We start from the raw sequence: 144,179 nt of genomic DNA, 5'->3' as shown, positions 1-144,179 counted from the left end.
GATTGCACTGGAGAGAGTCCAGAGAAGATTTATGAGGATGTTGCCAGGAATGGAGAATCTAAACTATGAGAACAGGTTAGATAGACTGGATTTGTTTTCATTGGAACAGAGGAGGCTGAGGGGAGACCTCATTGAGGTGTATAAAATTATGAGGGACCAAGATATAGTGGATAGAAAGGGACTATTTCCCATAGCAGAGGGATCAACAACCAGGGGGCATAAATTTAAAGTAATTGGTAGAAGGTTAGGAGGGGATTTGAGGGGAAATTTCTTCACGCAGAGTGTTTTGGGGGTCTGGAACTCACTGCCTGAAAGGGTAGTAGAGGCAGAAACCCTCACCACATTTAAAAAGTACTTGGATGTGTACCTGAAGTGTTGTAACCTGCAGGGTTACGGACCAAGAGCTGGAAAGTGGGATTAGGCTGGATAGCCTTTTGTTGGCCAGCATGGACACGATGGGCCGAAACACTTCTCGGCTTCCATCTGGGGATTACGCAGCGGGGTCATCAGCCAGCTGGCAAGGCCATATCCTTTATACCCCAGCATCCAACCATGACCTTCTGGCTGACTGTCAAACATGTCAAAGACAGCGCTCTCACGCAGGATGTGCGCATCATGGATGTTGCCTGGAAAATTAGCATTTACTGCCATGATGATTTGGTTGTGGTCGACAATGAGCTGCACATTCAGGGAGTGGAATCCCTTTTGGTTACGAATCACCTTTGCGTTCTGTAAAGGGGCTTTCAGGGCAATGTGCGTACAGTCTATTGCCCCCTACACTTTGGGGAAGGTGCCCTCGGATCCAATAATCCTCCCCAGGAGTCCTGCCACTAAAACCGGGAAGGTGCTTTGGGGTCGTCTTGGCCAGATCATCGCCACGCAGTAGTGATGAGCGGTCTGTGCCTCGGGGGCTGCGCGGATCTGCTCTCCGGTGCCTGGTCCAACCGAAAGTGGGGGCTTGCTCTGCCTCTGAGCACGGGGGACGTCGATCGCTGGAGGGATCAAGTTTTCCCAGTTCCAATGAATTTTCCCCATCCATCTTCTTCCAAGTAGTGTTGGTCCATCACCTGAAACAATCCACAATGGTAAATTGTGCACCGCGCCATCATGGGATGCACTTACATCCGCACTACCAACAACTGATATCAGTTCCTTGGTGTCGGTGCGCAGCTTTGCCTGAACCGGGACCAGCTTGGGTCGTTCAGCTTGATCGTTCCATAGCCTCTCAAAGGCTTCCTGGCTCATTACTGACTGACTTGCCCCCGTGTCCACTTCCATGAAGACTGGAACGCCATTTATCTCGACTTCCATTATCACTGGAGGACAATCTGTGGTGCAGGTATATACTCCATACACTTCGTCCTGGGACTGAGCTGCCTCTCTAGCCATCTCCTCGTAATCCGCGCGAATTCACAGCCATCTGCTGACTCTTCCACGTGGTGAGTCACAGCTCTTTTGCACATTCGCTGGAGGTGGCCCTTTGTGCTGCAGCCTTTGCACACGCAGTCTCTGAACCAACACTGATGAGCCCTGTGATTACCTCTGCAACACCAGCATGGTGCTACTCGACTTACGTTTGCACCCCTTGGCGGACTCTGAGTTAAAGGTCTCGGGGGCCTGTACGCTCTGCCCTGGGCAGATTCATGTTCAACAGTTCTGCCTGTGAAAGGCGTCATTCTATTTACAGTACTTGCCGGGTTTGAGTTCTGAGAGTGAGTCATCATCTGCTTGGAGCTGCAGCTTGAGGTCATGAATGCCTGGCCGCTGCTGATGGCCTTCTGCTGAATGACGGTAGCCTGTGAAGAAGAGCCTCATGACCGATGCCAATTACAAAGACGTCCCACAAAGCATCGGCGAGTGATGTGCCGAATTCACACGGTCCTGCCAGCCTCCTGAGGTCGGCAGTGTACTTCGCGATTTCCTGGCCCTCGGGGCGGCGGTGTGTATAAAATTGATGCCTGGCCGTGAGGATGCTCTCCTTCGGTTTGAGTTGGTCCAGAATTAGCACTTTCAGCTCCTCGTATGACTTGGTCGTTGTTTTCTCTGGTGCAAGCAAGTCCCTGACGAGGCCGTAGACCGCGGGCCCACAACTGGTCAACAGGATAGCTCTGCGCTTATTTGCCAGCGTGGCCGGATCATCGCCTACCAGATCATTTGCTACGAAATATTGGTCGAGCCGCTCCGTAAAGGTTTCCCAATCTTCACCTTCTGAGAACTTTTCTAATGCACCAATGTTAGTCATTTTTGCGTGCAAGTTCATAATCTCGTCGCCAGTTGTTATGTCTTTATTACTCTTATGAATGACTCCACGAGGTCTAGTATTGTACTTGAGCTGTTGTGACCTTAGCCCCATTTATTGTAATTCCAGAGTGAGGTACAAGCATGGTGGGCAGCCTTTTACACTGGGCCCTGCACACCTATGCAGGTGACCCTCAGGTCTCCCACCGCAGTGCCCTCTGATGGCACACTTTATGTGACTATACAGTTAGTATACATGGTCTACATACATGAAAACAGCTGTGACATTTTCCAGAGTCAGCTAGCCAGTCAGCACTCACTATTAATGCTAATGCATGAATAGTAGCCACTTAGGGTGAGGTACTGGAAGGAAACCACCCTGTGGGACCATATTCCCAATGAGGGAATCAATGATTTCAAGAGGAGACAACACATGTGGAGAGAACCTTGCTTGAAATTGTAGGGGGAAACAAATTGCTAAGAATTTGGCTTGCAACATTCAATATATGTACGGGGTACAGTAGCATAGTGGTTATGTTACTGGAATAGTAATCCAGAGGCCTGGACTAATGATCTGGAAACATGAGTTCAAATCCCACCATGGCAGCTGAGGAAAATTCAATTAAATAAATCTGGATTAAAAAGCTAGTATCAGAAATGGTGACCATGAAACTGCTGGAATGTTGTTAAAACCCATTTGGTTCACTAATGTCCTTTAGTGAAGGATATCTGCCATCCTTACCTGGTCTGGCCTATTTATGACTCCAGACCCACAGCAATGTGGTTGACTCTTAACTGCCCTCTGAACTGGCCCAGCGAGCCACTCAGGTATATTAAAGAAGGTGGCTCACCAGCCCGGCACCTAGACAGCACCCGACCACCCACCTGGGCAAAAATAGGCTAGTGCCCCCCGAAGGCGCTAATGGGAGGCGCAGATCAGGGCCCCTAAGTGTCTAAATGGACAAACAGAGGAATCTGGCGATCACAGATCACTAAAAGTAGCGATGCAGGTTAATAAGGCCATAAAAAAGCAAACGAAGCACTAGGGTTCATTTCTAGAGGGATAGAGTTGAACAGCAGGGAAGTTATGTTAAACTTATATAGAACCTTGGTTACACCACACTTGGAGTACTGTACGCAGTTCTGATCTCCACATTGGGCCAGAAATTGCAGTCGGAGGATTCCCGCGGGCAGATGCCTCCGATCTGAAAAATGTCTACGAGTCTACCTGGTGGTCCCGGAGGAGAGTGGGATCCCGCTGGGGAGGCCTTCTCTTCCCGCGCTGCGAAACGCGCTCCCGTCCTCCAGGTTCCCACGGAGACGGTGCAGTCACGTGTGACTGCTCAGCCAATCAGGTACAGCATTCCACAGCTTTCTCATTAATAGCAATGAGAGCTCCGTATCTACGAGTTCTCATTGCTATTAATGAGAAAAAAACAAAGACATTAAACACATGTAATAAAAAATAAAAAAACACACCTCACATAATTAAAATTAATTGAAATTAAAGTTAATAAATATCTGAGAGGAAAACAAATGTTCCAAGTTTTTAAAAAGTTTAAAAAATTATGGTTAAAAATAAATGTAACGTGATGGGCAGGGTTTTTAAAAATATGTGTTTTTTAAATTTAATATACGCCTGCTTTTATCAGGCACAAGAATTTTGAGGACATTTGCTGGGCAAATGGGTAACTACCGCAATCTTGCTCTTGCAAATGTCCTCGCTCCCGAGTTGTGTTGGATTTGTCCAGCTCCAGCTTGACAGATCGGAAAAGCCAGTTTTCAGTACATGCGCATTGTGCGCTGAAAACCGGCTTTTGCGATGCCTTCCCAGGTCCGTACACACTCCATACGGACCCAGGGAGGCCGGGATTTCCAGGCCATTATAAAAAGGACATAGAGGCACTGACAAAGGTGCAAAAAAGATTTACTAGAATTATACCACAACTGAGAGATTATATCTGTCAGGAAATATTGAACAGGCCGGGGCTCTTTTCTCTAGAAATGAGAAGGCTGAGGGGTGACCTGATCGAGGTCTTTAAGATTATGAAAGGGTTTGAGAGGGTAGACATAAAGAAGATGTTTTCACTTGTGCCGGAGATCAGAATTAGGGGCCATAAATATAAGATAGTCATTAATAAATCCAAAATGGAATTCAGGAGAAATTTCTTTACCCAGAGAGTGGTGAGAATGTGGAACTCGCTACCACAGGGAGTAGTGGAGGTGAATCGGATAAATGCATGCAAAGGAAGCTAAATAAGCACATGAGAGAGAAAGGAATAAAAGGTTATGTTGATGGAGTGAGATGAAACGGGGTGGGAGGAGGCTCGTGAGGAGCATAAAGACCATCATGGAATTGTTGGGCCGAATGGCCTGTTTCTGTGCTGTAAATACTTGTAATACTTTGTTAAATGGCTGTGTATATACCTGTTTAATTATGTTGAAGACTCGTGTCATGCCTCCAGCGGAGTTGCTTGGCTAGCGTTACACAGGTACACTGGAGCGTGTTCACGCTAGTAAACACGAGATCGTCACTATGTAATCTCTACTTCAGGTTTGCTCTGATGGACTGTGTGTGAGAGTTACTGGGAGTGTCTGAAACTGGATTGGCGATCGTACTCGTGACATACGTGGCTGTTGTTCTGCGCGCCTCAGGGTTTCAGTACTTCTCATTAACGCAGCATTTTGGCAGCCAATTTCTCTTTTTCCTTTATAATATTAAATTAATTTTTGAATCCAATTTTGTGAGGCGAAAGTTTCAAACTCCTAAGGAAGAAAAAGAAAACAGAAAATGCTGGATTTTTCCAAAAACATGCAGATTATGCAATCTGAGATCAGTCCTGGTTCATACTACAAAGCTGTGGGTTTTTAGTATTTTTTTAAAATTACATAGTGATTGTTATTGTTTTTGTTAGGATATTGTTTTTGAATGGGCTGGTAGTATGACTGTTATGTTTGTAATGTACTTATGAATGACTCCACGAGGCAATGTGTTGTACTCAAACTGTAGTGACTTTGGTCCTTTACTCGTAACTCCAGAGTGAGGCACAAACATGGTGGGCAGCCTTTTATACTGGGCCCTGCACACCAATGCAGGTGATCCTCAGGTCTCACACCGCAGTGCCCTCTGGTGGACAGCCTCTGCCACAGGGGCAGGAAACCCCGATCTCCACCAGTTGCACCCTCTAGTGGTGCCAGCATAGTATATACACAATCTACCTTATTGATAGTACATCAGGTAACAAGTCTCCATTTTATGCAACTATACAGTGACTACACAGAGGGTATATCTATAGTCCGCGTATATAACAATGATCATTTTATTTTAGAACTCTCAAGACCACCTGCTGAGAACTGAGCCATGCTGTTTGTGAGAGAGCGAGTGAGCGAGCAGATTGGATGGTCTGGCAGTTGGTCAAATTTGGAAATACTGGGACAGATTTTCTTGAGTTGGACACTTCGGGAATAATCGGTTCTCAAACTCAAATGATCAGTGAGAAAGGATCCCTGCCCCTTTTACATTGCCCAGGGATATCCTGGGGTTCCCCTGAGTGAAGCATGCTCAAACAAGAGGCAGCTATGTGGATGGGGCAGTATGATCCTAACATCTCATTGTCCTCCATGTTTACCAAATGGGTGCCTAGATGATGTTGGGAGTAGCCCTAGCACTTGGCTCCGCTAAGGTCAGAGGATCCGAGAGGAATGGGCAACAAAAGCCAAGAGGTCTAAAACAACAAGTGGCACCTTTTTATTTTAAACCAGTTCCCAGTGGATTGACAAGGTTGGAAGCTTTCTGACTACAACTTATCTACGTGCTTCCCAGCAACAACATCATCCGAAAACAAAACGTCAGATTCCACATGTACACTGACAACTAGATCTACCGCACCACCACCATAAATGTTCCTGTTAATTTCTTTTTGGGGTGCGTGGTCCATTTAAGAGGCTGCGCGGCGCATTTGAAATATCCCACGTGCACAGTTTCTCACATTGAAAAGCCGGCTAGCCGGTTGCATTGTCCAGAGAGCTGCATAGCTGCACAACCGCATAGTTTAAAGGTAACGTTGACCACTGCCACTTCTCTCGACCCCTCCACGGTCTCTCAATTGTCAGACTGCTTGTCCGGCATCCAGTACTGGATGAGCAGAAATTTCCTCCAACTAAATATTGGGAAGCCATTGTCTTCGGTCCCGCCACAAACTCCGTTCCATAGCCACCGACTCCATCCCTCTCCCAGCAACTGTCTGAGGCTGAACCACACTGTTTGCAACCTTAGTGCCGTATCTGACCCTGAGATGAGCTTCCGACAACATATCTGTGCTATTAGAATGCCTGCCTACTGCCACCTCCTTAACGTTGCCCGACTCCGCCCCTGCCTCAGCTTATCTGCTGCTGAAACCCTCATCTATGTGTTTGTTACCTCTAGATTTGACTAATTTGACACTCTCCTGGCTGACCTCCCATCTTCCACCTTCCACAAACTTAAGCTCACCCAAAACTCTGCTGCCCGTGTCCTAACTCGCACCAGTCCCATTCACCCACCGCCCCTGTGTTCGCTAACCTACATTGGCTCCCAGTCCGGCAACGCCTCAGTTTTAAAATTTGCATCTTTGTTTTCAAATCGCACCATGACCTCGCCCCTCCCTATTTCTGTAACCTCCTCCATCAACACAACCCTCCAAAATCCATGGAGTCTTCCAATTGTGGCCTCTTGCGCAGCCCTGCCAATGCCCTAAGCTGTGGAACTCCCTCCCTAAACCTCTCTGCCTCTCTACCTCTCTCTCCTCCTTTAAGGTGCTCCTTAAAACCTAACTCTCTGTCCAAGCAGAACAGAGGAGGTTGAAAGGAGACCTCATTGAGGTGTACAAAATATTGAGGGGCCTGGACATAGTGGAGAGTAAGGGCCTATTTCAATTGGTGGAGAGGTCTATTACAAGGGGGCATAGTTTTAAGGTGGTTGGTGGAGGTTTAGAAGGGATTTGAGGGGGGGCTTCTTTATGCAGAGGGTAGTGGGGATCTGGAACTCGTTGCCTGGAAGAGTAGTGGATGCAAAAACCCTCACCACTTTTAAGAGATGGTTGGATGAGCAGTTAAAGTGCCGTAACCTGCAGGATTACGGACCTAGAGCTGATATTTGGGATTAGACTGGATGACCTTTTGTTGGACGCCGCAAATATAATGGTAAGTATTGTAGGGAATCGAAAAAGGCCAGGGTGATCTCCTGGACTAGTTTTGATCGCCTGAATGGGTGGGAGAGGAATTTTCCCAGATTTTTTTCTCCCTATATTAGCCTGGGTTTTTATCTGTTTTTTTGCCTCTCCCAGGAGATCACATGGTTCCGGTTGAGGTGGAGTGGAGAATGTTTCAGTATAAGGGGTGTCACAGCTGTGTGAGGCGGACTGGTTGGGCTGGGTGCTCTTTGCCGTTCCGTCATTGTTCATAGGTTTATATGTAGGGCTGCTGACCAAGAGCCGTGCAGCTCTTTGTCGGCCGGCATGGACACGGTGGGCCAAAATGGCCTCCTTCTGCGCTGTAAATTTCTATGTTTCTAAGCTTTCGGTCATCTGTCCTAATAACTCCTTTTTTGGCTTGGTGTCAAATTGTGTTTAACAATGCTCCTGTGAAGCACCTTCGGACTTTTTGCTAACACTGAAGGCGCTATTTGGGCTGGATTTTCGGTTGTCTAAAGCCTCAGTTAGTGGCCAGAGTTAGTGGGAGCATAAGAGGTTAGCGCCCGTGAGCACAGTGTTTAGCACCCTGACCGAAAATTCATTAGCGGCTCACCGGGGGAGCACACCAGTAGCGCCCGGCTACTGACGATCAGTGCGATCCTGACATCAGTTCTGGTGCAACGCATACGCTCGGTAAATTAGGTGTGGCCGCCAAGAACAATGTCTGGAAAAACAGTTGGTACAAGCTTGCAGAGTCGTTAACTGGTGGCTACTTAAAGGGATGAGGAAGCGTTTCCGTCAGAGGTCACAGTCAATGCAACATTTACACACAGCACGGTGCGTGAGCCTCCGAGTTTGCAGCAGCAGACAGAAATAAGAGTTCAGTTTGAGAAAAAGTGCTTTTGAAAACTTTAATGGGTGCATTACGACGCCGCGCCTTTAAGACTCGGCTTTTCCCGGGATCTGATTCGGAGTTTGACGGATGCGCAATGGGTCCACCAAATTTACCGACCAAACTTTCACTATGGCCCCCCGCCAGCTGTAGTTTGCAATGGCAGATTTAGTGCCCCTGTCAGCTCTTCGACCAATTCTGCCGAATTTCTGGGCGGAGGCCGCAAACTTTTTAAAGGCACTAAAAGCACCGCTCCGCCTGGGTTACCGCCTCTAATGAGGCGCGTCCGAATTTTTCCCCCCAAGTTGTTGTTGTTGTGTTTGACCAACAGCAGCTTTTGGTCATTACCAGTGCTGCGGTTCTCTCGGGCTGGATCTGTGTCCTCAATCCTGGGCGAAGGCGCATGGGAGTCATTGAGCTGATGCTAATGACTGAATCCAGGTGGGGTCAGGTCAGGTCAGGCACATCGTATTTAGGGTGTGTTCCAGCTGACCGGAATGCAGAGGCTTGAAGAGACAGACGTCATTACATCAGAAAAACTTGTGTACAAACTGGTCCAGGAGGGAAAGAAAGAAAAGTACTCAGCATTGTTTCTTTGGGACTTCAAGATATCAATTTTAACTCATTCTCATTTTTTTTTAAATTCCCAATTTGCTCCTCCCCTCTCCTGAAAAAGGGGAAACAAAGAAACTACATTTATATAGCACCTTTCACAACCTCAGATTGTCCCAAAGCACTCTACAGCCAATGTATTACACTTTTGAATGTAATTACTGTTGTAATGTAGGAAATGCCCCAGCCAATTTGTGCATAGCATGGTCTCACACACAGCAATCTATGTGGGACTTTGCTATGTGAGGGAATGGTAGCATAGTGGTTAAGTTACAGGACTAATAATCTTGAAGCCTAGACAAACAATCCAGAGACATAAATTCAAATGGCAGCTGGGGAATCTAAATTCAGTTAATTAATTAAATCTGGAATTTAAAAACTAGTATCAGTATTGGTAACCATGGGCTCAAGTTTCCCCAGTATTTGCGCCATTTGTTTTTGTTATGTATGAATAAAGAGTCTGACTGGATACTGTGAGCTCAAAGTAAAGTGTGACCTTAATCTTTTATTGCAGGTCTCCAGAGTGCCTCTCCAGCCTGTGGGATCTCCTTAAGTACCTGTGCTCCCAAGGGATTGTGGGATCCCTTGGGACTCCAGGGGATGAGCCCTCTGGTGGCTGTACAAGGTATATACAAGTTTACATATATAACAGTTTTGGAGGAGGCTGCTTTTTCTGGCCTAACTTAAAAATCCCCAGTTTCCCCAATCAATTTGCACCAGCGTAACTCAGTTAGTTACGTTTTTTTTAGGTAAGTTTTTTTTCTGCAAAAGGGGGTGTTACCAGCCACCTCCGCCAATTCTGGCCATTTAGGCAACTTTGGCCAGCTAATAGTTACTCCATTTCTACTTAGGCCAGTGTATGTGGCCTCTCGAGAAAACCCTTGCGGAGAGTTAAAGAAATCGGCACAGTAAATATAGCGGAGGCCATTCGGACCTGGGCTAGGGGCGGGAAGCGGAGCGGACCTGGACCGGCACGAAATCGGGGGCCACAGAGCGGCGGGAAGGCACCGCAGAGGCTCAGCGGGGGACGGTACTCACCGCAGCGGACCAGGAAGGCACCTCACTCGGAGCTCTACTGCGCATGTGCGGCCATTTCAGCGACGTCAAGAACGTCAGTTTATTCCCCTGCGCATGCGCAGAAGGCCCGGCTCTTTTTTCCAGCGCACACTGCAGGCTCCACCCCTCGCGGTGACTGGCCACGCTGCGCGGCTGCAGATTAGAGGCCAAACATCGGGGAAACTTTGGAGATTTTTTTCTGGAGCATCTATTTGCCTAATTAAGTGGCGGAACTCAGGCAATACGCCAGAAAACGGGCTCAGGGAAAATTGAGCCCCATGACACTACCGGATTGTCGTAAAAGCCCATCTGGTTCACTAATGTCCTTTAGGGAAGGAAATCTGCCGTCCTTACCTGGTATGTGACTCCAGACCCACAGCAATGTGGTTGACTCTTAACCGCCCTCTGAAATGGCCTAGCAAGCCACTCAGTTGTAACAAACCGCTACAAGAAACAATAATAAGAATAAAACCGGACGGACCACCCGGCATCGACCTCGGCACCAACTTCGGACACGACAAAGGCACACCCAGCCCAGTCGACCCTGCAAAGTCCTCCTCACTAACATCTGGGGACTTGTGCCAAAATTGGGAGAACTGTCCCACAGACGAGTCAAGCAACAGCCTGACATAGTCATACTCACAGAATCATACCTTTCAGCCAATGTTCCAGATTCCTCAATCACCATCCCTGGGTATGTCCTGTCCCACCGGCAGGACAGACCCTCCATGAATATCCCCATTCTCAATGATGGCAGAGCCCAGCACTTGAGTGCAAAAGACAAGGCTGAAGCGATTGCAACCATCTTCAGCCAGAAGAGTCGAGTGGATGTTCCATATCGGCCTCCTCCTGAGGTCCCCACCATCACAGTAGCCAGTCTTCAGCCAATTTGCTTCACTCCACGTGATATCAAGCAACGGCTAAGCGCACTGGATACAGCAAAAGCTATGGGCCCCGACAACATCCCGGCTGTCGTGCTGAAGATGTGCTCCAGAACTAGCCCTGCCTCTAGCCAAGCTGTTCCAGTACAGCTACAACACTGGCATCTACCCGACAATGTGGAAAACTGCCCAGGTATGTTCTGTCCACAAAAAGCAGGACAAATCCAATCCGGCCAATTACCGCCCCATCAATCTTCTCTCAACCATCGGCAAAGTGATGGAAGGTGTCATCGACTGTGCTATCAAACGGCACTTACTCACCAATAACCTGCTCACCGATGCTCAGTTTGGGTTCCGCCAGGACCACCCGGCTCCAGACCTCGTTACAGCCTTGCTCCAAACATGGACAAAGGAGCTGAATTCCAGAGGTGAGGTGAGAGTAACTGCCCTTGACATTAAGGCAGCATTTGACCGAGTGTGGCATCAAGGAACCCTAGTAAAATTGAAGTCAATGGGAATCAAGCTGGAGTCATACCGAGCAAAAAGGAAGATGGTTGTGGTTGTTGGAGGTCAATCATCCCAGCCCCAGGACATCGCTGCAGGAGTTCCTTAGGGCAGTGTCATAGGTCCAACCATCTTCAGCTGCTTCATCAATGACCTTCCTTCCACCATAAGGTTCGTTGATGATTGCACACTGTTCAGTTCCATTCGCAACTCCTCAGAAATGGAGCAGTCCATGCCCACATGCAGCAAGACCTGGACGACATTCAGGCTTGGGCTGATAAGTGGCAAGTAACATTCGCACCACACAAATGCCTGACAATGACTATCTCCAACAAGTGAGAGTCTAACCACCTCCCCTTGATCTTCAACGACATTACCATCGCCGAATCCCCCACCATCAACATTTTTTGTCTCATAATACTCCTGTGAAGCGTCTTGGGATGTTTCACGACGTTAAAGGTGCTATAGAAATACAAGTTGTTGTCGTTGTGGGTCACCATTGACCAGAAACTGAACTGAACCAGCCACATAAATACTGTGGCAACAAAAATGGGTCGGAGGCTGGGTATTCTGTGGCAAGTGTCTCACCTCTTGACTCACATTTCAACCATCTACAAGGCACAAGTCAGGAGTGTGATGGAATACTTTCCACTTGCCTGGATGCGTGCAGCTCCAACAACACTCAAGAAGCTCGATTCCTTACAGGACAAAGCAGCCCGCTTGATTGGCACCTCATCCACCAGTTTCAACATTCACTCCCTCCACCACCGGCGCACCGTGGCTGCAGTGTGCCATCTACAAGATGCACTGCAGCAACTCACCAAGGCTTCTTCGGCAGCACCTCCCAAACCCGCGATCTCTACCACCTAGAAGAACAAAGGCAGCAGGCGCGTGGGAGCACCATTACCTGCAAGTTCCCCTCCAAATTACTCACTATCCTGACTAGGAAATATATCGCTGTTCCTTCATCATCAAAATCCTGGAACACTCTCTCTAGCAGCACTGTGGGAATAGCTTCACCACACGGACTGCAACGGTTCAAGAAGGCGGCTCGTCACCACCTTCTCAAGGGTAATTAGGGATGGGCAATAAATGCTGGCTTTGCCAGCAACACCCACATCCCAGAAGGAATTTAAAAAACTGTAATAATGACCAGATAATCTGTGTTAGTGATGTTGATTGAGGGATCAATATTAGCCAGGACACCGGGGAGAACTCTCCTTCGAAATAGCATTGGAGATCATTTAAGTCCAGCTGAGAGGACAGACAGAGCCTCGGTTTAACATTGCATTGGAAAGACGACACCGCCGACAGTCCAGCACTCCATCAGTACTGTACTGGAGTGTCAGCCTGGATTATGTGCTGAAGTGTCTAGAGTGAGAATTGAACTTATGACTTGCACGAGGTTATGCTCGGATACCGTTCCATCCATGACAGCAGCTCTGACACATCTGGAAAAAGTGACCATTCTCTATGTATGAGAATAGACGATTCATAGCTTCAAAGTAGTTAAACCTTCCTTACTTGACAACCATGTCCAGAGGAGTCACTGGATGACAATCGGGGTAGGGACCTGGCTGATTATTATTTTTTCCATCCTAGTCACTGAGACCAACTTTAGTACCTCCTGGTTAAGACCATGAATCAAACAGATCTTCTGGATCTTGTAAGGTACCGTGGATAGCAGGTATTGCCTTTACCAACTAAGTTAATTGGTATTTGAGTTTGAAGACAACATCCTCCTTAAATATTTTCCCTTTTCTTGGATGCGTTTTGCCCTGCACCAAGCCTGGGCTGATGGCTATTATTATTCTCCTCTATGATCAGTATGTTTCCCCAGAAGGCTAGTTTTATTTAACTATGTATTTGTTAATGTAAATTTTGTTGCACAGTTTGACAGTTCTAGGAAATGTTTTTGGAAGTTTCTAAGATTTAAGTGCTGTGCTCAACTAGGCTAATCGTATACTGTAATACATCTCAAGGACGTCTTGACTGTAAGTTGAAACAAGTTATTCAAACCCTGAAGACCATGGGGCAGGATTTTTGGTTCTGTTCATTTCGGGGCGGTAATGGCGGCGGGGCGGTAAAGTTTGCGCCCGGAAACAGTTTGCGCCTCAGTCTGAAAATTGGGCAGCTGGGTCCCGAGTGTGGGGTGGAGTGCTAAGGCAGGCATTGCACACCTCTCTTAGGGCGCTAGACCGGCTGAGCAGGTGAAAATTCCGAGCTAAATAGCCGGAGGGGCAGCAATGGAGGCACCATGCTCTTTCGGGTGGGCGGACAGCTTCCAGCTGATCTGTAACGCTCCGTAGAGTGGCATGCTGGGACTGCCTGTGAAAGCGGGCAGTTCGAGCTGTAACGGCTGCAGTGAGATAATGTTGATTTCAGGTAAGGGTGATTGTTTGCATTTAGTTGGAAGTAAGTTTCCAGATTTACCCTTTCCATACCCTTAACTATCTCTACACCTCTCAGATAGCCTCTCAGATATAGCCCCAAGTTTATCCAGTCTTCTCTCATAGGTCAGATCAGGGATCAGCCTTCTGGCTCTTCTCTGCACTGCCTCCAACACTTGAACGTCTCTCTTTTATCTTGGCATCCAGCACTGGACAGGCTTGTATTCCCTTGAGTATGAAAGATGTTGAAGATGGTTAAAGGAGTTCATAAGATAGATAGAAAACATTTCCTCTGAAGGTGTGTCCAAAACAAGGGGGCATAGCCTAAAAAATTAGAGCAAGGCTTTTCAGGGGTGAAGTCAGGAAGCAATTCTTCACACCAAGGGTAGCGGAAATCTGGAAGGGGCGAGGCCATGGAGAGATTTGAAAATAAGGATTCGAATTTTGAAATCGAGGTGTTGCTCAACCGGAAGCCAATGTAGGTCAGTGAGCACAGGGGGTGATGGGTGAACAGGACTTGGTGCGAGTTAGGACATGGGCAGCCGAGTTTTTGATCACCTCTAGTTTATGTAGGGTAGAATGTGGGAGGCCAGCCAGGAGTGTGTTAGAAAGACAAAACCTAGAGGTAACAAAGGCATGGATGAGGGCTTCGGCAGTGGATGAGCTGAGGCAAGGCAGAGACGGGCGATGTTACAGAGGTGGAAATAAGCGGTCTTAGTTATGCTGCAGATATGTGGTCAAAAGCTCATTTCAAGTTCAAATATGACACCAAGGTTGCGAACAGTCTGGTTCAGCCTCAGACAGAAGTTGTGTAGAGGGATAGAGTCAATGGCTAGGGAAAGGAGTTTGTGGTGGGGACCGAAAACACTATTCAATTTCTGCTCACCCAGAACTAGATGTCGGACAAGCAGTCTGACAATTTAGAGACTGTGGAAGGGATCGAGAGAAGTGGTAGCGAGATAGAGCTGGATGTTATCCGAATACATGAGGAAACTGACGTGTGTTTTCAGATGATGTCGCCAAGGGGCAACATGTAGATGAGAAATAAGAAGGGGCTAAAGATCGATCCCTCGGGGACACTAGGGTAATGATGCGGGGGTGGGTAGAAAAGCCGTATACAATTTGATCATGCCTTCCACCGTTTGTATATTCTACTGTTTCAGCAGTGTAGTTCAGCATTCTATTTGCTTTGTTAATTGTTAATTGTTTCTCTGAATTTTTTGGTTGAATTATTATTTTTGTAAGATTCCCAGGCCTCTCTCAACTTTATTTTTAACCATTTCAACCATACTGGTGAGCGAATAAATATTTTAAAAATTCATGGAATATGTGTGCAGCCTACTTTTCCACACTTGCCTCTGAGTCATAGAAACATAGAAACATAGAAAATAGGTGCAGGAGCAGGCCATTCAGCCCTTCTAGCCTGCACCGCCATTCAATGAGTTCATGGCTGAACATGAAACTTCAGTACCCCCTTCCTGCTTTCACGCCATACCCCTTGATCCCCCGAGTAGTAAGGACTTCATCTAGCTCCCTTTTGAATATATTTAGTGAATTGGCCTCAACTACTTCCTGTGGTAGAGAATTCCACAGGTTCACCACTCTCTGGGTGAAGAAGTTTCTCCTTATCTCGGTCCTAAATGGCTTACCCCTTATCCTTAGACTGTGACCCCTGGTTCTGGACTTCCCCAACATTGGGAACATTCTTCCTGCATCCAACCTGTCCAAACCCGTCAGAATTTTAAACGTTTCTATGAGGTCCCCTCTCACTCTTCTGAACTCCAGTGAATACAAGCCCAGTTGATCCAGTCTTTCTTGATAGGTCAGTCTCACCATCCCGGGAATCAGTCTGGTGAATCTTCGCTGCACTCCCTCAATAGCAAGAATGTCCTTCCTCAAGTTAGGAGACCAAAACTGTACACAATACTCCAGGTGTGGCCTCACCAAGGCCCTGTACAACTGTAGCAACACCTCCCTGCCCCTGTACTCAAATCCCCTCGCTATGAAGGCCAACATGCCATTTGCTTTCTTAACCGCCTGCTGTACCTGCATGCCAACCTTCAATGACTGATGTACCATGATACCCAGGTCTCGTTGCACCTTCCCTTTTCCTAATCTGTCACCATTCAGATAATAGTCTGTCTCTCTGTTTTTACCACCAAAGTGGATAACCTCACATTTATCCACATTATACTTCATCTGCCACGCATTTGCCCACTCACCTAACCTATCCAAGTCACTCTGTAGCCTCATAGCATCCTCCTCGCAGCTCACACTGCCACCCAACTTAGTGTCATCCGCAAATTTGGAGATACTACATTTAATCCCCTCGTCTAAATCATTAATGTACAATGTAAACAGCTGGGGCCCCAGCACAGAACCCTGCGGTACCCCACTAGTCACTGCCTGCCATTCCGAAAAGTACCCATTTACTCCTACTCTTTGCTTCCTGTCTGACAACTAGTTCTCAATCCACGTCAGCACACTACCCCCAATCCCATGTGCTTTAACTTTGCACATTAATCTCCTGTGTGGGACCTTGTCGAAAGCCTTCTGAAAGTCCAAATATACCACATCAACTGGTACTCCTTTGTCCACTTTATTGGAAACATCCTCAAAAAATTCCAGAAGATTTGTCAAGCATGATCTCCCTTTCACAAATCCATGCTGACTTGGACCTATCATGTCACCATTTTCCAAATGCGCTGCTATGACATCCTTAATAATTGATTCCATCATTTTACCCACTACTGAGGTCAGGCTGACCGGTCTATAATTCCCTGCTTTCTCTCTCCCTCCTTTTTTAAAAAGTGGGGTTACATTGGCTACCCTCCACTCGATAGGAACTGATCCAGAGTCAATGGAATGTTGGAAAATGACTGTCAATGCATCCGCTATTTCCAAGGCCACCTCCTTAAGTACTCTGGGGTGCAGTCCATCAGGCCCTGGGGATTTATCGGCCTTCAATCCCATCAATTTCCCCAACACAATTTCCCGACTAATAAAGATTTCCCTCAGTTCCTCCTCCTTACTAGACCCTCTGACCACTTTTATATCAGGAAGGTTGTTTGTGTCCTCCTTAGTGAATACTGAACCAAAGTACTTGTTCAATTGGTCTGCCATTTCTTTGTTCCCCGTTATGACTTCCCCTGATTCTGACTGCAGGGCACCTACGTTTGTCTTTACTAACCTTTTCTCTTTACATACCTATAGAAACTTTTGCAATCCGCCTTAATGTTCCCTGCAAGCTTCTTCTCGTACTCCATTTTCCCTGCCCTAATCAAACCCTTTGTCCTTCTCTGCTGAGTTCTAAATTTCTCCCAGTCACCAGGTTCGCTGCTATTTCTGGCCAATGTGTATGCCATTTCCTTGGCTTTAATACTATCCCTGATTTCTCTAGATAGCCACGGTTGAGCCACCTTCCCTTTTTTATTTTTACGCCAGACAGGAATGTACAATTGTTGTAATTCATCCATGCGGTCTCTAAATGTCTGCCATTGCCCATCCACAGTCAACCCCTTAAGTATCATTAGCCAATCTATCTTAGCCAATTCATGCCTCATACCTTCAAAGTTACCCTTCTTTAAGTTCTGGACCATGGTCTCTGAATTAACTGTTTCATTCTCCATCCTAATGCAGAATTCCACCATATTATGGTCACTCTTCCCCAAGGGGCCTCGCACAATGAGATTGCTAATTAATCCTCTCTCATTACACAACACCCAGTCTAAGATGGCCTCCCCCCTAGTTGGTTCCTCGACATATTGGTCTAGAAAACCATCCCTTATGCACTCCAGGAAATCCTCCACCACCGTATTGCTTCCAGTTTGGCTAGCCCAATCTATGTGCATATTAAAGTCACCCATTATAACTGCTGCACCTTTATTGCATGCACTCCTAATTTCCTGTTTGGAGGTCTGTACACAACTCCCACTAACGATTTTTGCCCTTTAGTGTTCTGCAGCTCTACCCATATAGATTCCACATCATCCAAGCTAATGTCTTTCCTAACTATTGCATTAATCTCCTCTTTAACCAGCAATGCTACCCCACCTCCTTTTCCTTTTATTCTATCCTTCCTGAATGTTGAATACCCCTGGATGTTGAGTTCCCAGCCCTGATCATCCTGGAGCCACGTCTCTGTAATCCCAATCACATCATAAGGTTGTGGATTCAAGTCCCACTCCAGGGACTTGAGCACAAAAAAATCTAGGCTGACACTCCAGTGCAGTGCTGAGGGAGTGCTATACTGTCGGAGGTGCCGTCTTTTGGATGAGACATTAAACCGACGCCCCGTCTGCTCTCTCAGGTGGACGTAAAAGATCACATGGCATTATTTCGAAGAAGAGCAGGCGAGTTATCCCCGGTGTCCTGTTACCAATATTTATCCCTCAATCAACACAACAAAAACAGATTGTCTGGCCACTATCACAATGCTGTTTGTGGGAGTTTGCTGTGCGCAAGTTGGCTGCCGCATTTCCTATATTACAACAGTGGCTACACTCCAAAAGTACTTCATTGGCTGTAAAGCGCTTTGAGACGTCCGGTGGTCATGAAAGGCACTATATAAATGCAAGTCTTTCTTTTTTTTTCTTTACTTCACATTTAATAGCCATATTAAATTTCATCTGCCATCGTTCATCAGTCATTGAAAGTTGGCATGCAGGTACAGCAGGCGGTGAAGAAGGCAAATGGTATGTTGGCCTTCATAGCTAGTGGATTTGAGTATAGAAGCAGGGAGGTCTTACTGCAGTTCTACAGGGAGTGAGGCCTCATCTGGAATATTGTGTTCAGTTTTGGTCTCCTAATCTGAGGAAGGATGTACTTGCTATTGAGGGAGTGCAGCGAAGGTTCACCAGACTGATTCCAGGGATGGCTGGACTGTCATATGAGGAGAGACTGGATCAACTGGGCCTTTATTCACTGGAATTTAGAAGGATGAGGGGGGATCTCATAGAAACGTATAAGATTCTGACAGGACTGGACAGGTTAGATGCGGGAAGAATGTTCCCGATGTTGGGGAAGTCCAGAACCAGGGGACATAGACTTAGGATAAGGGGTAGACCATTTAGGACTGAGATGAGGTGAAACTTCTTCACTCAGAGAGTTGTTAACGTGTGGAATTCCCTGCCGCAGAGAGTTGTTGATGCCAGTTCATTGGATATATTCAAGAGGGAGTTAGATATGGCCCTTACGGCTAAGGGGATCAAGGGGTATGGAGAGAAAGCAGGAAATGGATACTGAGGGAGTGATCAGCCATGATCTTATTGAATGGTGGTGCAGGCTCAAAGGGCCAAATGACCTACTCCTGCACCTATTTTCTATGTTTCTATGTTCTGCCCACATCCATATTTTGTCCAACTCATTCCACAAATCCTGAGCTACCTCTTACAATTCCACTGTTCCCTCCTAGATTGGTATCTTCAAATATGACTTCTTTGCATGGAGTTTCTGATTCCAAGTCATTGATGTAAATTAGAAACAGTAGTGGTCCCAACACTGAGCCCTGGGGCATCTACTGACTCTTTCTACCATCTGGTGACAATCAGATTTTTTTCCCGCCTCTGTCTAGATAATTTGTAACCATGGAAATGTTGCATTAAAGAAACAACCCATCAAGGATGAATAAAGTAGATGTCTGGAATTCCTCCCCTAAACCTTTCCGTCTCTCCAACTCTCACTCAAGACCCTTCTTAAAATCCACTTCCTTTACCAAACTTTTGGTCACCTTTCCTAATATCTCCTTCTTTACCTTGGTGTCCATTTTTGCCTGATTGCACTTTTGTGAAATGCCTTGAAATGTATTTTGTAGTTAAAGACGCTATATGAATGCAAGTTGTTGTTCTAAGGTAAATAAGTATTCTGGAAATTTTGCTTTATTTATCAGAAATTTTCCAGAACCTCTCCTTGGGTGATTACATGGATGAGGTAGAATCCATGATAGAACAGATTCTACATGGTCTGTGGGAGGAATAAACTTCATGAGCCAAGTGGGTTATTCTCATTCCACACATGTTTTTCAGTACACGTTGATGCTACTGTGGCTAAGAAATGAAACCACATTATTGGATGACCAGCAATGAGAGTAGGTGTATGCTCAAAAAGTACATTAATTTTAAGGTTTAGTGCCTACCAGGCTTATGAATAAATTTAAGAGTCTATTAAAGCTATTTTTAAAAGAGTCTAGTACTAGTCGGCCGTCAGCCATCTCGGCCTTAAACTCTGCAATTCGCACCCTCTTTGCCTCTCCACCTCTCTCTCCTCCTTCAAGACGCTGCTTAAAACCTATCTCTTTGACCAAGCGTTTGGTCACCAGTCGTAATGTCTCCTTCTTCGGCTCGCTGTCAATATTTGTCTGATTACACTCCTTGGGATGTTTTACAACGTTAGAGGCACTATATAAATACAAGTTGTTGTTGTTGTAATTGGGTATGTATAGCCAGTGCTGATGAAAGTTGGGGTGGAGGGGAGGGCCAAATTTAAGAATGAAAATGGTCACTGATAAAACTTGCAGTAAAGAAAATAGAAAATGACAGGAAGTTTCTAAGTTTCCGTAAACTTAATTTTAAGAATTTCAATTTACAATGGTGCTTGTCTTGCCTTTATATAGAACATTTTATGACCTTAGGACATCCACGTCACACAAGTGCCAGGTAATGGCTATCTACAACAGAGAGTCTTACCACCTCCCCTTGACATTCAATAGCATTACCATCGTCAAATCCCCCATCAGCAACATCCTGGGGGTCACCAAAGACCAGAAACTTAACTGGGCCAGCCACATAAATACTGTGGCTACAAGAGTACGTAAGAAGATACGGCAAGTGTCTCACCTCCTGACTTCCCAAAGCTTTTCCACCATCTACAAGGCACAAGTCAGGAGTGTAGTGGATTACTCTCCACTTGCCTGGATGAGTGCAGCTCCAACAACATTCAGCAAGCTCAATACCATCCAGGACAAAGCAGCCCGCTTGATCGGTACCCCATGCACCACCTTCAACATTCACTCCCTCCACCACCGGCGCACTGTGGCTGCAGTGTGCACCATCTACAAGATGCACTGAAGCAACCTGCCAAGGCTTCTTTGACAGCACCTCCCAAACCCGCGACCTCTTCCACCTAGAAGGACAAGGGCAGCAGGCACATGGGAACGCCACCACTTGCAAGTTTCTCTCCAAGCCACACATCATCCTGAATTGGAAATATATCACCATTCCTTCATCGTCGCTGGGTCAAAATCATGGAACTCCCTCCCTAACAGCACTATGGGAGCACCTTCACCATACAGACTGCAGCGGTTCAAGAAGGCGGCTCACCACCACCTTCTCAAGGGCAATTTGGGATGGGCAATAAATGTTGGCCTTGCCAGTGATGCCCACGTCCAGTGAATGAATTTTTCAAAGTATCTTGGTACTGAAGATTTAGTCCATTAATGGGGGTTAGATCTTTTAGCCAAATTGATGCGAGCAAAACACGTTTAAATATGGACACGTATTTGGGTAGGCTGGCAATATTACTTCTGATGTGCAAGTCTGGTTCAATTCAAGCGAATCATTCAATGCAACTTTTTAGCCTTTTATGATTCTTGGCGAAAGAATGTACTCAATCAATACAAGCTGACTATCGTGTATCAAAAGGAATGAAACGGGGATATTATTACTTAAAATCTCCCACCTATGCAGACTTGCGCTGAAAATATTGTACAATGACCAAAGACAGGTAGAAAGGAGATAAGTAAAAGTGGAGGGCAGAGAAATCAAAGTCAAACATCAAAAAGGGCCACATTACAACATAATTCTAAAAGGACAAATATTTAAAAAGTAAAACAAGCCTGAACGCCCTGTATCTCAATGCGAGGAGTATTCGTAATAAGGTGGATGAATTAACTGCGCAGACAGCTGTTAACAGATATGATGTAATTGGGATTACGGAGACATGGCTCCAGGATGACCAAGGCTGGGAACTCAACATCCAGGGGTATTCAATATTCAGAAGGATAGGCAGAAAGGAAAAGGAGGTGGGATAGCGTTGCTGGTTAAAGAGGAGATTAACGCAATAGTAAGGAAGGACATTAGCTTGGATGATGTGGAATCTGTATGGGTAGAGCCGTGGAACACCAAAGAGCAGAAAACGCTAGTGGGAGTTGTGTACAGACCACTAAACAGTAGTAGTGAGGTTGGGGATGGCATCAAACAGGAAATTAGGGTACAGCAGTTATCATGGGTGACTTTAATCTACATATAGATTGGGCTAACCAAACTCGTAGCAATACGGTAGAGCAGTTCTTCCTGGAGTGTATAAGGGATATGTCGAGGAACCAACTAGAGAGCAGGCCATCCTAGACTGGGTGTTGTGTAATAAGAGAGGATTAATTAGCAATCTTGTTGTGCAAGGCCCCTTGGGGAAGAGTGACCATAATATGGTAGAATTCTTCATTAAGAGGGAGAGTGACACAGTTAATTCAGAGACTAGGGTCCTGAACTTAAAGAAAGGTAACTTCGATGGTATGAGACGTGAATTGGCTAGGATAGACTGGCGAATGATACTTAAAGAGTTGACGATGGATAGACAATGGCAGACATTTAAAGATCACATGGATGAACTACAACAATTGTACATCTCTGTCTCTCATAAAAATAAAATGGGAAAGGTGGCTCAACTGTGGCTAACAAGGGAAATTAAGGATAGTGTTAAATCCAAGGAAGAGGCATATAAATTGGCCAGAAAAAACAGCAAACCTGAGGACTGGGAGAAATTTAGAATTCAGCAGAGGAGGACAAAGGGTTTAATTAGGGGGGGGGGGGAAATAGAGTATGAGAGTAAGCTTGCACGGAACATAAAAACTGACTGCAAAAGCTTCTATAGATATGTGAAGAGAAAAAGATTCGTGAAGACAAATGTAGGTCCCTTGCAGTCAGAATCAGATGAATTTATAATGGGGAACAAAGAAATGGCAGACCAATTGAACAAATACTTTGGTTCTGTCTTCACTAAGGAAGACACAAATAACCTTCCGGAAATACTAGGGACCGAGGTACTAGTGAGAAGGAGAAACTGAAGGAAATCCATGTTAATCAGGAAATTGTGTTAGGGAAATTGATGGGATTGAAGGCCATTAAGTCCTCAGGGCCTAACAGTCTGCATCCCAGAGTACTTAAGGAAGTGGCCCTAGAAATAGTGGATGCATTGGTGGTCATTTTCCAACATTCTATAGATTCTGGATCAGTTCCTATGGATTGGAGGGTAGCTAATGTAACCCCACTTTTTAAAAAAGGAGGGAGAGAGAAAACAGGGAATTATAGATCGGTTAGCCTAACATCAGTAGTGGGGAAAATGTTGGAATCAATAATTAAAGATGTAATAGCAGTGCATTTGGAAAGCAGTGACAGGATCGGTCCAAGTCAGCATGGATTTATGAAAGGGAAATCATGCTTGACAAATCTTCTAGAATTTTTTTAGGGTGTAACTAGTAGAGTGGACAAGGGAGAACCAGTGGATGTGGGTATTTGGACTTTCAAAAGGCTTTTGACAAGGTCCCACACAAGAGACTAGTGTGCAAAATGAAAGCACATGGAATTGGTGGTAATGTATTGACGTGGATAGAGAACTGGTTGGCAGACAGGAAGCAAGGAGTAGGATTAAATATGGGTCCTTTTCAGAATGGCAGGCAGTGACTAGTGGGGTACCGTGAGGTTCAGTGCTGGGACCCCAGCTATTTACAATATACATTAATGATTTAGACAAAGGAATTGAATGCAATATCTCCAAGTTTGCAGATGACACTAAGCTGGGTGGCAGGAGGATGCTATGAGGCTGCAGGGTGACTTGGACAGGTTACGTGAGTGGGCAAATGCATGGCAGATGCAGTATAATGTAGATAAACGTGAGGTTATCCACTTTGGTGGCAAAAACAGGAAGGCAGAATATTATCTGAATGGTGACAGATTAGGAAAAGGGGAGATGCAACGAGACCTGGGTGTCATGGTACATCAGTCATTGAAAGTTGGCATACAGGTACAGCAGGCGGTGAAGAAGGCAAATGGCATGTTAGCCTTCATAGTGAGAGGATTTGAGTATAGGCGCAGGGAGGTCTTACTGCAGTTGTACAGGGCCTTGGTGAGGTCACACCTTGAATATTTTGTACAGTTTTGATCTCTTAATCTGAGGAAGGACATTCTTGCTATTGAGGGAGTGCAGCGAAGGTTCACCAGACTAATTCCCGGGATGACAGGACTGACATATGAAGAAAGACTGGATCGACTAGGCTTATATTCACTGGAATTTAGAAGAATGAGAGGCGATCTCATGGAAACATATAAAATTCTGATGGGATTGGACAGGTTAGATGCAGGAAGAATGTTCCCGATATTGGGGAAATCCAGAACGAGGGGTCACAGTCTAAGGATAAGGGTAATCCATTTAGGACCGAGATGAGACGAAACTTCTTCACTCAGAGAATTCTGTGGAATTCTCTACCACAGAAAGTTGTTGAGACCAGTTCGTTAGATATATTCAAAAGGGAGTTAGATGTGGTCCTTACGGCTAAAGGGATCAAAGTGTATGGAGAGAAAGCAGGAATGGGGTACTGAAGTTGCATGATCATATTTGTTACGTTTAGAATAACTCCACAAGACTGCACATCTTAAGCTCAAACTGTTGTGACCTTGTTCTCTTTATTGTAACTCCAGAATGAGGAGGCAGCATGTTAGTCTGACTTTTATACCTGCTTGCCCAGTGTGTACAGGTGACCCTTGGGTCTCCCACAGGTGCGCCCCCTGGTGGCAATTCTTACACTTTGGTAGTGTTTACATACATCACATTATTCCCCCCCAAAGACTTATGTACAAGTTATTTACAAGTTCAGGCGATCCGTGGCTCTGTGTTCCCGGGTTGATCACCTGAGTTGAAGTCCTGGCATGGGTGAGTCAGTCGGATCATTGCTGCACTGCAATGTGGCTGGTCTGATCGGACTGTCGGGCATGGTGGGTTCATCCTCGTGGTTGACCGCGAGGTCGATTGCTGGTTGGGTGTGTGGATGGATCAATGATGGTAATGTCCTCTTCAAACTGTTCTTGGTTGTCAGTGAACCGCAGTTTGGTCTGATCCAAGTGATTTCTGCACATTTGTCCATTCAAAAGTTTGACAACAAACACTCTATTCCCCGCCATGGCTAACACAGTGCCAGCATCCCATTTGGGACCATGACCACAATTAAGAACAAACACAGGGTCATTGACCTCAATGTCACATGATAAAGCCGCGCGGTCGTGGTACATGTTATTCCGGTGACGCCGGGTTTCTACATGATCACTGAGATCCGGGTGGACTAAGGAGAGCCTGGTTTTGAGTGCTCTCTTCATTAGCAATTCTGCAGGGGGAGCCCCAGTAAGCAAATGGGGTTGCGTACAGTAGCTGAGCAGAATCCGAGATAACTGGGTCGGCAGGAACCGTCCATCATGCATTTCAAGCTCTGCTTGATAGTTTGGACTGCCCATTCCGCTTGATCATTGGATGCGGACTTAAACGGCACAGACCTGACATGCTTGATGCCATTGCAGGTCATGAACTTGTTGAATTCTGAGCTGGTGAAACATGGTCCATTGTCACTAACAAGGACGTCGGGCAAACCATGGGTGGCGAACATGGCCCGGAGGCTTTCAATGGTGGCAGTGAACATACATGGCGACATTATTATACATTCAATCCATTTAGAGTAAGCATCCATTGCTACTAGGAACATCTTTCCTAGAAAGGGGCCAGCGAAATCTACGTGGACCCTGGACCACAGTTTGGAGGGCCATGACCACAGACTCAGTGCGGCCTCCCTTGGTGCGTTGCTCAACTGTGAGCAAGTGTTACATTGGTGTACGCATGACTCCAATTCCGAGTCAATGCCGGGCCACCAAACGTGCGACCTGGCGATAGCCTTCATCATGACTATGCCTGGATGGGTACTATGAAGGTCGCATATAAACCTTTTCCTGCCTTTTTTTGGCAAAATTACATGATTCCCCCATCGGAGGCAGTCCGAATGGATGGACATTTCGTCCTTGCGTCGATGGAACGGCTTAATTTCGTCTTGCAATTCCCCAGCTCCCATTGAGGACGCAGCTTTTTACTAGTGATAGCACCGGGTCCTGGCTAGACCAGGTCCTGATCTGGTGAGCCGTGATGGGTGACCCCTCGCTCTCAAAAACATCCATTACAAGGAGCAAGTCTGCGGGTTGCGCCATTTCCACCCCGGTGGTGGGCAATGGTAGCTGACTGAGGGCATCCGCACAGTTCTCAGTGTCTGGTCTGTGGCGGATTACATAATGATATGCAGATAACGTTAGTGCCCATCTTTGGATGCGGGATAAAGCATTGGTGTTAATACCTTTGCTTTCTGAGAACAACGAAATGAGCGGCTTGTGGTCGGTTTCGAGCTCGAACCGGAGCCCAAATAGGTATTGGTGCATTTTCTTAACCCCGTATATGCATGCTAATGCTTCTTTCTCAACCATACTGTAAGCTCTTTCAGCCTTAGATAAGCTTCTGGATGCATATGCAACCGGTTGCAATTTGCCTGATACATTGGCTTGCTGTAACACACAAACCGACCCGGTACGAAGATGCATCACAAGCTAGAACTAAACATTTACATGGGTCATACAATACAAGTAGCTTGTCAGAACATAGCAGGTTTCTGGCCTTATTAAAGGCTGTCTCTTGAGATTTACCCCAAACCCAGTCGTCACCCTTACGTAGCAATAAATGCAATGGTTCCAGCAAAGTGCTCAACCCCGGTAGAAAATTACCAAAATAGTTGTGGAGTCCCAGGAACGAACGCAGCTCCATTACATTCTGTGGTCTGGGTGCATTCTTAATGGCCTATGTCATGGAGTCCGTGGGTCTGATGCCGTCCGCCGCAATCTTTCTCCCCAGAAATTTGACCCCTGGCTCCAGGAAAACACACTTGGAGCGTTTCAGCCTGAGTCCCACTCTGTCCAGTCGCTTGAGAGCCTCTTCCAGGTTGTGCAAGTGTTCAGTGGGTGTTGCGGCCAGTGATCAAGATGTCGTCTTGGAACACCACGGTGCGCGGAACCGATTTCAACAGACTCTGCATGTTCCTCTGGAAGATGGCCGCCGCCGAGCGAATCCCAAAGGGGCATCTGTGGTATATGAACAGTCCTCTGTGCGTGTTGATGCACGTCAATTTTTTTGAAGGTTCAGCCAGCTCCTGTTTCATGTAAGCAGAGGTTAGATCCAGCTTGGTGAACGACTTCTCCCCTGCTAGTGTTGCAAACAGGTCATCTGCTTTGGGTAGTGGGTACTGGTCCTGTAACGAGACTCGTTTGATCGTTACCTTGTCGTCCCTGCAGATCCTGACCGTCCCGTCGCTCTTCAACACCGGCACAATTGGACTGTCCCACTCGTTGAACTCAACTGGCGATATGATCCCCTCTCATTGAAGTCTGTCCAGCTTGATCTTGACTTTCTCTCGCATCATGTATGGAACCACTCGGGCCTTGTAATGAACAGGTCATGCATCAGGGACTAGATGGATCTGCACTTTGGCGCCTGTGAAGTTGCTGATACCTGGCTCGAATAACGACAGGAATTTGTTTAGCACTTGGGCGTCATCCTCCGAAGACAGTGCTTTGAGGTCGTCCCAGTTCCATCGGATCTTTCCTAGCCAGCTTCTGCTGAACAGTATTGGGCTATCGCCTGGTACAATCCACAGTGGTAAATCATGCACAGCTCCATCGTATGATACCTTCACTGCCGCACTACCAATGACTGGTATGAGCTCTTTGGTGTAAGTGCGCAGCTTGGTGTGGATCGAGCTTGGTTTTGGCCTTTGTGCCTTGTTGCCCCACAGCTTCTCAAAAGCCTTCTGGCTCATAATTGACTGACTTGCCCCCGTGTCCAATTCCATGGCAACTAGAATGCCATTTAATTTGACTTTTAACATTATCGAAGAGCTTTTGGTGGTGAAGGTTTGTACACCATACACTTCCTCTTCAGCCTCGGGTTGAGTGTGATCCGTGCCGGATCGGTCATCTTCTGCCGAATCTGCCACGGGGTGAGTCGCAGCACGTAGCACATTCGCTGGAGGTGCCCCATTGTTCCACAGCCCTTGCACACATAGTGCTTGAATTGACATTGATGGGCTCAATGATTACCCCCGCAGCGCCAAAATAGTGCTAATGGATTCGCATTCATGCCCCACGGCGGGCTCTGAGTCATCCTAGGTCTGGCCTCTGCGGGCGTGTAGGCCTTGCCAAGTACAGTTCTGCCTGCTGAAGGCTTTGTTTTATGCACAGTACTTGCTGGTGAGTTCCGATGCTGCGATGATATCTGTTTGGTGTTATCTTTCGTGAACATAAAAGCCTGGGCTATCGTGATGGCCTTGCTCAGATTTAGGGATACAGCAGACAGCAGTTTGCGAAGAATGACCTCGAGGCCGATTTCAAGCACGAAAAAGTCCCGCAACACTTCCCCCAAAAATCCAGCAAATACGCATGGTCCTGCAAGGCGTCTTAGGTCACCGACATAGCTCACCATGTCCTGGCCCTCGGAGCGGTGGTATGTATAAAAGCAATACCTGGCCATCAAGATGCTCTCCATCGGCTTGAGGTGTTCCCAAACCAGCACGCACAGCTCTTCATATGTCTTCTCCGTTGGTTTCGTCGGTGCTAGCAGATTTTTGATGAGGCCATATATCGTGGACCCGCAAACGGTGAGGACAATCGCCCTGCGCTTGATCGCGGTTTCTTCCTTTTCCAGCTCGTTGGTCACGAAGTACTGGTCAAGACGCTCAACGAAGGTTTCCCAATCATCACCCTCAACAAATCTCTCAAGAATACCAACGGCAGCCATAACTGTGTGAAAGTTCGTGATCTGTTACTCGTCGCCAATTGTTACGTTTAGAATAACTCCACAAGACTGCACATCTTAAGCTCAAATTGTTGTGACCTTGTTCTCTTTATTATAACTCCAGAGTGAGGAGGCAGCATGGTAGTCTGCCTTTTATACCTGCTTGCCCAGTGTGTGCAGGTGACCCTTGGGTCTCCCACCGGTGCTCCCCTTGGTGGCAAGTCTTACACTTTGGTAGTGTTTACATACATAACAATATTGAATGGTGCTGCAAGCTCGAAGGGCCGAATGGCCTACTCCTGCCCCGATTTTCTATGTTTCTATGTTTCTATGACACCCAAGGAGTGTGATACAACCGATTGACAACTCTGCCTAATCAACACCAACTAGGTTCAGGGATACGTGCTGTACATGGAGAAAAAAGTCCCCGTGAATTCTCTCAGGTGACAAGTAATGTACTTGAAGTCTATTATCTTGCACCTGTGCCTTTTTAACATGATCAAACATGGTTTCACAAAATCTGAACATACTTGACTGACAATTCAATAAAACCAAAGAAATTGCCGTTGGGTTCATCATCCAACTTGGAGCTTGTGCCAACTAATCTCCCTTCTCCAAGAAACTAAATGACATCTAAAATACATTGAAAAATGTCTTTCCACTCTTCTTCATTGTAAAATTTTTGTCAAGTAATGAGTGGATGCTTTTATCGTCATTCCCACTCCAGGGACTTGAGCACATAAATCTAGGTTGACATTCCAGTGCAGTGCTGAGGGAGTGCTGCACTGTCTTTCGAATGAGACATTAATTCGAGGCCCCGTCTACTCGCTCAGTGGACCTAAAAACTCCTATGGCACTATTTCGAAGAAGAGCAGGGGAGTTATCCCCGGTGTCCTGGCCAATGTTTACCCCTCAATCAACATAACAAAAACAGATTATCTGGTCGTTATCACATTGCTGTTTGTGGGAGCTTGCTTGTGCATAAATTGGCTGCCACCTTTCCTACGTTACAACAGCGACTACACTCCAAAAGTACTTCACTAGTTGTAAAGCGCTTTGAGACATCCGGTGGTTGTGAAAGGCGCTATATAAGTGCAAGTCTTTCTTTCTTTCAATCCCCTTCTCACATCTATCCATTTCATATAACATTCCTTTTGTGTGTTACTTTTCCCTGGTCAGGAATGCTCTGTACAGCTGGTACCAGCTGCGATCTTCAGTCCACCCAATTGGCGCGGCTAACGTTGGAAGATAATCTTGAATTACTGCATCCTGCGGGAAACATCGACAAGCAATGTAATAAACAGCATGCTGTGTCACTGCTGTCCAGTCACATTCAAATGTTCTCCATTAGGAAGAGTGCAGGAGAGAAGTGGGGATGAAAAACAACTTTCCTTTGATATCCCTTTTTAGATGGAATTTTAATTTCCAGTTATGAAGCACATCTGTCTATGTCATCCTTAAGTAGAGGTCCTGCACATTAAAGAAGTTTCTCAACAGAAACATGCTAAATTATGAGGTGGCTTATCTTCATTTTTTTCCTCTTTGTGTTCTTCCTCCTCCTATGCATCATCTGGACCAGTAGTAAGAGGATTACCACCTTCCAATTTCCTTTGCTCTACCATTGGCTGCTGTGTCTTCAGCCATCGAGGTCCTAAGCTCTGGAATTTGACCAAGCTTTTGGTCACTTGTCCTAATGTCCTTATGTGCCTCGGTGTCAAATTAAGACCTGTCACTTTGACCCTATCTTTGTTCTCCTAAATCTCACTTCCTCTTCAATATCCATTGTTTCTTGTTAAACATAGATATCTTTTAACATGGAAATTGCTATACGAATGCAAGGCTGTTGTTATGTGAGGTGGTGCATTATTGTGCATGATAATGTGTGCATCATCATCATCATCATAGGCAGTTCCTCGGAATCGAGGAAGACTTGCTTCCACTCCTGAAGTGAGTTCTTTGGTGGCTGGACTGTCCAAGACTCGGTCACAGGTGGGACAGACATTCGCCAAGGGAAGGGGTGGGTGGGACTGGTTTGCCGCACGCTCCTTCCGCTGCTTCCGCTTGACCCCTTCACGTTCTCGGCGTTGAGATTCAAAGAGCTCAACGCCCTCCCGGATGCACTTTCTCCACCTAGGGAGGTCTTCGGCCAGGCACTCCCAGGCGTCAGTGGTGATGTCGCACTTTACCAGGGAGGTTTTAAGGGTGTTCTTGTAACCTTTCCGCTGCCCACCTTTGGCTCGCTTGCCATGAAGGAGCTCCACATAGAGCATTTGCTTGGGGAGTCTCGTATCTGGCATGCGAACTATGTGGCCTGCCCAGCGAAGCTGATCGAGTGTGGTCAGTGCTTCAATGCTGGGGATGTTAGCCTGGACGAGGACACTGATGTTGGTACGCCTGTCCTCCCAGGGGATTTGCAGGGGATTGCTGAACTCCAGGATATAGTCGATGTATTCATCGAGGCATATGAAAGCATGGGTCTTACGCTTAACATCCGTAAGATAAAGGTCCTCCACCAGCCTGTCCTCACCGCACAGCACTGCCCCCCAGTCATCAAGATTCACGGCCCTTGACAACGTGGACCATTTCCCGTACCTCGGGAGCCTCTTATCAACAAGAGGAGACATTGATGCGGAGATTCAACACTGCCTCCAGTGCGCCAGTGCAGCCTTCGGCTGCCTGAGGAAAAGAGTGTTCGAAGACCAGGCCCTCAAATCTACCACCAAGCTCATGGTCTACCCGCCCTCCTGTATGGCTCAGAGGCATGGACGATGTACAAAAGACACCTCAAGTCGCTGGAGAAATATCACCAATGATATCTCCGCAAGATCCTGCAACGTGTGCAAGTATTAACACACAGCTCATAGGGCTGGAAATTCGATCGCGCCTCTGTTTCAGCGTTAATCTGGGCGTAGCGGTAAATTTTGTGCCAGCAAATGGATTGCATCTGCCGCCGCAAAATTTATTAGCTGGGCCCAGAGTGTGAAACGGAGCGCTAAGGGAGGCGTGGCCCACCTCTTTTAGGGTGCTATGCCGGCTGAGCAAGTGAAAATCCTCGGGGGCGAGGGGGGGGAGGGGGGGAACCTGAAAAAAACCCATTCCCAATACTCACGCCACCACAACATAAATCGCAAAAAAAAAACAATCACACTTACCTCAGCTCGACATTACTTACCTCACTGTGACTACTGCAGCTTGGAATGCCAGCTCCCACAGGCATTCCCACCAGGGCACTCTATGGAGCGCTACGGATCAGGCAGCAGCCAAAAATCACCTCTTCCGGGCGGTAATGCTCCACGCCCTCTCAAAACAGACACCGAATGTCCCGGCGGGACACTGGAAGCTGGCCTCCCACCCGGAAGTGCGTTCCGCCGCCATTGCAGCCCCTCCGGGGCGCTAAAAGCGGCGGCAAAAGACTGAAAATACGACCCTTATTAATTTCTCCATCTTTGTCTCCGCTCCACCTCACCAAAAGAAAGGTGCTGAATCATGCTAGGCTACAGTTCCATAGGTGCCAGTAACTCACTGGTACCTTACCCAACTGGTCATTTTTCACACATTAGCTTAAACAGTAAATGTTGACAGACTATTTGACTATTGGGTACATCACAGCTAGGCTCTATTCTGTCAGCATCCAGTATCCACACAATTCCATTTCCAGCAAAGCTCAGGACATAGTAATTGGGAGATGTGTTGACAAACCTTTCTTCTTTCAGGGACTTGAGCATATAAATCTAGGCTGACACTCCAGTGCAGTGTTACATAAGAACATAAGAACATAAGAAATAGGAACAGGAGTAGGCCATACGGCCCCTCGAGCCTGCTCCGCCATTCAATAAGATCATGGCTGATCTGATCATGGACTCAGCTCCACTTCCCTGCCCGCTCCCCATAATCATTTATTCCCTCATTGCTCAAAAATCTGTCTACCACCGCCTTAAATATATTCAATGACCCAACCTCCACACCTCTCTAGGGCAGAGAATTCCACAGATTTACAATCCTCTGAAAGAAGAAATTTCTCATCTCAGTTTTAAATGGGCGGCCCTTTATTCTGAGACTATGTCCCCTAGTTTTAGTTTGCCCTATGAGTGGAAATATCCTCTCTGCATCCACCTTGTCGAGCCCCCTCATTATCTTATATGTTTCGATAAGATCACCTCTCATTCTTCTGAACTCCAATGAGTATAGGCTCAACCTACTCAACCTATCTTCATAAGTCAACCCCCTCATCTCCAGAATCAACCTAGTGAACCTTCTCTGAACAGCCTCCAATGCAAGTGTATCCTTCCTTAAATACGGAGACCAAAACTATACGCTAAGGGAGGCGTGGCCTACCTCTTTTAGGGTGCTATGCCGGCTGAGCAAGTGAAAATCCTCGGGGGCGAGGGGGGGGGGGGGGGGGGGAACCTGAAAAAAACCCATTCCCAATACTCACGCCACCACAACATAAATCGCAAAAAAAAAACAATCACACTTACCTCAGCTCGACATTACTTACCTCACTGTGACTACTGCAGCTTGGAATGCCAGCTCCCACAGGCATTCCCACCAGGGCACTCTATGGAGCGCTACGGATCAGGCAGCAGCCAAAAATCACCTCTTCCGGGCGGTAATGCTCCACGCCCTCTCAAAACAGACACCGAATGTCCCGGCGGGACACTGGAAGCTGGCCTCCCACCCGGAAGTGCGTTCCGCCGCCATTGCAGCCCCTCCGGGGCGCTAAAAGCGGCGGCAAAAGACTGAAAATCCGACCCTTATTAATTTCTCCATCTTTGTCTCCGCTCCACCTCACCAAAAGAAAGGTGCTGAATCATGCTAGGCTACAGTTCCATAGGTGCCAGTAACTCACTGGTACCTTACCCAACTGGTCATTTTTCACACATTAGCTTAAACAGTAAATGTTGACAGACTATTTGACTATTGGGTACATCACAGCTAGGCTCTATTCTGTCAGCATCCAGTATCCACACAATTCCATTTCCAGCAAAGCTCAGGACATAGTAATTGGGAGATGTGTTGACAAACCTTTCTTCTTTCAGGGACTTGAGCATATAAATCTAGGCTGACACTCCAGTGCAGTGTTACATAAGAACATAAGAACATAAGAAATAGGAACAGGAGTAGGCCATACGGCCCCTCGAGCCTGCTCCGCCATTCAATAAGATCATGGCTGATCTGATCATGGACTCAGCTCCACTTCCCTGCCCGCTCCCCATAATCATTTATTCCCTCATTGCTCAAAAATCTGTCTACCACCGCCTTAAATATATTCAATGACCCAACCTCCACACCTCTCTAGGGCAGAGAATTCCACAGATTTACAATCCTCTGAAAGAAGAAATTTCTCATCTCAGTTTTAAATGGGCGGCCCTTTATTCTGAGACTATGTCCCCTAGTTTTAGTTTGCCCTATGAGTGGAAATATCCTCTCTGCATCCACCTTGTCGAGCCCCCTCATTATCTTATATGTTTCGATAAGATCACCTCTCATTCTTCTGAACTCCAATGAGTATAGGCTCAACCTACTCAACCTATCTTCATAAGTCAACCCCCTCATCTCCAGAATCAACCTAGTGAACCTTCTCTGAACAGCCTCCAATGCAAGTGTATCCTTCCTTAAATACGGAGACCAAAACTATACGCAGTACTCTAGGTGTGCCCTCACCAATACCCTGTACAGTTATAGCAGGACTTCTCTGCTTTTATACTCCATCTCCCTTGCAATAAAGGCCAACATTCCATTTGCCTTCCTGATTACTTGCTGTACCTGCATACTAACTTTTTGTGTTCCATACACAAGGACCCCCAGGTCTCCCTGTACTGCAGCACTTTGTAATTTTTCTCTATTTAAATTATAATTTGATTTTCTATTTTTTTCTGCAAAAGTGGATAACCTCACATTTCCCACATTATACTCTATCATCCAAATTTTTGCCCACTCACTTAGCCTGTCTATATCCCTTTGCAGATTTTTTGTGTCCACCTCACAATTTGCTTTCCCCCCATCTTTGTATCATCAGCAAACTTGGCTACATTACACTCGGTCCCTTCATCCAAGTCATTAATATAGATTGTAAATAGTTGAGGCCCCAGCGCCGATCCCTGCAGCACCCCACTAGTTACTGTTTGCCAACCAGACAAATGACCCTTTTATCTCGACTCTGTTCTCTGTTAGTTAGTGCTGAGGGAGTGCAGCACTGTCGGAGGTGCCATCTCGGATGAGGCATTAAAACTGAGGCGTCAGCTGCTCCCTCAGGTGGAAGTAAAAGATCTCATGGCACTATTTCGAAGAAGAGCAAGGGAGTTATCCCCAGTGTCCTGGCTAATATTTGTCCCTCAATCAACATAACAAATTGGCTGCCGTGTTTCCCACATTACAACAGTGACTAAACTCCAAAAGTTCTTCATTGGCTGTAAAGTGCTTTGACACCTCCAGTGGTCATGAAAGGCGCAATATAAATGTAAATCTTTATTTTCTCTTTTATATCTGAGTTTATTCCAACCCAGACAAAATCAGCCAATTTTATACGTTCACTCGTCAACTCCTTTTTTGCATTTTCAAAATATCAAAGATTAAATTTGTGTATGAAAAAAATGAGGGAGCTTGCTTCAAATTCATCTGATGACTTAGGTAATCTCAAACAGCTTCCGTGGCAGGTAAACAAAGTGAAGTGATCTGTGAAGTGTTATTTTGTTCACGTACATTTTTACATTTCTTCTCAGAGATGTTGAGAGCACTGCAACATCTCATACTTCAGCTGTCAGAAGAACATGTCCAGATTATTTTTAATGAGTTCATTGAAACCTTTTGGAACAAGGTACACTGCAACCACTCACTACCAATTATCTGAAAGACTGGTCAGACACAAATCAGATCAAGGTCTTAAAACATCCCAGAGAAGCAGCATTTCCTGCAGGCCATTTAAATTAAATAACAGTCTTCAGAGAAAAGTTTTCTTTTATTGCCTAATATGACTCCAGTCATCTGGACTTGGAGTCTGAGCATCGTATTTCCAACTGCAATATCAATTTATTTAAGTTCGTGACTGTTTCTGTTCACGGGAACTTGACGCACAGGATGAGGTTGAGTGGGGGCAGAGAAGTCAGAGGTGGGGGCATTTAGGTGTAGCTTAAAATCACTGAGCACAAGTGTAAGAACTAAGCTCGAGGATCAGCCACAATCTTATTGAATAGCGGAGCAGGCTCAAGGTGTCGTATGGCCTACTCCTGCTCCTGATTCTTATGTTCTCATGTTCTAATAACTAAGTTGGAAGAAATCACTCAGAACTTGGGACAGCAGTTGAAGAGGACCTGGCCACACAGTCCACATGCCAGACACGAGACTCCCAAAGCAAGTGCTCTACTCGGAGGTCCTTCACGGAAAACGAGCCAAAGGTGAGCAGCGGAAACGCTACAAGGACACCCTCAAAGCCTCGCTGATAAAGTGCAACATCCCCACTGACATCTGGGAGTCCCTGGCCCAAGACCGCCCTAAGTGGAGGAAGTGCATCCGAGAGGGCGCTGAGCACCTCGCGTCTCAACGCCGAGAGCATGCAGAAATCAAGTGCAGGCAGCGGAAAGAACATGCGGCAAACCAGTCCCACCCACTCCTTCCCTCAACGACTATCTGTCCCACCTGTGACAGAGTCTGTGGCTCTCGTATTGGACTTTTCAGCCACCAAAGAACTCACTTCAGGAGTGGAAGCAAGTCTTCCTCGATTCCGAGGGACTGCCTATGATGATGATGATGATGATAAGGGAGAGATAGATAGGAGGGGTGAAAGAGGGTGAGGTGCTTGAATTTGGGGAAATGTGAGGTTATCTACTTGGGCAAAAAAAATAGAAAAGCAAATTATAATTTAAATGGAGAAAAATTGCAAAGTGCTGCATGACAGAGAGACCTGGGGGTCCTTGTGCATGAAACACAAAAGGTTAGTATGCAGGTACAGCAAGTAATCAGGAAGGCAAATGGAATGTTGGCCTTTATTGCAAGGGGGATAGAGTATAAAAGCAGGGAAGTCCTGCTACAGCTGTAAAGGTATTGCTGAGACCACACCTGGAGTACTGTGTACAGTTTTGGTCTCCATATTTAAGGAAGGATATACTTGCATTGGAGGCAGTTCAGAGAAGGTTCACTAGGTTGATTCTGGAGATAAGGGGATTGACTTATGAAGATAGGTTGAGTAGGTTGAGCCTACACTCATTGGCATTCAGAAGAAAGAGGCGATCTTATTGAAACATATAAGATAATGAGGGGGCTCGACAAGGTGGATGCAGAGAGGATATTTCCACTCATAGGGGAAACTAAAACTAGGGGACATAGTCTCAGAATAAGGGGCCGCCCATTTAAAACTAAAATGAGGAGGAATTTCTTCTCTCAGAGGGTTGTAAATCTATGGAATTCTCTGCCCCAGAGAACTGTGGAGGCTGGGTCATTGAATATATTTAAAGTGGCGATAGGCAGATTTTTGAGCGATAAGGGTGTAAAGCGTCATGGGGAGCAGGCGGGGAAGTGGAGCTGAGTCCATGATCAGATTGAATGGCGGAGCAGGCTCGAGGGCCAAATGGCCTACTCCTGCTCCTGTTCCTTATGTTCTTATGTTCTTAATGGTGTGGAAGAAACTTGACCATTATTGATTATTCCTTAGCACTGTATTCATTAACAACAAAAAATGTGCATTTATATTACCCATGGGAGCACTAACCCTGACAGCTGGAAAGAGATCTGCACAGTGCTAAAGGTACCTTAGGGCTATATTGGTCCTCTTCCCACTGTGGCCCAACAGGATAATTGCAGAAGCACTAAAGAATCGACTCTGAACCTAGCTTGAGAGAAATGATGAGCTGCTCCTACTACACCTCATCAACCTCTTCCCACTGTTCCTAGACCGCAGGACCTAGCACTACCAAACCACATTGATTTGCCATCCCCCTCCCCAAGTATCTTTACATAGAATTACATAGAAGCTACAGGACAGAACATAAGAAATAGGAGCAGGAGTCGGCCATACAACCCTTCGATCCTGCTCCTCCATTCAATAAGATCGTGGCCGATCTGATCTTAGCCTCAACTCCACTTTCCTGCCTGTTCCCCATTACCCTTGACTCCCCTATAATTCAAGAATCTGTCTATCTCAGCCTTAATATATTCGATGATCCAGCCTCCACAGCTCTCTGGGGTAGAGAATTCCAAAGATTCACGAACCTCTGAGAGAAGATGCTCCTTAAAATCTATGTCTTTGGCCAAGCTTTTGGTCACCTGTCCTAATATCTCATTATGTGGCTCAGCGTCAAATATTGTTTGATAACGCTCCTGGGAGGGACCTTGGAACATACGGTAAAGGTGCTATAGAAATGAAAGTTGTTGTTGTTGTCTGGTTCATGCCAATTTTTTTGTGCTATACAAATGCAAATTGTTGTTAAAACTCTAGAACAAGTTAACCTACTTTTATGATGGTAAAACACTAACATCAGCAGAAACCATTTGACATCATTTTATTTAATGGATGTTGTGGCTGAATAACTTTTGAAAATCTGGTCCATTTAGTTTATGAAAAGGGGGGTGGATTAATATTTTTGTATTGCATCTGGTTAAGTGTGTGGGTGGTGGGGGAGGGGGTTGGTGGAGAATAGTCTGTTCCCCCTCCCCTCCCCCCCCCCCCTATTGGGAGCGATTGTTTCAAACTTAAGGCGCTGGTAACTTTCTTCCAACAACAAAAAACGTTGTCATTGGTGGGTGAAGACTCTGATGGTGATGGGAGGGGGTTTGTTCAAGTTTTATCTGGAATTCACATCCTCTTTGCCTCGCCACCTCTCTCGCTTCCTTCAAGAGGTCGCTTAAAACCTACCTCTTTGACCAAGCATTTGGTCACCTGACGTAATGTCCCCTTCTTCGGCTCAGAGTCAATAGTTGTCGGATTATGCTCCTGTGACGCTCCTTGGAATGTTTTACAACGTTAGAGGTGCTTTATAAATACAAGTTGTTGTTGTAATTGGGTATGTGTTTGGGGTGGAGGGAAGGGCAAATTTATGAATGAAACTGGTCACTGCTAAAACTTGCAATAAGATCATGGATACTTGCCCTTATTAGCCGAGGAGTAGACTATAAGAGCTGGGAGGTTACGCTCGAACTATATAAAAGACTAGTTAGGCCACAGTTAGTGTACTGCGTGCAGTTCTGGTCACCACATTACAGGAAAGATGTGATTGCACTGGAGAGGGTACAGAAGAGATTTACGAGGATGTTGCCTGGATTGGATCAATTTAACTATGAGGACAGATTGGATAGGCTAGGGTTGTTTTCTTTGGCAAAAAAGAGGCTGAGGGGAGACTTAATTGAGGTGTATAAAATTTTGAAGGGCCTAGATAGAGTGAATAGGAAGGACCCATTTTCCTTATCAGAGGGGTCAACATAAGAAATAGGAGCAAGAGTAGGCCATCTGGCCCCTCGAGCCAGCTCTGCCATTTAATAAGATCAGGCATGGTCTGATCTAATCAGGGGGCACAGACTTAAAGTAATTGGTAGGAGGTTTAGAGGGGATTTGAGGAGAAAAGTTTTCACCCAGAGGGTGATGGGGGTCTGAAACTCACTGTCTGAAAGGATGGTTGGGGCAGAAACCCTCACCACATTTAAAAAGTACTTGGATATGCACTTGAATTGCCAAAACCTACAAAGTTCATGGGGTTGGGGTAATATATTAGCATGGATTGAGGATTTGCTAGCTAACAGAAAACAGAGAGTCGGGATAAATGGGTCATTTTACGGTTGGCAAACAGTAACTAGTGGGGTGCCGCAGGGATCGGTGCTGGGTCCTCAACTATTTACAATCTATATTAATGACTTGGATGAAGGGACTGAATGTAATGTAGCCAAGTTTGCTGATGATACAAAGATGGGTGGGAAAGCAAATTGTGAGGAGGACACAAAAAATCTGCAAAGGGATATGGACAGGCTAAGTGAGTGGGCAAACATTTGGCAGATGGAGTATAATGTGGGAAAATGTGAGGTTATCCACTTTGGCAGAAAAAATAGAAAAGCAAATTATAATTTAAATGGAGAAAAATTGCAAAGTGTTGCAATACATAGGGACCTGTGGGTCCTGTGCATGAAACACAAAAAGGTAGTATGCAGGTACAGCAAGTAATTAGGAAGGCAAAAGGAATGTTGGCCTTTATTGCAAGGGGGATAGAGGATAAAAGCAAGGAAGTCCTGCTACAACTGTACAGAGTGTTGGTAAGGCCACACCTAGAGTACTGCATACAGTTTTGTTCTCCGTATTTAAGGAAGAATATACTTCCATTGGAGGCTGTTAGAGAAGGTTCACTAGATTCCGGAGATAAGGGAGGTGACTTATGAAGGGAGGTGACTTATGAAGATAGGTTGAGTAGGTTGAGCCTATACACATTGGCGTTCAGAAGAATGAGAGGTGATCTTATTGAAACATATAAGATAATGAGAGGGCTCGACAAGGTGGATGCAGAGAGGATATTTCCACTCATAGGGGAAACTAAAACTAGGGGACATAATCTCAGAATAAGGGGCCACCCATTTAAAACTGAGATGAGGAGGAATTTCTTCTCTCAGAGGATTGTAAATCTATGGAATTCTCTGCCCCAGACAGATTTTTGAGCGATAAGGGAGTAAAGGGTTATTGGGAGTGGGCAGGGAAGTGGAGCTGAGTCGATGATCAGGTCAGCTATGATCTTATTGAATGGTGGAGCAGGCTCAAGGGGCCAAATGGCCTACTCCTGCTCCTATTTCTTATGTTCTTATGTACAAGGCTACAGACCAAGAGCTGGGAAGTGGGATTCGGCTGGATAACTCTATCAGCCGCCATGGACACAATGCCGTATGGTCTCATTCTGTGCTGTAAATTTCTATGTTTCTATCTCAACTCCACTCCCCTGCACTATCCCCATATCCCTTGATTCCCTTAATATCCAAAAATCTATCGACCTCTGTCTTAAATCTACTCAACGAGTGAGCCACCTGGGATAGAGAATTCCAAAGATTCACCACCCTTTGAGTGAAGAAGTTGCTCCTCATCTCAGCCCTAAATGGCTGACCCCTTATTCTGAGACTGTGATCCCTGGTTCTGGACTGCCCAGCCAGGGGAAACATCCTCCCTGCATCTACCCTGTAAGAATTTTGTATGTTTCAATGAAATCACCTCTCATTCTTCCAAACTCTCCACCTCTGTCTCCTCCTATAAGATGCTCCTTAAACCCTACGTCTTTGGTCAAGCTTTTGGTCACCTGTCCTAATATCTCATTATGTGACTCAGCGTCAAATGTTGTTTGATAACGCTCCTGTGAGGGACCTTGGAACGTACGGTAAAGGTGCTATAGAAATGCAAGTTGTTGTCTGGTTCGTGCCAATTTTTTGTGCTATACAAATGCAAGTTGTTAAAACTCTAGAGCAAGTTAACCTGTTTTTATGATGGTGAAACACTGACATCAGCAAAAACCACTGTGACATAATTTTATTAAATGGATGTTGCCGCTCAATAACTTTTACAATGCTTGTCCATTTAGTTTATGAAAGGGGTGGTGGTGGGGGGGAGGGGGGGGGAGGTGAATATTTTTGTATTGTATCTGGTTAAGTGTGTGGGTGGTGGATGAGGGGGTTGGTAGAGAACAGTCTGTTTTTTTTTTCCCCCCTCCTCTCTATTGGGAGGGATAGTTTCAAACCTAAGTCTGTGTTAACTTTATTCCAACAACAACAAAAAGTTGTCATTGGGAGAGGACTCTGATAGTGGGGGGGGGGGAAAGTTGCTGAGGGAGGGAGAGAAAGTGGGGTGGGGAGGCTGGGTGCTGGTGGTGGGAGGGGAGTGTATCTGCTCTATTCAAATCAGCCGCGTTGGTGCAAGCCAATTGTGGCAGAAAAGAAATTGAGATGTAAATCGCACAGAAGTTAAATCCACGTGCATGCGCAGTGCGTCCAAACCAGGACTTAGACGTTGCACAACGAGGTGGACCGGCTTAATCTGAGGCAGGTCTTTGGTGGCGTGTGTGTGTGAGAGAGAGAGAGTACACACAACTCAACTCCCTACCAACAACAGCAAAAAATTATCAGCAAAATGAGCCTCGATCACCTCTCCCAGGTAGGTAGAAGGAGCTGTAAAAAAAATTGACTTTTAAAAAAAAAGGCTTAGTGATTTTAAACTTGTGGAAAAATCTTATTTTTTTTCTTCCTGTCTGCTGAGGAGAAAAAAAAGTTTTAACCTGATATTTTTTCCATTTCTCTTGCAGATCAATACGGATTCTCGCTTAAACGGTGAGTATTTTGAGAGGAAAACCTTTCCCCCCTCCACACACACACGCTTTCGATTTTTGTCTTGGTTTATGAGGCCTTTTATTTCTGGTCCTCTCTCTCTTTTTTTGCTGAGAAGGAGAAGAGGATCAGACATGGCGTCCAGAGACTAAGTCCCGTCTACGTGCCCGCAAGCCCTATTGTTCAAACCAGAGCCTGAAATGACCACCTTCCGACCGCCGCCCGGGCCCCAAAACAACGGCAGCCGCCGCCGAAGCACCCGGACTCGGGCGTGAGGGCGGCGGGAGGCCGAGGGCGGGCTGGGCCGAGCCGGCAGGGCGAGCGGAAAGCCGGCTTTTCGGCCGTTAGGACTTAGTCTCTGCGCCATTTTCTTTTCTCTCTCTCTGTGTGTGTGTGTGTGTCTGTCTGTCTCTGTCTCTCGCGTGTGCATGTTGCAAGAGCCAAGCTCCTGCCTGGCACCACAAACTCTGTCTGTGTGTTGTCGGACATTTCACTACAAACCCTGGCCAAAAAAATAGTTTTTTAAAAAAAATTTAAAAGGCAAAATTGCACCTTTTTTTTAAAAAAAAATTCAATTTTCTCTCTTGCTTGGTAGAAGCAGAAATGCCTCCACTCACATGGCGAGCACCATCGTGAAGGTTATTTTTTTTTTGAACAATATAATTCATCACTCAATTTTTTAAAAAATATATTTTTTATATATATATATATATATATATATATATATATATTTTTTTTTAAATTGTTTCTTTTAACCGTTGTATTTCCCTGGGGTTATATTGTGTCTTTTTTTAAAAAATATATATATATTTTTTAAATTGCTACTAGACCTTGATGTGCAAATACTTCTAGAAGATGCTGTAGAGCATATTGTATGTGTGTGTATATATACATTTTTTTAAAAAAAAATTTTGGGGAAAAAATAAACAACATCTGTACTGGGCTAGTGATTGCCACATATTCATGTATGTGGAATGCAAGGCTAGCAATAATGTCCAGTGCAGTTACGTGTTTCTTATTTTTAAATAATTTTGTAAGGGCAAAAAAATTGCTTTCACCTTTCCCAAAGTTGAAGGGAAACTTAGTGAAACTAAGGCAGGGCAATGCCAAAGGAGGGGGGATGTCTTTTTTAAAAAAATATAGAGTTTTGTAATCAGTTATGCTCCATTTAGCACCTCTCTCTTCCCTACTCCCCAGAAAGGGTCACAGTGTATATTTGTATGAGGCTTAAAATGATTGTACTCCTGGGCGAAAATGAGTTAAGACATTGATCTAGTTAAAAGTTTGCATTTGAAAAAGGTTGATTTAATTAGAACGGTAGATAATACAGGTTCCTGTATTAACAAAGAATGGAAAATTGCATTTGATTTTTTTTTTCAAAAGAAACACATTCTTGTAGAAATGGGAATTGGTGCTAACTGGCTGTATGATGGCTACATTCTGTGTGTTGCATGTCATTCTGAATTAATGCTCATGTAATATCATGATGAGCCAAGTGCTTTTTAAATGTGTGTGTGTGTCCCTTAGCATGACTGGATCAACCAAAAATGCATCAAGTGCAGCATCCTTTTCTAAGGTTCAAATTTCCCAATAGTAAATCGGGTTTTGATTTTTGGTGCGTTGAAGCCATCCAGTCAAATGGCAGGCCTATGCCAGGTTACATGAGAATTGGACAAGTGCTTCAAGAAGGAAATGAAGGGAGCAGAGAGTTGTACTCAACTGTTTTTAAAACGAATGGAGGGCTGGAGGTGCATGAATGCCATTAGCTTTGTCTTGGGGAGGAGGTATAATAGATGAGTAATACAGTTGGAGAATATTAATAAAAAGAATAAAACTTAAAGCACATTTTCAAAAAAAACTTCAATTTGAAATGCATCTTAATTTTGCGGATCAGTGAGGTGTTGTACCCCAGTGATGTATTGGATTTGACTCTTCAGACTTCATTTGTAGAGCAAGGTGTGATTACTCCTACGAATTACGCACATCAATAATTAATTGGATGGTTATTGAGTGAGATCCCATTTCAAGGCTATTCTCAATTTCTCTTATCAAGACAGTGACGTATCGTGTGGTTCCATATTTTTGTGGCCGTTCTTCAGCTATGCACCTAGAGGGAGAGTGTTCAGCAAGACTAATCCACTACGTGGGGCATCACAGCGGAGCCCAATCCAATCCTTTAGTGTGTATGTGTGTGTGTGCACAGTTTTAGCCGATGTTAGTGGATGGAGATCAGAAGCAGGAATCCTGTCTGACTTCTTTCCCCACTGCGATCTGCTCATTCAGCATTGGCCCTGGACTGAACCTGGCATCTTGGTCTGTTCCCTGCCAGATGCTACATTTACCACCGAGCCATCATGGCACAGAAGTGACTTTCAGCTAGAATTCTTGAAAGTGATCCTGTGCAGAACAGCGTGGTATTGAACATGGTGGCTGACTAGTGGCGTGTGATGTGAATGACGACATGAGTGGGGAGGTTGAGGGCACTTGGCCCTCCTTCTGTCTTCTATTCTAAACCTAGTATTTCTTCCTCTTGATCTTTTTCCTGGAGAGCCCAACTCACTGGCAGTAGATGTGCTCAATAGATGGAAAGCATTAAGATCTGCATAGTCTGTGGTTACCGACTAACTGGAATATTTTAAGCTATAAATTGAGTTTTTTTTTCCCTCTTCTGGAAGTGCAGGTTCATCCTGGGATCTGATTTCATGGGTGTTGGGCAGTCTCACTCGTGTCCGCTCTGTATGATTCAGCCTAGATTACTGTGTTGTTGGGGAGTGTGTAGCAAAGACTAATCTGACTGCCCCCACAGCCCAGGAGAATTGAGGCCAGTTCTGATACTTGCAGCCATTCTAGTTGAGAACAGTTGGCTGAACAAGGATTAAAGATCAAAGCTGGGGCCTATCTGGTTGGATTTAGCTCTTCCATGCCAGGCTGTCAAATTACCAACTGTACTAATGGGGGAACTAGTCTTATTATGCAAGTTTATTTATTTTCTCCTTGAATCAGTGAGTCATGCTGTGATGTGTTTCCACTGATGCTGATAGCCCTCTACTACCTTGTGAGCCTGGGCTGTTTAATCATCAAGGGACTTCACAACAACATACGATCTCTGCACATGCACATTTTCTAATAAGGGTTGCTGACTGCTGTTCAAGAGTGGGGCAATTGTGCTTTACGGAGGTGAGATCAGCCCAAAGCAGAGGCCCGGGGTCAAATGTGGGGCCTTTGTGGCTCAGTGCAACGTGTAATTACCCAGTATGTTCTTTTTGGAGAAGAAACTTAATTCAGTGGTGTGAACGAACTCTGCATTAGTAAGTATGGTCATTTACCCAAGAGTGCTTCAGCATCCATTGTGTACTCTACTCTCTTGCTGGGCTTTACTTTTCTCTCTCCCCTGACTCTGTGAATCTGCACTCAGTCTGCGACTGTCATTTTTAGAAAAGGACTACATAAATTTAAATGGGATGATGCTTTTACATTCAACAGTTCATGCTCTGGGCTGTTTCTGTAACAAAGACCCATTTCTTTTTATGTGGCCAGATGGTTAGCCTGATTAGGGGACTAGCCAGTTATGATTGGAATATGAGTGGGGCACCGTCACCACTCCACTCCCCTCCCATCAGATGCAAGTACCCCGCTGGATGTCAACTTTTTATTCAGAGGCCAGATCACTGGCCTCCTGCTCGCAGGTGCTATGATGGGAGGCCACTCTGCTTATAAGATAATGCAAGGTGGATGCAGAGGATATTTCCACTCATAAGGGACATAGTCTTAGAATAAGGGGCCACCCATTTAAAACTGAGATGAGGAGAAATTTCTTCTGAGGGTTGTAAATCTATGGAATTCTCTGCCCCAGAGAGCTGTGGAAGCTGGGTCATTGATATTTAAGGTGGAGATAGACAGATTTTTGAGCGTTAAGAGAGTAAAGGGTTATGGGGTGCGGGCAGGGAAGTGGAGCTGAGTCCATGATCAGATCAGCCATGATCTTATTGAATGGTGGAGCAAGCTCAAAGGGCCAAATGGCCTATTCCTGCTCCTATTTTCTTATTGGATGTGACTACTCCGCTGGATGTCCCAGTATTCAGAGACCTAAATTCTCCTCCACTCGCTTTCTGTCGTATTACGTATAGTTTAAAAAGATGTACATCAGTGAGGACAAATTTTATATCTTCAACCAGTTCATCAGACCCCTCTAATCTCTCAAATCTCTCTCTCTGAAATATCTTTCCCTCTCTAATCTCTTCTCCTCCACCCCCCCCCCCCCTCCCCCACTTAAAGTCAAAGGACACTTAAAGCTTGTTATAAGCTCTGTGGGGATAAGTGACGACCTCTGAATTTGGAGTCTACTTCTAACTGATATTTGCTTGGTAGCAATCTTGATCTAGTTAAGTTTGATGTCTTATTCAAGCTGTAGGTTAGGACTATATAACTAATTGTAGTGACGTCATAGTGTTAACGCGTGTGGGTGTTAATGTACCTATGTTATAATTTGCTGGGTGTGGCGCTGCGTAGGGAACAATGTTACTCATTCCACTTAAAGTCTGGCCTGATTTCCATTTTTCTTTTGCCTACGTAATGCCACTCAAAACCCTCAAATTTCTATTATGACGGTTATTTTTCCTGGTATCATCATCATAGACGGTCCCTCGAACGAGGATGACTTGCTTCCACGTGAGTTCACAAATGTTTCAATGAAGGACCCGATGTTCCAATCCCGAACTCCAATTGAGGGGGTGGAAGATGCCTGTGTGTGGATTTTTTTAACGTTGGTGACTGTTGCACGCCAGCCATCACACGGGCTTGACCGAGCTAGGCCTTTATCCAGTGGCAAGGGTTAACCAGAGCGACTGGAGACCTGCTCTGCTGCACGGACCTAGTGCGCGCACGCATCGCAGTGTGGGCAGGCCATAAATAGTTCAACACTTTTCAATGCTTCAAATTTGGAAGGGGAAATTTAAAAAGCTTGGGGCAGGTGAGGGGCATGACTAAGTGCGAGAGATTGGATTTCTCACCTGGCACGAGGGCAGAGGCAGTAATTTGCCAAACCCATGTGTGACATTGCAGCTTGAAGGAGAGCATCAAGGGGTGAGGGAGAGGGGAGGAAAAGAAAAAAGATATCCTAATGTAGCATTCCACATATGTGAGGAAAAGCGATTGTAATCCTTTAGTTGTGAGAAGGCCTGCTGGAGCATCATCACAGTAGCTTTCCTGGGTGGAAGAGGATCTTTTTGGAATGACATCTTGAGCTGACTCTTGCTACTTAAGAGGTTGGATTTGCATTCTTCCTGGTTGTGAATGCTAATCACTGTAAAATAGTGCAAGGGACTGACTTGTCAATAACAATCTTTCACGTTGCTGAGGTTATTAGTATTGAAATAAGATCTCTGATTGCTTTCTGCTTATAATTTATGTTCATGTTTTTTCATGTATAGCTTATATTTTTGGGACCCATGTATCTTTGTTCAAAAAGGAACTGAAACCAATGAAATCCAAAGGCTGACATAGTCTTGCTTGTCAATATGTTGAGAGTTTTGAACACTGAGTGAGCAATTAACTCTTTGGCACTTGAGGCGTATGTGGTTGGATTGATGCTTTGCTTTAAATGTCATGAGGAAATTATTAAAATTCAGACAGTACAGACTGGCATAGAACTAGTTTTCTTTCATTTTGTATTGAGGTGCCCATCAGTGCAGACTCATCTTCACCTTCGGTTCCATGGTACTGTTTGGTTATTTTACTGTGTGCTGTAACATTTTTAATTGTGGCCAAGTAAAGGGTTGGCACTGTGGTTTGGCTGCTGTCCTTTTTTTGTTTCTAGATAAATATTTGGATTTCTATTGGGCAGACTGCTGACTGGGAGGGGGCAGGGGGATTGTTGGGCAGTAACCCTTTACAATATGTATGTGCTGACTGGTTAAATTCTGAAGCATCCTTCCAGTTGGGTTTCGGAGATTTACTGATAGTTTCTGTTCTGGGTTTTGCATTTGCCCATTAAACATGAAGGTCCAGATATACAAATGCCAAGCAAGAGCATCCAGCGAGTACACTTGGAGAGGCCCTCTTCCCTTCCCAAGGTAGGCAGGCTAATTAGATACAGTTGAAAATGTAACTGGTTAACTCGCCTCTCTTGAATTGGTAGCTTTGGTGGTCTGCAGTTGTGATGCTGACAATGGAGAGGTCACGTTGGTACAAGTCTTGGGGGAAGGGGAATGAATTATGTCTCCTAGGTAGAGGTCAAAAGGCACTGTCTGGACAATGTAGAGTTGTTCCATCCTTGTATCTCTGAATTATTAGCGCTTCATCGGATTCTGAATGGATGATTCTGCATGTTGAGTAACTGTCTTGGTACGGGTGAAGAGATCAGCTTCATACACTTGGCCTGAGCACTACCCCTCCCCCCCCCCCCCCACTGTGTCTCCTCATCTTATGAATATGTTAATATGCTGTGGTAATGATTCTACAGTGCTGGTAGCCCTTTGCTGCCTTCCCCAAGTCATCATTCTTTACGGGTAAACTTAAAGCAGTGACTTTCGGCAGATAATCGGAAAGGGCATCACGGGTAGGCATAATCCTCCCTCTCTTTCTTCCCCCCCCCCCCCACTGTTTGAAATTCTGATGTAAAGCAAAAGCTGATTAGGAGTGGGAAGCCTGGCTGTTGTTTACCCCCTAACAACAACAACTTGTATTTATGTAGCACCTTTAACATAGTGAAACATCCCAAGGCACTTCACAGGAGCATTATGATACACAAAATTTGACACCGAGCTGCAAAGAGAAATTAGGGCAGGTGACCAAAAGCTTGGTCAAAGAGGTAGGTATTAAGGAGATGCAGGAGATATCTGATGGCTACAGCAGTTCGCCCACTAGTGCCTTTTGGTTAAGAGCACCATGTAGGTGAACCTGGAGTCTGTGCTGCACTGCTCCGAACCACGTGGTTCACCAGGAAAACTTCTTGTCTTCCATTTCTGGAGTAAGTACGTGATCCCTTTTCCCCCTATGGCTGTTTGCTGAGGGTGATTGCCCTTCTTTCTTCCTTCCCCCTCCCCCACCCCATCAAGGAGGAACAGAGAGCCTCTCTGTCGGAATGTGCTGGTACGCCTGACCCATTCAGTGCCCTTGACCTTCAACTATTGGGTGGAAATTGCACAAGACACAGGCTGCATTTCTGGTTTGGGGCCCAATTCTGTTTTCTGCTGCTGATTCGTGAAAGGGTGGGCAATGATCTCTGCGAGCAATTGTGGCAGAGTGAAGTGTTTCCTTTCCACCTCTCCCTCCCAATCTTTTCTCTGCACCTTCCTTCCCATTCTATAACCATGGCTGCCAACAGTTGGCCAGGCTTAATTCTGTTCTGGCAATATTTCCAGTCCAGTGCCGTCAGGCAACTCTTGTAACTGCAGAACATTTGACAGCCTAAAATTTGTAGCAGTGGTCTTTCATTATGGTTACTATTTAGTTCGTACTAGTCTGTTTAGGTCTGGTTTTCTACATGACTTCAAATTGCCATGATCAAGACCATATGGTTCTGGTCATGTGCTAAATGTTGGTTATAGTAAGTTATGGTCTTAATCAGCCTAGTAACAACAATGGATTCTCTTTTTTTGCCTTTATTCTTTATTTCTCCCCCTTTCCCTTTACATAACAAATAGGAGCAGGAGTAGGCCATTCGGCCCCTCGAGCCTGCTCCGCCATTCAATAAGACTGATCTTCTACCTCAACTCCACTTTCCTGCACTATCCCCTTGATTCTCTTAATATCCCAAAAATCTATCGATCTCTGTCTTTAACATGCTCAAAGACTGAGTCTCCACAGTTCTTTGGGGTAGAGAATTCCAAAGATTCATCACTCTCCCGAGTGAAGAAATTTCTCCCCATCTCAGTCCTAAATGGCCGACCCCTTATTCTGAAACCGTGACCCCCTGGTTCTAGACTCCCCAGCCAGGGGAAACATCCTCCCTGCAACTACCCAATCAAGACCTTTTGTATGTTTCAATGATGATCAACTCTCATTTTTCTAAACTCTACAGAGTATACGCCTAGTCTACTCAATCTCCCATCCCAGGAATCAATCTGGTGAACCTTTGTTACACTCCCTCTATGGCAAGTGTATCCTTCCTTGGGTAAGGAGACAAAAACTGTACACCATATGCCAGGTGCGGTCTCGCCAGGGCTCCATATAATTGCAGTAAGATGTCTTTACTCTTGTACTCAAATCCACTTGTAATAAAGGCCAACATACCATTTGCCGCCTTAATTGCTTGCTGTACCTGCATGTTGACATTCAGTGATTCATGTACAAGGACACCCAGGGTCCCTCTGAACACCCAACATTTCCCAAACCCCCTCCATTTAAAAAAAAATACTCTGCTTTTCTATTTTTCCTACCAAAGTGGATAACTTCACATTTCCCCACATCAAATCCATGCCCATCTTTCCTGCAATTCCATGTTTGAATCCCTCCAATCCGGTTTCTGCGCCTGCCACAGTACTGAAACGGCTCTGATCAAAGTCACAAAAGACATCCTTTGTGACCGACGACAGTAAACTTATCCCTTCTCATCCTTCTTGACTTGTCTGCAGCCTTTGACACGGTTGACCACTCTTTCCTTCTTCAATGCCTCTGCACTGTCATCCAACTACACTGCTGAAACAGTAGAATATACAATCAGTGGAAGGCATGATCAAATTGTATACAGCTTTTCTACCCGCATCGTTGCCTCTGGTGTTCCCCCAAGGATCGATCCTTGGCCCGCTCTTAATTCTCATCTACATGTTGCCCCTTGGCGATATCATCTGAAAATACAGCATCAGTTTCCACATGTACGCTGATGACACCTAGCTCTACCTCACTTACCACTTTACTCGACCCCTCCACAGTCTCTAAATTGTCAGACTGCTTGTCTGACATCTGGATGAGCAGAAATTTTCTCCAATTGAATATTGCGAAGACTGGAGCCTTTGTTTTCGGACCCCACCACAAACTCCGTTCGGTAGCCACTGACTCCATCTCTCTCTCTCCAAATTCTGTCTGAGACTGAACCAGACTGTTCGCAGCCTTGGTGTCATATTTGACCCTGAAATGAGCTTTCGACCACCTATCCACAGCATAAGACCGCCTATTTACACCTCCATACCATCGCCCGTCTCCACCCTTGCATCAGCTCCTCTGCTGCTGAAGCCCTCATCCATACCATTGATGGCTCTAGACTTGACTATTCCAATGCACTCCTGGCTGGCCTCCCACATTCTACCTTGCGTAAATTAGAGGTGATCCAAAATTCGTCTGCCCGTGTCCTAACTCGCACCAAATCCTGTTCACCCATCACCCCTGTGATCGCTGACCTACATTGGTTTCCAGTTAAGCAACGCCTCGGTTTCAAAATTCTCATCCTTAATTTTCAAATCCCTCCCTATTTCTGTAATCTCCTCCAGCTCCACAACCTGCACTCCTCTAATTCTCTGTTGAGCATTCCTGATTATAATCGCTCAATGATTGGTGGTCATGCTTTCTGTTACCTAAACCTCTTCGCCTCTACCTCTTTTTGTTCCTTCAGGACGCTCTTTAAAACCTACCTCTTTGACTCCTGTGCTAATTTCTACTTATGCGGCTCATGTCAATTTTTAAAAAATCTCGTAATACTCCTGTGAAATGCCTTGGGATGTTTCACTACGTTAAAGGTGCGATTATAACTAAGTTGTATTCCATTTCCATGTTCTTGCCCACTCACTTAGCCTATCTATATCACCATGATGCCTCTTTGCATCTTCCTCACAACTAACATTCCCTTCCACAATCCAAAAAACACCAACAGTTACTTGGGTTTACACACACACACACACACTGGTTTCCCATGAGATGGTGCAAATTTTTCTATTGCGAAGCCAGCATTTGGGCAATGGCTGTTACTTCCTCTGGATACTTGGGATATATTCAGTTCAGGGTGATTTTAAGTAATCTAAAAACTTATTTGAATGTGTAGACAGTTTGACTAATAGATTTGTGTTTCTCTTTAAATCCTTTCCTGTATTAATGCAAGCAGTAACACAGAAGCAGATTCTTGCCGAGCAATATTACACTGTTAATGAGAAGGGCAGGTTATGCTCGGTCTTTGCAGTAATACTTTTAAAATCTGATTTTATTTCTTGGAATGCGGTGAATGAGAGGAGTACGATAACTTTAGTGAGATTATTTTGTGAGCAACCTTCCTGCTTTGTTTGAATGACACCACTGAATGCGTGCAACAAAATGGTGCTGACCTTGATATGACTTGCTATTACGATGCTAGGATTGATTTGATCAGCAAGTGCATGAATGGTCTCTGATTTCAGGAAAAGCATATTGGATCTATAAGGGTCTGTGAAGTGTTTGCCTTGTTTTCCCTTTTTTGTCTTTTTTAATATATTTTATTTAAAGGGCATTGTTTTCCTCATTCTTCATTTCCAATACGTCAGATAATTACACATTTCAATCTATAGGGCAATGTTTACTCCTGCTCCATAACAAGAGTTAGTTCTTTAGTCTTGCTGAGCAGTAAAGCTAAGTCCATTGTTGGAGTCTAGTAATAAGTGCACGTTAATCATGTGTGATGACTGTATGTACAGTGTGTTGGGCCTAGTGGACCTACCTAGTCCAGTATTCACTATTGATTTCCGTTCTTATTCCAATCCCCACCTCCATGCACAGGGACCCTGAGGCAATTGTACCAATGCTGCAAGTGATGGTGGCTGTACGGACAAGGAAGACCATTGGGCCCACTTTAGCTCCTCCATTTTGAAAACTTCCTCCAGTTCCCCCATCATAATATCCAAATGCTTAAGAGATGCAATAATGTTTAAACTCCTCCACCAAAGCATCCAATCCATGTGTTGATCACTGCGAAGAACGTTCTGGTGTCAGTCCTAAATTTGCCATTTACTGATTTGCATCTTTGACCTCGTTGTCTTGCCCTTACTAGTGGCGTTCTGGATTTATCTTTTCTGTACTAATTGCTGTCTTGCATGAGGTTATCTCTCATGATTGAAAAACCCAAGTTTCAACACTAGTTCTTTTAGACCTTTGACACTAGGGATCATAGTTCACTCTGAACCATCTGCAGGGCTTTAATGTCTCCTTGGTGTCTGTAACCAGAACTGGACGTAGTGTAGAGCTCAAGGATATGGTCTGAAGAGCATGACCTAGTTTGAACATAACATAACTCAACATGAATGTACCTTGCGTATATCACATTTTAAATCTCATACTTCTGATTTTTTTCCCCCTTGAAAATATGAGCTGAACATAAGAATTAGGAGCAGGAGTGGGCCACACGGCCCCTCGAGCATGCTCTGCTATTCAATAAGATCATGGCTGATCATCTACCTCAACTCCACTTTCCCGCCCAATCGCCATATCTCTTGATTCCCTTAGAGTACAAAAATCTTAGCCTTGAATATACTCAATGATTCAGCATCCATGGCCCTTTTGGGTAGAGAATTCCAAACATTAATAACCCTCTGAGTGAAGAATTCCTCCTCGTCACAATCTTAAATGACCGACCTCTTATCCTGAGACTGTGACCCCCTAGTTCTAGACTCTCCAGTCTGGAGAAACAACCTCTCTGCATATATCTTGCCTATTCCACTCCGAATCTTGTATGTTTTGATGAGATCACCTCTCATTCTTCTAAACTCCAGAGGGTATAGGCCGAATCTACTCGATCTCTCCTCATAGGACAACCCTTATCCCAGGGATTCTTCCTTAGATAATCAAATGTGCCTCTCGGCACTGTTTTCACATTTGTATAATCCTTCAAGCAGCCATATTGTATTTCTGAAAATTTCGCTGCACTGACTAAGTGAGCAACACTACAGGAGATTTACCAGTTATATACAAGATTCATTATCGATTCACATGATGGCTTAGGCCACAAAGGTTCTTGGTTTCATCCCCAGATTGAACGGAGTTAGCTGATTTCAGTAGGGGAGTTGCAGTTGGCCTCAGCCCCGTCGGTTAAGGAGGGGAATTGATAGCCAGCCAATCCTGCGGAAAGTGTGCCAGAAGGCAGCCAGTGCCCGTGAATCCTTATGTCAGTTAAGAATTGATGCCTTCAGAACACGAGGAAGCATATTGGTGTGAAAAAGGTGAGTACAGTAATGATGACGACTGGATGGATACAAATATGCGCAATGCAGTATTTTAGTGCAGTGTGTCTTAAAATGGAGAGTGTAGGAACTAGTGTGTGGTTGTGTTTTTTGTTGAAAGAAATTCTGAGATTTCTTGCATTATTGACGAGCAAGAAGGAAGGGAAACAGAAATGACAGCAGCCAATTTTTTTTTTTCCCCTCTATATGCTTGCAGACTCCCACAAGTCAAGCAAAAGCGAAGAGAAACACAAGCATAAAGAGCACAAACATAAGGAGCACAAGTCCAAGGATCGGGAGAAATCGAAGCACAGCTCCTCCAGCTCCAAGAATCATAGCAACAGGTACCGTTATTTGTACATTTTGTACGTGCTGTGAAATGTCGCTGTGTCTGCGTGTGGACTGGGATTGAAACTTTATACAGTGCGGTACGTTTGGGCGAGCATGTCCCCCACATTGGGAGCGTAATGAAAGGACTAAATGATAACAAATTGACTGCACCTCTTGAGGTAATCGTGGGTGTTTCCTGGGTTGCTAATAGCTATAGTGAAAATGGCTGTGTTTCGGTGGCCAACCACCAGCCTTGCCATAGACAGGTGGCACTTTCTGGGATATGATGTTCTGGCTGCCCTTTGATAACTGGCCATGGGGCCAGTATTCATTTTGCACAGTCTTGGTGTCTGCAAGATGCCAACTACCGATGCCCGAAGCATTGCAGCCACGTCTATAACTTTCTTCTTGCTCCGTGACAACACTGAGAGAACCGTGGTGTTTTTCCTGCTCCATGGGCACCCGGAATGCCTCCAGTGGCAATCTGTCTAAGATCAGCTAATTTGACACAGAACAGGGATCATCTGGCTCTTCTATAGCTCAGACTGGGCCAACAGAACCGCAGGATGTAGGTTTATGCCTCCCCAATACCACTCGGGGCTCAATTGCTCACCTTGGGGGCAACTGACTCGTGGCATTGATGGGAAGAGGTTCATCTGTTCCCCGTTATCCGGGGTGTGAAAAGAAAGGGGAAGTAAACTCCATTGAACCATTAAAAATATCTCTTTCCCCTCTCCAGTATGCATACTGCAGATGTTGGAACGCTATGTGATTGTGGAGATCGCAGCTAGTTTTGGTCCTGTCCTTAACTGACACTTCACTTTCTTGCAAGGGTCACGGAATAGCAGTCAGGAACAGAACCCGGTGTGATTTTTGTTTCACATCTAACCCAGCGGCCAATTATAGTGCATTTTACATGAAATGGCGGCAGAATCAGGTTTGGCTGTGATGCCCACCCCAGTTGAATAAGCTGGTGTGCGTGTGTGCTCACCCGCAAATAATTACCCCTTTGGTGGGGTGCTTTGGGAAAGAAAGGATGAAAATTGATGAATGTTTTCTGATTTGTCAGGCAACTATATAACATGCCTTATAATTATTCCTAATTAACTGTTCTGGATGCCTTCAGGTTTGTTCAGTAGGCAGCATATCCAGCTGGCAAAGACTGAGGTAGAGTTTATGATTTTGAAGTACTTTGCACGATGGGAGCACATATTTAGAATTTGGCAATGGATGTCAGCGTGACTTCCGTCCATTCGTTTTCTCGTGTGGAAAGTCGTGCAGCACTCCAAGCCCTGAATTCCCAATATGAAAACATACCCTCTTTTATGGTTGGAATGAAATCTATTTCTAGTTGCTGAGCTTTCCGTCAGGGAAATGCGTCTTTTTTAATTGCCACTTTTTTCAGTGCTGAATGGCAGACCATTGGCCCTGCAAAAAAAAAAACCTTTGCCGGAGAGCTTATGGTCCTGAAGTTCCACAATCTCAAATAAAGTCTGATAATCCAATTGCACAGTAGCAGCAATTGTGAATAGAATCATTTACAAGTGGTGGTCACAGCCAGAAACTCCTTCTGATAGTGTCCTGCAGAAAACTACTGCCATGGAGGAGCAGAACTTAATACTTGCTATTGGTGTGTAAATCGCTTCCTAACAATGCCTGTAACTTTTATCTCTTGTCTCCCCTACGCATCTATTTTAAGAAACATTTCTAACCAATTTGAACCAGCCCTCTTGTTACCTGTGTTACGTGTTGCATCCACTTTGTAAGCTGGAAAATAAAGTCTCTGGCAATCCTGTGATGCAACCTGTTGGTGGCTTGGCTGTTGAACCAGCGGTGAGCTACTACTTTATTGCAAGCTGCCCTCCTATGTTCTCCCACAAGTGCCAGCTTTTACCAGTGTATGTTCCTACAGGTGTGTCAGCAGTCGTCTATTACTTCACCAAAGGGACCATTCTTCATGTTGGAGCGCGAACACCCACAAGCTATTTATGTGCGAGCAGTGAAGCCAAGCCTAATCCTGTCCACGGTCGATTGTCACGATGTAGCAATTGTGCCGGGGAGGGAGTTCTCGCTGCTTTTCTCTACCCTCCCATTATCCAGAAGCACCAAGATCAATTGTAGTGTTGTAGTGCCACAACTACTGCTGCGGATGAGATGAGTTAATGCAGCATGAACTGGGGATTGAACCTGGAACTCTTGTCTGCATGCCATAGTCCTATATGGGCTCTATTTTACCTACTGTGACATTAAGGAAAGTCTGGGTAACTTTCTTTTCATCTATAGTAACGCGCATGTTTGTGCGACATATCTGTAGATGGATAATTGGAGTCAGCAAGTTCCATCTTTGAGATTCCCTCTCATCCATTCTCAAGTGTTCCGTGGTCCTCAGTGGAAAGTCCCAAATGCTTACCCCTTGAGACGGGAGCAGCAGGCACGGTCTTCGAATTATTAATGATCCCAACATCACCAATGTTCTCTTGAACCTGGAGCAACCCCACCTACTCCACCACTCGAGCTGTATGAGGAAGAAGAACTGTCTTTTTCTTCCGCCACTGGCTAGTTTGAGAGTGTAACACATGTACATCCAGAGCTTGGTGAGTTGGCTTGGCTGTGGTGGGAGGAGGTTAATAAAGCTCATTTATAACTAGCTTGCATCACTATTTAATCAGTTTAGTGATTGGCACAGAAGACTGGTCTATGAAGATTCATTTGTGCTGACAGAAGAATGGAAGTGCAGCTGCATAAAGAGGAGGAAGCGCTCCAAATTTCATGAGGCTCCCTTGGATTTTGGTGCATTGAAGTTTTTTGTGGTGAGAGGGTTGGGCGATGAAGAAACTCGCAGTTATTGAACTCTAGGTGGGAAGAGGATGCTGGGTTCAGAAAAATTATGGAGCCTTGCTGTATGGGCGAAGTAAACCACTTATACTACTGGTCAAGGGTTAAATTATGAGGACAGGCTGCATCGACTCGGCTTGTATTTCCTTGAATATATATGTTTAAGGGGGCAATCTAATTGAGGTATTTAAGATGATTAAAGGAGTTGATAATTTATCTTATGGCGGGGGGAGTCCAGAACAAGGGGGCGTAACTTAAAATTAGAGCCAGGCCATTCAGATGTCATCAGAAAGCGCATCTTCACACACACACTAGTGGAAATCTGGAACTCTTTCAAAAAGCTGTGGAGGCTGGGAACAACAAATTGGAAAATTTCAAAACTGAGATTAATAGATTTTTGTTATACAAGGCTATTAAGGGTTACAGAACCAACATTGGTAGATGGAGTTAAGATGCAGATCAGCCCAGCCATGATCTAATTGAATAGCTGAACATGCTCAAGGGGCTGAATGGCCTGTTCCCATTGAAAGGTTAATAGGTTGTGCATTGTGAAATGGGTATCCGTGCAAGCACAAAGGGGTTATGGGGAATAACTTCCATTTTTGATTTTACTTTATTTTCCCACATTTATAACAAGGCTGGTGGTGGGTCCAGTTACACAGATGGTTCTTGCCCTCTGCTAATTTGCAAATTATTCATGTATGAGCTTTCACGGAGTTTTGGGAGGCTACTTGGGGATGAAGCAGAACATCACAGTTGAGTGTTCCTTTCCTTGCTAATTCCCATTTACTGGATTGCAGTCCGGAGTCTGAACCCTGTCCACTCCCCGACCCTCCCTAACTAAGCTAATCAGCTAACACTGATCCAGTGGTGGAACTTGTGATCTTGCTGGTCTATGTGGCTTAGTTACTGGCTAAATCTTGTGAGCTATGGGGTAAGCATATTGTGCATTTGAACAGTAAGCTTTGACTCTTTGTTCTCTTGCTGCACAGAGCCCTTTGAGCATGTGTTTTGATTGTAATTGGATGCTGTGCAACCTAGTTGGGAGGGGTGAGACTAGTGTGTTTTAGATAGGATATATAGCACAGAAACGGGCCAGTCTACCCAACCAGTCCATGTTGGCATTTACGCTCCACTCGAGCCTCCTCCCATCCTCCCTCATTTAATTCTATCAGCATAACCTTCTATTCTCTTCTCCGTCATGATTATCTAGCCTCCCCTTAAATTAATCTATTTTGCTTCAACCACTCTCTGGCAGCAAGTTCCACATTCTCGCCACTCTCCTGAGTAAAGACGTTTCTTCTGAATTCCCTATTTGATTTTCTTTGTGGCTCTTATTTTGATGGCCTCTAGTTTTGATCTCTTTCCCCTCCACACGTTGCACACGCACACTTCCGTTCTCCCTCATACGCTTATCTAGCCTCCCCTTAAATGCATCTATACTATTCGCTTCAACCAATCTCTGTGGTAGCGAGTTCCACATTCTCACCACTCTCTAGCTGAAGATGTTTCCTCTGAATTCCCTATTGGATTTATTCGTGACTATCTTATATTGATGGCCTCTAGTTATGCTCTTCCCCACAAGTGGAAACATTTTCTCTGTATCCACTCTATCAAAACCTTTCATAATTTTTAAAGACCTCTATTGGGTCAGCCCTCAGCCTTTTCTTCTTTTTTTTTCAAGAGGAGAGAGACCCAGCCTGTTCATCCTTTTTTTGATGGGTATAATCTCTCATTTCTGGTATCTTCCTTGTAAATCTTTTTTGCACCTTCTCCAGTGACTCTATCTTTTTTTTAAATACGGCAACCAGAACTGTACACCGTGCTCTGTACAGTCTGATCTCAATCCAGATTCCCCATTTGTGCATTCATTTAAAAGAAAATTGTGTGCTGTTCTCTGCCAGGGCACGGGTAGGGACACTGTAATTGGCTAAGGAAAGGGGAAAATCTTCTCTGACTCCTCTTCACTGTCCAGAGAACCATGTTGGTCAGTGTGTGTGCATGGAGCTCGGGAAAGGACCAGCTCACCTGTGATGTCTCCTAAAATTGAATAATTTGCCAACACATACTGTCAAGCTGTGTATGAAAAAGGGCTACTTGTGTGAGGTGTTGGATAGATTTTTGAACGATAAGGGAGTGAAGGGTTATGGGGATCAGGCAGGGAAGTGGAGCTGAGCCCCAGATCAGATCAGATCAGCCATGATCTTAGTAAGTTGCGGAGCAAGCTCAAGGGACCAAATAGCCTACTTCTCCTATTTCTTGTGTTCTTATGATTGCAGTGCCCAAGAACCAGGCCAGCTATTGCCTATGTGGTTAGAAGTGTTCAGAGGCTTCTACTAAGTTAACACAATGTTCCTACTTAGCTCGGCGGCCATACAGTGTTCTGGAAGTCCCATGCAGGCCACTCGCCAGCTTTTCAATGGGAATAACCGCTTGTGCAAAAGATTAAATGGGCCACTCAGCCAGTTAAAGGGCCCACCAAAAAATTAGAGAACATTGATTGACGGATAATATAGTCCTCGAGTGATATTTGTTTGGGAATCTATGCCTTTTTAGGAGAGGAAGAGAATATATTGTAACCACTTTTATATTTATATATGGAGTGCTGCTCGTATAAAAATAAAGCCTGCTATTGAGTGCAGTTGAACTGAAAATGCCATATGGTGTGTTTAGTCCTTGGCTTACTCAGGAAGTGAGGCATCCCTGGTACCTTGGGCGGAAAGGTGTTGTATCCTGTGTTATCTTAATACGTGCCATGTATAAGGAAAGTTTAGAGTTGCCAAAGCCTTCTGTGTGGCTTTATTCGGCCAGTAACCGGAATCCACTAGTATGCCTTCCCAGGAAGCTCAATGCCACATCTCTCTCGTAAAGGTCATTTTTGAATGAAGCATTATTCACTACAGAAGAAAGTTTGCTTACAAATGCAAATGCCACACAAGGGCTATATTGTCTGCCAACGCACAGAAACCATGCTATTTGAATTTTGTGTATTTTTGTTAACTGGGTTGAAACCTCAAACTCTTCTGATCCTCCTAAATAACTGTTCACTACCAAGTGCTGAAAATCAGCTTGGCTAAAAGCTCAACTGTTGTCTGGTGAAGCTGCGCATCTTCATCACACTCTGAATTCAATTGGTCTATAGCCAATTTTACTGGGGGGAGGGAGGGACTGAAGATTTGCTGTGTTGGTAGGTTTGTACTTCAGGAACTCTCCTTTTCCCTCCACTGAGGGGTACTTTCTTGGGCAGTGTGGAAATTACCAGTAGTGACATTTTTCACCCCATCTTAAAATTGGTTATTAAGTGGCATTTGAACCCTGCCTCTTCCAGCCTTGGAATAACTTTATATGCTATAAGGAACTAGGCCCAGTAAACCCAGCTCCTAATATGTTCTTGCAGTAACTGAAACCTGGATACCTGTCAACAAACAAAATTGAGGTAAAAGATGTTTTCTGCAGATATAGAGTATCTTTATTTTTAAAACAGCTTTATTAAAGTTCTGCCTTTGTCTCCCATCTATTGCATCTCTTTTCTGCCCCCACCCAAATCCGCAGCCAAGAACATGGGCAGGTGAACTGCTGGTAGGCCTGTGGCAGTTTTACCTCTATGTTGGCACATTGTGCTGTGGTAAAATGGCGTGATTTCATCAGCGATGATTCATGCTGGTGTGCATCCACCGTGAAGCCCACAGTATAGGAGTTTTCTGCTTACTCTTTGGCAGTATTGTCGGGAAAGTCTGGAGAAGTAATACATGCACAGTGGATGATCAGTGTTGAGTCCTGCTATACACTCTATGCAAATTCAAAATACTGAATCCTTGGCATGAGGGGACGATTATTGTAGTGATTGTCTTGATGTATTAAGGCATTGATTCTCTGCAATGTACAGCTCTTCCGGGCTTTTATATTGGGAGTGCAGTTGTGTCTGGACATGTGGTTCTTCCTGCTTCAGTTCCATCTCTTGGTTTTAATGACCTGCACAGAACCCACAGCTTCGTAGGCTCGTGAGGACGTGATTCCAGGAATCTGCTCTTGGATCAAGTGCACCTTAGTGTTCAAACTGAATGAGGAGGCATTCCCACACACCAGCAATCTGGTCTTTGTGTTAAACAGCGGATGCCAGAGCACGCAGAGATCAGCATCCTGTCACAAATCTAAGCCAGGGCACAGCAAACCACAAGACCTCAAACCCCTCCCCCACTCCCTGACCAGAACCAAGAAATTACAACACAAACAGGCTTTTCAGTCCAACCAGTCCATTGTTTATCCTCCAGACGAGCAGTGGTCCTTTGCCCAGTCTGATCCCATATCCTTATATCCCCATTATCTTCAGACTGGCATGGTCTTTTCTTCATTCACTTTTTTAAGACCCACTTCTGCGCTCTCTGCTAAATCTCTTGCATAATTATTTGTATTTCCTCATGCAGCATCCTAGTTAATCTGTGCTGTACCCGCTCTATGTTGTCTCAACATCTTCCTATAGCATGGTGCCCAAAACTGCACTCTGTTGTCCCCAATGGTAGCCTTGCTATGGTTTCACGTACACCAGATCTATCAACTTCGACAGGGGTGTAAAACAGCCAATCAAAAGGAAAATTAGGTGTGTATAACGGGCGGCTGATACAAACTCTTCTGTTTTATGCTCCCACCCACGTTTAAAAGTCTGCCTTGGATTGGCCGTTTCATCTCTTTTCATATTCTATATCTACTTGAATTGTTGCTTTTAATGGGCTCAATTTTCCTGGGTCATTTGCGCCGTTTTTTGGCACATGCTGTTTTTTCTGGCATAATTATTTAATTCAAAATTTCCCCCTGGAATCTGCCGGCGTAGCTGCTTTAGTTACGATTTTTCTATGTTGGGTTTTTATGATGTCATTGCGGGGGGGGGGGCGGGTGGTGGGGTGTTTCCTCATGTCTGCAGTTTTCAGCATTTTTTGCAGTTTGCCCAAAATATTTTAATGCTAGGTCGGTGTATCTGGCCACTCCTGAAAAACATTCTGGTGATTTAACAGAAAGCAGTGCACATTGAAAAATTGGTGCCAAAAGACACCATTGTTTTTCATCAAAGTTTTTGGGGGGAGTCTCTAACACTTGAAATATCCATAATAAAGTTCAATTTTTTTTTTTACCTTTTCAATGGAGTACATGGAAGTTTCTTGGATTTCTGAAGTTTTCATTTTTTTTAAAACTCGCATGCCATCACCGAATGTCTTCAAGCAGGGCTGGAGGGTCATGGCGTCGGCCGTCAGAATTGGCCCCGTGCCTGGACACGGGCTCGGGGCTCAGCTAGAAAACAAGCCCAGTGGGGGGGTGTGGGGAGGGAGGTGGTGATCGGAAGGCTTCTGCACTGAGCCCTGGGAGGGAGGTGTCGATCGGAAGGCTTCTGTACTAGCCACAAGACTGCAATGAGTTGGGGGGTGGGAGTAAAGGGGAGAAGTCACAAGACCTGGGTGTGGTCAATCCATACAGACCTTGGTGAAAGAGAACAAAGAACTGTCCTTCCTGCCGTTTTGAGCTTCTTGCAAAGGTAGCATTTTAACTATGGGGGAAATACTGACGATGTCATCCATATCTTATGTGAGCCTTCTGCATGATGGTGCTACGTAGGAGACAATTAATTCCACGTCATCGCATGAGGAACATCAGAGCCCGTAGGGTGCTGGGCAGGAGGCTTTACCCACGTCTGGTATATTGAGACAGGAGTTCGTACCTGCAGCTGAGTGGTGCTGACTGTATCAGAAGGCTACGTTTCCTCAGGTGAAAGCAGACCTGCAACCTAGAAGCGTCCGGAGGACTGCTTTGTCAGTTGAAGTGAAGGTTACAACTGCACTTTCATTCTGTGTCTCTGGATCCTTTCAAGCTACAACTGGGGATGTGTGTGCCATCTCTCAACGTGCAACACATGTCTGCATTCATAGGTGACAGCTGCAATATATGCACGGAGGAATGACTACATAAAGTTCCCCATGACCGCCCAAGCAATGTATGACGGGTCTGTGGGCTTCTCCAGGGTTGCTGGCTTCCCAAAGGTACAGAGGTGCATTGATTGTATCCACGTCGCCTTGCGCGCACCTTTTTGGAGGATTCCGAGATGCATATCAGTTGATGCAAGATACCCTGGGAGCACCCATGATGCGTTCATCCTACGTAAGAGCGTTACATCTGCCATGTTTCAACAGCAGCCAGAAGGACAGAGCTGGCTACTGGGAGACCAGGGATTCGGCCTCGGCACCTGGCTCATGATGCCTCTACGTGTAACCCGGACGGAAGCTGACCGGGAATACAACATGTCGCACATTGTGACATGCAGTATCATAGAGAGGACCATTGGCATCTTGAAACAGGGATTCCGATGCCTGGGCCATTCCGGAGGCTACTTGCTATACTTCCCTGAGATTGTCGGTCACTTCACTGTTGTGTGCTGCATGCTGCATAACTTAGCCATCATGAGGCAGCAGCAGCTGGTAGAAACATAGGAAATAGATGCAGGAGCAGGCCATTCTGCCCTTCGAGCCTGCACCACCATTCAATATGATCATGCAACTTCAGTACCCCACTCCTGCCTTCTCCATACCCCCTGATCCCTTTAGCCGTAAGGGTCACATCTAACTCCGTTTTTGAATATATCTAACGAACTGGACTTAACAACTTTCTGTGGTAGAGAATTTCATAGGTTCACAATTCTCTGGGTGAAAAGGTTTCTCCTCATCTCAGTCCTATATGGCTTAACCCTTATCCTTAGACTGTGACCCCTGATTCTGGACTTCCCCAACATCGGGAACATTCTTCCTGCATCTAACCTGTCCAACCCCTATCAATTTTATATGCTTCTGAGATCCCCTCATTCTTCTAAATTCCAGTGAATATAAGCCTAGTCGATTCAGTCTGTCTTCATATGTCAACCCTGCCACCCCGGGAATCAGTCTGGTGAACCTTCGCTGCACTTCCTCAATAGCAAGAATGTCCTTCCTCAGATTAGGAGACCAAAACTGCACACAATACTCGAGGTGTGATCTCACCAAGGCCCTGTACAACTGCAGTAAGACCTCTCTGCTCCTGTACTCAAATCCTCTCGCTATGAAGGCCAAAATGCCTTAACTGTCTGCTGCACCTGCATGCCTACCTTCAATGACTGATGTACCATGACACCCAGGTCACATTGCACCTCCCCTTTTACTAATCTGTCACCATTCAGATAATCTGCCTTCCTGTTTTTGCCACCAAAGTGGATAACCTCACACTTATCCACATTATACTGCATCTGCCATGCTTTTGCCCACTCGCCTAACCTGTCCAAGTCACCCTGCAGCCTCCTTACAGCTCTCACTGCCACCCAGCTTCGTGTCATCTGCAAACTTGGAGATATTACATTTAATTCCTTCGTCTAGATCATTAATATATATTGTAAATAGCTGGGGTCCCAGCACTGAACCTTGCGGTACCCCACTAGTCACTGCCTGCCATTCTGAAAAGGACCCGTTTATTCCCACTCTTTGCTTCCTGTCTGCCAACCAGTTCTCTATCCATGTCAATAAATTACCCCCAATCCTATGTGCTTTAGTTTTGAACACTAATCTCTTGTGTGGGACCTTTATCAGAAGCCTTTTGAAAGTTCCAATACACCACATCCACTGGTTCTCCCTTATCCACTCTACTAGTTACATCCCCAAAGAATTCTAGATTTGTCAAGCATGATTTCCCTTTCATAAATCCATGCTGACTTGGACCGATCCTGTCACTACTTTCCAAATGAGCTGCTATTACATCTTTAATAATTGATTCTAGCATTTTCCCCACTACCGAAGTCAGGCTAACCGGTATAATTCCTTGTTTTCTCTCCTCCCTTTTTAAAAAAAAAAAGTGGGGTTACATTAGCTATCCTCTATTCCATAGGAACTGATCCAGAGTCCATGGAATGTTGGAAAAAGATCACCAACGCATCGACTAATTCTAGGGCCACTTAAGTACTCTGGGATGCAGACCATCAAGCCCTGGGGATTTATCGGCCCTCAATCCCATCAATTTCCCTCATACCATTTCCTGACTAATAAGGAGTTCCCTCAGTTCCTCCTCCTCGCTAGACCCTCGGTCCCCTAGTATTTTCGGGAGGTTATTCATGTCTTCCTTAGTGAAGACAAAACCAAAGTATTTGTTCAATTGGTCTGCCATTTCCTTGTTCCCCATTATGAATTCACCTGATTCTGACTGCAAGGGACCTACATTAGTCTTCACTAATCTTTTTCTCTTCACATATCTATAGAAGCTTTTGCAGTCAGTTTTTATGTTCCCTGTAAGCTTTCTCTCACCTGCGGTGAGAGTGGCTGATAATGATGAGGAAGATGCAGATGACGCGCAAGAGGATGAGGAAACCATGCAAGAACCTGAGGCACGACGGTGGAGGGCGGGCCTTCGTGCCCCTTTAACGATTGCTCGAGCCTTGCGCCAACAGCTCATTCGTGAACGCTTTTCTGCCTGAAGCCTCAGCGACAACTATTCCATGTGGACCATGTTTACTGTTTGGACCCGTTCCGTAATGTTGTGTTGTGTTAATGGAACAAATGATGGAAATGATTCTTATTTACATCAAAAGTTGTGTTAATAATGGAACAAATAATGAAAATGATTCAGATTTAATGTAAAATATTTTATTCAAAAGTTTAACAAACAGTTCTTTGTACTTAACTTTAATAAAGTTTGATATAAAAGACTAATTTTAAGGTTTTCAGTTAAGATCACTTACAAACTTTTAAACTTGTAAATTTACATAACTCGCAAAAATCTTTTAATTTGAGTATAACAGTGACAAAATAGCAGCAAAGAAAGAGTGTATCCATCTCTCCTCCACCTTATTCTAAGACTGCCTGCCGCGCTTGTTCTTGGTGACTCCACCCCTGCCTGCGGACAGTGTCGCAGTGTTTCTGGGGTTAGTACCAAGCTTATTCTTTCTAAGATCCCGGGTAGTGTGCACTTGTTGTTTTGGGGGGGGGATTGGAGTGGGAGTGGCAGTTGATTCTGCCAATGGGCGAGGGGTCTGGGCGTGTTCCTTTATTGCAGCAGCTAACTCCAACATACCGCCCCTCGTGTGCCCTGACTGTCTCAATGACCTGCAACATTCCCTCCCTCCTGTTGAGCAAAACTGTCTCAACTACATAATGTTCACTGACAGCGCATCAGCTACCTGTGGCATTTCCTCCCTCATGGTCATTGACATGGTTTCAGCTGACTGAGATATTCCCTCACTCATGGTCCCGGATGTCATACATCATATCCATTTCTCGTGAGATTGCTGTTCCTTCTCCCGACAGTCCTGCTACCTGATCACCCCACCCCACTGATGGTGTCCAGGCGTGATCGCGTTAGGTCACTGCTCTCCCCACTCATTGCCATCATCTGAACCAGATGTGTTAGATCCTGCACCTCAGGCGAGCGCGGTCGAGTTCTTCTTCCCCCTCCTCCCCACCGGTGTGGCTCACACCCCAACACTGGGACCCGCAACCTCTGACGTTTGGAAATCATGGAATGTCCCAACAACACTCAAACCACTAGTCACGGAAGGGGCTGGCACCTCCAATGGGTGGTGCCTGCACCTCCACCAAAGTCAGTAAAAGAGGGGGCTTCATCCATCTCCATTCCCTCCCCCTCACCCCCATACTCTTGGTCTGGAGGGTGGGATTGGAAGATGTTCTCTTTAGGCTCGTCCTCGTCTGAATCATCTACATCGTCGGGGACGGCCTCAAGTTCTGCAAATTATAACAGAACACCGTTAGCAGCAGAGAAGGGGCGGGGTGGGTGGCATGAGTCGGCTCGCACAGCGCAGGCAGCAGGTTTTTTTGAAGGACCACGATGAATGATAGCACATTGCATCAACCGAAGCGTAGCTGATGGAGACATCCCCAGGAACCGAAGCATAGTTAGCCCATGCAGTACTTAACATTTAGCAAAGCCAGACTGGAATTTGCAGGACTTGCCCTTGCCCTCTCCCTCGAGTGTGGGCCAGCTTGTGCGGTGGTGATTGCTTTTTTCCAGGCAGGACCCATCAAAGCAGCGACCCTCTCTTCCAATGGTGTCAGTGGCTGCAGATTTGCTGAGCCTCCTCCTGTTCGAGTTCCTTCCCATTTGTTGTGTGCCACCTTCCTCTGCAAAGAGGAAAACATAACTTTTTAGCAAGGGTGTCTTTCTGCTGGGTGGGACATATACAGCTAGTCAGATTTACAATTGCCATTCCATTCAATAAATGAAAATGTTACTTGCACTAACTACTTGACCATAGTTCTGCCACTTTTTACACTGGCCTCCAGATCTCGTGGTGGTCACCTTTATTCAACACAAAATGTACCATCTCTCATTTACTGACCTTGAATACCATCTGCCACTTTTTTGCCCACACCAGCATCTTTATCAGTCTTCAGTTATTTACAATGCCTACCAGTTTAGTATTGTATACAAATTTGGACACCGTCCCATTTATCCCTATATTCAAATCATTGGCCCTGAAATTGCAGTTAGAGGCGTACCTCTGGAGTACGCCTCCAACCCGTGAAACAATTATGAAAGTACCTGCTGATACCCAGGCCTGCGAAAAGTTGCAGTCCCTGGCCTCCAGGTGGAAGGCAGCGTAATGGCCCAGGGATGCCATCGGTGCTGAAGTGATCTGGCCCTCCAATCAATAAGCAGAATTCTATTTCAATCATTTGCAAAGGGATCCCTTAATGATATGCAATGGAATCCTGAAATATAAAAAATTATACAATTAACAGAATTGGAATGTTGTTCTTCATCACCTTCATTCCACCAACCTCAATAAAAACGAAATGTTTTGATAATTTTATACATTTAAACTAATCCGGGCCAATATTTGTATAAACTCATTTAATACAGGGTATCTGTGTAATTTAGGATATGAACATGTTTAATTTGAGCCTTCGAGATCCCCTTGCGATGATGCAAACTTGCCCCATACCTGCTTGCATAAACCATAAGACTTGAGTGGCCAGTCGCTGGGTAAATAGCTCAACACTGCGCATGAAGCGATTGATTTTTTTTGAGGCTCCCACGGATGGCCTATCAGTGTGCACGTTGGCGAGTTCTGGATTTTGCGCAGGCGCATGTGGAAATCCCAAACTTCTGGGACATTTCAAAGGGAATTGGCCGGTGTAATCTTGAGTATGCCATCACAGACACTGCAATTTCAGGGCCATTAATGTGAACAGAAGTGATCCTAGGACATAACCTGTGGGACATCACTACCAACTTCCAACCAGTAGAAAAACTGCCCCTAACGCCTACTCTGGTTCTACTTTTCTCATCAGTTTTTAATCCAATTTGGTGCCCTTCAACTAATTCCATACCCCTTAATCTTCTCCATTTGTCTCCTTTTGTAGTACTTTATCAAAGGCTTTCTCAAAGCCCATATACCCCATATCTCCTACATTTCCCTTGCCCTCCATGTATGTTACCTCCTCAAAGAACTCTTAATCAGGTTTGGCAAGGACAATCTTACTTTCTGAAATCCATGCCAACTGCTTTTAATTATTTTCTACATCTCGATAAGAAATGAATCTTCGCAAAGACTCCTACCATAGATATTAAACTAGCAGCCCTGCTATTTACAATATACATTAATGATTTGGACGAAGGAATTGAATGTAATATCTCAAGTTTGCAGATGGCACTAAGCTGGGTGGCAGTGTGAGCTGTGAGGAGGATGCTAAGAGGCTGCAGGGTGACTTGGACAGGTTAGGTGAGTGGGCAAATGCATGGCAGATGCAGTATATTGTGGATAAATGTGAGGTTATCCACTTTGGTGGGAAAAACAGGGAGGCAGATTATTATCTGAATGGTGACATTAGGAAAAGGGAAGGTGCAAAGGGACCTGGGTACATTGAAAGTAGGCATGCAGGTACAGCAGGCGGTGAAGAAGGCAAATGGCATGTTGACCTTCATAGCGAGAAGATTTGAATATAGGAGCAGGGAGGTCTTACTGCAGTTGTATAGGGCCTTGGTGAGGCCACACCTTGAATATTGTGTATAGTTTTGGTCTCCTAATCTGAGGAAGGACATTCTTGCTATTGAGGGAGTGTAGCGAAGGTTCACCAGACTGATTCCCAGGATGGCAGGACTGACATATGAAGGTAGACTGGATCGACTCGGCTTGTATTCACTGGAATTTAGAAGAATGAGAGGGGATCTCATAGAAATATATAAAATTCTGACGGGATTGGACAAGTTAGATGCAGGAAGAATGTTCCCAATGTTGGGGAAGTCCAGAACCAGGGGTCACAGTCTAAGGATAAGGGGTAAGCCATTTACGACCGAGATGAGAAACTTCTTCACTCAGAGAATTGTGAATCTGTGGAATTCTCTACCACAGAAAGTTGTTGAGGCCAGTTCGTTAGATATATTCAAAAGGGAGTTAGATGTGACCCTTACAGCTAAAGGGATCAAAGGGTATGGAGAAAAAGAAAGAATGGGGTACTGAAGTTGCATGATCAGCCATGATCATATTGAGTTGGTGATGCAGGCTCAAAGGGCTGTCCTGCACCTATTTTCTATGTTACCCAGGTTTGTTCTCTGTCCCTCTTTAAACATGGGTATTGCATTGCTCACTTGAGCACACCTCTGCTCTCAGTAGAACCCTGATGTGTCATTTCTAGGGCCTCTGCTAGTTCTTTCCTCATTTCAGCATTCTTAATTATCCCATTAGTTCTCATCACTTTTCCACCTTTAACTAACGCTAATTTTAATACTGTCCTGTTTGATTTGATTTAATTGCATTTATCCTCCACTAACTCACTGATCTCAACTCTTGGTGTCCCACCTCACATTTAATCATTTTCTTTTCTTTTTGGGGGAGGATTCGATCCTGGTGCTCACTTCTCTCCTGTCCCTCGCATAACTTCTTTGCTTATTTTCTTGGATTCCCTCTTGGTTTTATCACTATAGGCACTACTTGCCCTCTTCAATTTTAATTTGGTTCTAAATTCTTTATCCATGGTATCTTGAAACTTGGAAGTAATTTTTTTTTAATGGTACATGTTCTGCACCTTTTGACTTTTTAAGCTTGGAAAAAAATCCCATCTGATGAAGCTTTACTATGCTGCTCTGGCTTTGATTTTAAGATGTCTTTGCCGTGCAGCACTGCATCGAAGGTGCTAAGGGCACAGCGGAGAACTCTGGGTATTGTTGGCTGACCTAATTTTCACTTGCAACTCCTTCCCTCCTCGCTACCAGAATCTTAAAGGTTGTCCCATTTCTCCTGCCTACTCTCGCTTTGAACTCAACCATGCTGGAGAGCAATTGGCACTGTGGTGTGCATTTACTCCTTTTTCTGTGTGCAGAAAACCCTGTTAACCCCCTCATGACTGGTTAATGAGGGGCCCCAATCAGGACCGTAGAAACCCAAAGTGATTGAGCGGAATCATCAAAGTATATGAAATATCAAATTGTGTGACTAAGGTAAATCTAGTTTCCTGCTGTACAGTAGGATCAGAAGACATGAATGGTAATTAGTAAAATGGTCTTTATTCAGATGAATAAATGTTTGGAATAATTTGACAGGCAGGGTGCTGGAGGCAAGAACATTTTTTCTACAGAATGCATGTGGATGCCAGATGGGAGAGCTAAGGTAGCAGAGGTGTCCGTTTTGATCGAATGAAATGGTTTTCTCGTTGCTGACTTTTCTACTGCCTTTTCAAGGTTTCTGGGCTCGATCAGTGTTTTTTTCAGGATATAGGTTTGATGGGCAGACAGTAGTTTGTGAGGACAGCAACGTGGATTCTGAGGCGATGGTAGAGTGTCAAAGGAGCACTGTTTTTGTAACTTGATGGACTGTTGGCAACAGGCTGACCGAGCAGGAAGTAGTCTGCCAACGAGCCCAAAATCTTGGCTATACTTGTGAAGTGGGAATAACAGCAGCCAGCCTTCGGCCTGCACTCAAAAGCCGAAGCCAGCTCTCTCGGGGCACAGTTAGCGTGGCGATCTGCCCTGTACATACACGGTTAGGTCTTGTGTGCAGAGACATTGCGTTAACCCCCTCTTGACTGGTTCAAGGAGAACACGCTAAAATCAAATGCTGGAACCATTTTTATTTTGAAGTTTATTGTGCAACCAGCCTTGACATTTTGCTAACATTTTCTTAAGGAAAATGTGTGAGGAAAAAAATGTCAGTGCCTTAATTTAGCTTTTAATAGTCAATGATTTTGAGTACGAGTAGGTCATTCATTGTGGGGTTGATGAAGAATAACACCATTTTAAATGAGACTTTTTTTCTTTTGCCTTTTTCCAACCCCACTCCCCCATTTCCATCAATTACCTTTTAACCTGTCTGTCTAATATACCTTTTATCACACCCTCCTTGTAAATTTGGTTACACATTCATTTACTAATGGGGTTTTCAATTCAGTGCTACCAGGTACTGCATACATAATTATTATTTGGGAGGGGGAAAAAAGGGACGATTTAAAGTATTTGGTCTGCTATTGTTTTGCATTCATTTAGGTAACTAAAAAAGAGTGGCTGTTTACAAGTACTGGAAGAGTTCTAGGACATGTCTCCAGCCTGCTCTCTGAACTGGAGAAAATACTTGTTGCAGGGAGATTGGCGGGGGCGAAATTCTAAACTTTAGACTGGAATAGTGGATGTCGTTCCAAAGTTGGGTAAAGCTATCATAGCTTGTCATAAGTGCATCGGACCTGGCATCCTATTGGTAATGTAGTAAATCACTTTCTGCACTTGGAGCAGTTGCAAGTCAGCTATTGTGGTTGCCACATCTACATTAGAAGGGAAGAGCAGGAAAGCTCCCATCGAGTCCACCCCATCCAGAGAATGGTATTGCCTCGCGCACCATTCATCCAACCCTGAGTCACGCATTCTCCCAGGAGAGGCAAAACAATCCCAAGAGTCAGTAACCTGTGATCACTGCACCTTAATTCCTTAAGGCAATCAAGCAAAGCCATACAGACAGCGGTGACCCATAACTCACCATAATCAGAACAAAGTGACTTGCCCTCTTTAACTAACTGGAAATGTCCTCTTTACAGCACTTGAAATGGGAAACTCGGCAAGCTCCTGTGCAGTACCTTCCTCTTTCCCCTCTCCTCCCCTGCGCATGTTCTGGCAGTGTGTTCTTAGACGACATTGACTCTGAAAGGAAATATTTCCTGGAATCTGACCTTCTTTACTTTTGTCTCTGGATTTTCTAAGCATGCCTTCCATTCCTGCCATACCTACCAATCTCAAATAACTCATCTAAGCCTGCATTTCTCCAAAATAAATAATCCTAACTCTTGGAGCCTATAACTAAGCTCAGAGCCCTTAGTTATTGGTATCATTTTCATTGTCTTCCTCTGTACCTGCTCTAGAGCCTTGATGACCTTCACCATCTGCAGGGTTTGAAACTGTACAGTAAGTGCAAATGTACCAGAGCCTTATATAGCCTATGTATAGTACTCTTCACTTGATATTTTATGATGCATTCAACATAAAACCTTCTTTGTTTTTTATTTTACCACCTCACACAAGTCATTAGCTGTTGTCTCTCAGGTCTTTTTCTTGATCCATTACATTTAATGGGTATCCCTGTGTGCTGCAAGCATGCCTGTCTTTTCTTTGATTGATTTTGCACTCGTCCATGTTAAATGATGTCTGCCACATTCTGGCCCATTCATCTAACTTGACTACATCAGCCTGCAACCAGTTGATCTGATCGGAGTCAGTTAGCTTCCTTCACATTTTCCTCTTGAGTTTTGATTTAAGCCCCAGTCCCTGCCCCCTCATGAATGAAAATGAACACCAGAGATTTCAGTAAAGCCTTGTGGAGCACCACTCCTGAGCAAGTCCCAATACAATCCACTCTCATTAATAACAGCCCTCTGCTTATACAATTTCAACCAGCTATCCGGCGTGGACTCGTTGGGCCGATTGGCCTGTTTCTGTGCCATATATTCTGCCCTATAATTTTTTAAAAATTCATTATCTGGATGTGGGCCTCGTTGGCAAGACCAGCATTTATTGCCCATTCACAGTTTCCCTGGAGAAAGTGGTTTTCTTAAACCGCTGCAGTCCATTTGGTGACAGTACTCACACAATACTGCTGGGTAAGGAGTTGTGAAGTTTTGACTCGGCGATGATTAAGGAACTGGGCAGATATATGTCCAAGTCTGGGGGTTGTGTGACTTGGAGGTAAAGGTGTTCCCTTGCACCTGCTGCCCTTGTCTTTCTGGATGGTGGAAGTTGTGGTTCTGGGTGGTGCTGCCGAAGAAGCCTTGGTGAGTTGCTGCAGTGCATCCTGTAGATAGTACACGCTGCAGCCACAGAATCCTGTATTTTGTTCTAATTATCGTGTTACTTTATCAAATTAGAAATAGAGACTTGCAGGAATGGACGGCTGATGTGTGGACATTATTAGAAGTGGAAAATCGTTGCTGAGTTATCTGCCAGGGCTCCCTCTAACTGAGCCGGGCTGATCCTGAGCCTGTGCTGCTACCAGTGACCCACTAAAAGATTCTTACTCTGCTGTTGTCCTGATCCTATGTTTCCCTCTGGGCCACACTGCAAATGTAATGTGGAGCCGAAATGCAATTGTTAGCTAAAGTATTACTAGCTCCGTGTGCTGTGGTAGTAATTCCTGACATTGTCACTCTGAAGGACAGCCTTTGAATCGGAACCAACTTGTGCTGTAGCATAACTTTTCTCACTGAAAATGCCAACCCAAGTTGTGCTGTGTGATACACACTTGGGATTTTGGATCCATTCATGGTCTGTGCAGCGTTAGCTGATTGAAATTAGGGTGACTGCACGCGCATAGTCGTTGGTCATTGCACACATGGGCTATGGGGAGTGGAGTGGGGGGGTAGACCATAGCCAATGTTCCCCACTCTTGATCGCTATTCATTGACTCTGTGAGAGTAATTTTAACCTGACTCACTGGGCAGGAGACCCACAGGATGGCGTGGAATGCCAGTTTTACACCCCACCTAATATTACTCCACGTTGATTTCAATGGACAGTTGTTCCGTATGATGGGAAAAGCTTATAATAGGATATCTAGTTTGGCTATCCATTTAATGGAGAGTAAATTTGGGCGCGGTGTAGTATCGGCCTTGCACTCCATCCCGCCAGTTTGCTGACGGGCAGATTCGGTTAAAATTACCCCGTGTTTGAATTATCGGTTTATCTCTAAAAGGTCAGACTCTGCTGCAATGATCCCGCATAGTCTTAATAACCTGCCAACTCTCAGTTGTTTGGGCTCATTTGAAGAACTCTGGAGGCGCAGTTGGTGACTAATGGAGGAGGGAAGAAAGTTGGCAGGAACAGTGTGCCTTGTATAGCATGTAAACCTACAGTGTGGCTTCTGTAGCCCAGTGTCACGGACCTCTCTCTGTTTTGCAGTGAGCACAAAGATTCTTCGGAGAAGAAACACAAAGATAAAGAAAGGGAGAAAGACAAAGTAAAGCACAGAGATGGGAGCTCTGACAAACACAAACATAAGGACAAGGAGAAAAGGAAGGAGGAAAAGGTATTGGAGTTGAAGATAGCTGGCCATTAACCAATTGTCATTTGTTTCAACCTACTTTGCGCAGACATTTTATTCGAGGGTAAGCTAGCATCAATAATAGTTAGAAACCTGTTCCATTGTGCAACTAATGCATCCAATGTCCATGTTGTCCCCCTACCCCACACGTACATGTCTAAAACACATTCCCATTCTACCACCACACAGTTCCACCAGCATTCAGTTGCATGTGTGAACTGTTTTCAACATGTCACAGGTTGAGTTTGGCTCCCTATTAACTGGTGTAGCCTGGCCACAATGTTGTCCAGATTCTTTGCAGGGCCCAGAATAGCTGGTTAATAACTCACCGTAAAACTATACCAGTATCAAGGTTACTGCAGGGAGAGGGTGCATTTGCAATCTGTAAAGGAAGGACTTGTTCATTTTGAGAATCAATGGTCTGGGTGAAGAGGCTCTTGTTGAAAAAAGGCCCTCTGCTTTTAATTTTATGTTACGGTTTCTACAGATCATTTACAAGGGGAATTTTCTGGAAAAAATGCATTTTATTTGCTTAAAATGAAAAGGAAGTTGTTTGGCTTTGTGCTACATTGGGTTGAGGGGCGATGTTGGGTATGTTGTACCCATGCTCTCTAGTGTTTAGAAGAATGAGAGGTGATCTCATTGAAATATATAAGATTCTGAGGGGGCTTGACAGAATAGAAGCTGAGAGACTGATTACCCTGGCTGGAGTCTAGAACTAAGCGCAATGGTCTCAGGATAAGGGGACGGCCATTTAGGCCTGAGATGAGGAGAAATTTCTTCACTTAGAGGGTTGTGAATCTTTGGAATTCTCTACCCCAGAGCGCTGTGGATGCTCAATCATAGAATATATTCAAGGCTGAGATCGATAGATTTTTGGACTCTAGGGGAATCGAGGGATTATGATGATCAAAGGTGGGAAAGTGAAGTTGAGGTCGAAGATCAGCCATGATCTGATTGAATGATGGAGCAGGCTCGCAGCCTACTCCTGCGTATGGCCTACTCCTACTCCTAGTTCTTAATGTATCCTTCAGGCACAAGGCAGGGTTCTAGGGTTAGATATTTGATTTAACATGAAAGCACAGGTAGGCATGAGAGGTGCCCTTGTGCTAAAGTCAAGAGGTGTTCTTGGATATGCTTGTATTATTATAGTTTGTAGAGAAGAGACTACGCTTACTAACATTTTTTTTCTTTAATAGGATAAAGTCCACTCGAGTAGTAGTTCTGGAGATAAAGTGAAGAAAGAGAATGGTTTCACAAGGTAAGGGTCCCCTGTGTCGACCGTTGGGCACCGAGTGCGTTTAGTCCCGAGCTTTTACAATGCATGCTCAGTGCTAACCTAAAGGAGGTGGAAACTCTTGGGAAGTGACGATAGGGGTGAAAGAAAGTAACTCCTGCAGAGGGCAAGCGGTGAAGGGGAGAGTCCCTCATTTTTGTGGGAGCAGCCGTCCTGTTAAAGGTTTTCAAAAATCTCTTTCAACCCGAATGCACTGAAATAAGATTGCGGAGTTGGGTTTTTTAACAGATGCCTTGTCCCCTTTGTAGCGGGTGTGCTCCAGGGAAGTCTTAACTGTACTGTTTTATCTTTTCCTGGGTTGTCCTGGTTGAAAGAAGGATCACCGTGCTAGCGATTCCCTGTACTTGCACCTCTTGGAATTGTGGAATTATATGGGGGTAAACTCGATTAATCTGGCCACATGAACACGATTGTGTAGATTTAGAAACTGATAGGCTGTTTTAAGGCTACCTGCTCTATAAAATGAACCACTTGGTTATACATGAGCTGAAAGTTTCTTTTTTGTATCTCGATTCCCTTTCTGTCCTTTTTAGCCCTATTCGTATAAAGCAGGAGCCAGATGATGATTACGTCCCAGCCATTAAAGTGGAAAACAAACCAATGAAGAGAGCCCGTGTAGATGATGAGTAAGTTTCCTTATTAAAGCTCTGCATAGTCCTTGTATCAGGTATAACATTTGGTGGGGTGTGGGAGACGGGCGGAGGAGAGAAAAAGAGAAATGCCCTAATGAAAACAAAACAGCTGGTGTGATGCCCATTTCCTGGGTGGTGCTAGTTCGACCACCAGAAAGGAATGTTATGGGTAGAAGTCTGAAGAACTCTTTCTCTCTCATTGTGCTCAGCAAGGTCTCATGCACAGCAATGAGAGAAATGACCGGCTTGTGTGTTTTTGCCAATGGATCTTTTACACCCACCTGAGTGTATAGACGGGGCCTCGGTTTCACCTCTCATTCCAAGAGGCTGCACTTCTGCATTGAAATGTCAGTCTGGAGTTTTAAGTCTCTGGAGTGGAGCTTGAACCCACGACCTTCTGACTGAGGTGGGAGTGGTATCTCTGAGCCAAGGCTGACACCCTAGAAGATGAGAGATTTTCCACTGAAAGAGAAGCCCCTCCCTTCATTGTCTTTCCAAATTGACTCTTGTTTTTATATTTTTTTGTTAAAATCCTAGGATATTGGGAACTGCTCTGCTAGTGGTTCATAAAAGGAGCACTGAGTCTGCATCTAGCCCAAGGTTTTAGCCCACTGCACTTTGCTTCTATTACCTATTCCGCAGCTGAAATGCTCGTGTAGTAAAAGTCATGAGCCACACTACCTGCAGGAACTGGTATTGCAGTTGTATTTCCTGCTGTTTATTCTTTCACAATTTCTAAAATTTTCATTAGTTTTATATTTATTTAAAAAAAATTCTAATCTCTCCTGGAGCTGATAACTTGCATGGCACAGGAGAAATAGGTGATTTTCTTGGCAGTTATGCTGGTGAGGTACCAGAGGGTTGTTGTTCATGGTTGATCCTGGTTAGCAACTGCAGGTGACCATACAGCGGAGTCACAGACGCTCTGGCCTCCTGCATTCCTGCCTGTGGCTGTCGAGGTCAGTCGTGCCCTTGATGCTGCCCGAGGCTGAGTCTGCGTAGGGTTAAACCTTGGGCCATCCTGGTCCGTGTTGCTGAACCACACTCTGGACGACCTTGGGCTAGAGAGAGGTGCGAGACCATCCATTGACTTTGGGTGGAAATCGTACCTGACTCCGCTGTGGCGCTCACCGTGAGCAACTTTCCTTCCAACACTTGCCTCCAGTCCCGTACATGAAAAATGTCCATTTTAGATGAGGAAACTAAGGTGGTCTACTCCTGTCTCCGAATTGTCCACAGGATGGGTCAGTGCTTTTTTAGGAGAGAAAGGGCGAAAGTAGGAATAATGATGAGACTTTAAAACTCGGTCTTGGAAGTGAAGGAAAGATGAGCAGCTTGGAGTGATGGGGGCAAGAAAGAGAAGAGAGTATCTGTGCATAAATCACCACAACTGGAGATAAATCTCGCCTCACCTGATTTTTGACATTGCTTCCATTCTTTAAAGCAATTAATAAGTCTTGTTGCTTTGTATAAATAGAAGTGTTTGGACTGCGAGTACAATGTAAGCTGCAAAGTAGATGGGAGTGGTGGCCTTTACCTTGTTCAAAACCAGACACTATAAACCCATGGGGTAGGGATTTCATTTTGCTGCATTGTCATTATCCTGAGCCTTACTTATTAAGCCTATAATTGTGGGCCGTAATGGCAACAGTTAAGTTATGTACAGCAAAAGTCTCTTAAATGTAATCTTATGTGTCTGTCTATCCTAGTGTTGATTTTAAACCCAAGAAGATCAAAACAGAAGATGTCAAAAAAGCCAAAAAAAGAAAAACTGAAATGGTAAGTGTGGTGTTTTCTTTAAAAAAAAATTTCAGGGTCTCTGGGTTCTGTGTTGAGCGAGCTGGAACAATCTAATTTTTCTAAATTATAAGAACATAAGAAATAGGAACAGGAGTAGGCCATACAGATTGTAATACAGATTAAGGATGAGGAAGTTGTATCAGAAACGAGGGTACTATGCTTAAACAAAGGGGACTACAGTGGGATGAGGGCAGAGTTGACTGGAAACAAAGACTAAACGGTGGCACAATTGAGGAACAGTGGAGGACTTTTAAGGAGCTCTTTCATAATGCGCAACAAAAATATATTCCAGTGAAAAAGAAGGGCGGCAAGAGAAGTGATAACCAGCCGTGGATAACCAAGGAAATAAAGGAGAGTATCAAATTAAAAACCAATGCGTATAAGGTGGCCAAGGTTAGTGGGAAACTAGAAGATTGGAAAAATTTTAAACGACAGCAAAGAATGACTAAGAAAGCAATAAAGAAAGGAAAGGTAGATTACGAAAGTAAACTGGCGCAAAACATAAAAACAGATAGTAAAAGCTTTTACCGATATATAAAACGGAAGAGAGTGACTAAAGTAAATGTTGGTCCCTTAGAAGATGAGAAGGGAGATTTAATAATGGGAAATGTGGAAATGGCTGAGACCTTAAACAATTATTTTGCTTCGGTGTTCACAGTGGAAGACACAAAAACAATGCCAAAATTTGCAGGCCACAGGAATGTGGGAAGGGAGGACCTTGAGACAATCACTATCACTAGGGGAGTAGTGCTGGACAGGCTAATGGGACTGAAGTTAGACAAGTCCCCTGGTCCTGATGAAATACATCCCAGGGTATTAAAAGAGATGGCTGAAGTTATAGCAGATGCATTCGTTATAATCTACCAAAATTCTCTGGACTCTGGGGAGGTACCAGCGGATTGGAGAGCAGCTAATGTAACGCCTCTGTTTAAAAAAGGGGGCAGGCAAAAAGCAGGTAACTATAGGCCGGTTAGTTTAACATCTGTAGTGGGGAAAATGCTTGAAACTATCATTAAGGAAGAAATAGCGGGACATCTGGATAGGAATAGTGCATACAAGCAGACGCAGCATGGATTCATGAAAGGGAAATCATGTTTAACTAACTTACTGGAATTCTTTGAGGATATAACGAGCATGGTGGATAGAGGTGTACCAATGGATGTGGTGTATTTAGATTTCCAAAAGGCATTCGATAAGGTGCCACACAAAAGGTTACTACAGAAGATAAAAGTACGCGGAGTCAGAGGAAATGTATTAGCATGGATAGAGAATTGGCTGGCGAACAGAAAGCAGAGTCGGGATAAATCTGTCCTTTTCCGGTTGGAAATCAGTGGTTAGTGGTGTGCCACAGGGATCAGTGCTGGGACCACAACTGTTTACAATAAACATAGATGACCTAGAAGAGGGGACAGAGTGTAGTGCAACAAAATTTGCAGATGACACTAAGATTAGTGGGAAAGCGGGTTGTGTAGAGGACTCAGAGAGACTGCAAGGAGATTTGGATAGGTTAAGCGAATGGGCTAAGGTTTGGCAGATGGAATACAATGTCGGAAAGTGTGAGGTCATCCACCTTGGGGAAAAAAAACAGTAAAAGGGAATATTATTTGAATGGGGAGAAATTACAACATGCTGTGGTGCAGAGGGACCTGGGGGTCCTTGTGCATGAAACTCTTTTGAGTTTATCTGTGAAAACATAAAACATTAAACGGTGCCACCCGACCTGGGTGACACTCCAGACATTTACAAGGCCCTTTTTTTTTTTTCCCCCCTTTTTTGTGTTTTTTTTTGTGTTTTTCTTTTTTTGGTTTTTTTTTTGGGCACTAAAATCACAATTTTCCCCAGTGCCCCCTATAAAAGGGAAGGGGGACACTAAAAGCACCGGCAATTAAAACAAATTAAACTTAAAAACGTAAAATCAAATTAAAATTTGGTTGCCGGGCGTGATGATGCACTCCAGTCCCTCCGGTGCCCACCTCTCGCGGAAGGCCGCGAGCGTACCGGTGGACACCGCGTGCTCCATCTCCAAGGACACCCTGGACCGGATGTAAGAGCGGAAGAGAGGCAGGCATCCTTGTGCATGAATCCCAAAAGGTTAGTTTGCAGGTGCAGCAGGTAATCAGGAAGGCAAATGGAATATTGACCTTCATTGCGAAAGGGATGGAGTACAAAAGCAGGGAGGTCTTGCTGCAACTGTATAAGGTATTGGTAAGGCCGCACCTGGAGTACTGCGTGCAGTTTTGTTCACCTTACTTAAGGAAGGATATACTAGCTTTGGAAGGGGTACAGAGACGATTCACTAGGCTGATTCGAGAAATGAGGGGGTTACCTTATGATGATAGATTGAGTAGACTGGGTCTTTACTCATTGGAGTTCAGAAGGATGAGGGGTGATCTTATAGAAACATTTAAAATAATGCAAGGGATAGACAAGATAGAGGCAGAGAGGTTGTTTCCATTGGTGGGGGAGAATAGAACTAGGGGGCACAGCCTCAAAATACGGAGGAGCCAATTTAAAACCGAGTTGAGAAAAAATTTCTTCTCCCAGAGGGTTGTGAATCTGTGGAATTCTCTGCCCAAGGAAGCAGTTGAGGCTAGCTCATTGAATGTTTTCAAGTCAAAGATAGATAGATTTTTAACCAATAAGGGAATTAAGGGTTACGGGGAGAGGGCGGGTAAGTGGAGCTGAGTCAACGACCAGATCGGCAATGATCTTATTGGGTGGCGGGGCAGGCTCGGGGGGCTGGGTGGCCTGCTCCTGTTCCTAATTCTTATGTTCTTATGTTCTTATACGGTCCCTCGAGCCTGCTCCGCCATTCAATAATATCATGGCTGATCTGATCATGGACTCAGCTCCACTTCCCCGCCCGCTCCCATAACCCCTTATCCCCTTATCGTTTAAGAAACTGTCTATCTCTGTCTTAAATTTATTCAATGTCCCAGCTTCCACAGCTCTCTGAAGCAGTGAATTCCACAGATTTACAACCCTCAGAGAAGAAATTTCTCCTCATCTCTGTTTTAAATGGGCGGCCCCTTATTCTAAGATCATGCCCTCTAGTTCTGGTGTCCCCATCAGTGGAAACATCCTCTCTGCATCCACCTTGTCAAACCCCCTCATAATCTTATACGTTTCGATAAGATCACCTCTCATTCTTCTGAATTCCAATGAGTAGAGGCCCACCTACTCAACTTTTCCTCATAAGTCAACCCCCTCATCCCCGGAATCAACCTAGTGAACCTTCTCTGAACTGCCTCCAAAGCAAGTATATCCTTTCGTAAATATGGAAACCAAAACTGCACGCAGTATTCCAGGTGTGGCCTCACCAATACCTTATATAGCTGTAGCAAGACTTCCCTGCTTTTATACTCCATCCCCTTTGCAATAAAGGCAAAGATACCTTTGGCCTCCCTGATCACTTGTTGTACTTGCATACTATCCTTTTGTGTTTCATGCACAAGTACCCCCAGGTCCCGCTGCACTGCGGCACTTTGCAATCTTTCTCCATTTAAATAATAACTTGCTCTGATTTTTTTTCTGCCAAAGTGTATGACCTCACACTTTCCAACATTATACTCCATCTGTCAAATTTTTGCCCACTCACTTAGCCTGTCTATGTCCTTTTGCAGATTTTTTGTTTCCTCAATTTGATTGTGGTTTGGAGCTGTTTCATGGTTGTGGAAATGCTTGTTATGGATCGTTGAAAGGATAGTGAGTTCAGTTTCTAATGACCCTTGAGTAAGCAGCCTTGCTAAAAGGTTCTCCTGGTGATGTCTCATGTGAAAAACTCCTGAAGCTGTGATGTGGCAAAAGGGCCCTTCCTTCCCTGCCCATCACGCTGTATGAAGGCTGTTTTTATTTTGTGACCTATCTCCAAAATGCCCAAGCATCTTAAAACAGGAACTTTGCTTCCTTTTGAAATCTTGGGGTGCTTTTGAGGGGAAGTAGCATCTGAATTGATATTTTAATGAGTCCGTATTAATAGTCTGAGGTATTTACACACGGGAGAATATTCTGAAGCAAGGCGGAAGTGAGTCTGAAGTTTAATCGTGTGACTTTTTTTGACACCTGGTTTGTGTAAATATACTATTCTGGACCTATGGTTATTTTTCCTTTTTTGTAAATCACTTCTTTCCTGCCAGGGGCCTGAAACCTGCCTTCTAATGTTTGTCATACATATTCGATCACAGTCTAGTTAACTAAATTGTTACCTTGGGTCACAAACTTGAGTCCCTTTTGCTTCAGGCATAGCCACTAGATTCCTGCAATATTTCCAATTGGATGGGGTCAGGTGGGGGAATATGGAGCAACATTTCTTAGTTTACGCTCTGTTAGAAAAGCTTCATCTGGGTCTGATGGGTTCTTGAAGTTGTGAGTGAGGCAGAAACAGCTTAGCTTATCAGCGTTTGAAGAATCTGGACTTGCTGTACTGAGGCTGGGGAAATGTCAGCATCTCGGGAATTGGCCACGTTGATCACTGAGACTACAGGGAGCTGTTTGGGGAGCTGACTTTTGATCGCGGAACTAATACTAATGCAAGTTAGTGAAATAATATGGAGTAGAGATCTGAATGAAGCGGCAGTTGGCGAGAGGCGGGAGCAGCGTTGGAGCGGCCTATAAAGGCCCAGCGGGTGTTCCACAGGCAGCGGCAGTTGGTGAGAGGCGGGAGCAGCGTCGGAGCGGCCTATAAAGGCCCAACGGGTGTTCCACAGGCAGCGGCAGTTGGTGAGAGGCGGGAGCAGCGTCGGAGCGGCCTATAAAAGGCCCAGCGGGTGTTCCACAGGCAGCGGCAGTTGGTGAGAGGCGGGAGCAGCGTCGGAGCGGCCTATAAAAGGCCCAGCGGGTGTTCCACAGGCAGCGGCAGTTGGTGAGAGGCGGGAGCAGCGTCGGAGCAGCCTATAAAGGCCCAGTGGGTGTTCCACAGGCAGCGGCAGTTGGTGAGAGGCGGGAGCAGCGTCGGAGCGGCCTATAAAAGGCATACCGGTGCAGCTACAGCAGGAGAGAAAGCAAAAAAGAAGTAGAAAGGAATCAAAAGGTGACGTCACAGCCAAGGGGGTAAGTGATTGGCTGGTGATTGGTGAGTAGCTTTTCTTTTTATTTTTATGTCAGTAAGTAAACTGTAACATTGTTATTACCAATTTAAGGGTATCTAAAGGTTAAGGCATGGCAGGAGAGCTCGGTCACGTGATATGCTCCTCCTGTGCCGTGTGGGAACTCAGGGACGCTTCCGGTGTCCCTGACGACTACGTGTGTAAGAAGTGTATCCGCCTCCATCTCCTGATGGACCGCGTTGCGGAATTGGAGCTGAGGGTGGATTCACTCTGGAGCATCCACGATGCTGAGAATGACATAAGTGGCACGTGTAGTGAGTTGGTCTTACCGCATGAGAAGGATCCACAGCCAGCTAGGGAATGGAAGACCAGCAGGAAGAGTAGTACAAAGATGGTAGTACAGGGGTCCCATCTGGTCATCCCCCTGCAAAACAGATACACTGTTTTGAGTGCTGTTGAGGGAGATGACTCATTAGGGGAGAGCAACAGCAGCCAAGTTCATGGCACCATGGCTGGCTCTGTTGTACAGGAGGGCATAAAAAAGAGTGGGAGAGCGATAGTGATAGGGGATTCAATCATAAGGGGAATAGATAGGCGTTTCTGCGGCCGCAATCGAGACTCCAGGATGGTATGTTGCCTCCCTGGTGCAAGGGTCAAGGATGTCTCCGAGCGAGTGCAGGACATTCTGAAAAGGGAGGGAGAACAGCCAGTTGTCGTGGTGCACATTGGTACCAACGACATAGGTAAAAAAAAGGGATAAGGTCCTACGAGACGAATTTAAGGAGCTAGGAGTTAAATTAAAAAGTAGGAGCTCAAAAGTAGTAATCTCGGGATTGCTACCAGTGCCACGTGCTAGTCAGAGTAGGAATCGCAGGATAGCACAGATGAATACGTGGCTTGAGCAGTGGTGCAGCAGGGAGGGATTCAAATTTGTGGGGCATTGGAACAGGTTCTGGGGGAGGTGGGACCAGTACAAACCGGACGGTCTACACTTGGGCAGGAACGGAACCAATGTCCTAGGGGGGAGTGTTTGCTAGTGCTGTTGGTGAGGAGTTAAACTAATATGGCAAGGGGATGGGAACCAATACAGGGAGACAGAGAGAAACAAAAAGGAGACAAAAACAAAAGACAGAAAAGAGATGAGTAAAAGTGGAGGGCAGAGAAACCAAAGGCAAGAAACAAAAAGGGCAACTGAATATAAAAGGGCTGCAGGAGGGGTAAAAACTAAAAATCATGGTTTAAAAACTAGGATGGAAACACTCTACCTAAATGCACGCAGCATTAGAAATAAAATAAATGAGTTGACGGCACAAATCATTACAAATGGGTATGATTTGGTGGCCATTACAGAAACATGGTTGCAAGGTGGCCAAGACTGGGAATTAAACATACAGGGGTATCTGACGATTCAGAAAGATAAGCAAGAAGGGAAAGAAGGTGGGGTAGCTCTGTTAATAAAGGATGATATCAGGGCAGTTGTGAGGGATGATATTGGCTCCAATGAACAAAATGTTGAATCATTGTGGGTGGAGATTAGAGATAGTAAGGGGAAAAAGTCACTGGTCGGCGTAGTTTATAGGCCACCAAATAATAACTTCATGGTGGGGCGGGCAATAATCAAGGGAATAATGGAGGCATGTGAAAAAGGAACGGCAGTAGTTATGGGGGATTTTAACCTACATATCGATTGGTCAAATCAAATCGCAGGGGGTAGCCTGGAGGAGGAATTCATAGAATGCATACGGGATTGTTTCTTAGAACAGTATGTAACAGAGCCTACAAGGGAGCAAGTCATTTTGGATCTGGTCCTGTGTAACGAGACAGGAAAAATAAACGATCTCCTCGTAAAAGATCCTCTCGGAATGAGTGATCACAATATGGTTGAATTTGTAATACAGATTGAGGATGAGGAAGGTGTGTCAGAAACGAGCGTACTATGCTTAAACAAAGGGGACTACAGTGGGATGAGGGCAGAGTTGGCTAAAGTAGACTGGAAACGAGGACTAAACGGTGGCACAATTGAGGAACAGTGGAGGACTTTTAAGGAGCTCTTTCATAATGCACAACAAAAATATATTCCAGTGAAAAAGAAGGGCGGCAAGAGAAGAGATAACCAGCCGTGGATAACCAAGGAAATAAAGGAAAGTATCAAATCAAAGACCAATGCATATAAGGTGGCCAAGGTTAGTGGGAAACTAGAGGATTGGGAAAATTTTAAGCAACAGCAAAGAATGACTAAAAAAGCAATAAAGAAAGGGAAGATAGATTACGAAGGTAAACTTGCGCAAAACATAAAAACAGATAGTAAAAGCTTTTACAGATATATAAAACGGAAAAGAGTGACTAAAGTAAATGTTGGTCCCTTAGAAGATGAAAAGGGGGATTTAATAATGGGAAATGTGGAAATGGCTGAGACCTTAAACAATTATTTTGCTCCCGTCTTCACAGTGGAAGACACAAAAACCATGCCAAAAATTTCTGGTCATAGGAATGTGGGAAGGGAGGACCTTGAGATGATCACTATCACTAGGGAGGTAGTGCTGGACAGACTAACGGGACTGAAGGAAGACAAGTCCCCTGGTCCTGATGAAATGCATCCCAGGGTATTAAAAGAGATGGCGGAAGTTATAGCAGATGCATTTGTTATAATCTACCAAAATTCTCTGGACTCTGGGGAGGTACCAGCGGATTGGAGAGCAGCTAATGTGACGCCTCTGTTTAAAAAAGGGGGCAGGCAAAAGGCAGGTAACTATAGGCCGGTTAGTTTAACATCTGTAGTGGGGAAAATGCTTGAAACTATCATTAAGGAAGAAATAGCGGGACATCTGGGTAGGAATAGTGCAATCAAGCAGACGCAGCATGGATTCATGAAAGGGAAATCATGTTTAACTAACTTACTGGAATTCTTTGAGGATATAACGAGCATGGTGGATAGAGGTGTACCGATGGATGTGTATTTCCAAAAGGCATTCGATAAGGTGCCACACAAAAGGTTACTGCAGAAGATAAAGGTACGCGGAGTCAGAGGAAATGTATGAGCATGGATAGAGAATTGACTGGCGAACAGAAAGCAGAGAGTCGGGATAAATGGGTCCTTTTCCGGTTGGAAATCAGTGGTTAGTGGTGTGCCACAGGGATCAGTACTGGGACCACAACTGTTTACAATATACATAGATGACCTAGAAGAGGGGACAGAGTTGTAGTGCAACAAAATTTGCAGATGACACTAAGATTAGTGGGAAAGCGGGTTGTGTAGAGGACAAAGAGGCTTCAAGGAGATTTGGATAGGTTAAGCGAATGGGCTAAGGTTTGGCAGATGGAATACAATGTCGGAAAGTGTGAGGTCATCCACCTTGGGGAAAAAAAACAGTAAAAGGGAATATTATTTGAATGGGGAGAAATTACAACATGCTGTGGTGCAGAGGGACCTGGGGATCCTTGTGCATGAATCCCAAAAGGATAGTTTGCAGGTGCAGCAGGTAATCAGGAAGGCAAATGGAATGTTGGCCTTCATTGCGAAAGGGATGGAGTACAAAAGCAGGGATGTGTTGCTGCAACTGTATAAGGTATTGATAAGGCCGCACCTGGAGTACTGCGTGCAGTTTTGGTCATCTTACTTCAGGAAGGATATACTAGCTTTGGAAGGGGTACAGAGACGATTCACTAGGCTGATTCGAGAAATGAGGGGGTTACCTTATGATGATAGATTGAGTAGACTGGGTCTTTACTCGTTGGAGTTCAGAAGGATGAGGGGTGATCTTATAGAAACATTTAAAATCATGAAAGGGATAGACAAGATAGAGGCAGAGAGGTTGTTTCCACTGGTAGGGGAGGCTAGGACTAGGGGGCACAGCCTCAAAATACGGAGGAGCCAATTTAAAACCAAGTTGAGAAAGAATTTCTTCTCCCAGAGGGTTGTGAATCTGTGGAATTCTCTGCCCAAGGAAGCAGTTGAGGCTGGCTCATTGAATGTATTCAAATCAAAGATAGATAGATTTTTAAGCAATAAGGGAATTAAGGGTTATGGGGAGAGGGCGGGTAAGTGGAGCTGAGTCCACGACCAGATCAGCCATGATCTTATTGAATGGCGGAGCAGGCTCGAGGGGCTAGATGGCCTACTCCTGTTCCTAATTCTTATGTTCTTATGTTATGATACTCTGCGATGCACAAGGCTACAACAACTGAAGGCTTGGCAACCAATTTTAGTTATTTTTGAACTCGTCTACTACAGACAGTAATGGTTTCCAATCTTGTGGCCCACATAGTAAAACTGTAACTGCCTTATTGAAGGAAGCAGTTACTGGGGATCAATCTGCTCACTCAAAGTCATGTGCTCCTTCAAATCTTTTTAATGTGATCGGTGGAGTACCCGTTGCCCCCTTTTTCTTCATTTGTCATGATGTCTATGACCAAGAGATCTGGCACATGTCCTGGTCTTTGGCTGCTGCCAGTTAGACCTGTAACCAGTCACCCAAGATGTGCAAAATAATTACCCAATTTGGAAGAAGCAGCAGCCTCAAAGCACTTGGACCAGGAGCAGAGTCTGAACCTGTCCTTCATTTCAAATATGGTTTCTAGAAAATTGTCATGGGATGCTTTTTGTAACAGCTTTTATTTAAAAAAAATCACAGTAGTCAAATAGTGTCACTAAATGGTGATGCCATGTTGCCGTGCAGTCAGCTTGGCCCAGTTACTGCACAATCCTGAGTCAGAAGGTGGTGGATTCAAGCCTCACTCCATGAGCACCAAATGCTGGCTGACTCGTTAACAATGCAGCTTTCTCTCAATACTGTACTGGAGGTTCTGTCATTCAGGCGTGCTATGTCTCTTGATGTGGATGTTGAAGTACAATGGCACTACTCCAAATAGGAATACTGAGTTCATTAGGTGTTTTAGTCAATGTCTGTTCCTCAAAACAGTGCCACTGAAAACAGATAATTGGTCATTCGTCTCATTGTTATTTGTGGGACTTTGTACAGAAAATGGATGCCACATGGATTCACAGAACGATACAGCACAGTAGGAGGCCATTCGGCCCATTGTGCCTGTGCCAGACCCTTTGAAAGAGCTATGCAATTAGTCCCACTCCCCTGTTCTTTCCCCGTAGCCCTGCAGATTTTTCCATTTTCCTCTACAGGAAGATCGCCTTTTTGGTCCCCAATCGGCCCCAACCTTTCTTTTACTACCCATTTCCACTTTATATGTTTATAATAGACTTCTGGGGTTCCTTTTATGTTACCTGCTAATCTTTTCTCATGCATTCTCTTTGCCCCTCCTTTCCTTTTTTAGTTCTCTCCTGTACTTTTTATATTCAGCTTGGTTTTCTACTGTATTATGAACGCGACACTATCAGAAGCTTGCTTTTTTATTTCATTTTAATTGCTATATCTTTAGTCATCCAGAGAGCTCTAGCTTTGGACATTGTTCCATTTTCCCTCATGGGAATGTGTCTAGTCTGCACCCTAACTATCTCCTCTTTGCTCATTTACTGTCTTACCTGCCAATCTTTGATTCCAATCCACCGGGGCCAGATCCCTTTACAACTCACTTAAATTAGCTCTCCTCTAACTAATATTTTCACATTTGATTTTTCCTTATCTTTTTCCATAACCACTCTTAATTGTTGCCCAGCTAACCTAAATCATATGATACTGTGATCACTGTTCCCCAAATGCTCTCCCACTGAACATGCTCCACTTCTCCCCCCTTATTCCCTGGAACTAGATCCAGCACTGCTTCCTTCCCCGTTGGGTTGGAAACTTACTGATCAAGAAAGTTCTCTTGTACACATTTCAGGAATTCCTCCTCTTTCCCCCCCACACCCTCCCCCCCCCCCTTTTCCATTTACACTATTGCTATATTGGGTTCATTGAAGTCTCCCATTATCACTGCTCTATAAAGTTCTTGCAACTTTCTTCAGTTTGCCTGCAATTTTTCTCCCCTATCTCTTTTAGTTACATCTTTCGAATCCTCAGTTACATAGAAACATAGAAAATAGGTGCAGGAGTAGGCCATTCGGCCCTTCTAGCCTGCACCGCCATTCAATGAGTTCATGGCTGAACATGCAACTTCAGTACCCCATTCCTGCTTTCTCACCATACCCCTTGATTCCCCTAGTAGTAAGGACTTCATCTAACTCCTTTTTGAATATATTTAGTGAATTGGCCTCAACAACTTTCTGTGGTAGAGAATTCCACAGGTTCACCACTCTCTGGGTGAAGAAATTCCTCCTCATCTCGGTCCTAAATGGCTTCCCCCTTATCCTTAGACTGTGTCCCCTGGTTCTGGACTTCCCCAACATTGGGAACATTCTTCCTGCATCTAACCTGTCTAAACCCGTCAGAATTTTAAACGTTTCTATGAGGTCCCCTCTCATTCTTCTGAACTCCAGTGAATACAAGCCCAGTTGATCCAGTCTTTCTTGATAGGTCAGTCCCGCCATCCCGGGAATCAGTCTGGTGAACCTTCGCTGCACTCCCTCAATAGCAAGAATGTCCTTCCTCAGGTTAGGAGACCAAAACTGTACACAATACTCCAGGTGTGGCCTCACCAAGGCCCTGTACAATTGTAGCAACACCTCCCTGCCCTTGTACTCAAATCCCCTCGCTATGAAGGCCAACATGCCATTTGCTTTCTTAACCGCCTGCTGTACCTGCATGCCAACCTTCAATGACTGATGTACCATGACACCCAGGTCTCTTTGCACCTCCCCTTTTCCTAATCTGTCACCATTCAGATAATAGTCTGTCTCTCTGTTTTTACCACCAAAGTGGATAACCTCACATTTATCCACATTATACTTCATCTGCCATGCATTTGCCCACTCACCTAACCTATCCAAGTCGCTCTGCAGCCTCATAGAATCCTCCTTGCAGCTCACACTGCCACCCAACTTAGTGTCATCCGCAAATTTGGAGATACTACATTTAATCCCTTCGTCTAAATCATTAATGTACAGTGTAAACAGCTGGGGCCCCAGCACAGAACCTTGCGGTACCCCACTAGTCACTGCCTGCCATTCTGAAAAGTCCCCATTTACTCCTACTTTTTGCTTCCTGTCGGACAACCAGTTCTCAATCCATGTCAGCACACTACCCCCAATCCCATGTGCTTTAACTTTGCACATTAATCTCTTGTGTGGGACCTTGTCGAAAGCCTTCTGAAAGTCCAAATATACCACATCAACTGGTTCTCCCTTGTCCACTCTACTGGAAACATCCTCAAAAAATTCCAGAAGATTTGTCAAGCATGATTTCCCTTTCACAAATCCATGCTGACTTGGACCTATCATATTACCTCTTTCCAAATGCACTGCTATGACATCCTTAATAATTGATTCCATCATTTTACCCACTACCGATGTCAGGCTGACCGGTCTGTAATTCCCTGTTTTCTCTCCCTCCTTTTTTAAAAAGTGGGGTTACATTGGCTACCCTCCACTCCATAGGAACTGATCCAGAGTCAATGGAATGTTGGAAAATGACTGTCAATGCATCCACTATTTCCAAGGCCACCTCCTTAAGTACTCTGGGATGCAGTCCATCAGGCCCTGGGGATTTATCGGCCTTCAATCCCATCAATTTCCCCAACACAATTTCCCGACTAATAAGGATTTCCCTCAGTTCCTCCTCCTTACTAGACCCTCCGACCCCTTTTATATCCGGAAGGTTGTTTGTGTCCTCCTCAGTGAATACCGAACCAAAGTACTTGTTCAATTGGTCCGCCATTTCTTTGTTCCCCGTTATGACTTCCCCTGATTCTGACTGCAGGGGACCTACGTTTGTCTTTACTAACCTTTTTCTCTTTACATATCTATAGAAACTTTTGCAATCCGTCTTAATGTTCCCTGCAAGTTTCTTCTCGTACTCCATTTTCCCTGCCCTAATCAAACCCTTTGTCCTCCTCTGCTGAGTTCTAAATTTCTCCCAGTCCCCGGGTTCGCTGCTATTCCTGGCCAATTTGTATGCCACTTCCTTGGCTTTAATGCTATCCCTGATTTCCCTTGATAGCCACGGTTGAGCCACCTTCCCTTTTTTATTTTTACGACAGACAGGAATGTACAATTGTTGTAGTTCATCCATGCGGTCTCTAAATGTCTGCCATTGCCCATCCACAGTCAACCCCTTCAGTATCATTAGCCAATCTATCCTAGCCAATTCACGCCTCATACCTTCAAAGTTACCCTTCTTTAAGTTCTGGACCATGGTCTCTGAATTAACTGTTTCATTCTCCATCCTAATGCAGAATTCCACCATATTATGGTCACTCTTCCCCAAGGGGCCTCGCACAACGAGATTACTAATTAATCCTCTCTCATTACACAACACCCAGTCTAAGATGGCCTCCCCCCTAGTTGGTTCCTCGACATATTGGTCTAAAAAACCATCCCTTATGCACTCCAGGAAATCCTCCTCCACCGTATTGCTTCCAGTTTGGTTAGCCCAATCTATGTGCATATTAAAGTCACCCATTATAACTGCTGCACCTTTATTGCACGCACCCCTAATTTCATGTTTGATGCCCTCCCCAACATCACTACTACTGTTTGGAGGTCTGTACACAACTCCCACTAACGTTTTTTGTCCTTTGGTATTCTGCAGCTCTACCCATATAGATTCCACATCATCCAAGCTAATGTCCTTCCGAACTATTGCCTTAATTTGCTCCTTAACCAGCAATGCTACCCCACTTCCTTTTCCTTTTATTCTATCTTTCCTGAATGTTGAATACCCCTGGATGTTGAGTTCCCAGCCCTGATCATCCTGGAGCCACGTCTCCGTAATCCCAATCACATCATATTTGTTAACATCTATTTACACAGTTAATTCATCCACTTTATTGCGGATACTCCTTGCATTAAGACACAAAGCCTTCAGGCTTGTTCTTTTAACACCCTTTGTCCTTTTAGAATTTTGCTGTACAGTGGCCCTTTTTGTTCTTTGCCTTGGGTTTCTCTGCCCTCCACTTTTCCTCATCTCCTTTCTGTCTTTTGCTTTTGCCTCCTTTTTGTTTCCCTCTGTCTCAGTTACATCATCCTTTTCTAGTGCTATAACAGTATCTTTGATCAATACACTAGCCAGGAATATTAAGCGCCCACTCCTTCCCCTGTTTGAACCAGGTCTCTTGTTATGGCGACATGTGCCCGCAGCTCGCTAATCTTATCCACCATGCTACCATATGCATTTACGCACATGCACTCTAAACCCATCTTAATCTGCCTTGCCCCCCCCCCCCCCTCCAGTCTGATCACTTCTATTTCGGAACTACTTATATTTATTCTAATTCTGTTTTTCTCTCCATCCTCTGTGCACCTTGTATCTCCTCTCTAATGCTTCATCTTGTTGCCCTAGAAACAGTGACTGCACTTCAAAGTAATTCATGGTATGTTAAGCATTTTGACATCCTGACAGACAATGATGAGATGCTATATTTAATACAAGTTTTCTCTTATAATATAATCATGGTTTGTGATTGTGCTGGGAACTGAAGTGCCCGCTGATTGTGCCATGGGTGCCTAACATAGCCACAGTTGTAGATTCTGGAGGTATATCTTTCTGTGGGTGCAATAACAGCAGTGTTTCTGGGGCTGGAATGTTGTGCTGTCACTGAGCCTCAATCTTCCCTTTCCTTACAGGAAACAAAGAACAAGAAGTCCAAAGTTAAAGTGGAAAGTGCTGGGCAGGAAAAGAAGAAGAAAAAGAAGGAGGAGGAGGATAAATGGAAATGGTATGGTTCTGTAGAACATACTGCATAGGGTGTGGACTCCTGTTTTCATGCTGTTTCCTTCCTCACCCCCTACCCAAACCAGGATGGACAGCCGACTTGCTCCAGTTCTTCTGTAACTGGATGCTTGCTGGGAGAACCCTAGAATGACTTGGTGTTTTACAGTGCTGTGGTCTTCCTCTAAGACTCCACCCACTGATTCTCTGCTAACCTCGTGCCCGCCTCCTCCTTTAAATCTTTCTTCCTGTTGAGTTGCTCAGTCGTACAATTGAAGCTGGTATGGTTGGAAAGAGGAGAAATATCTTCAGTGAGCTCTTTTTTTCTCTTGTTTTAAATAGCCTTGAGTACTGAGAGTGTTAACATAAGAGCATAAGAATTAGGAGCTGGAGTAGTCCATTTGGCCCCTCGAGCCTGCTCCGCCATTCAGTAAGATCATATCTGATCTTGGCCTCAACTCCACTTCCCTGTCTGCTCCCCTTAACCCTCGACTCCCTTGTTCTTGTAATCCCAGCACTCAACATTCATCAGGATTTTCTTTGGGTTTCTGGGTTTTCTCAAAAAGTTGTTCGGAGATCAGTGGGTGGTCAAAACTTTTCATTGTCCTCCGTAATTTCAGGCTTGGCATGTATCTGTCAGTCGCGATCCAATGGCTTCCTTTTGTTTATTCCATAAGCAGGAGCTCATCCAAAACTCATCTGCGCATATCACAACTCGCGCCAAGACCCGTTCACCCATTCCCGTGTTCACTAACCGACATTGGCTCCTGGTCTGGCAACATCTCAATTTTAAAAATTCTCATCCTGGTGTTCAAATCCCTCCATGGCCTCGTCCCTCCCTATCTTTGTAACCTCCTACACCCCTCCCAAGAACTTGGTGAATTGGAGGAAGGGGGAAATTCAATTTCTATTCCTGCCCTCTACAAAGCAATGAGTTGGCACTGCAGCAAGCTAAGCCATCACTGTAGAACCATAGAATGTTGCAGCACTAGAAGGAGGCCATTTGGCTCATCGTCCCTGTGCCGTCGTTTTTGAAAGAGCTATCCATTAGTCCCACTCCCCCTGCCATTTCCCCATAGCCTCTGCACATTTTTGCCCTTCAAGTATTTATCCAATTCCCTTTTGAAAGTTATAGAATCTGCTTCCAGCCCGCTTTCAATCAGTGCATTCCAGATAATAACTAATCGCTGCGTTTGTTTTTTTTTAAAAACCTCCCCGTCTCCCCTCTCCACCTTAAATTAGAATATTAAAAGCCAAAAGCTAAAAGACGCAGAAAAGTTCCCCACCCCCACTTAAAAGTCAGTCGTTGGGGAAAATGACAGATCTCTGGTTTCTGACCACGTTGAAATTTTATGAGCGTGTGTGTTGGGGTGGCGCTGAAAGTAGAATCTGGAGTTCCCACACTTCCCCTCCCCCCCCCCCCCCCCTCGCGCTCTCCACTTCTCCCACCCACTGACCTGTGATGACAAACAGCAACCATGATGTGGGTTGTGGGACAGACCGTGCAAACCCTGACGCACACAGCATTAAACTTTTCACAACCACGTGGCTAACCTGCAGCAGCTGAAGTAGGAATTTTTATATTGCTTTTGATTTCCCCTCTTGGAAAAGTAGTTTTTCTTTTCTAGCATTCGTTGCTTTTGACCTGGATTTGTGCTTTTTTAATCTAAAGTTTTTATTGGCCAATTTGTTTTCCTTGCCCCTCCCCCACCTGTGGCCGTTGATGAACTGAATGTGCAGCTTCCAGCTTCTGGTTAGAGTTGACCCCTGCTTTATTTTTGTGCTTCAAAAATGGTTCGGTCTTGTGCGACACCCGTCAATTGATAAGGCAGGAGATGAAATGGCAGACGGTGATGCTCTTGGTGCACCAGAAATTGATGGAAGTGTTTGAAGAAGCCAAACTGGATCTTGACTACATAACAGACTAAATTTGGGATTCTAGGGTGCTGATGACTGCCAGTTAGTGCTTTGTACGTAGAATTACTGTGTCATTACTTGTAATTACACACTGTCTTTTGTCACTTTAAATAGAAACCCTTTCACTGAAATATTTCTTTCTCTACTCTCGTTTTAAACTTTTTTTGTTGAAAAGACGGAAATAATATCCGAAAATTTCTCAAGGAAATTTTCAAGGAATCAAAAATGCAGAGCTCTTAGTGAGGCCTCTTGCCATACTGTTGTGCATTGTCGATAGCTTCTCTTGTTCAAATACCCACTCAGCGAAGATTGAGAGCAAGGCACCTTGCCAGCAATTTCCGTGTAGGCAGTGTGCAAATGTAAGGTGGAAACATTGGTGGGAGGCTGGGGAAATGGGGGGCAAAGTTTAGGCTTGGCGAGGGTGTTGTGCAGAAGGAGGAAGAGAGAAGCCAATCACCATTAACAACCGGTACTAAGAAGGGCGTGGGTGAGGGCAGGCCTGGGCTTGGTGATGACGACTTCCACAATTCTGTCAACATTCACTGTCTAGTAATATGAGAGGAAGACTGACGAGAGCTGTAACCCAGTGCATAGTCGCTGTCTTCCAGAGATGAGGGCAGAATGTTGCAGGGGGTGGGCGCAAGAATATATATATAAAAATACATCTTTGCATAATTTCCATACTGACCACAACCCGCTCACGTTTTAATGAAGCTTTCAGTGTTGCCGCGTGTGGACTAGGATTCCTAGCTGTGGTGTAGTAATATTCTAGCAAAACCTCAAACATATTTTCTCTTTTGTGCAGGTGGGAGGAAGAACGCTATACTGATGGTGTGAAGTGGAAATTTCTGGAACACAAAGGCCCGGTATTTGCTCCTCCCTATGAGCCACTCCCGGATAAAGTTAAATTCTATTACGATGGTAAGAGAGAGTATGTATGTTGACTTTGAAAATATTTATGATCGGTGGATGAAGAAGGAGTGGCTGAGAAACGACAAAATGAAGCATATATAGGGAAGGTTTATTGCTACGATTCAGTTAGTGATAAAGTTACAACTATGACCTGATATTAGAAAGTAGAACTGTGATTCACAATATGTTGGGTTGTGACCGGCCAAGTGTTTTAGTTCCAGCATAATAACTAGCCATTGTGTGACCATAATAGTAGCTTCAAAGGGCACTGGTTGGTTTTGTCTCATTTCAACACTTGTTAGTCTATTAATATCACCACTCTCCACTATCTTTATTCATCAGGAACACCACTTTAATTTAAATAAAACAACTGTTGCGGTTTTTATACTGATATTTAAACAGTGCCACTGATGTTCAAGCATCACCACACTGTTGATCTTCGGAATTCTGAAACTTTGTCCAAACAGGTTTCCAGAGGTGGTGCCAAAACCTGGTTGAAGGAGTAATTTGGCTTTTGCACAACCAGATAATTCCCACTTGAATGCTACGCTAGGATTTGCTTTGCGGCACTCAAAGTCTTACATTTATATAGCGCCTTTCATGCCTTCAGGAAGTCCTAAAGCGCTTTGCAGCCAATGAAGTACTTTTGAAGTGCAGTCACTGTTGTAATGTAGGAAAAACGGCAGCCAATTTGCACACAGCAAGCTCCCACAAACAGTAATGTGATAATGACCAGATAATCTGTTTTTGTTATGGTGATTGAGTTAATAAATATTGGCCCGGAAACCAGCGATAACTTCCCTGCTGCTCTTCGAAATAATGCCGTGGGATCTTTTACATCCGCCTGAGAGTGCAGACGGGGCCTCGGTTCAATGTCTCATCGGAAAGACGGCGCCTCCAACAGTGCAGCACTCCCTCAGCTCTGCACTGGAGTGTCAGCCTAGCTTTATGTGCTCAAGTCCCTGTCGTCAGCGAACTAACTCGGCAGATTTACTAAGACTAATAGGTGCACGGGATGTGTTGCTGAGGTTGACTGCAGGGTAAGTATTGAGCCCCCCTAGTTTTGATTAGTTTCAAATGTACAAAGCCCCATTATTGTGGGCCTCCGTGATTCCTCACAGTCAAGAGTCCATCAACATCATCAGCACTTGTGGCTCAGCAGCTTTTTATTTATACATTTTTTTTAAATCCTTGATCAGATTAATGAATATTTTGAACAGTTTGGGATTATATGAGGAGCTAAATGGGTGAATACAGCCTGTGCATTTTGGAAACTGAAGCCTGCCAGTTTAGAAAGTGCCTCAGTATTTGATGAGTGACTGTACAGCAATGCTGCATCTATGTTGCGAGCCGGTTCAACGTCTAGATCCCGCCTTGCTCGCATTATGGGCTGGTCCCAATAGCATCCCAACCACGTTTCAAAGTTGCTTTTATTCAAGACTGAGATCGATAGATTTTTAGACTCTAGGGGAATCAAGGGATGCGGGGATTGGGCGGGAAAATGGGAGTTGAGGTCGATGGTCAGCTATGATCTTATTGAATGGTGGAACAAGCTCGAGGGGCCGTATGGCCTACTCCTGCTCCTAATTCTTGCGTGCTGAAGGTTGTTCTGCCCGCAGCAGCTGTCGGTGGTTCTCTGTGCTGGTGGAGCTATCAACCTCTCATTTACAAAAGCAAAAGTACTGCGGATGCTGGAAATCTGAAATAAAAACAGAAAATGCTGGAAATACTCAGCGGGTCAGGGCAGCATCTATTGAGAGAGGAACAGTTTGCTTTTCAAGTCGAAGGGTCGTCAACCTGTTTCTCTCTCCACAGATGCTGCCTGAGCTGCTGAGTATTTCCAGCATGACCTCGTGTTTATGTTGCTACCAATTTCAAGGCAGCAGCAATGTAAATGGGGCACACATGGTAACCTACGGATATGTTCCCGTCTCATTTCATGCGATTGTACATAGTGATCGAGCCTCGGGAAAAAGAGAAAATGGCTGACCTGAATTAGTTGCTCCGGCAGCCACTGTCCTGGGTGCAATGAGCTTGTGTCACTGATCAAATAGACCTAATTGTTGGGCTGAGTTCCCTCTACGTGCTCAGCTGGTTTATTGTGATTTTCTGGGGTGAGTTCTGTTGCGTGTTCCTGCGTAATTCCTGTGGAGGTTGGAACGGGCGTGGAAAGTGTGTGGCAATTCAGAAAGTGCTACATCTGTCTTTAAAAAGAGAAGGAAGAGTCTTGTGGGTGAGGGAATACTTCACGTTCAAAGTATTCACCTGTTTTTATTTAAAGTATAAATCTGTTGTTTTCCTTTTTTAAAAGCCAATTTCCTGTCATGGTATTGATCTTGCTCATCACAGATCTCACCCAAGATCTGGTCACCACATTACAGGAAAGATGTGATTGTACCAGAGAAGATACAATGGGGATGTACGAGGATGTTACCTGGACTGGAGAATTTTAGCTATGAGGAAAGATTGGATAGGCTGGGGTTGTTTTCTTTGGAACAGAGAAGGCTGAGGGGAGATTTAATTCAATGGTATAAAATTATGAGGGGCCTGGATAAAGTCAATAGGAAGGACCTATTTCCCTTAGTAAAGGGGTCAATAACCAGGGGGCATAGATTTAAAGTAATTGTTAGAAGGATTAGAGGACAATTTTCTTCATGCAGAGGGTGATGGTCTGGAACTCACTTCATGAAAGGTTGGTAGAGGCAGAAACCCTCATTGCATTTAAAAAGTACTTGCATATGCACCTGAAGTGCTGTAACCTACAGGGCTATGGACCAAGAGCTGGAAAGTGGATTAGGTTGGGTAGCTCTTTGTCGGACAGCACAGACACAATGGGCCGAATGGCTTCCCTCTGTGCAGTAAATTTCTATGATTTTAAGATGGTACTCATAATTTTAATAGAAATCCTGATTCAAGTCTACCTGAAATCTGATCCTAAACCCCCCCCCCCCCCCCCAAAAAAAAACAAGCATGTTCTGGCGTGCTGCTGGGCATGTGGAAATGATTTGTGCTCCAGAATAAATCACTAAGTATTTCTAGTTAGATAGCTCAGCGAATGACGTGAGTGTTTGATGTGGGAATAGACTGATGGGATTTAATGTTGTGAGGGTTAGTGTTGAGGCCTGAAGTTGTACCAGCGTCCCCTCCTGTTCAGTCCTCGCCAATATCGGGCTCGGCCGTGTTCCCAACACCCTCATTTCTCTGAATTGTTCTGCAGTATTTTCATGGAAAGGCCTGATTTGATGAGTCATTTGCTCAATGAGCAGGAAGTGTGGGAGTTGCTGCAGTGAAGCTGAATCAGCTCTTATCTGTTGGCAGAATGATCGTCACATATCTGTGGTGAAGTAATACTCAATTCCACTACCTACACTTCAGTTTTTAAACCATTTCATAACCATAACCATTCATCATCTTCTCCCCCAATTGTCTGTAAAACGCGGCAATGCACAGCACATGTGTAGCATGTTGTCTGACTGCCTGTTTGTTCCCATAACAGGTGTGGGGTGGAGGTTTGAGTAAGTTTATCACTTGATGATCATTTGTTGCCTGTGTACATTCCTGCTTCTTGGTGTAAGAGGTTTAATTCAGGCCTGCTTTAAACCATTGGTGTACTTTATCATAATGCAGCAGCTCTCATTTGCATAACTGCTCTTTGCACAGAAGGAAACGCGCAAGTGATTAAAATGGTGGGGCGGCAGCCCCATGAAGGAAAATGTGGAGGGTGTTGTTGAGCGATCAAAGATCATACGATGAGGGGAAAGTTGCAATTTGAAATCTGGAATTCTCTGCCCCCATAGGCTGGATGTTGGGACAGTTGGAGATTTCAGGACTCCGCTTGATAGATTTTTGTTGGGTAAGAAAGAGTATCAAGGTCTATGGAGCTACGATGGGTAAATGGAGTTGAGGTGCAGATCAGCTGTGATCTAATTGAATGGTGGATCAGGCTTGAGGAGCTGAATGGCCTACTCCAGTTGTTGGGGTACAGGAATGGAACTGCAGTGGTCACAAGCCTGAAATGCCTCCAATGGTAGAGGGAGTGAGTGAGCAGTCAGGAGCTGAGGGTGCATATAGCAAGTGTGGCTTAAGATGCTTGTTGAAATTGGGGGGTGGGAGAGGGGTTTGAATGCTTGACTGTTGATTATGATTTGTTGGGGGAAATGGGGACACTGGAGATGGTGATTATGTCAAGAGAGCACACTGGCCAAACCAAGGAAAGTATTGGAGAAGTTTGTCCTTGAGGGGATGGGAGCAGAGGTGGGAGTAATCCAGAGTTTGAAGAAAACTCACTGAACACTTGATAAAAAACTTGCATAACTCCCATCCGGATTGAACAGGACACCAAAGATCCACCTCGCTGGATTTATCCCCAAGCGTGCAGCCAAGCACAGTGGTGGGGTTGAGGTCAGGGGCATGTGGCCACATATGGGGAAGTACCCACTGACTCGTGTGGAACTATAACCGAGCACAGTGTGGTCACCTTCAGGAGTGGGGAGAAAGAGAACCGATTCTTTTTTGTTCAGAATCTATGGGCCCAAGTTTCCACAAGAAAAACAACGGGCGCCCCTCCGAGCTGGGCGCCCGTTTTTCGCGCCTAAAACGGCGCCTAAAAAAATCCTCTGTATTCTCCACCTACCTCTGGCCCTCGGCGCAGCCAGCACGAGCTGTGGGGGGGCGGAGCCAGGTCCCTGCGCTGAAAACAGTGCCGGGACCTCTGCACATGCGCGCTACAGTCGGCACGCAAGTGCAGTAGCTCCAGGCGCCGAACTGTGTGGGAAGGGCCCAAAGCACGCAGCCCCTAGCCCTGGCTGAATGGCCTCACTGGGGCTGCGTGAATAAGGCTCCTCCCACGGCCAGCTCCTGCTCCGCCCCCGACCAGATCCGACACCCGCTCCTCCCCCCCCCCCCCCCGCCTCCAGACCAGACCCGACCCGACACCCACTCCCCCCCCTCTCCCTCCGCCTCTCTCTCTCTCTCTCTCTCTCTCTCTCTCCCTCTCCCCCCCCCTCCTCCCGCTCAGCGGCACGAATGGCTGCAGAATTCTCCCTGGCTGAAGCACTTTCACGCAGGTAGGAAGATGGTTTATTTAATCTTTTCTTGGCTTATAAATGTTTATTCAGGTAGGATTTATTGTAGAATTTAATGAGTTCCCTCCCCCCCCCCCCCCCCCCCCACCTCGTTCTGGACGCCTAATTTGTAACCTGCGCCTGATTTTTTAATGTGTAGAACAGGTGTTTTCAGTTCTACAAAAATCTTCACTGGCTCCATTCTACTTTAGTTTGGAGTACATTTTCACTGTGGAAACTTTGAAATCAGGCGTCAGTGGCCGGACACGTCCCCTTTTGAAGAAAAAATTCTGTTCCAAAGTAGAACTGTTCTACCTGACTAGAACTGCAGAAAAAAAAATGTGGAGAATTGCGATTTCTAAGATAGTCCGTTCTCCACCAGTTGCTCCTAAAAATCAGGCGCGAATCATGTGGAAACTTGGGCCCTATAGACGAGCATTTTCCCTGAACACTCAAGTTTTTTTTTACAACAATCCAGCTGCTTTCATGGACTTTTTTTCTCTCTCTGGTCCTGGTCACAGTTTCACAACTTGCCATGCTGGGATTTGAGTCCATGACCTCGGAGTTGCTCATCCGGTACCATAACCTGTAAAATACTATAATAATACCCTGTTCTGTGTGTGTGTTGCGTGTTTCTCCATTCTTGGTGTTAAATTGACACCGATGGGCTTGGATCTAAAAACATCACATGGGATTTTACAAACTATTGGCGACAAGATTGGGCTTGACATATTTTACTTAAGAGCTTTCACTGTTGAATAATTCTTCATCGCTCCCCTCTTAGCTTTGCCCACTCATGGTAATCCAGTTCTTTGAGTGGCCATGATTGAGGGGTAGAAAAATTCTTCTTTAAAACCCAAAGCAACAGCTTCCCCTGTGCTTTGGATCCTGTCAAGAGGGACAAATGTGGTATGAATAGCCTGGAGTTGGCATTGCAAGTGATTCTGCGATGGGATATTAACTAACTGTTTAACTATCTTTTTATGATGATGCTTTTGTGTTTTAAATGCCAAACAGGGAGGTTAATACTTTTTTGAAAAGGTTATAAATGGATGTACGTGTGTACTATGGTGCCCAACTGTCATAAACTGTAATAAACTTTCACTTCATGATTGTAAACCAGTGATCTCAGTATACGGTTGTACCTCTCCAGTCCAGCACCCTTGGGATCTGACCGTTACCAGACCAAAGAATTTTGCGGACCACGAGAGGTCATGCCAACTCTAGTGCTGTCAACAGTACCCTAGACTTACCGCCTCAGTCAGCCGCCTCGCTCCTCGCTCCCTCTCCGCGCCAACCCGACTAAGGAGGGAACACCGGAGGTAGCAGGTAGAAGACAAGCAGCCAGCCCCGGGTCACAACCCCCCCCCCCCCCCCCCCCCACATCCCTTTGCTGGTGCCGGACCAGTAATGTTGCCGGACCAAAGAGTCCCGGACTGGAGAGGTACAACCTGTATACAGATTGCACAATCATGTAGCATTTATAGTCAACTAATGAAGGGGAGTTTGACCACTCGGGAGTCTGTAGCTTTCCATCCTCCATAGTTGCCATGAATTAGATACTTCTCCATTTGAACGCATAAACTTGATCCCATGGCAGAGTGTCCTCCTTGTGTAACTGTTGCTCTGTGCTGGACACGGCATGAAGCAATAGGGATCGTGTAAAAAGCTCATTTAAGGTAGCTAGCCTTTTTCCTCATTTGCTCTTTTTCTTCCCCCACTCACTCCCTTTGGAGGTACACATGCTGTTCTACCTCCTGAGCTCCCTTTCTCACATCTGGTGTGGATCTATGTGCTCTGACAGCAAGGATTGGGTGAATGCTGTGTGGAGGCAGGGATAGGCTTGGGTTCCTTTGTGCTGCAAAACTGGTCTATTAATTTCGGAGTACATTTTGCAAGGTTCCACTCCCGACACAGGATTTCCAGTGATTCACACGAATGCTCTTCGTGAGCGATGCAGGTTGAAGAATCCTTCATTCCTACTAAAAATGTGGGAAACTGGATAGCGCAGTGGGTTAGATGTTGGGTTCCAAACCTTCTCCTGCTGGATGTCCGGGTACCGTGTGAAATTAGTTTGGGCAGATTCAATCCCGTTCATACCGGGCAGGAGCATATAACACCAAACTTCCACCAATTTCTTTGCATACATTACAACAGTGACTATGCTTCAAAAGTACTGAAATGGTTGTGAAGTGCTTTGGGACATCCCAAGGATGTGACAGTTGATAAATGCAAGTTCTTTCCTTTCTTGCACTAATTGGGAGTGTCGCTTACCCTGGTCTAAATGTAGTTGGTGTTGAAAGGGAAATCGGCGCTGCGCTGATATAGTAGCTTCTGTTCTTAGTCTGGGGTTTAGGCATGTTGGGGCAGAGTAGAGGATCTTTTGCTCTTCACCTGATCATGCGATACTTGACCCAAGAGTGCTTGACGCTGATACTGGGCAACTCTACACTGCTAATCAACGTGCACTAAAGGTACCGTGCTCATAATGTACATAATTAAATTTAGATGTTACAGTCAGAACTCGTAATACTTTAGGATGGCGAGCACAAGAAATAGGAGCAGGAGTAGGCCATTTGACCCCTTGAGCCTGCTCCGCCATGTAATCAGATCATGGCTGATCTAATCATGGACTTGGTTTCACTTCCCTGTCCGTTTCCTATTACCCTTTATTCCCTTATCGCTCAAAAATTTGTCCCTATCTCCGCCTTAAATATATTCAATGACCCAGCCTTCACAGCGCTCTGGGGCAGAGAATTCCATAGATTTACAACCCTGAGAAGAAATTTCTCTTCATCTCAGTTTTAAATGGGCGGCCCCTTATTCTGAGACTATGCCCCCTAGTATTAGTTTCCCCTATGAGTGGAAATATATTCTCTGCATCCAACTTGTCGAGCCCTCTCATTATCTTCTGTTTCAATAAGATCACCTCTCATTCTTCTGAACTCCAATGAGTATAGTCCCAACCTACTCAATCTATCTTCATAAGTCAACCCTCTCATCTCCAGAATCAACTAGTGAAACTTCTCTAAACAGCCTCCAATGCAAGTATATCCTTCCTTTAATACAGAGACCAAAACTGCACGCAATACTCCAGGTGTGGCCTCACCAATACCCTGTAGCAGATCTTCTCTGCTTTTATACTCTATCCCCCTTGCAATAAAGGCCAACATTCCATTTGCCTTCCTGATTACTTGCTGTACCTGCATACTATTTTTTTGTGTTTCATGCACAAGTACCCCCAGGTCTCTCTCTAGTGCACACTTTATAATTTTTCTCCATTCAAATTATAATTTGCTTTTCTATTTTTTCTGCCAAAGTGAATAACCTCACATTTTCCCACATTATACTCCCATCTGCCAAATTTTTGCCCACTCACTTAGCCTGCCTATATCCCTTTGCAGATTTTTTTTGTGTCTTCCACACCATTTGTTTTCCCACCCATCTTTGTATCAGCAAATTTGGCTACATTACACTCGGTCCCTTCATCCAAGTCATTAATATAGATTGTAAATAGTTGAGGACCCAGCACTGATCCCTGCAGCACTCCACTAGTTACTGTTTGCCAACCGGAAAATGATCCATTTATCCCGATTCTCTGTTTTCTGTTAGTTAGCCAATCCTCAATCCATGCTAATACATTACTCCCAACCCCGTGAACTTTTATCTTGTGCAGTGGCCTTTTATGTGGCACCTTATTGAATGCATTCTGGAAATCCAAACACACCACATCCACTGGTTCCCCCTTTATCCACCTTGCTCGATACATCCTCAAAGAACTCCAGCAAATTTGTCAAACATGACTTCCCCGTCATGGGTTTGATTGAATGAGACAGTGTTTAAAATGAAGATGTAAGTTTACCCATTTGTCCCTGTACTGGTGGCTGATTTCAATCTTGTTTTTTAGGAAAAGCTATGAAGATGAGCCCTCAGTGCGAAGAGGTTGCGACATTCTTTGCAAAAATGCTCGATCATGAGTACACTACGAAAGATATCTTTAGGAAGAATTTCTTCAAAGATTGGCGAAAGGTAAATTTGAAGAGCGAAAAAGGGCAAGTTTTGGATAGTGGGGGTGCTAGTTAAAAAGCAAAGTCTTTCAGTATCCAAATCCTACAATTTTACTATCAGCTTGGATCTTTTATATTAATCGAAGCAGGCAGACATGGCCTTGGTTTATCATCTCTATCTTAAAAAAACGAAGTTCAGCACTCCCTCAGTACTGCATTGGCATGTCGGCCTAGATTTTGTGCTCAAGTCCCTGGAGTGGGGCTTGAACCCACAACCTGCTGTCTCCGAGGTTGTCACACTACCCACTGAGCCACGGCTGACTCCAAGCTTGAGTAAGGAGCTCCAAAGTGCAGGCCCGAAGTGGCTGAATGCTTTTCAGCAAGGAGAAAGTGCACAGAAGCATTTGGGACTGGAATAGATTAGAGAGATGGGGTGGGATATCCCTAGGAGATGCTTTATAAATACAGATGCTTTTCTTTTTTTTCTGTCAAGGATACGCACCAAATGGCTCCTTTTCCCTTCCTACCTTTTGAAGCCAAGACCAGAGATTTGGAGAAGGCGGGAGAAATGACCAAAGCTGTTGCTATTAGATGTTATTTTTGTTTGTCGATGTGGATGGGAAGATTCTTCTTCAAACAAAGCGGGTGTTTTGACTGGAAGTGGAAGGGGAAGGAACAATTCTCCTGAACCAGATTCTCAGTCGTAACGTTTTTGATTTCCCCATCCTGTTGCTGCACTTGGTAGAAAGTGGCCACAGTAGACGTGAGATGATGAAGGCAGGATTTGCAAACTTGGGAGGAAGTGTTTATTTTTCTTTCACTTGTCACCTCTGAGCACTGAGTCACAGCCCAGTATATCTTTATAAAGAGTTTGACCTGACTGGACAACGATGCTGCTTTGCTCTTTGACCTTCTCCCTGCATGTTGGATAGTTGATCTGTGCCCACGCCTCGCCTAGTGCCACTCTCCGACCTGCTGCCACTACGTGCGTGAGAAAGACGGCCCCCACAGTCATTTCTCCCAACTTTTGTGCTATGGTCAAACTTTTGCTGTCTTCCACTGCATTTAATCTTTGCTTTGCTTTAATCTAGGAAATGAAACCTGAAGAAAAGTCGTCAATTACAGATCTCAACAAGTGTGACTTTGAAGAAATGAGCCAATATTTCAAGACCCAGTCTGAGGCTCGAAAGCAGAAGTCCAAAGAAGAGAAAAAGGTTTGTAGCGGGAGATGAGTTGAGTTATGCCCCCTCCCAGGGGGCGCTGTTGGTGAATGTGGCATGGTGCCAGGTTGAATCGCTCTTGTATTCACCAATCTCACTTGGCACTTTAATCTGTTTCAGCACTGGGTTCTGGAAGAGACAAGTACGTGTGTGTGTGTGTGTGTGATCAGACTTGGCCATGGTGCCTCGAAGACCTAATGCACTTAATAATCACTGTCGAGCTTCACATGTGAAGAATTACCCCTTCAGGGAAAAACAGGGAGCAGTTGGATTATTGAGTAATTTTTTGAACTTAAACAGAAATTAAAAGAAGAAAACGAGAAGCTTCTACAGGAGTACGGGTATTGTATAATGGATAACCACAAAGAGCGGATCGCGAACTTCAGGATTGAGCCGCCGGGACTCTTCCGAGGCCGTGGTAACCACCCAAAGATGGGCATGCTGAAGAGAAGGATTAGGCCGCAGGACATCATCATCAACTGTAGTAAGTGAGTATCTCTGAGGGGAAGCCCAGGCGTTTGCTAGCTCAACATTAATGACGAGGCATTTTGTTTAGAAAATTGTCAGGGCTACACCGATGGTCCAGTAGGTAAGGTTCAAGACCCGATCTAGTGCTGAGCCATACAGAGCAGCAGACTACAAATTTGATTCGCAGTCTGTGCTGAGGGTTAGCTGGTCTTAACTGGAGCAATATTTGGGCTACTTTATTTTGCCTGTCATTCCCTGGGCTAGGGAAGGGGTTAAATCTGCTGAGGTCCTCGCTCTTGAATTCCATTCAGTTACCACTACTGCAAAGCGCACGTGGATGGATATTGGGTGAGAACACAATGAAGGTATGTAGTGTCGCCCAGAGCCACTTTCTAGCTTGTTATCATCATAGGCTGTCACTCAAACGAGGATGACTTGCTTCCAAATAAGTTCAAGATGTTGTGGTCTTGTGCATGGATTTTTCTAACGTGTGATGACCGTTGCACATCAGCCACCACACGGGCTTGACACAGCTAGGCCTTTATCCAGTGGCAAGGGTTAATCAGGATAAGTAGAGACCTGCTCTGCTGTACGGACCTAGTGCGCGCACAAATCACAGTGTGGGCTGGTCCGTGTTGCCCCTGGGCCCTCGGCTCTTCTGGGCCCCGTACCCTCATTTGCCGCACCTCCACCGCGATCTCTCACCGCTCCTCCGCCACAAAACACTTGCCGCACCTCCGCACCAAAACATACGCCGAATCTCCACCACGATCAGCCACCGAATCTCAGCCACGATCCCTCAACGCTACTCCGCCCTCGATCACTCGCCACACCTCCGTCACAACCTTCCGGCTCCTCTGCTTTACCAGGGCCCTGCCCATGCTCCAAACAGCGACCTGGGTCCTGATAACGACACCCATTTGTGTCGGCTCGCCCTGGAAGTTGTGGTATGTTCCAGCTCTTTTATTGCCCAACCTGCGGAGGTGTTCTCTCGCAGGTCGGGGGGTCATAGAAACATAGAAAATGGGTGCAGGAGTAGGCCATTCGACCCTTCGAGCCTGCACCGCCATTCAATGAGTTCATGGCTGAACATGCAACTTCAGTACCCCATTCCTTCTTTCTCGCCATACCCCTTAATCCCCCTAGTAGTAAGGACTACATCTAACTCCTTTTTGAATATATTTCGTGAATTGACCTCAACAACTTTCTGTGGGTAGAGAATTCCACAGGTTCACCACTCTCTGGGTGAAGAAGTTTCTCCTCATCTCGGTCCTAAATGGCTTACCCCTTATCCTTAGACTGTGACCCCTGGTTCTGGACTTCCCAAACATTAATAAGAACATAAGATGGTCACGATGCTTTAATCAGTTACGCTAGATGCTTTAATCTAGCTTGTACATGAAGGATGGGCCCAGGGAAAGGAGACCAACGCCTCCTCAAACTAGCACTTTTCATGACCTTCGGACAGCCCCAAAGTACTTTACAACCAATGAAGTACTTTTGAAGTGTAGTCACTGTTGTAATGTAGAGCTAAAGGGTTAAATCTCACCACACAAGTTTACTGGTCCCTCCTCTTGTCTTTTTTAACATACGTACAAATGCTGGAACAACCTTCAGTATGTCTTTATCTCCGGATAAAACGGAGCCAAGGGGATATTGGCTCTAAAGGTTTTGGTAAGAATCTGACCACGTACGCTTATTTTGGAGTGTGACCTTCATGCTTAACAGTAATGCTCGCACAACTTTACTTCAATTGGGAAATATCAGACCAAAAATTTGTTGCAGAACCCAAGACTGTGAGAATCATTTTAAAGCACTTTTGATTGTTAAGGCTAACGGGGGCAGCAACCCAATGTTTCGCACTCGCACGGTTACAGGTAAAGCCCAATTTTATACAGAGTAGGGCAAGAGGGGTTACATAAATGAAGTGATATATTCATTTCTGAATGTTGCACATTCTATAATTGCATATTTTTCAAGGCCAGTCCTGGCAGTTCAGGTCCGCCCTCGTGCCAATTGCTCAGCTGATGTATTCTGCTTACAGGACAGTCAGTGAGCTGTGCAGTGGGTGTCCCGGGACCAGTTCTGATGCCAATCACAAGGCATCCAAATAGGGAGACATGAGGGCTGTCTGGCTGGCTGGCGATTGCAATGAAAGAAATCCTTCATCACTTGCTGCTGAGTGTTGGTGCTCCCTCAAGTTGTGAAGCATGGGTACTGCAGCACTAAATTCTGAGCCATGGACCAAATTGAATTTTCCACCTCTTTGAAAGTTTCAGAACGGGCATGCTCTGGGTAGTGGAGAATGGGAATTTAAATCCATAGACTGTGCAGGAAAAGATTCTCGAGGAGGTGGATCACAACTGCAGCATTAGGTACGGGAAGTTGCCAGATGAGCTGTAGAAATGCTGCTGAAGCTATCGGCCTGAACCTGTGTGTTCTTTGGGTTTCTCGTGTTCTTTTATTTTCCACCTTTTCTGAAGGCCAGAGTGTCTGTTTATAAATGCTGGTGTCGATTTTTAACATCCAATGTGGCATGTTACTGAGCTCTCCCCTTTATCTCCAGGGACTCCAAGGTTCCACCTCCTCCTGAAGGCCACAGGTGGAAGGAGGTGCGACACGACAACAAGGTGACTTGGCTAGTGTCATGGACCGAGAACATCCAGGGCTCCATCAAATACATCATGCTGAACCCCAGCTCCAGAATTAAGGTACAATGAGCTCCTGCGGCTGATGGAATGACTGACTGGTGTTTAATCACAGGCAAAGACCAGCAGTCTAATCTGCTGCATCCAGGTCTACACTAAAGCTATACTTCTCTTAATTTTGTCGCCCTTTCGAGAAAGTTGTTGATTCTGCTGCAGGTCCAGGCTCGCGCTGCAAACTGTCCTTGACTTCTCAAGAGGTGTTGTTTTGTAGAAGTTATTATTTATTACGCAAGACAGGATTGATGAGCATAGATGCAAAACTTCCAGCTGTTGCCTGAGGGGAAGGCGGGGGGGCGTGAACAAGAGAATGTGTTTGTCTGCTGGTAATATAAAACAACCTTTTGAACAATGTAATAGCTGGGCAAATCTTGCTCGTGATCTGGGAAGCTGGCAAAATAGCACTAGGTGGTGGGCATGTTGGCGGGTACAACGACTAGGCTTGGATCTCCTGAAGGACAAGTAGCAACTGTAGAAATGTGAACAGCAAACTGACAGAAGAGCTTGTCTGTCTTGTGTTGGCCTTCATGCCATCGACACACTCCCATTTAATTTCTCCTTGCAACAAGGGTCATCTTCGCGTGTGAAGAGCTGTCACCATTCGAAACAGGAGCCAGCAAGCAAAAGGACATTGGTTTCAAAAGCGAATTCGATACCAATTTAAAACTAACTTTTAAGATGATGATCCAAATCATTTTCTGATGAGTAAATGTGCCTCGTTATATAATAACAGCAGGCTGTAATTGGGGGAGGAGGGGCATATATTCCTTTTTTCAATAACTATTAACCTGCTAACCGAATCGGATTCTTGGACAAAAATTGTACGTTTCAAAGACATGCTATCCAGTGTTCCCTGCAAGCTGTGCTTTGTTCTGCGTGGCCTGTTTCTTTTCATGCGCAGTCACTTTAAATTTCTGCGCATGCGCAGTATTTCCAATGTAAAAGCGCGGGTCCTTGCAGATTCCTACGCGACCACACATGTAGCGCATTCCTGCATGCCATTAATTATCCTTGAGCAGTTTTGGGCCAGTGGCTGGAACTGTGCCGCCATTGATCTTGGACCTAGGTCCTCAGGCACCAGTCACCAGCTAATGAACCACCCGCAGCCTATTTAAAAACTGACCGTGCTTGTTCTGTTTAAATAGGGTGAGAAGGATTGGCAGAAATATGAGACTGCTCGGACATTGAAGAAGTTGGTCGATAAGATACGTGCACAGTACAGGGAAGACTGGAAGTCAAAGGAGATGAAAGTTCGGCAGCGTGCTGTCGCACTTTACTTTATTGACAAGGTGAGTGAAAGAAATTGTTGTGTATGGTATCGGCCCTAATGGAGATAGATCTTGGTGGCAGAGATGGAGGACAAGTGATGGAGATATATTCCTCCATTGTCTAACCCTTCAACATACCATTCTATTAATGGGTTCCTCTACCATGGCTTGATCCCATTTAACTGCACCTCCAATATCTTTAATACCAAAGCAGCACTTGCCTTAGAGACTTCCTGTTGTATAGGAAATGTGTGCTCACCCCAGAATTAGCATGTTGTTTAGTTTTTTTAAAACGAAGAATAAGAAAGGCATTACACTTATATAGTGTCATTCACAACCTAGGGATGTCCCAAAGGCTGTCGTCACTGAGACTGTATGATGGACTTATTGATCTCGAATTACCACTTTAGAATCATTGAGCAAAAGATGCTTGCCAGGTGCAGAATATTGAGGCAAATGAATGTAACCCACACCAAGCTGAATCATATCGGAAATGACTTTCCTCATAGGAAGAAGAACTTGGGAGTGAGTCAAGTCTTTGTGCCTGCACATTGCACTTCCTGACAGCTGACTTGATTTGTTTAATAATTTACATCTCTTGGGCTGGGAGCCAAATAGATGAGATCTATGTGGGCAGCAGAAGAACATCTGATGCAAATCCAATTTTAAATGTTTTGGATGCTTCCACATAACCGATCCCTAGTTGCGGGGTCTGTGCAGATGCAGTGAGGTGCACTGCAGGCTCCTTCCCAACCAGTGCCTCCTCAATCAATTATCTCTGACTCTGTTCCTTTTCTTTCCCAATGTAGCTAGCTCTGAGAGCTGGAAATGAGAAGGAAGAAGGGGAGACTGCAGACACGGTGGGTTGTTGCTCCCTGCGAGTGGAGCACATCAACCTGCACGCTGAGATGGATGGTCAGGAATACATGGTTGAATTTGACTTCCTGGGTAAAGACTCCATCCGATATTACAATAAAGTGCCAGTGGAAAAAAGGGTAAGATTTGGTGGGACTGTTACTGGATTCGTTCTTCGTAGTCGCGCTCCATTATTGGTTCGGTTGTTACAAGATGGTGTGTAACTGAGCCAAAACTGACCAGGAAGGTCCGCATCCTAGTTTGATTCTCCGTCTGTGCCAAGCTAGCTGACCTCTGGTAAGGTGGCAGTGTGGGTGCTCAGGGCTAGGGCACCACGCCTGACTGTTACCCGGGTGACCCGTTAGAAAGTGCAGATAACTGGTGAGAATTTGATTGCACTCCACTGTGAGGCCTTTCACAGTCAAATGGCCCACTAGTGCTGTCCACATTATCTTTCTTAGCCACCTAGACAGGGTGTTGGAATGTTGCTGGCACATGCGGAACCCAGCAGGGGGAGAATAAATGAAAGACTTGCATTTATATAGCGCCTTTCACGGCCAACAGATGTCCCAAAGCACTTTACAGCCAATGAAGTACTGTTTTAACGTGTAGTCGCTGTTGTAATGTAGGAAATGCAGCAGCTAATTTGTGCACAGAACGCTCCCACAAACAGCAATGTGATAATGACCAGACAATTTTAATTATCGATGTTGGTTGAGGGATAAATAATGGCTAGGACACTGGGGATAACTCCCCTACTCTTCTTTGAAATAGTGCCATAGGATCTTTTACGTCCACTCGAGAGCAGACATTTCACCCGAAAGATGGCACCTTCCTCAGTACTGCACTGGAGTGTCAGCCTAGATTTTGTGCTCGAGTCTCTGGAGTGGGACTTAAACCCACGACCTTCTGATTCAAGTGAGAGTGCTACCCACTGAGCCACAGCTGACACAGCAAGGGGAAAATTGGGAATAACTTTTTAACTTTAAGTTTTTGTGCTCCACCAGTAGCTATTTAAGATTATGCAGCCTAGTAATCAATTTAAGTGCGGTCTGGGTGATTTTACTGCAATGACATACATTCAAGCTTTTAAAATGTTGCATTAATTCTAACATTCATGTGTGGTGTATATATGGAACTCCAGATTATCTGTGTTTCAAAATCTATTCAGAAGAAAAAGCACCAGCCTCTTGATATATCTCTGCCCTCTCCCAAAGTATCCACTATTCTGGATATGGATCATCTGAACTCATCAAATAGAATTTTGCTTGTACCTCAAACCTAGATAACATTATGCGAAACCCCACCATTGGATTACAGTTAAACTCTGAAAAGGTGCCCTCTGTACAATCAGTAAAACTGATGCAACCTTATCATTTGTAGCGCAGATAAATGCATCCTGGAATCTTAATCAGGCTCAAAGCAGATTATTTTAAATGAAAGCTTTGTGCTAATGTTTTCTGCTAATTGTTCCTTGGTCACCTAATGTGGCCAATACCATGATTAAAGTTTGCCATTTTTATCTACCATGTTCATGGCTCAAGCCAGAGTGGATCTTTGGACTGCGCTATACTGATGCTGAAATTCTTTTTAGTTTGGATCTGTTGGCGGGTGGAAGGAAGCTTGCTTGTAACACATTTGGTCCTGGTTTTGTGTGTTTTAACATATGGTGTACATGTTATTGAATTCTCCTGTAAGTATTGTGAAAACTTTAAAGCCTGTTAAAAGGGTTGTTGACCTGACTATATCGGCTTGTTCTTTGCAGTATTGTCAATCTGTTTTAACCAGGCTTCCAGCCCTGAAGGCTTGGCTTTCATCTCTGTTTACCAACCCCCATAGTACACTCAGTATTGTAGTGCACAGTACAGTCTGTACTTAATTAACTTCTGCTTCAGCACTTGGCTGGTGCTGCAGAGCATGGAGTGAGCTTCTGTGTTTTTTTCTCCTGAAATTAGAACTACGGGACTGGTCACTGTAATATGTGGGTATTGTCACTGTTTGTTTGGGATTGTCTGTGTATGGTATTACCTAAAAATGAGGATAAACCCTGTAGAAACTGGTGTCTCAGAATACAGTCAGCTTACATAGAACTTGCAGCACAGAAACGGGCCACTCAGTCCTTGATAAGTTGAGAATGCACCTGACACAGATGGACATCTATAATCGGCTGCACTCCTGTAAAGTAAAAGTACATGAATAGAAAGGATAAAAAGGAGAGAGCAAATAAGGTGGAGTGGGGTGGGACGGAGCAAAGATTGGAAGGATCCAATCTAACTTGGGGAGGGGAGGGTTATGTTTTTGACGTGAAGTACTTTTCAGCTAAGAGACGTTGCAGTGCCTCATATTCTTACCTTGTACCTCAGGTATTCAAGAATCTTCAATTATTTATGGAGAACAAGCAACCTGAAGATGACCTTTTTGACCGGCTCAATGTAAGTAGCAGCGCTGTGAAATGTGAGTGGGGCTCACAGGGAACCTGATGCTGCTTTAAGGTTCCTTGGCTAGCACGGCATGTTCAGTTCAGTGCCCACAGATTGGTGGGTCCCATATTTTACCTTTCTCCCTCATCCACTGTTGGCGTGCGCTGTCTGTTGTGTTTTGTAGCTGTAGGAAGGCGCTCAGCGGCGATCGAGCACTTCCTACAGAGAGGGGCGCAGTGCCTTGTTGTTGTGGCCAGTTCCACTGCCAATGTAGGTCCTGTGGTACAGAGGAAAGATGGGAGAGAAAGGTGAAATGGGTGGGTCGTACCTTTGTTTGGGTCAGAGTGGCAGTGGCGGTTTTTAATGCACAAGCAGTAACTGCCACTGTGGAGAACACGGTTTTGTGGGGCAGTGTATATTTGGTGGCTTTTGGCTTATGATAAAGAGAGACTTGCATTTATATAGTGCCTTTCACAACCTCTGGATGTGCCAAAGTGCTTTACAGTCAATGAAATATTTTCAAAGTATAGTCACTGTTGTAATGTAGGAAAGGAGTAGAAACGTAATGATGGAAGCAGCCATCCGTTATAATGTACTTACCACATAATCGATGATTAACTGTGTGGCTGTACAGCGGTCTGGAGGGCCCACGCAGGTCACACGCCAGCTTTTACATGGAGGAACTCTGCATGGCGCAAATTTAAATGGGCCGCGCAGCTAAAGGCACCACGCACAGAAAAAAAACATAAGGAACATTGCTTAAATTTCAATTTTCAAGGAATGTCCATTTTAAATGGTGCAGGCCACACCTAATTGTTTCAGATACATCCACAGTCTTTATTTTCCCTCTTTCTATCCCCTCAAAAACATACCACACACTAAATTGAACACATATGGGATCCATCTGGTGTCTTTACTGAATGACCTGGGTTTCTATCCTGTGAACCAGATTCTCTCTCCGATAGTCATCAGTGATGTAGCTAGCAGCTCGAAACTTGTACACATGCACCACCTGATCCACACCCTCCCCCAGCCTAGCGTTCTTGGCTCCCTCATGCAGACACCTAACCATACGTTCTACTCCATATCCTCTGAGTGAGTATTTTCTAATTTTAAAAAATCTGCTCCAAATCCCGCTGCTTCTTCATGTTGAAATACATTTGTACGCTACTTTGGCCATCCCCTTTCACCCAAGGTTAAGTTGAGTTAATTGGTGTATTTGGACTTCCAAAAGGCATCTGACAAGCTGCCACATAAAAGGTTACTGCACGAGATAAAAGTTCACAGGGTTGGGAGTAATATATTAGCATGGATAGAGGATTGGCTAACTAACAGAAAACAGAGTCGGGATAAATGGTTCATTCTCGGGTTGGCAATCATTAACTCATGGGGTGCCGCAGGGATCAGTGTTGGGACCCCAACTATTTGCAATCTATATTAACGACTTGGATGAAATGAGCAAGTGTAACATAGTTAAGTTTTCTGAAGATACAAAGATGGGAGAAAAAGCAATGTGTGAGGAGGACACAAAAAACCCTGCAAAAGGATATAGACAGGTTAAGTGAGCGGGCAAAAATTTGGCAGAAAAAATTGAAGAGCAAATTATTATTTAAATGGAGAAAAATTGCAAAGTGCTGCAGTACAGCGGGACCTGGGGGTACCTGTGCATGAAACACAAAAGGTTAGTATGAAGGTACAGCAAGTGATCAGGGAGGCCAATGGAATCTTGGCCTTTATTGCAAGGGGGATGGAATATAAAAGCAGGGAAGTCTTGCGATAGTTATACGGGGTATTGGTGAGGCCACACCTGGAATACTGCGTACAGTTTTGGTTTCCATATTTAAGAAAGGATATACTTGCTTTGAAGGCTGTTCAGAGAAGGTTCACTAGGTTGATTCTGGAGATGAGGGGGTTGACTTATGAGGAAAGGTTGAGAAGGTTAGGCCTGTACTCGGAGTTCAGAAAAATGAGAGGTGACCGAAAGATTATGAGGGGTCGTGACAAGGTGGATGCAGAGAGGATATTTCCACTGATGGGGGAGACTACAACTAGAGGGCATAATCTTAGAATAAGGGGCCGCCCATTTAAAACTGAGATGAGGAGGAATTTCTTCTCAGAGGGTTGTAAATCTGTGGACTTCGCTGTCTGAGAACTGTAGCAGCTAGGTCATTGAATAAATTTAAGACAGAGATAGACAGTTTCTTAACTGATAAGGGGTTATGGGGAGCGGGCAGGGAAGTGGACCTGAGTCCATGATCGTATTAAATGGCCATATGGCCTACTCCTGCTCCTATTTCTATGTTCTTATGTAAGTTGTTTGAGTGAAGAAATTCTAGAAATCTTCGATATTAGTATTCAGGTGGGGAGTGGTCGTGTAATGGAGCTTTACAGCAGATTGTGCAAAATAATTCTATTTCGCACTGATTTTAGTTTCAGTCTCCAGATTCTATTTAATATGCTATACTCACTCCCCTCTCTTTCTCTCTCTCGTTTTTTTATATATAGACTTCAATCCTCAACAAGCATCTCCAGGAACTAATGGACGGACTTACTGCTAAAGTGTTCCGTACCTACAATGCTTCTATCACTCTGCAGCAGCAGCTGAAGGAACTGACCAACCGTAAGTGCAGGTTGCAATGCCATCTGTGTGTTGGCACTGTGCCGGAGGCCAGAGCTGCTCTCTTCCCTCCTGTGCAGTTTGGCAATGTTACTGTTGGAATGGGAAAAGGGGAACACCTTACATACTGGTTTAGTTGCTTCACGATAAGGCCAGGGTCGGGCGTTGTATTGATGTGTTCGGATGATCAGTTCTGATCATCTCCCTGCAGTGTTGCCTGTAGATTTTTTTTTAATGCTTTGGTTAGTGAACCAAAAATCTTTTTTTTTTTGATTTTAGTCCAAAACCTATTGCAGATGGCGAGGTTTAAATCTAGAGTAATGAATACTTTTTGGACAGATGCCAGACCAGTATTCCTGCAGAGGGATCCAGGTGACCTAAATTGCAAAAGCAAAGCTTGGCTTGTTTAATTGAGCCATAGTTTGATTTGGGTGGGAACTAGGGGGGAGGGGGAGTGCACTCTGTCACTGCCATGGTATTTTTGTTCACCGTTTATTGTCATTGATGTAAATGTTATAATATTCAATTATATTAAGACTTGGCCCATACTGTGGCGTAACACTGATGTACTAGTGACTGCTGACTGTGAGCTGTGCTGCACTGCAGCAGCACCACCCAAACTACTGTGCTTCATTGTGACTGCACAGCTCCTAATAATCTGAATCTTGTTTGTTTGTTTCCTAGCGGATGAAAATGTTGCAGCAAAAATACTTTCTTATAATCGTGCCAACCGAGCAGTCGCTATCCTTTGTAACCATCAGAGGGCACCCCCAAAAACATTTGAGAAGTCGATGCAAAACCTGCAGACCAAAGTACGTAGCTTTTCCGCCATCCCTTAATCCCTGTATTAAATAAACAGCTGGTGAAGGAACCCATTGCTTTCCACCTGGAGTCTTATAGAGCTATACAGACTAAAGTTTGATTCCCCCTCCGCTGTTGAATTAATTGATCTCTGTTGGCACCATAATTGCCCTCTCCCAATTGGCTAGGAAGAGGGAAATATCAGCCAGAGTTCCTGCTCCTACCAGTGTGCAATAATCCCCATGTGTGGATGTCCGATGGGATTTGGATGTTGGCAATTGTGATGCCCTCGGTGGTCGAATAACCATCAACACTCACTTTCATATGAAGAATGGCTACCGGAGTGATGTGCCTGACGCCCGTGTGACCAGCAAACCCCAGCAAAAACCTGCGATTTCAAGACCAGGGAGTCAAAAATTGCGATGGTAGTCTAGGCCAGATGATTCAGTTCATCTGCTGATATGATGCCCTCATCCATTCCTTTGTTATTTCTAGACTTGACTTCTTCCAATGCTTGTCTAGCCAGGCTATCACTTTGCACCCTCCGTAAACTTGAGCTCATCTAAAACTCTTCTGCCTGTATCCTAACTCGCACCAAGTCCCTTTCACCCATCACTCCTGTGCTCGCTGACCTACATTGGCTCCCGGTCCGGCAAAGTCTTAATTTTAAAACTCTCATCTTTATTTTCAGATTCCTCCGTGACCTCGCCCCTTCCTATCTCTGTAACCTCCTCCAGCCCAACAACCCTCCCGAGATCTCTGCACTCCTCCAATTCTGGCCTCTTGCCCTTCTCCAATTTTAATTGCTCCACCATTAGGGACCATGCTTTCAGCTGCCTAGACCCTAAGCTCGGCAATTACCTCCCTAAACCTCTCTGCTTCTCTACCCCTCTCTTCCTTTTAAGAAGCTCCTTAAAACCTACCTCTTTGACTGACCAAGCCTGCCCTAATGTGGCTTGGTATCAATAACGCTCCTGTGACGTGCCTTGGGATGTTTTACAATGTTATAAACACAAGTTATTGATGCATTACCAGTTTTCTATGGATCTAATTAATGTTGTACAAGACACTGGTGCAGAATGTGAAGAGGTGGGTCTGTACCCGAGGTTCTCCACAAATTGAGGTTTGAATTTCGGCTATATTGATGGAAGGCAGCAAGTGGGTGAACAAGGCCCATTACTGCTTGTGACCAGAAATCCTAAAATAGTATAGTTAAACATTTATCACCAACGATCATCCCATATTTACAGTCTTATTTCATTTACCAGTCTACTAAGCTATTGACCTGCCACCAGCTGTCTCAATGGGAGGGGGATTTGATTGTTGGACATGCAGCTCAGTTTGTGGGCACCTCGAGGCTCTGTGGACATCTCGCTAGTATTTCTTGATGGCTGTTGAGCAGAAGCTGCCTGATTTGGGGTGCAAGTGTGGCACATTACCCGGTTCGCTGGTTCCCTTTCTTGCTGCACTGCTAGTGCCTTGAGAGGGCAACAGTGTCTCGAGTTTGCTTTTCTAGTGTAACAGTGTTTTAACTAATGCGTAATGTGTTTAAAGCACTGCAGAGAGCAGTTAAAAGTATTCACTGTTATTGTCATGAAATAATCAAATGAAATCTTCTGTTCGGTTTAATTTTATCTGATTTGTAGCTTATAGCCTGAGATTTACAGTCGGAGACCAGGAGAATGTGATGGTCTTGTTATCTGCTCGGTTGGGCCTATCGACAGTATAATGGGTTTATTGTTCTCTCGTCTCTCTCCCTCCCCCCCCCCCCCCCCCGCCCCCCATTCACACCACCTCCAAGATAATTTTGGACAGAATCTTCAATTTGTTTTGAAGATCTGCATTTTCTGTTGTACAAATGCATTTTTTTCTCTGTCTTCAGATCGATGCAAAGAAAGAACAAATCGGACTAGCCAGGAGAGAGCTGAAGGGTGCCAAAGCTGACTATAAAGTTAAAAGGGATGAAAGATGTCGAAAGTAAGCAGTCTATACTATTTTTAAATAAAAACACACAAAGCTAATTGCAGCCATTTCCAAGCTTCTGTTCTATTTACTGCATTAACTTCCATGGCCTCACCCCTCCCTATCTCTTTAATCTCCAGCAATCCCCCCACCCGAGATGTCTGCGCTCCTCTAATTCTGCCCTCTTGAGCATCCCGGATTATAATTGTTCAACCATTGGTGGCCGTGCCTTCTGTTGCTTAGGACCTAAGCTCTGGAATTCCCTGCCTAAACCCCTCCACCTCTCTTTCCTCCTTCAAGGCACTCCTTAAACCTACCTCTTTGACCAAGCTTTTGGTCACCTGATGTCAAATTTTTAATCTCTCAATGTTCCTGGGACCTTTCACTACGTTAAAAGCGCTATATAAATACAAGTTGTTAGTAACTTGGTTAAAGGCTGCAAACAACATCCCCCGTAAGCTGCTCTGCCTCCTGCGCAACCTGACTCCCCCACTGCGCGGCCCATTCAAACTTTTGCGCATGCACGGTATCTACAACGTGAAAGCTGGTGATCGACCTGTGTGGGACTTTGCAGGTGACTGCGTTGCCGTGCAGCTTTACAGGAGCATTGGCTGCATAGTTTGATGATTCAGCCTAATAACATGGGTAAATGATTTGGAGGCTGCAATGCGCATCCATACAGCATAAATAGTCTGCGCACACTCCTTCCCCCTCCCCTCCATTACAACAGACATTTTAAGTTGCCCCGTACCTATTGGGAAGACCAATTCAAACCCTAACCCTTAATTTGGGGTGTCCAAACTACTTCCATCTTCTGGGTCATATAGTTATAAACCACGGAGCCCAGCAGGCCACACAGAATCACTTAAAGAACAAAAGAACTTGCATTTATCTAGTGACCTCGGGATGTCCGAAAGCGCTTTATTGCAAAGCAACCAACTAATCACCACCAATGAATTTAAGAACTAATTTTGTGCAATTAAATTTGCATCAGAGCACCCTTTTATTAAAACTAAGTTACAGATGGGTTTAGATTGTTACCATCTTCTTCAAACTATGGAGTTCAATCAGGCAAGCCAAGAAATGTGAGGCAATGACAGACTGTTTCACTGTGGTTTTTGTGGGTTTGTTATGGGTCCAGTGCTCCTCACTGTACAGCCCAGCCTTCATGAGCAGCCTATAATTCACTCACTGATATCTACTTCCTGTTATCTTCTCCCATGCCCAGTTTGTAGGCCCTTGGCTTTTCTGCTACTGTATGAGTGTTCCCACCTCTCTGTACTACTCTTAAGATAAGAGGGGTAACTTGCTGGTCCTTTCCCGAGTTAACATAACTGAGCCGATTGATTCTTGATCGAGCGAGCTCTGCATAATGACCCATTTTATGTTTTCTACACAGAGCTGTGGAAAGCAAGAAGAAAGCTGTCCAGAGGCTTGAAGAACAGTTGATGAAATTGGAAGTTCAGGCCACTGACCGGGAAGAGAATAAGCAGATAGCCCTTGGGACTTCCAAACTCAACTACCTGGATCCTAGAATCAGCATTGCTTGGTGAGTGTATTTGGTTCACTCGGGCTCCTCCCAGCTGAAGAGTTTCCATGGCAACCCAAGATCCTATTCAGTTTAAGTATAGCATTAAACAACGGGGGGAGGTGCGACACCAGTTTAAGATTCTGGAAGTATAAAATGGCTGTTCAATAGCCTGAATATACAAACAGTAGAATTTATGGATCTGGTCAAATACCAATACAAGGAAGGATGAAGGATTTAGCCGCTCTTTTGGGAACAGGGCTGAAGGGAACCTTTCGTTGCCCGTGGGAGTGTGAAGCTCATGACTTGAAATCTGAAACTTGAAATGCCCCAAATAGCCTTTTCCTGCAATTTCAGTTCCTGATGTTCTGGGAGATGTCTCAAAGTGGCAGCATTTTCCTAGATTTCCCATAGTCGTGCAGTGCTCACAGTGCGGAAAATGGTTTTCTGGATCCTTTCTGTTTGAAAAGGTTTTGCTCTTCGCAGCCAAGGATCTTACTAGCTCCGGGTGCTGTGTATATCGGTCACCGTCTCGAATTTAGATTCCTCTGGGATCCTGAATTTTCTACGATTCCCTGTTCTGTGCTTTCCTTTCAGAGCTGCTTCTAGCTCAGAGCTGTTCAATCACCAACCGCATTATGTCATTGTACTACTTTCCACTGCTGCGATCGCATGAGTTCATAGAAACATAGAAAATAGGTGCAGGAGTAGGCCATTCGGCCCTTCTACCCTGCACCGCAATTCAATGAGTTCATGACTGAACATGCAACTTCAGTACCCCATTCCTGCTTTCTCGCCATACCCCTTGATCCCCCTAGTAGTAAGGACTACATCTAACTCATTTTTGAATATATTTAGTGAATTGACCTCAACAACTTTCATGTGGTAGAGAATTCCACAGGTTCACCACTCTGGGTGAAGAAGTTTCTCCTCATCTTGGTCCTAAATGGCTTACCCCTTATCCTTAGACTGTGACCCCTGGTTCTGGACTTCCCCAACATTGGGAACATTCTTCCTGCATCTAACCTGTCTAAACCCGTCAGAATTTTAAACGTTTCTATGAGATCCCCTCTCATTCTTCTGAACTCCAGTGAATACAAGCCCAGTTGATCCAGTCTTTCTTGATAAGTCAGTCCCGCCATCCCGGGAATCAGTCTGGTGAACCTTCACTGCACTCCCTCAATAGCAAGAATGTCCTTCCTCAAGTTAGGAGACCAAAACTGTACACAATATTCCAGGTGAGGCCTCACCAAGGTCCTGTACAACTGTAGTAACACCTCCCTGCCCCTGTACTCAAATCCCCTCGCTATGAAGGCCAACATGCCATTTGCTTTCTTAACCATGCCAACCTTCAGTGACTGATGTACCATGACACCCAGGTCTCGTTGCACTTCCCCTTTTCCTAATCTGTCACCATTCAGATAATAGTCTGTCTCTCTGTTTTTACAACCAAAGTGGATAACCTCACATTTATCCACATTATACTTCATCTGCCATGCATTTGCCCACTCACCTAACCTATCCAAGTCACTCTGCAGCCTCATAGCATCCTCCTCGCAGCTCACACTGCCACCCAACTTCGTGTCATCCGCAAACTTGGAGACACTACATTTAATCCCCTCGTCTAAATCATTAATGTACAATGTAAACAGCTGGGGCCCCAGCACAGAACCTTGCGGTACCCCACTAGTCACTGCCTGCCATTCTGAAAAGTACCCATTTACTCCTACTCTTTGCTTCCTGTCTGCCAACCAGTTCTCAATCCACGTCAGCACACTACCCCCAATCCTATGTGCTTTAACTTTGCACATTAATCTCTTGTGTGGGACCTTGTTGAAAGCCTTCTGAAAGTCCAAATACACCACATCAACTGGTTCTCCCTTGTCCACTCTACTGGAAACATCCTCAAAAAATTCTAGAAGATTTGTCATGTCACCTCTTTCCAAATGCGCTGCTATGATATCCTTAATAATTGATTCCATCATTTTACCCACGACCGATGTCGGGCTGAAATCGGTAGTGGGTAAAACGAAAGTGACTGCTGCATCTGGGCCGAATGTATGATTTCCCCCAGGAGATATCACATGAAATTCCACACATGTCCAAGGGTTCGCTCTCACCATGAACACAGGCTGAAGGGAAACACTGCCTGTGGTTATGGGCACAGAGATACTTTGCTTTCAACAAAAGCACCAGCCGGGACAACTTGCAGGTTTCAGTGTAACAGCTCCTTTTTCTTTAAGGAATATGTTTGTTCCTTTTCATGGAATGCATTTGGGATTCTGTGGTTGGGAAAATGTTGGAGTCTATTATTAAAGAAGCAGTTGCAGGACGTTTGGAAAAGCAAAATGTGGTCAGGCAATCAGCATGGATTTTTGAAGGGAAAGTCATGTTTGACAAATTTGCTGGAGTTCTTTGAGGATGTAACGAGCAGGGTGGATAATGGGGAACCAGTGGATGTGGTGTATTTGGACTTCCAGAAGGCACTTGACAAGTTGCCACATAAAAGCTTACTGCACAAGATTAAAGTTCACAGGGTTGGGGGTAATATAGTAGCATGGTTAGAGGATTGGCTAACAGTGAACAGAGAGTCAGGATAAATGGTTCACTCTCTGGTTGACAACCAGTAACTAGTGGGATGCCACAGGGATCAGTGCTGGACCCCAACCATTTACAATCTATATTAATGACTTGGAAGAAGGAACTGAGTGTAACGTAGCCAAGTTTGCTGACAATACAGGGATGGAAGGAAAAGCAATGTGTGAGGAGAACACAAAAAATCTGCAAAAGGACATAGACAGGCTAAGTGAGTGGGCAAAAATTTGGCAGATGGAGTATAATGTTGGAAAGTGTGAGGTCATGCACTTTGGCAGAAAAAATCAAAGAGCAAGTTATTATTTAAATGAAGAAAGATTGCAAAGTGCTGCAGTACAGCGGGACCTGGGGGTACTTATGAAACACCAAAGGATAGTATGCAGGTACAGCAAGTGATCAGGAAGGCCAATGGTATCTTGGCCTTTATTGCAAAGAGGATGGAGTATAAAAGCAGGGAAGTCTTGCTACAGCTATACAAGGTATTGATGGGGCCACACCTGGAATACTGCGTGCAGTTTTGGTTTCCATATTTACGAAAGGATATGCTTGCTTTGGAGGCAGTTCAGAGAAGGTTCACTAGGTTGATTCCGGGGATGAGGGGGTTGACTTATGAGGAAAGGTTAAGTAGGTTGGGCCTCTACTCATTGGAATTCAGAAGAATGAGAGGTGATTATCGAATCGTATAACATTATGAAGGGGCTTGACGAGGTGGATGCAGAGAAGATGTTTCCACTGATGGGTGAGACTAGAACTAGAGGGCATGATCTTAGAATAAGTGACCGCCCATTTAAAACAGAGATGAGGAGAAATTTCTTCTGAGAGTTGTAAATCTATGGAATTCGCTGCCTCAGAGAGCTGTGGAAGCTGGGACATTGAATAAATTTAAGACAGAAATAGCCAGTTTCTTAAACAAGAGGTTATGGGGAGCGGGCAGGGAAGTGGAGCTGAGTCCATGATCAGATCAGCCATGATCTTATTGAATGGCTGAGCAGGCTCGAGGGGCTGTATGGCCTACTCCTGTTCCTATTTCTTATGTTCTTATTCCTTGTGATCTCCTCGCAGCACTCCAAAGACGTCAGCATGTTTCAGTCTGGTATCTCTGTTCTACAGTGCGAGTAGCAGGAATGTTGCCGAGTGGGTTAATGTTTGGACTTTCATTGTGAAGATTTTTGTTTTGCCTCCCATTGTCTCTTGCCATTCTGTGGAGCCACATTTGTAATTAGTCATATGTTTCTGTGGAGTTGCCTGGTTCTGCTTTTCGACCAGTCTCTTGACTGCAGTGAGCCAATGGTATGCCAACTTTTTGAAACTGCTTAGCAATTGTTCCATATGAGGCAGTTGATCCGGAGGGAGCAACTCGGGAAATTCATAGTGAGTAGTTTGATAAGGTGATTGGCAGAAGAACCAAAGGCGACATGAGGGAAAACTTTTTTACGCAGCGAGTGGTTAGGATCTGGAATGCACTGCCTGAGAGGGTGGTGGAAGCAGATTCAATCGTGGTTTTCAAAAGGGAATTGGATAGGTACCTGAAGGAAAAAATTTGCAGGGCTACGGGGAAAGAGCGGGGGAGTGGGACTAGCTGAAGTGCTCTTGTCGAGAGCCGGCACGGGCTCGACGGGTCAAATGGCGGCCTCCTGTACTATATCATTCTATGATTCTAGCGACTTTAATTTATCTAGCGCCTTTAAAAAAGTAAAACATCCCACAGCCCTTTACAGGAGCATTATAAAACAAGCCACCTAAGGAAATATTAGGACAGCGAGCCACTTAAGCAAATATTAGGACAGTTTTGGTCAAAGTGGTAGGTTTTAAGAAGCGTCTTCAAGGAGAAGAGAGGTGAAGAAGTTTAGGGAGGGAATTCCAGAGCTTGGGGCCCAGGCAGCTGAAGTCACAGCTGCTAATGGTGGAGTGCAGAAAATCAGGATGGATAAGAGGCCAGAATTGAAGGAGTGCAGAAATCTTGGAGGGCTGGAGGAGGTTCGAGATAGGGAGAAGCAAGGCCACGGTGGGATTTGTAAACCAGGATGAGAATTTTAAATTCAAGGCATTGGTGGACCGGCAGCCAATAGAGGTCAGCGAGCACGGGGGTGATGGGTGAAAGGTGATGCGAGTTAGGATATGGGCAGCAAAGTTTTGGACGAGCTCAAGTTTATGGCGGATAGAAAATGGGAGGCCGGTCAGGAGAGAATTGGAATAGTTGAGTTTAGAAGTAACCAAGGCATATCAGGAAGTTTTTAGGAGTGATAATGCCTTGGAATGGACTCCCAGGTAGAACAGTGGAGATGAAACCCTGGATTTGTTTAAGAACCAGGGAGAACGGGGTTAGTGCAGGCTTGTAGGGTTTCCCCAGATAGGTGGACTGAAATGGGCTGAATGGCTGCCTTCATCCACAAATACCATGAGATCTGTGTGCTCTTGGATGTATTTATTTCCCTTGGATCCAGCTGTACTGCATGTGACTGTTTCCTAACCGTGAATCGGCTTCCCGTCACATTCATTGTTTTTTTGGATGGTGGGGAGTGGATGGGAGTCTCTGGGTGAGTGAATGATTGACTGGGTAGCTTTCAAAACATCAGACTGTCCACTGAGAATGCTAGCGTGCTGATTTGATTTTTTAAAAATGTTTGCAGTATCTTAACTATTTGAGGCCTGACATTTTCATATTTACAAAACTAATATTTGCACACAAAACATAATTGTATTTTGCAATAGATTATTTAATTTGGCCGAGACCATGCATTAATTCGAGGTTTAAAAGCCTGGTCAATGTATTACAAATTGGCTTGGCTCCTAAAATGTTCGGCTTTGTACACGGGTGAACAAAAAAGTCTTGCTACAAGTTTGCATAGCTCACCAATGTTTAATGAACCTGTTGGAACGGTGCCCGTAAAATTGCCTGAAGGTTGGCCTTCGAGATTCAGAAAGGAAATACCCTGTAAACTGCTCAAGGTTGCCCATACAGAACACAGTTTAACTGAGTGCCTGGAAGTAGTTAATACAGGCTTTTAAGCAGTTGAATCGTAAAGTTATTAGTCCTGGCTCGGGTCCAGGGAAGAAGCACTTAGTGAGTGATGACCCCATGCATTTGTGTGGGTCCCTTCAACAACAACAACAACAACAACTTGTATTTATATAGCGCTGTTAACATAGTGAAACGTCCCAAGGCGCTTCAGAGTAGTATGAGATTAAAAAATTGAGCCGCATGGAGGGCTCGAGAGAAATGGTAGTGAGGAAGAGGGGTTTGTAAAAGTGGAGCTGACCTGTCTAATTCCATGCCTCAGTACTGACTTGTTCATGATGATTGACACAAAAGGGGAGAACCTTTTTTGACACATGCTTCACTCAGAAGCAGAGTTTTTCTTTGTATTCAGTAAAAGTAGCAGTTTTTCTTGGTCTCTGTGTTCATCAGAAGACTTCTATTTCCTCTCATCTCGAAGAATTTTTACCTAGCAGATGTAAGAGGTATCCTTCCTAGTACACGGTACTTTTTAATGGTTTGAGTGTACAAGGTTAGAAGCAAAATTGTGCCTACAGTTGCTTTACAGATAGAATAAGAGTGTCCCTTAAATGTGAATAGTCTCAGGTGGAGAAAGGTGAGAGGGAAGCTAGCTCTGATATCGTGACTTGTGTGTAATGTGGGTTCAATCAGATCCAGAGATCCAAGTGAGACTGGTAACCCTGTCACAAAGGGGTTCATCCACTCAGCATTCGAGTATCTACGGCCTGTGCCCAAGGGACTCAAAATCGCACTGCTCATGTGAGAGAATTAGGTCATAGGTGCGCTGTTTGATGGACTGACTTTTCCAAACTGTTTATTTTGTCAGCTATCTAAAGAATTATTCTTAAAGTAATCTCGCCAATATAGAACCTCCGACTCTGGTCACTGATATAGTTAATATTGAGCACCGATTTACAGTGATGCACTTCCCTGTGTAACTTTCTACTCATTTTGGTAAGCAAATTAATTTGCTACCCAATTGCTAGATAACTTTGATTGCGTTTACATATGTTTACTTAACCTTTTGTGTACTTAACTTTAAGTTGTAGGTTGTAACCAATAAATAGCGTTTAGTGCTTGCCTGGCTTCTCCCTTGAAGATTGGGAAAGGAAGAGTTAGTTGACTCATTCAGTAACTTGAGGATTAGTAAAATAAGTTAATTTTGATCCAAACTAGTTGATGTAAGATGATTCGTCGAGCCCAGTCAGTAATCACGTGTCCCATGACTGATGCTGGGAGGTTAAACTCTGGACGATTCCTCTGTAAGGAGGGAATTGAGGATTTGTCCGGTTCTTCCTCATATATTTGTCAGGATACTGAAACCCAACTTCATTACAAACCCACTTGTGCCCAGGATCCTTTGAGTAACGGTCTTAAGTCCAGGCCTTGTTTCATGAATCTTATTTAAATCAGAACACCAACGCTAACTGGCTGAACTTTGGTTCAATATCTCATCCAAAATCTGGCACACTTGATGTGCAACACTCTCAGTACGGCACTAAATTCCCCACTTGTTTTTGGTGTGGGGCTTAAACTCAACAACCTTATAAGATAAGAGATGGAGCCAGCCTTTTTATTGCAAGGGGTTGACATGTGTCCCTGAGTAGAAGTGTTATTGCGACTGAAATGTCATAGCTTGTAGTATTTTTGTTTACTAGCGGATTCAGGGAATGATTGATGTTTGTTAGCACAAGAAAATTGGACGTGCTGAACGGTCCTTGCATGAATACTGTGCTTCTGGTCCTTCCCCTTTCTTCCCTCCAAATCTGTTGCCAGCCACCAGAAAATGAGAATGGCATGGGCTAGTGGATGTTCTCCCACCTGCCTCCTGCTAAAACTAAATTGGCAAAAAGTGTCGCCCCACCAAGTGCGAAACCGAGATCGTCCTGCCTCTCGATACGTCGGCGTTTTCAAACACTGCTCACTTGCTGCTTTGCGCAGAATTGGCGGTGCAGAAAAATGTGTTGACTTATTAGAAACTGTGATGATGGTGTGAGGCCACCTCCAATGTTTTGCTCAGTATTGACTTTTCTACCTTTTTGTTCTCCCCTCTCCCTCCCCACCCCCACCCTTTTTTTTAGGAGTAAGAAATGGGATATCCCAGTCGAGAAGATCTACAACAAAACCCAGCGTGAGAAGTTTGCCTGGGCCATTGATATGGCAGATGAAGACTTTGAATTTTAACCATTGATGTGGCTGAAGCTGAGTGAGACCCGGCCTAAGCCACTCCCGAGCTGGAGGAGATGCATTTTTATGTAACGAGGAAAAAGGAAAAACTCTGTGGTTCCATAGCTACTGTTTTAAGAGGAAGAAAAGCAAAACAAATATATATATATTGGCACTGATTAGATTGGTGCATTTATACTGTTAGAACCTTGCAATAACTTTTTTTTTTAAATTGAGGACTACAGTCCTGTTTTAGAAATAAAATCAGAGTGCACCTGCTTTAAAACTGGTCACTGCTGAACCCTGGGGAAGAATTCGTGACTGTTCGGCCTGAACTGGAGACTGAGTGCTCGCTATCCTGTGTTTTTCTTAAAAGGGTTTTTTCTTTTATCTTAAAACATTTCTCACCAACCCAGTGCCCACAACCACCTAACTGGAACGCGAACCCAGGTCGAGCATTCGGTTTGGATTGGATTGATTTTTAACTGTGCAAAAAGATTGTATACATGGATTTAACATGAGGGAAAGAAAGGTTTTAGATTTTATCAGCAGGATGGTTTGTGTAAGAATGTGTTTTATTAGGAATGTGCAGTGGCGGAGCGAGGGTCAATTGCCAATTTGGCTGACTTGTCCTGTCAGAAAGCGCCCTCGGCGAGCAGCTGTTTCTAGGGGTAGAGCTTGGCGTGCTCTCGGGGCCAGTGATAAACTGGGGAGCAGCTGGGAGCCGAGAGCTCTGTGGGGAGCGTTGCGGGTACGGGACGGAGCTGGCGACTGCTGACTTGTCCTGTCTGAAGGCCGAGCAGGGAACTGCACTGACTTGCAGGCCGAATGCAGGGGCGAGAAACCAAGTCAGTCCTCCACTGCTGCATTGGGCGACCTCAAAATGAATGGTGGTTATGTTCCATCACCTCACCCAATCTGCTCCGCCACTGGGAATGTGCGTTGTGTTCTTTCCCTCCCCATTATAAATTGTCATGCATTTGTTTTAAATGGATGGATTGTGATCTATTTAAATCCCTGCGCTTAAATTTGTTTTTAAGAATTCTTAATTTTTTATAATCGTTTGCAATGATTCCTACTGCACTTGCAGGTGAACCCTGATTAAATCGGAAGGGGATTAAAGAACCCTTCTTCATTGCGTCTGCCAGATCCCCACTGGAATAAATTTTAGGTCACAGATTATCTGAACTTCAACGGCCTTTTGATTTGAATCTCCTATTTGCTGTGTTGGAGGGGGGAGTGAATGAGTTATCCAGTTCTTGCTGTACGACTAGTGCCTTGTGAGCCATGTGTTTGAACAGTCGTGGTCTTTCAATCTCCAATTGTTGCTCTGGGAGTTTTTAAAAAGCGATTTATTTCAAGGGGGAAGGGGGAGTAGTGAGAGAGAGAGACATGGCATGGCTGCCATTGGCTTGGTTCCATTTGGTTTCTGAGTGTTTAATTGGTCAAAAGCCAATTGTGGCATGTAAATCCTGTTTTAAATTGTGCAGTGTATAAAATGGACCATCAAGAAATTTTTTAAAACATTCCTTTTTGGAGGTGGGGGTGGGGGTGGGGGGGGTGCAGGGAAGCAACCCTCGGAGCAATGTTTAAAAACGGTGAAACTGTACCGTCATAAGTGATTTGCTGCACCTCCCATGCTCGAGTACCTAGCTGTGGAAGCAGCCTGTTCTGTGAGGGGGCAGAGTGATTGGGGTAATGGGCGTAGCTTCCAGAGCATTTGGTAAGCAGTGACCTTTTTTGTCTGGTGTGTGCGCTTATGTTTCTTCACCCTTTTAAAAAAAGAAAAAAGCGGTTTCCTTTTCTGTGACTGAGATGAAATCCTTTTTAGACAGAGTTATTGGATAGTGACTAACATCCAACAGCAACTTCAAGCCCATTGGGTTTCGTGTAGCTGTAAGCTGTATGTTTAATTTTTTTTTCTTGGACTTTTGTCGATGAGGAAGTATCTACAGCTCAAGGTTTAATTTACTTAATGATTGTAATTAATTTAAAAGGTGTGCTGTTAATTAGTACTTTCTTCCTCGTCGTGCATTTTAAAGGCTCCTTGCACTCCATCGAGTAACTATTTGGGTTGTGTCTAAATAATTATATCCAGATCTTTGGAACCATTTTGAGAAAAGGACATCTTAAGAGGCCTTTATTGCTGTGAATATGTATTTTGTTGTATTTATAAAAATTTAAAAAAAAACATTTCAGCTTGACTTGGGGAAACAGGAGTAGACAAGTTAACTCGAGTTTAGAGGTCCTGTCACCAAAGAGTAAAGGGGACTTGATTTAAATGTGTCCACTGGTTTAAGTTGAATTTTTTTTCTTTTTTTTTTAACTGTGAATGGTTTTCCTTTTGTTTTTATGAGACATGCAACTTTTTAATGCTTCAACTCAGGTTAGAGAGTGCGCGCGCGAGAGAGAAAGGGTACCAGAATGAACTTACCTACAATTCCAGTATTTGTGACTTTTTCCATTAAAACTCTGCATCATTGTAGCCTAACTGGACAGCTGACCCAGTAACCTGAAACAGAAAGTGAGGTCCTTTTATTTATTTTCTCTCCATTTTTTTTTGACGGTGTAATTTTAATTTAAATTGGGCGGGGAGGGTTGGTCAAAGCCAGAAGGATGTATGTATATGGTGGTGCTTGTTCGACAGAAGGGAGAGAAAAATTTACCCACTAACTAACCAAGCCAAGCAGTCGATGAGTTCTGTAGATTATTTGCATTTGATCACACAGCTCTCTCCATGCAGCTTTCTCTGGTGAGTTCGCTGCTACTTATGCGCTTTCTATCAATGTGGCTTCCTGACATCTGTGGTAGTGAGCGTGGTGTCATCCTTGAGTAATCTGCTATTGGATTTTGACATTTTCAACATTAATTGTAACAGACTTTAAAACTGGTTTTATTATCTGTCCAATTTAAGAACACTGGGTGTTTTTTAAAGCCTATCTTTGATAATTGACCCTTTTTTAAAAAAAAAAAATTTTTTTAAGTAATAGTTTGGCAGCTTTGTATCCAGAATTCTAAACAATGGGTGGATTTGAGTCGAGGAGAAATTGGCTGGGGAAGGAGGGCCGGAAACGTGACAAGCATAGTAAGTTAGGATGTCGTTACTTTACTGTGGACCCAAGCTCAAATTTGTCCTGGACTGATGGGACAAAAGTTTCCCCTCTCTGTTAACCATTAAGGGTCACGTGTGAATTCGGTTTGGTGCAGGCCTGACCAGCTCCTTGGCGGGTGTGCGCCCATAGTACTAAACGACTGCTAATTCTGTGCCGATGGGTAACCTCACTCGAAGGCCATGAGGAGAGCTGGTGTGGAAAATGGATAAAGCGCAATTTTTGGCATATTGTAGAGAAAGCTTAACTCGTGCTATATGTGAACTAACGATACTTGAAGCTGACACTGGATGGAATAAGTGTTAATTGCTCAGGACCAACACTCTGGATAATCGTATACAATTTTGAACCAGAACGAAACAAAGTAGAGAATGTGTAGGGCTTGCTAATGATGCACATCACCATTGTCCACACCATGATGCTTCAAAGCCAAGCGCTTTGCTTGTCGAGAGGTAGTTAACATCCTCTAACCTAGTGTGAATTACTTTCAAACCTAAGTAGTGAAATCGCGAGTGAAGGTCTAGCTGTCTCCCGCCTCTCACCCCCACTGACATCCACTCTTCAGTGGTGACGATTTGTGCTGGGGTTCAGTTCTTTGTACGTAGCCTAGGTTGGTGTGTTATGCTGACTTGGGGCGGGGCTGAATCCAGCGTAAGTACTAAGTTTTCCATTGAGAACAGTGACCTATAGTTTACTCTGAGGACTCTAGATAGTACCTGAAGCAGTGCCAACTTTTTGTTGGAGGGACGACTTTTAAAAACTGAAATCCACTATGTGGTACAAACTTATTCTCTGTATTGCTACATACCCGGTGTAGATAGGTAGCAGAAACTACTGTACTAAATCAACATCCACTCCTATCAACAGAAACCAAGCCACCAATGGGACAGGGTAGCTGTTGGAGGGCATCAGAACTGTTAGGAAATTCTCTGTTTACAAAATAGATGCATCTGCAGTGGGCGTGTGCCCTGCTCTGCAATCTCTGCCGTTGCCACTGTCGCACCAACCTCTAGGACTCCTTCCCTACTGGCTCAGCTGGAGATGTGGAAGTCTCTGGGTGGGAAATTTCCTGGAACTCTCTGGGTTAGCCTGCATCATGTTGCGTCTCACCCAACGTCTGCTTCCATTTTAAACTCTTATGAACACTGCCGCAATATTCATTATCTTCTCTTCTCTCTTTCTCCCCCTGCACCCCCCCCCCCCCCCCAACACACACACACAAAAAAAAAACAACTCTGCTATAGTAGGAAAGAGGTGGTTATTACAAAATGCCCTCATTATTATAGGAGATGAAATATTACATTTCTCACAACTTGTAGACCTAATGTTGGGGGCGGGGGGATGTTGGGACGCTGAGTTGCCGCTTTGATCTTATCTGACTGAAGCAGCCATGGTTGTTGAGCCATACGTGAATTAAGCTGCTTGGTTTTAAAAATGCAGGCTTTTTAATTTATATTTTAAACTGGAGTTCTTTTAGCGTTTACACAGTGCGCTGCTGTGTCGACGACCTGTTTGGCCGCCAATCCTAGCACGTTCCTGTGCTTCAGCTATCCAGTTAGGTTTCCTGTTCCATGTCTATGAATCATTGTTGAACTGTTGTAGCACATTTTATCATGTACTTGTGAAACTGGCCAACATATATATAAATATATATTAAAAAGATGCTTATTCAGTCTGAATTGTAATGGGGAAACTTTACATTTTTCTTTTTTGTTTTCCTCCTGCCTAAAATCCTCTTTAGTATGTGCTTTAACTGATGGGCTAGTATTCACGGACTGATGTGTACCAGGTTTTTTTTTACACATTATTTCTGTAAATTTAACATACTGCAATGAACTGTGCTCATTTGTATTTTTAAATAAACACATTGTACACTATGAACGTAGCAGAGTCTGGTTTGAATGCGTGTGTGCTGTTGGCAGGGAAAATTGATTTTTTTTTTTAAATGATCCTAATATTTTACTGCTTTTCATTATTTTATCATTTCCTTTAGTTTCCCCCCTCCTCCCAACTCCACTTAATGTACCACCTTTGTCAATGCTCATGTGAAACAGCCCCGGCAGAGATTTTGAAGTGACTTGGAACTGCTTTTATGCTGCTACTTTGGCCTAGCTGTAAAGTGGTGTCAGCTATCGATGGATGCAAGTGCAGTGACTACTATAAGTATTTAGATCCTGAGATGTCCAAAAGACCATCTCGCATCTGTTTTGAGAGCCCAGTCTAAATCCCAGTCTTTATTGACGTTTAGTTAGGAAGGGAATGTCAGAGAGGGGTGGATATTGTTCATTGTGGTGAAGGCTTCAAATACAGAGAAAAAATTCATGGCTAAAAGTTGAGAGGAACTTTTTATTCCCCCCTTCGCTAAGAGCAACGGATGCGACAGCTAAATTGCCAAGAGGCCATTGAAGCACCGAGGTATGTTTTTGGGTGGAGCAAGGGACTGACATAGCAAGTAGTTGGACTTGGCATCAATCAAAAAAGGACTGGCATATTTGGCCAAATGGCCTTTCCATTCAAAAAAATAAACGTTGGATTTTAATTTTCTTCATGTGAGGAAGCTGCACCCTAAATGAACTAGTGCGGACCTGAAAACATTTCTTTGACTGCAGTTGCAGCACTGGTGCGTGCAGAGATAACGTGCATGTAATCTCCCAAGTCCAGCAGCACCACCTTGGACTAAACACCTCCACCCCTCCCCCCCCCCTCCCCCGAACCACAGTCGTCTGAAAACCTATCTCCTTTTTTTGCAGCAACGCAGCATATGACCTTGCACAGGGTTAGGTTTTCAGTGTCCCAGCCAAAGGACTATGTAATGTACAGCTAAAAGGAGAAAACTGACCACATCAAAGAAAGGAAACGACCAAAGCTGACCTAAAGATTCAGTGAGATGGGAACCAGATTTTTTTTAATTGTAAAATTCACTTATATTTGTGATTCCATTCTTAATCATCCAAATGTGACACTGTCCCTTTAAGAGCTAAGCTTGCACGCCTCTTATGCTTCCAGTTTAAGACCCATTTGAGTTCTTTTGGTTGATTTAAGTTTTGGGATTGGTAATATTGGCGTGGACTAAACCATTTTGCAACATTTGCTTGGATCATTACCACTTGGAATCGAGCCCTGTGCATTCCACTGTAAGTAATAACTTGTGACCGTCACAAACACTGCTTATTCCGAACGCTTAAAACAGCTTCCAGGAGGTTTAAGGTGATACTGCCATCACTTAATACTCCACCCAAGATAGGATCAGAAAAAAAACTGATCCATGAGCCAGTTCAAATAACAAGACTATGCTAGCCTTTCTATATTTCTCCCCACCCCTCCCCCATTGCTTCACTGTCCGATTTTGAAGTCGAATTCCTCTTCACAAGCAATACCAGCCAGAAAGGATAAGAACAGAATAGGAGCAGGAGTAGGCCATGCGGCCCTTTGAGCCTGCTCCGCCATTCAATAAGATCATGGCTGATCTGATCATGGACTCAGCTCCACTTCCCCGCCCGCTCCCCATAACCCCTTTTCTCCTTATCGTTTAAGAAACTGTCTATTTCTATCTTAAATTTATTCAATGTCTCAGCTTCCACAGCTCTCTGAGGCAGCGAATTCCACAGATTTACAATCCTCTGAGAAGAAATTTCTCCTCAACTCTGTTTTAAATGGGCAGCCACTTATTCTAAGATCATGCCCTCTAGTTCTAATCTCTCCCATCAGTGGAAACATCCTCTCTGCATCCACCTTGTCAAGCTCCTTCATAATCTTATATGTTTCGATAAGATCACCTCTCATTCTTCTGAATTCCAATGAGTAGAGACCCAACCTACTCAACCTTTCCTCATCAGTCAACCCTCTCATCCCGGAATCAACCTTGTGAACCTTCTCTGAACTGCCTCCAAAGCAAGTATATCCTTTCGTAAATATGGAAACCAAAACTGCATACAGTATTCCAGGTGTGGTCTCATACCTTACATAGCTGCAGCAAAACTTACCTGCTTTTATACTCTATCCCCTTTGCAATAAAGGCCAAGATACCATTGGCCTTCCTGATCACTTGCTGTACCTGCACACTAGCTATCCTTTTGTGTTTCATGCACAAGCACCCCCAGGTCTCGCTGTACTGTGGCACTTTGCAATCTTTCTCCATTTAAATAATAACTTGCTCTTGATTTTTATTTCTGGATTTTTTGTGTCCTCACACAATTGCTTTTCCTCCCATCATTGATTCGTCAGCAAACTTGGCTACGTTACACTCAGTCCCTTCTTCCAAGTCCTTAATATAGATTGTAAATAATTGGGGTCCAGCACTGATCCCTGCAGCACCCCACTAGTTACTGGTTGCCAACCAGAGAATGAACCATTTATCCCGTCTCTCTGTTTTCTGTTAGTTAGCCAATCCTCTATCCATGCTAATATATTACCCCCAACCCCATGAACTTTTATCTTGTGCAGTAACCTTTTATGTGGCACCTTGTCAAATGCCTTCTGGAAGTCCAAATACACCACATCCACTGATTCCCTTTTATCCACTCTGTTCATTACATCCTCAAAGAACTCCAGCAAATTTGTCAAACATGACTTCCCCTTCATAAATCCATGCTGACTGCCTGACCGAATTTTGCTTTTCCAAATGTCCTGCTACTGCTTCTTTAACATTTTCCCAACCACAGATGTTAGGCTAACTGGTCTATAGTTTCCTGCTTTTTGTCTGCCTCCTTTTTTAAATAGGGGTGTTACTTTTGCAGTTTTCCAATCTGTTGGGACCTCCCCAGAATCCATGGAAGTTTGGTAAATTACAACCAATGCATCCACAATCCCTGCCGCTACTTTTAAGACCCTAGGATGCAAGCCATCAGGTCTTGGAGATTTATCTGCCTTTAGTCCCATCATCTTCCTGAGTACCACCTCCTTAGTGATTGTGTTAAGTTCCCCCCCCCCCCCCCCATCCCATAGCCCCTTGCCTATCCACTGTCAGAATATTGTTAGTGTCCTCTACCGTAAAGACTGATACAAAATATTTGTTCAGAGTTTCTGCCATCTCCATGTTCCCCATTACTAATTCCCCGGTCTCGTCCTCTAAGGAACCAACATTTACTTTAGCCACCCTTTTCCTTTTTATATACCTATAGAAACTCTTGCTATCTGTTTTTAATATTTTGCGCTAGTTTACTTTCATAGTCTATCTTTCCTTTCGTAATCACTTTTTTAGTCATTCTTTGCTGGCTTTAAAAAGCTTTCCAGTCTTCTGTCCTCCCACTAGTTTTGGCCGCTTTGTATGCCCTTGTTTTTAATTGGATACCATCCTCTATTTCTTTAGTTAGCCACGGATGGCTATCTTTTCTCTTGCACCCTTTTCTCCTCACTGCAATATATTTTTCTTGAGAGTTGTGAAATATCTCTTTAAATTACACCACTGTTCATCAACCGTCCTAAATTTTAATCTATTTTCCCAGTCCACTTTACCCAACTCTGCCCTCATACCTTCATAGTCTCCTTTATTTAAGCTTAGTACGCTGGTTAGAGATCCAACTTTCTCACCCTCCATCTGAATTTGAAATTCAATCATGCTATGATCACTCATTCTGAGGGGATCCTTTACTAGGAGATTGTTTTAATCCTGTCTCATTACGCAGGACCATGTCTAAGATAGTTATGTCTAACATTAATGATTTGGATGAAGGAAATGAGTGTAATATCTCCAAGTTTGCAGATTACATTATACTGGGTGTGAGCTGCGAGGAGGATGCTATGAGGCTGCAGGGTGACTTGGACAGGTTAGGTGAGTGGGCAAATGCATGGCAGATGCAGTATAATGTGGATAAATGTGAGGTTATCCACTTTGGGGGCAAAAACACGAAGGCAGAATATTATCTGAATGGCAGCAGATTAGGAAAAGGGGAGGTGCAATGAGACCTGGGTGTCATGGTACATCAGTCATTGAAAGTTGGCATGCAGGTACAGCAGGCGATGAAGGCGGCAAATGGTATGTTGGCCTTCATAGCTAGGGGTTTTGAGTATAGGAGCAGGGAGGTCTTACTGCAGTTGTACAGTGCCTTGGGTGAGGCCTCACCTGGAATATTGTGTTCAGTTTTGGTCTCCTAATCTGAGGAAGGACGTTCTTTCTATTGAGGAAGTGCAGCGAAGGTTCACCAGACTGATTCCCGGGATGGCTGGACTGACATACGAGGAGAGATTGGATCGACTGGGCCTTTATTCACTGGAGTTTAGAAAGATAAGAGGGGGTCTCATAGAAACATATAAAATTCTGACAGGACTGGACAGGTTAGATGCAGGAGGAATGTTCCCGATGCTGGGAAAGTCCAGAAACAGTCTAAGGATAAGGGGTAAGCCATTTAGAACTGAAATGAGGAGAAACTTCTTCACTGAGTTGTTAACCTGTGAAATTCCTTACCGCAGAGAGTTGTTGATGCCAGTTCATTGGATATATTCAAGAGGGAGTTAGATATGGCCCTTGCGGCTGAAGGGATCAAGGGGTATGGAGAGAAAGCAGGAAAGGGGTACTGAGGTGAATGATCAGCCGTGATCTTATTGAATGGTGGTGCAGGCTCGAGGGGCCGAATGGCCTACTCCTGCACCTATTTTCTATGTTTCTATAGCCTGCCCCCTGGTTGGTTCCATTACTTACTGCTCAAAGAACCCGTCCCTTACGCACTCTAAGAACTCCTCCTCAAGGCTACCCTGGCCAATTTGATTTGTCCAATCAATATGGAGGTTAAAATCACCCGTGATTATTGCTGTACCCTTTTTACAAGCCCCCACTATTTCCTGGTTTATGCTCCAACCAACAGAGTTGCGGTATGGACGACCATGGTCATGCTTGAGAATCATCTAAACTTGGGCCAAGTTGCATACTGTGTTGATTGCTGAGACATGGAAGATGATGGGAGGGTGGCTGCTCTAACTTGACCTGCAATCATTTGAATAGCCCTGGCGCCAGATCGTGATGCATAATGGATACGGTTCAAGTTCTGCTGATGGAACCAATTGATACTGTTTGATGTTCAGACAGGACTGGCCTCGGCCATGTCTGTTAACAAAAACTGACTGCACTTTAATTTTTTTTTAAATGTCTTCAGTGCCTGTGAATTGCTTTAGGATATTCTGAGGGTGTGAAAAATGCTAAATAAAAGTAAGTCTGTGTCTTTGTGAATTTTTTGCCTAAAATTTCATCTGAGCTTAATTTCTCTCAGGAAATTGGTGCTGAAATGCTGCTAGTATTGGTTGTGGAATTATATTTGTTTTGTCTACTGAAGGTGTGCAACCACATTGTCTTCCCCCAAACATCCGTGTTGGTTTCCTCAAGTCAGTTAGTCATTGCACCTTCCATGTTATTCTTTTCCGTGAGGTTTACTTTGTCCTTGTACAGACTAGGCCAAGGGTGTATTTACCATTGAGGCCATTGGGGGGAGCTCTTCCTCCATCTTTAACTACGGATACATTGCCACATTAAGAGAGTTGGAGCAATTTGTTACTTGTTCGTATGATGTCTCTGATGCTGCCTCCTTTAAAAGTATGGAACTGGAATGAGCCATGGATACAGCAGGGGTTGGTGGGGCTTACACATCTCAGTTATGCTCCATAATCCTATTATTTCGGTGTTCTGGATGTCGATGTACTCTTTTGAATGCAAGAATATAGACTATTCTGAAGATAGGTGAACTTTTTTTTCCCTATTGACTTTGAAGGTGTGTTTTGTTCCAAGTTTCTTTTGAGCAACTTGTACACCCCCCTGGTGAGGTGCAGAGGAGATTTACCAGGGCTGAGGGGCTTCAGTTTTGTGAAGAAACTGGGCTTGTTCTCCTTGGAGAAGAGCAGGTTAAGGGAAGATGTATTTGAGGTGTTTAAAATTATGAATAGTTTTGGTAGAGCAAATAAGGAGAAACTGCTTCCAGTGGCAGGAGTGTCAGTAACCTGCTCCAGACACCAATTTTAAAATAATTGGCAAATGAACCAGAGATGTGGATTTAAAAAAAAATTACACAGCAAGTTATGATCTGGAATGTACTGCCTGAAAGGGTGAAGGAAGCAGATTCAATAATAACTTTCAATGAATTTATACTCCCACTGCTTATTTTGCTTCCCTAGTATCATATGTTCACATTAAATGCCCATTGTCATTCTTCAGCCCACCTTCCCAAAACAACCCAGACCATTTTTGATTTGCATCATCCCTATCGCTTAAACGCAGACCATTCATTGAGATCATGTTTGATGATCAGCCTCAACTCCACATTCCTGCACTATCCCTTGATTCCCTTAATATCCAAAAATCTTGATCTCTGTCTTGAATATACTCAAAGACTGAGCCTCCACAGCCCTCTGGGGTAGAGAATTCTAGAGATTCACCACCCTCTGAGTGAAGAAGTTTCTCCTCATCTCAGTCCTAAATGGCCAACCCCTTATTCTGAGACTGTGACCCCTGGTTCTAGACTCCCTAGCCAGGGGAAACTTCCTCCCTGCACCTACTCTGTCAAGCCCTGTAAGAATGTTGTATGTTTCAATGAGATCCCCTCTTCTTCTTCTAAACTCGAGAGAGTACAGGCCTAGTCTGCTCAATCTCTCCTCATAGGACAATTCCCCCATCCCATATGCTGCATATAGTGACACCACAAGTCCCGGCCAGAGTGGAGATTATTGGGTAAATCCCCCGCCAATCACGCCTGGAGGCCGCACTGCTGTGAGTAACTGGGATTGATTTTACATGCATCATTTGTATTATGTAACAGTCCTCCACTCTGCATTTTGCTGGAGAAATAATCCTGCCGCACTCCGCAGCCTCTGCTGCAATGTTCCCGTTTAGCTTCGTGGACCCGTGGCGATTTGCAGGACCCGTGCAGCCGACTCCATTGATTTCTGATGGCAAAAAGCGCACGTGCGCGGTAATTTGAAGGGGCTGCACACCCAAAAGAAGAGTTACAGAAATAAAAGAAAGATTTGCATTTATATTGTGCCTTTCATGGCCACTGGACGTCTCAAAGCGCTTTATACCCAATAAAGTACTTTTTGGCATGTAGGCACTGTTGTAATGTGGGAAACACAGCAGCCAAATTGCGCACAGCAAGCTCCCACAAACAGCAATGTTATAATGACCAGATAATCTGTTTTTTTATGTTATGTTGATTGAGGGATAAATATTGACCAGGACACTGGGGATAACTCCACTGCTCCTCTTCGAAATAGTGCCATGGCATCTTTTACGTCCCCCTGAGAGAGAACATAAGAATTAGAAGCAGGTGTAGGCCATTTGACCCCTCAAGCCTGTTCTGCCATTCAATGATTTCATGGCTTATCTTCTATCTCGACTCCACTTTCCTGCGCTATCCCCATATCCCTTGATTCTCTTAATATCCAGTCATTTATTGGAGCAGACGGGGCCTTGGTTTAACGTCTCATCTGAAAAACGTCATCTCCGACAGTGCAGCACTCCCTCCGTTTTGCACTGGAGTGTCAGCCTAGATTTCTGTGCTCAAGTCCCTGGAGTGAGAGTTGCTCTCAGGGGACATTTGCTCTGTTGTAGTTTGGGTCATGAGTTTGGAGACTCTGCTCCGCCCTGCTTCCAACTGATTAGCTGACACAGCGATGTCAATATTCACTCCGATCATTTATATACACTGTAAACAGTAAAGGCCTTTGGATTGATCCCCGCCGCAACCGGTTAGTGACCCCTCATCGTGTCAATGCAGCTTCATCCCTTGCCTTGTCTGGTTTAGTCAGTTTTCAATCCACCTCAACAGCTTGCTTCCTCTTCCATTGGCTTCCTGTCCCACTCATGGCAATAGAATCAGTGGAGAGATGAGAATATTTTTGACACAGAGTTATGATCTGGAATGCACGGCCGCCAACGGTGGAGCGATGGAAGCAGATTCAATAATAACTTTCAAAAGGAAATTGGTAGGACTAATCTACAGGGCTGCGGGGAAGGGGCAAGGGAGTGGGACTAATTGGAGATCTCTTTCAAAGATCAGGCACAATGGTCTTCTGTGCTGTAAGATTCGATGATTCTCTCTTCCAACATAAGTCTAATATTGAACTCCACCTTATTGTGCTCTACCATCTCCTGTTGTTACTTAATATGGGTTCATTGACCAATTGTTACCTGTAGAGATGCCATATTGTATCCAGGTTAATGTTCCCAGTCCTGTTGCATTTTCCAGTCCATTCCAAGGTAAATGTTAGTCACCCACAACATGTCTTGTGTATTTCTATGTAACAACTGCACCTATTCCTGTAAACGCTTCCATTATTTGACTACAAAAGTCTCGGTCAATCACAAAAGCAAAATATTGTGGATGCTGGAAACTGGAATAAACCAGAAAATGCTGGAAATCTCAGCAAGTCAGGCAGCATCTGTGGAGAGAAAGCAGCGTTAACGTTTCAGTACGATGACGAAGGGTCATCGACCCAAAACGTTAACTGTTCTCTCTCCACAGATGCTGCCTGACCTGCTGAGATTTCCAGCATTTTCTGTTTTTATTCTTGACCAATCACTCCTCTTGGCAAAGAGGGGAGGGGTCATTCTTGTTTTCAAATCCCTCCATGGTCTCACCCCTCCCTATCTCTGTAGCCTCCTCCAGCCCTACAACCCTCCGATGCTTACACTCCTCCAATTCTGGCCTCTTGTGCATCTCCGATTTTCATCGCTCCATGCCTTCAGCTGCCTTGGCCCCAAGCTCTGGAATTCCCTCCCTAAACCTTTCTACCTCTCCTCCTTTTTAAGAGGCGCATTAAAACCTACCTCTTTGACCAAGCTTTTGATAATGTGCCCTATTGTCTCCTTATGTGGCTTGGTGTCAAATGTTATTTGATAAAACTCCTGTGAAGCGCCTTGTGGCATTTTGCTTCGATAAAGGTGTTATATAATTGCAAGTTGCTGTTATAGCAAAGGCCTACTTTGTCTTACTCTCTGCCTTCAAAAAAAATTCCTTTTTATATTAAAAAAAAACCTCTTCATCAATGTTGTCCATTCCCTTCCTCTGTCTCCTGCTCTCCTTGTTAACGTCACCTGAGGTGTCCTACATGGAAGAGTGGCGTAGCCCACGGACTGAGTTCACAATCTTTATAGGGAAAACCAGGCACGTCCCGCAGGTCAGGGAAGAAAATACAGGGTAATTAAAGGATATGGGGATAGTGCAGGAAAGTGGAGTTCAGGTAGAAGATCAGCCATGATCTTATTGAATGGCGGAACAGGCTTGAGGGGCCCAATGGCATACTCCTGCTCCTATTTCCTATGTTCTCCTTTTAATAATTCAATTCTTCAGATTAATGCACAGAGCAAGAATTCCACAATACTCCGAATAATACAAGAGGACGGAAGGAAGTGTGGCAGTGTGCAATGGGGCAACACATTTTCAATATTTAATAATCTGTTTACAGCTTTTAAGGTACTGTGTTTTACAATGTTCAGACATTTGTGAGATGTAATTAGTGATGGTTTATATTACTTTTATAATCCTGAAATATTTTAATGTACTGTTGAATCACCTAAAACAAATCAAAATATTGTGTTATTAGACTTAGTTTTTAAACAGTAGAAGGACTATTTACAGCTTTAAATAAAAAAGAAAGACTTGGATTTATATAGCGCCTTTCACAACCACTGAATGTCTCCGAGTGCTTTACAACCAATGAAGTACTTTTGGAGTGTAGTCAAGGTTGTAATAAATAATATTTCTTAAAGGTCTTGTTGCAGTAGTCAGAGTAGGAATCGCAGGATAGCTCAGATGAATACGTGGCTTGAACAGTGGTGCAGCAGGGAGGGATTCAAATTCCTGGGGCATTGGAACAGGTTCTGGGGGAGGCGGGACCAGTACAAACCGGACGGTCTGCACCGAGGCAGGACCGGAACCAATGTCCTAGGGGGAGTGTTTGCTCGTGCTGTTGGGGAGGAGTTAAACTAATATGGCAGGGGGATGGGAACCAATGCAAGGAGGCAGAGGGAAACAAAAAGGAGACAAAAGCAAAAGACAGAAAGGAGATGAGTAAAAGTGGAGGGCAGAGAAACCCAAGGCAAAAAACAAAAAGGGCCACTGAATATAAAGGGGCTGCAGGAGGGGTCAAAACTAAAAATCATGGTTTAAAAACTAGTATTAAAACACTCTACCTAAACACACGCAGCATTCGAAATAAAGTAAATGAGTTGACGGCACAAATCATTACAAATGGGTATGATTTGATGGCCATTACAGAAACGTGGTTGCAGAGTGGCCAAGACTGGGAATTAAACATACAGGGGTATCTGACAATTCGGAAAGATAGACAAGAAGGGAAAGGAGGTGGGGTAGCTCTGTTAATAAAGGATGATATCAGGGCAGTTGTGAGAGATGATATTGGCTCTAATGAACAAAATGTTGAATCATTGTGGGTGGAGTTTAGAGATAGTAAG

At 44.7% G+C, this 144,179-nt stretch overlaps 1 protein-coding gene and 1 non-coding gene across 2 annotated transcripts; both read left to right on the top strand.

The window, feature by feature from the left end:
- Nucleotides 1-41,564: 41,564 nt before the first annotated feature.
- Nucleotides 41,565-133,666, top strand: LOC139277622 (DNA topoisomerase 1-like). The gene is made up of 21 exons (XM_070896335.1): nt 41,565-41,705; nt 41,854-41,878; nt 54,206-54,332; nt 74,539-74,665; nt 75,880-75,941; nt 76,511-76,603; nt 78,319-78,388; nt 93,089-93,180; nt 95,896-96,011; nt 104,973-105,094; nt 106,164-106,286; nt 106,593-106,780; nt 109,327-109,471; nt 110,611-110,754; nt 111,543-111,728; nt 113,952-114,020; nt 116,514-116,628; nt 117,310-117,437; nt 119,309-119,403; nt 120,788-120,937; nt 128,591-133,666. The coding sequence occupies exons 1-21, from the start codon at nt 41,682-41,684 to the stop codon at nt 128,691-128,693; spliced, it is 2,304 nt and encodes a 767-aa protein (XP_070752436.1). The 5' UTR covers nt 41,565-41,681; the 3' UTR covers nt 128,694-133,666.
- LOC139277857 (small nucleolar RNA SNORA26) lies at nt 101,852-101,971 on the top strand. The gene has a single exon (XR_011596167.1). It is a non-coding gene; the product is annotated as a small nucleolar RNA SNORA26 (small nucleolar RNA).
- Nucleotides 133,667-144,179: the final 10,513 nt, after the last annotated feature.

Source organism: Pristiophorus japonicus, chromosome 12 (assembly GCF_044704955.1).
Source record: "Pristiophorus japonicus isolate sPriJap1 chromosome 12, sPriJap1.hap1, whole genome shotgun sequence".
NCBI classification, from domain to species: domain Eukaryota; kingdom Metazoa; phylum Chordata; class Chondrichthyes; family Pristiophoridae; genus Pristiophorus; species Pristiophorus japonicus.
This window is presented reverse-complemented; position numbering and strand designations above follow the sequence as displayed.

Excerpts from the sequence above, each read along its gene's own strand:
- LOC139277622 (XM_070896335.1), top strand. The coding sequence starts at position 41,682 with ATGAGCCTCGATCACCTCTCCCAG. Across the intron at positions 76,604-78,318 it reads AGAGCCCGTGTAGATGATGA|TGTTGATTTTAAACCCAAGA; the intron begins GTAAGTTTCCTT and ends TGTCTATCCTAG. Across the intron at positions 110,755-111,542 it reads CACTTTACTTTATTGACAAG|CTAGCTCTGAGAGCTGGAAA; the intron begins GTGAGTGAAAGA and ends TTCCCAATGTAG.